Source organism: Varanus komodoensis, unplaced genomic scaffold, assembly GCF_004798865.1.
Source record: "Varanus komodoensis strain SLA01 unplaced genomic scaffold, ASM479886v1 scaffold25, whole genome shotgun sequence".
NCBI classification, from domain to species: domain Eukaryota; kingdom Metazoa; phylum Chordata; class Lepidosauria; order Squamata; family Varanidae; genus Varanus; species Varanus komodoensis.
Genome location: NW_025335661.1, coordinates 3369338 through 3513516, shown reverse-complemented (window position 1 = coordinate 3513516; position 144179 = coordinate 3369338).

Sequence of the window (144179 nt, the reverse complement as noted above, 5' to 3'; positions counted from 1 at the left end):
GTGCACTGCTTGCATCGTGATCACGTGGGACTCCATTTCCACCAAGTGCTGTGCAAATACTCGACATGCTCACCAGGAAATCAGACTCATGGCCAGAGCTTGCAAAGCAAAGACCAGGGAATTCTCACCCCCAAAACAGATTCCTCACATTTCCCTACTTGTGACCACACGTGTATTTGAGATTATTAGAACTCTGTTGAGTATTTTTTGCACCTGCAAAGAAGTCATGCCAGGGGACAGACGACATGGGTAATCATATTTCAAAGGTACCACTTCGGTGTATCTCTGCTAGGTGATTATTTATATACACATCAAATGGTGTCAATGCATTGGAATATAAGGATTCTATGAAGAGCAAAACCACACGGGCAGTGTTAAGCCTGCCAGTCATGATGGGAAAGCCAGGTTTTGGATGATTAAATGGGCAAGGCATTTTAGAATGTTCCATCAATATTCTTTGGAATTGAGGACATACAGCCAATAATTCAGAACAGGATAATGAACAAGTAGGAGCCTATTCCTGTAATTAAACAAGTGCTGATAGCTATATGGAGACTAGGTTGTGTCTGCATACACAGAACAGCTTGGACTTGGGAGAATAACTGTTGCAGTAATTGTGATAGAAATCTGCCTCATGATAGAACATCTGTTGCTGAGTTTCACAGCAAAGCCAGCAACTTATGACATGTATGCACACTTAACTGCATGTTTACAGATGTGTATGTGCATACAACTGAATTACCATGTGAGTTCAAATACGGTGCATATTTTAAAAGTAAAACATGCATCATATAACAACTGCAATTATTTCTAGTCCTACAGGGAATATTATAGGGTCAGCTTTGCCTGACATTTGAACTCATCTCCTACCTGCTGTATGGTGAAATCTAATCTCTCTCTCATTCTCTCTCTTTCTCAGATAATGGATTGGTTGGTTCAGGAAACTTGGATTTCCTCACTAGATTTCCCCCAAGGAAAGTTTCAATTTCCTCTCCAATTAGGCAAGGGAAAATATTCATTGACTGCGAAATGATATATTCCATCATTCTTCAGGAAACCATGAACCCTATGGGACAGTTTATTAATATTGAACTAGCTGGAGTAGTAAAAACCATGATGCAAATGTTTTTCAGGACTCCACTCTGTTCAAAACTCTGAATCTGGTACTATTTGTGACAGAAAACCCCAGCATAATTATTTTCACTATAACTGTTTTAGTGCTATAAATGTCTTTGTTCATTGTGATTGATGGCACGCACCCCATTATGAAATGGATAATGAAACCACATGGGGGAAACATTGGTGCACATCAGGTGGACTTTAGCCAGTATCTGAGCAGGGCTCACAATGTAGCAGAGCATGTCTTCAGAGGAGTAAACGGTTGGTGGCATTGTTTAATGGCATGGCTGGAGTTTATGAAGATGGAGGTTGAGAATGAAGACTGGAGGCAGAAGAAGAAGAAGAGTGTAAAGAGATAAGGCATACAGAGAAGATGTGTGATATCACCAGTGGGCATACGGGAAAGGATTAGGGTTAACTGTCTACTTCTGCAACCTCACATACCTACTCCAGAGCCTTTTACTCATACAAGAATAGGAAGGCAAGTATGCTTATATTCATGACAGAGTGTGCTAATCAGGAAGTAGATTGCATTTTGCATTGGAGTGCAATCTCCAAATTTGCTGTACAAATAAGCACTGTAGAAGGTGGTGCACTGACAAGACACAGGGGTGGAAATGCATCTCTGATTCCTTCTGGAATGTGACTTGAAACAGAAGATTTATAATTCTTCCTTGCTAATAATCCACATCTTCAGGAGGTTCATGAAAAGCTTTTCTAATTCTGGGTGCTGCAAGAATGAACACAACACCTAGCTAATTTCAGGGCCATTGAAAACAGCCGTCTTCCAAGCTCTTGAGTGGCATGGGGTATATGCAGACATCACACTGACAGGCCTTGAATTTTTACATTCAAATGTGCTATCACATTCAAAAGATGAGGACAGGGAGGCCAAGCTAGAAGGCGTGGAGACCAGCAAGTGAATATTTACTGGCATTATGTAGCACATTATTACATTTCCTTGTGCAGCTAGAAGTTATCCTTTCTACCCTTCAATGGCTGCACTGAAATATGGACGACTCGATAGATATAGCAATGTCAGGGACAGTTGTCAAATTCACATCAGGCAGCACCAAAATAGTGATTATGCATGCTTCCATGCACAACAGTTACTGTACAGCAAAAATTCCATTCTGTATATGAGTGACATCAGCACAAGGTGACCTTCATTCTTCATTGGTCACATAACTGGAGGAACTATGGTGCAGCCCTGTCTTGACGAACATGGCATTCAGGAAGGACTGTGCCTTCATTGCCCTTACATGTCATGCAGATCTCTGTCACACTGACGGTCATTAATGCAGCCCACCATGTGCAACTCAGTCTCTCCAGAGGGTGGATGTGAGGACTGCATACAGAGTGGATGTGGCTGCACATTATAGACACATTATGCTCATGAAAGAATAGGAAACTGATTTTTAGAAGCATGTCTAATGTCATTACAGTGTTTTTACTGCCACTGGTACTGTTCTTGACATTATAATGAATAGCTCAGCCATGCTCATATCTAAGCATTTCCTAAATTGACTTGATTTGGAAACTCACGTAGATCTAGTTAATAGATGTCCTACTGTACAGCAATGCTACTCATGCTGACAACATATTTATTTTTCCTGCTACATCTTCTTTAGTGTTTAGGAACCAAGAATCTCAGCATCAGCACAGGAAGTAACAGAACGAGCACATACAGGATGATCGAGGTGAGTAATCCATAGCTTGAGAATCACCCACATCTGTAATTCTGTAAAAAAAAAAATTCCTCCTGAGTCTCACAGTATCAATGCAGAGTCAACAGTTGACACTGTATTTGACCTTGGAAATGTGTACTGTCTATATTACATATTTGTTCTCAGTGACAGAAGTAATAGTGAGCAACAGGGTACTACCCTCTGATGAAACACTTTAAAAAAATAAAATGGGAATACTGCAAGCAGTGTCAGACGCAAAGTCAGCTATGCAGATTTTAAGAATTACTTGGAACCATGATGTTGCATGTGCTTAATTTGATAGTACGACTGGAGTACTGATCGTGACTGCAACAATTCTTTCTCTGCTCTATATGTGTACCTTTAACACTACAAGCAACAGCTTGACCACCTAAAAAGATGGAAGTCCCAGATGAGAGGCAGATGGTAGAAGAGGCTCATAGGCACATCCAGGAGAGTACCTTTCAAAGCCAGATTGTACGTTGTATAATGCCACCTCATGGGAATGCGTGTGATTTGATAGACTGCATTTCAAAACTGCATTTAATTCTATGGTACATGTAATAATAGAAAGAGGTCAGAAATAGAATTCTGCTTCAGGTATTAAATGTTTAGTACATTTCCTGAACTAATCATGTACATTATTGTGTACCACTAGCTGCATTAAAACAATATTATCATGCAAAAAGAAAAAATCCCAAAAGAAATTTTAGAAGACTATGCAGTCACTAACATTTTGTCATATATGCTAACAGAATGTACCTTGCTTTTCCACTGGAAAAAGTGCTAGCTATCACACTGTAATAGGGAGAACATAAACCACGCTGATCTATAGATGCAATATGTGCCATGGCGCTAATGACTGTAGTAGAAATACACATTTGTTTCCTTTCACTCTATAAGCCACAGCCAAGCATGCAGCTTCTGGAACAACAGAAGCAGCAACCACTAGTTGTGACAGAAAATGTGTGCGCAGCCTTCCCATCCCTGTGTGGCTCTTATAACTGTGAACACTGTGAATGTTCTCTATTGTGGCACATTTTTTATATATCCTGGTACATGCTCCAGTTAATAGTCACATAGAAAGAGTGGCCAGCTGGTTCAGCTTTGTCTACAGTATCGCTCTCAGTACAGAAGTGTAATAGCTCTAAGTACATTAAGATAAATACACTGCTAGGCATTATCTCAACTTATGTGTTAATGATAAGGGCATTATGCAATGGAATATGGAAAAAGACCATGGTCTTAGTTCACACATCATACCTGCAATTATTATTGACAAAAAAGACATTATGACCAAAAACACTCTTAAATAACATTTGCCCTTCTTTCCTTCTCCCCCAAAACATCGATGCCTGTGTCTGTGATCACAGGTATGGAAACAGCAAATGAATTACTTGCCACATGACAAGAAAGACAAGAGTGTAAAGTGGCTTGTGCACTGAAAAGGAAAGTGCAGCTGCTGTCTGAATACTTATGGAATTGACCAAGTGTTCTCCTGAAGAAGCAAGTATGTGTCAGCGGGTGCAACTATTTTCCTGATTTCACAAAGCAAGCGCACCTCTTTTTGCAAGAAAAAAAAATGCATCATGTCTCTGCTGATTTCACAGTAATCCATAAAAGTATAACTGAGGATAAATATTAGGTTGTGATCTCTTTTGGAGAATACATTTCTGTCAGTGACATATGTAAATAGTGGCAGGTTCTCTGGGAAAAGAAAGGAATGAATTGCAAAATGAATGAATTCATGGCACATTTTTCTTGTCAACACTGCCAAAATACATTTTTATGGCCATCTCCACAGGAAAGTTGTTAGGAAGATCAGTTCCACTGATAGAATATTACAATAACAGCTACTTCCTATATACATGCTGATGTAGAGGAATGAAAAGACCAAAAGGCCAAAAGGCCATTGGGTCCAACCCCCTGCTATTGCAGGACACTAAGTTACACCACCCCATTTAGTCAAATGTCTAAATGCTTTCTGAATGTCTCCAGAGAGGAAGAGTCCACAACTTCCCCGGGTAATAGGTTCCATTGCCATACTGCCCTGGCTAGAATGCACAGCTGCTGCCATAATCCAGACATTGAATGTTTTCAGCATGGGTCTACAGGTGCTGCTGGGAATGATATAACATGACCATGTACATCTGCCCAGAAGCACTGTATGGAGAAAGTCTCTGTGGGCAGCTATCTTCTTCCATACAGGAAGAGACAGAACTTCGTGAGCTCCTATTGTTTCCAGTGGCAAATACAGCCCCATTCTGAATACAAGTTGCAGCACCAGCAGCATCAGCTGGCTGCGGTATATGCTTGAAATAGCTATTACCTCTTTTAAAATAATAGCTATCTGCCATTTAAAGAGAGGCCTTGGTCTACCTTGTAAGTACTTTTGCAATAATAATTTGATGCAGATTAATGGAGCTGGACTGTATATCCATAATGAAATGGACTTTATTTAATATATTTCTTAGATACATTTCAAGATAGTGCTTTTCCCAGTGTAGCTTACACATAATAAAAGCTGATACTTATTAGATGCTGAAATGACACAGACAGGAATTAAAGTAGGGTGGTCAAGTGTCCTGATCAGATAGACAGTTCTCTACCTCAAGGCTTCTAAGAGAACAGTCTTCTACTTGTTCGAAAGGCATCCTGTGTTCGAAAGTATGTTCAGTCCAAGTCAAGTTTAAAGATAATGAACCAAAAAAATCTGTAAGAAGGGATAGCAGGGACCTTGAAAGCACCCCTTAGAAGTTAACTCCAAGTAAAAGAGCAAGTATATGGGTCACAGTCTTTCCAACTCTGGGGATATGTACTGTATTCCTACTTACAGTAATTTGCTTTTATACATATAAATTTGTATAGGCAAGTGCATGCATTCTTGTGTCTTCTGTTCCCCGTTTCATGGCAATGCATGCCTTTTCCCCCTAATGTTTAATTAGACAACTTGAATTACAGTAATCCACCTACCCAAACAGACTATTGCATGAAATACCCATATTCGTCTGACAGTCAGTGCAGTTACAGGTAAAGAGGTTGCCCTGTGCTTTTTGTTTTTCCTTTCCCCTGAAAGTTTTACCTCCAGAAAACCACTCGAATGAAAGTTTAAAAACAAAACAAAAATAATAGATTATTGTTAAAAACTGGAAATATTTATTTAAATAGCATGTAAGCAAGATTACAACTTGAAACCAACGTTTATGAAACAGTTACGCTTTGTTTCAGACTACTGAGAAGACCCAGGCAATTGTCCTCCACTCCAGCCACACCAGTTTGTTATTCTTGTATTCTGACAGAAGCTGATCTTTGAAGGAACACATATTGCGCTTTTCAAGCCTGCATTGAAATTTGAATGGCAAATGAACCACACACGGTCAAGGATAAGACCTAGAAGTTCAACACCTGTTCACTGGATTCAGCATTTTGACAGTAGTTGGGTGCAAAACACTATTGGATAATATCCAGCAGTACTAGTCTTCTCTAGAGTAGAGCCACTGAAATGAATGGGACTTAAGATAGTTGTGACCAATTTTAACTCTTATTTATTTCAATGGGTCTATTCTACATAGGGTTAACACTGATTACAAGTTACTTTCAGCAGCACAGAGTCCTGATCTAGATTATGGGTATGTTCTTTTGCTGGGGACACAGACCCTCTTTTTCTCCAAAAAACCCACAAAAAACTGAAACAAAAATGAATTGAGCACACTCGAGTAGTTTCATTCTGGTATGGAGCATATAAATTCAGTAATAAAAGGAATGGCACCAAATCTTAGTATTTTAATTAATAAGTATAGATTCCTATGAAATGTCAAAATCCCAATTCAGACTGGAAACAGAAGCATTTCTACACTGAAGTGTAAATATGCTTATCATCTATTGTTGTACAATGAATTACTGGAGGAATGTACAGTTTGGCCTTAGGGTAACAGAATCAGTTGCTCCAGATAGAAGAACCGGGCATCCCGTGGCTTGCAAAGGATTGCAGGAATAAGGGCGAACAAGCACAACCAGTAACAGGGACCTTGCCATTTGCTAGGGTTCCAAGGACAGGTAGACATTTAAGTCTTGGATTTTTATACTATTTAGTCAAAAGGAACATATCTCTGGATGCAAGAAAGAATGAAAGAATACATATCACACCTCAGAAGCAGGAGGAACAATTAGCAAAGAACATTCAGCAGAATAATACAAAAAAACCTTTCTTTGTATTTATTACATATTTTTGTTGTTAAGCATGGGAGTCCTGTGCTGAATGTAATATAGAAACCGGTATTTTACAGATTTCTGTGCATTTTCTATGGATCAGTCACTATCCTACATATGTCATGTGCATATGTGACAGGCAAAGGGAAAGAAATAGTTTCACTACAAACTACAATTTCAAGAAGCATAACCACCACCACCCCCAGCACATCCCAGCAAATTTAAAGGATGAGAAAGCCTTATTGGAGAGACACATAGTGGATATTTTTTTAAAAATGGAGAAAAATGTGAGACAAAATTTCACCTCCATAAAAAGTTATTCATAACAGTATATAGAAGAGATAGTACACTTTATTAAAGCTATGAAAGAACTCTGTTACAGGTTTCCTTGCCTTCTAATTTTTCATATAGTCATAAAGCAAATTCAAGAAATCAGATTAGAGCAAAATCCTATGCATGTTTACTAAAATGTATGTCTTGCTATATTATTGGGGCTTTCCTGAGGTAAAGAAAGTTCAAGAATTTTGCTTCGTTCATATTTTTAAGCAAATACCTGTTTCTCCCTTCCTGGTCTAACACATAGATCAGGACAGAGTGATCTTTCCATTTTTACACTCCTCTAAATTTTGCAGTACAATATTTCTACACCTAGGCAGGGCAGGGTGTGGGGGAGACAGATGGTCCAATGCTACATGTTTGATGCATCACATTTGCTAATTGTTGTTGTTACACAGAAAGTCATGTCTGACCCATCGCGACCCGATGGACAACATTCCTCCAGGCCTTCCTGTCTTACACCATCCCCCAGAGTCCACTTAAGCTCACACCAACTGCATCAGTGACTCCATCTAGCCACCTCATTCTCTGCCGTCCCCTTCTTTTGCCATCTATTGTTCCCAGCATTAGGCTCTTCTCCAGTGAGTCCTTCCTTCTCGTTAGGTGGCCAAAGTATTTGAGTTTCATCTTCAGGATCTGGCCTTCTAAAGAGCAGTCAGGGCTGATCTCCTCTAGGACTGACCGGTTTGATTGCCGGGACTTGCAGAAGTCTCTGCCAGGAGCACAATTCAAAGGCCTCAATTCTTCGGTGCTCAGCCTTCCTTATGGTCCAGCTTTCACAGCCATACATTGCAAATGGGAAAACCATAGCCTTGTCTATACCCACTTTTGCTGGCAGGGTGATGTCTCTGCTTTTTAGTATGCTATCTAGATTTGCCATAGCTTTCCTCCCCAGGAGCAAGCGTCTTTTAATTTCTTGGCTGCAGTCCCTGTCTGCGGTGATCTTGGAGCCTAGGAAAATAAAATCTGTCACTACCTCCATTTCTTCCCCATCTATTTGCCAGGAAGTGAGAGGACCGGATCCCATGATCTTAGTTTTCTTAATGTTGAGTTTCAAGCCAACTTTTGCACTCTCCTCCTTCACCCGCATCAAGAGGCTCTTTAGTTCCTCTTCACTTTCTGCCATGAGAGTGGTATCATCTGCATATCTGAGGTTGTTGATATTTCTCTCAGAAGTCTTAATGCCAACTGGTGATTCATCTAGCCCCACCTTTCTCAAGATGTGCTCTGCATATAAGTTAAATAGGCAAGGCGACAGTATACAGCCTTGCCGAACTCCTTTCTCAATTTTGAACCAATCAGTGGTTCCCTGCCCAGTTCTCACTGTTGCTTCTTGACCCACAAATAGGTTTCTCAAGAGACAAATAAGATGGTCAGGTACTTCCATCTCTTTAAGAACTTGCCACAATTTGTAGTGATCCACACAATCAAAGACCTTAGCATAGTCAATGAAGCAGAAGTAGATGTTTTTCTGGAACTCCCTAGCTTTCTCCATGATCCAGCGTATGTTGGCAATTTGATCTCTAGTTCCTCTCCCTGTTCGAAACCCTGCCTGTACTTCTGGTATTTCTCGGTCCACATACTGCTGGAGCCTAGCTTGTAGGATTTTGAGCATCACTTTGCTAGCATGTGAAATGAGTGCAATGGTGCAGTAGTTTGAACATTCTTTGACATTGCCCTTCTTTGAGATCGGATTGTAAACTGACCTTTTCCAATCCTGTGGCCACTGTTGAGTTTTCCAAATTTGCTGGCATATTGAGTGTTGCACTTTTACTGCATCGTCTTTCAAGATTTTGAATAGCTCAGCTGGAACCCTGTCACCTCCACTAGCTTTGTTGTTGCTCAGATTTCCTAAGGCCCATTTGACTTCACATTCCAGGATGTCTGGCTCGAGGTCAGTGACCACTCTATCGTGGTTATCAGGGACATTAAGCTCTTTCTTGTATAGTTCTTCTGTGTAATCTTGCCACCTCTTTTTAATCTCTTCTGTCTCTGTTAGGTCCCTGCCATTTTGGTCCTTTATCATGCCCATCTTTGCACAAAACATTCCCTTCATATCTCCAATTTCTTGAAGAGATCTCTGGTCCTCCCTATTCTATTGTTTTCTTCTATTTCTTTGCACTGTTCATTCAAGAAGGCATTCTTATATCTTTTAGCTATTCTCTGGAATTCTGCATTCAGTTGGGTGCATCTTTCTCTTTCTCCCTTGCCTTTCACTTCCCTTCTTTCCTCAGCTATTTGTAAAGTTTTCTCAGTCAGCCATTTTGCTTTCTTGCATTTCTTTTTCTTTGGAATGGCTTTAGTTGCTACCTCTTGTACAATGTTGCGAAACTCCGTCCATAGTTCTTCAGGCACTCTATCAGATCTAATTCCTTAAATCTATTTCTCACCTCTACTGTATATTCATCAGGGATATGATTTAGGTCATACCTGAGTGGCCTAGTGCTTTTCCCTACTTTCTTCAATTTAAGCTAAATTTTGCAACAAGAAGCTCATGATAGGAGCCACAGTCAGCTCCTGGGCTAGTTTTTACTGACCGTATAGAGCTTCTCCATCTTTGGCTGCAGAGCACATAGTCAATCTGATTTCTGTATTGATCATCTGGTGATGTCCATGTGTAGAGTCGTCTCTTGGTTTGTTGGAAAATAGTGTTTGCTATGACCATCGTATTCTCTTGACAAAATTCTACCAGCCTGTGCCCTGCTTCATTTTGTACTCCAAGGCCAAACTTGCCTGTTATTCCAGTTATCTTTTGGCTTCCTACTTTAGCATTCCAATCCCCCATGATGATAAGGACATCATTTTTGGGTGTTAATTCCAGAAGGTGTTGTAGACCTTCATAGAACTGGTCAACTTCAGCCTCTTCAGCAGCAGTGGTTGGGGCATAGACTTGGACTACTGTGATGTTGAATGGTTTGCCTTGGATTCGAACTGAGATCATTCTGTCATTTTGGAGATTGTATCCCAGTACTGCTTTTCCTACTCTTTTATTGACTATGAAGGCTACTCCTTTTCTTCTGAGGGATTCTTGCCCACAGTAGTATACCTGATGGTCATCTGAATTAAATTCCCCCATCCCTGTCCATTTTAGTTCACTAATTCCTAAGATGTCAGTGTTCAGTCTTGTCACCTCTTGTTTGACCACATCCAGCTTGCCTTGATTCATCGATCTTACATTCCAGGTTCCTATGCAGTATAGATCTTTACAGCATCGGACTCTCCTTTCATTTTTAATAATAATAACAACATTTGCTAATAAGTAAGGCTTATTGGGTGATACTGGCTCACAGAGCCCTACCATCATCCTCTTTGGATTTTTGGGCTCCCTGCCACCTTCCCCCATATATAGTGTAGATGTATCTGGCCATCATTTCTTGAGATATTTTTCTGCAAGAAACCTTACCAACCAGTAGTTACCTGCTTCTTTCACCTACTTCATGCTGTTAAATGGGATGAGTAGAGTTACAGGCTGTTTGGACTTCATCCGTCTGGTGTCATCTGGAGGGCAGGTTTGAGGTGAGGGTTGGTGAGTAGCCATGGGCAGCTTTGCAGTGATTGGCAATGACAGAGGATTCATACTCAGGATTTAGTAGACCAGCTGAGATGTGTGAGTTGCCTTTGAGGATGACTCGAACACTCTGCTTTGAGGCTTGTGAGGAGCTGACATGGAAGAACTTTTCATACCATGATAGTATCAACCTATGGGCTGTTGAGTGCCAGATACCATCTGGCAGGGGTTTGAAGTTTTGTCTGATTATATTACAGAATAGCTGCCTGTTAGATTAGGAACTTGCACAATCCCTAACCTCTGCAGATTCATTTTTAATTAATGTGTCACATATTTATACCAAAATGCAGTGTGTTTGCCTCCCACTTTTATTCGCAATTCATGGCTCAATTTATGTAGCTAAGTTTGTACAAAATGTGTATTTTAATATTAAATGCATACAAGAAAATTGTGTTGATTCTTAAATCCCAGGCCAATCTAGAAACAGGAAAGAGTGAATTTGTGAATGAGCGCACACCCAACCCAGGTGGGCTGAACACTGATGGATACATTGATCCATTATGGAAAGAACGGTATGGTATGGTATGGTATGGTATGGTGGTTATAGTGTTGGATTGGAGACTTGAGAGATCTTGGTTGTAGTCCCCACTCAACCAAGAAGCTCACTGGGTGACTTTGGGCCACTTATTCACTTTCCCTCTAACCTACCTCACAGGGTTGTTGTTTCAAGGAGCTATAGAGCTGTGTAAGCTACTTTGTGTTCCTCACAAGACAAAAAAAGGTGGCATGCTTCATCCATAGTTGAGGTAAATTGCAGCCTGAATCACAAGTGAAGGAAGGTTGGAGCAAAGTATCAGGAAAGGGCAACAATACAAGAGTTATCCCTCCCCTCCTCCACCTCTTTCTCAAAGAAAAAAAACCCAAGATATACAATATACACAACATTAAAAATAAAAATTACATGATGTGTTATACTATAAATATATTTTCATCCTTTGATCACGCATATGCTGATGCTGTATACCTTTGCACTTGAGTTACTACTTAGAATCTGGATAGCTTTTTACTGTTTGATGTGCAGTAAAACATTGCCATATCTTACCTTTACTGTTAATGTAATTTCATATATTAAATATCTGCAACACAGCAGTAATTCCATACAGCTTTCCTTTGTCTGAAATGCTATTTAACCATAGCAAGACCACTCAGATCTACCTACACACTACATCTAAGTGATTGCCAAATAGTCAACACTATCAGTTTTGAGCACACTAGTCAGCTATTCAATGCATCAATTCTATGATTCTATGATAATGTATATTGCTAAGATATATTTCACTTTTCCCAGCATAGTGACCTCTGATGTTTGGACTATATCTTCCATAATTTATGACTCTTAGTCATGCTGACAGGAGTTGAACAGAGTTTAGCTCCAAAAAAATTTGGAGGTCAAGTGTTCGGGGAAAGCTACTATACTAAATTGTGGGAATTTGATGAAAGCATTCACATTTCAAAGCCAGTTGTTCTCAGTTTCATCTCTATCTCAATTACAATAGCAAAATTAACCCATTAGGGGATATTCTGTTTTTACAGACAGCAAACTGCTACTCACTACAATGCAAGCCTGGCATTTGTCTCTGGTTTGAACTACAAAATGGATTCATTCTATCACAAATATTCTAAGACTTCATCTATTGTTTTTGAACTATCACACAACATACTTCCCAGAGGGCCATAGTTCACTGGCTGTACCTAGCCTTATCTTCAACATGCTGATCAATAAGAAACATAATTAGAATAAATTCAAAGAAACACTGCAGTCTGTGGGTGAAGCATCACATACAAATATCAAAGCCTTAGAATAACACAAAGTAGCACTGTGCCCCAGCCAGACAAAATCTATTTTAAAAGATTCATTTGACTTTAGAACATATCCTTCAACATTTGCAGCTGGTAACTCCCAGCAGTCCATGATTTGCTCACGAAGAAATATTAACTGATTTCAAAATACTAGCAGCCAATATCTGGTCTCTGAACAGAAGGCAAATGTAGTATAATTCCTTAAATACCAATTTTCCCCTAATGCCAAAGAAAATGAAATCAGAATAAATCTGGTTTTCCTTATCATGGTGCTTCAGTCAAAAGATGCTCAGTTTCACTCTAGTGAAAGAGCACCATGCTTTACAGGGATTTTAGAAAGTTGCAAATCTGCTGAGATTATTTTTCCAGGGTTAGCAGGCCTGGAGGGAGGGGCTCATCCATTCCACTTGATCCATTGCATCTATCAGCTTGACCTCAGTGAAAAGTTCTTTGAATTGTTTTTATTGAAGGCTTTCCTAGATACATTTACCAGAAGTCCATTTAAGCATAAAAGGGATTAATGTTCTATATACAAAACTTGATAGACTGTATGGATCTTCTCTAGGAAACAGCTGCTGACCCCAGGAATCTTTAAGAGAATGGTCTACAATGAACCCAAGGTTGTTAGTTGCTTTCCTAACAATCCCTCTTGTGGCTTATTATCAAATGCACAACTATGTTCAAGCCCCAGTTTTCCTTGCTCTTCAGAAAAGAACTATTAAGTTGTTCATTTAGTCCACCATGGGTGGTGCTGATAAAGGAGCAACTGAAAGGTTTTCTTTCCCCCAAGGTGGCAGAGTTTCCATACAGTGGGCTCTGAGTCTTTGCCCCAGCATCAACAGTCTGTATACCTGTCCCTGCTTTCTCCTGGGTTTCAACCCCCCCCCCCCGCCCCGCCCCACCCTCCTGTGTGCCTTTCCATTCACTTTGGTCTTCCTCCACCATCACTGTTGCTTCTCCTGCATGTTCCTCCCATACACTCTCCCTTTGCTTCCTTTTATGTTTCTTCTCCCACCTTTTCCCCAACTTCCTTTCATTCCTGCCCCACTTCAGCAGCTGCTCATTTTGACAGTTTCTTTCTTCCCACCATTCCCATGGAATAGTTGGAAGAGAAATGAGAGAAAATTAAGATGAAATCAGCAGTGAACCTAAAGTCAAGAAATGCTCTAAACCAGGGGTTCGCACCTTCAGGTGGTCTGGGAATCCTTTTTAATCCATTATCATGTACATTAGCCACCCTAGCACCCTTGGGTGCCAAAATGTGTGTGTGTGTGTGTGTGTGTGTGTGTGTGTGTGTTGGGAGAGGCTTAAAAGAAATTTCATCTGAAGCTGTTAATGATCCGCCAAAGGACAACATTTAGTTTACAAGCAATTTGTCCCTTTGTCAAGATCTGGGCAGCTTCAAGGGTCCATCTGTAATAATTGCAGATTGGGCCCAGGCCCTGCTGGCACTCTCAGCTTCCTAAGGAAAACCAGCCAGAAGACTTCAGGAAAGAGTGTGCTCCTGTTGTCCTCCAGCTGCCACTGCCCAGAGTCCTACTGCCCACATCCCAGACCCTGACATCCTCTGAGCACTGTGTGGTAGCTTTGGGTGCCATTTGGTTTGAGAGATATACATGCATGATTGGTGGGGAAATGCCTCTGAATTTCAGGAAGTGTACAGGGAGGCTGCCCAGGGATATGTGGACTGATGTGGTTCATTCATGCTTTAAACGGTTCCTTTTTATATTCACTCAGGGAAGAGTCATTTCAAGACCTCATTGACCAAGAGAATTTAAAATAAGCCAAGCAGTAATTCTAAAATCTTCATTCTGCAGAAAAGGCATACACACAGTATTTTGCAACAATGCCCAACAGTTCAATTTTGGTAACAACAGACTAGAGACCCTTTTTCCCCCACGTTTGATGTCTTTGCCAAATGCCTTTTTGATTAACACCAAACAGGCTTTGCTATGGGTGCAATTCAGCAATGGCTTTCCTCTTGCCATGCTTCTATATAGCAGAGCTTTGCAGAGCGTTCAGTGAGCATTGTCCCATGGATGGTTTCTTGCATCACACCTATGGATCTCTCAAGTTGCTTCAGATTTACAACTTCCCTCTTTTTTGCTTTTCTAATGCTCTTCCCACATGGTCACTAAGTGTTGGTGGATTGCCTTTTCTTGGCAGAATCATGATTAAGTCACATTACTTCGACTATCCAATAAGGATTTAATGGTGTTCAATGGAATGTTAATAGTGTGGATTTACATATATGTGTGTATGAGGATTCCATTCAACTACTTATACTATTCCTTCTGAAAGGAGGAGACAGGTTACACCACAGCTTACTCAGGAACGTAACACCTAAGGGACATACTTATGCAGCCAACAGGCATCAGCTTGTATTTGTTTCCTTAACTTTGTGCCACAATAAAAAAATATTTTTCACCTTCACAGATGACTATCTTGATTACATTGAGTGATAGCAATACCAATGAAATCATTTCAATTCCAGGTTGTAACACAACATACTGCAGAATAGTCAAAAAGGATGAATTTCTCTAAGGGCTCTTTTGGCAGATCTCAATAATGCAGTGGTTTACTTAGGAAGCTCTACACATATAAATATGGCCAATTTATTTTTAGGTTGAGATGCATTAAAACATAAAGACCTGCCTGCTAAGACAAGATGACACTAAGCTACATATATTGCATTCAAATATTTATCCTGTCTGCTCCTGAAGTTGATATGAATTGGAACTGCTCAAATAGCTCTCTAGAGTAATCAGCCACACCACCCTTGGGAGGCTCCAGGACTTGGCAAGAAAGCTGTGGACCTCTTGCCACACATCAGTGGTGATATTAAACATGCATGCAAACAACGTGTTACATTTTGCTTTATTTTCATAGAGCAAAAAAGGCTGAGTTAGAGGCTTTAATTAGAATTAAACAAATCTACTAATTAGGTGATAAGTATTAATGTATTCAGTGAAAAATAATTAATAACCATAGAGGATGATGTGATGTTGCTACCTGGGAAACAATACACAAAACAAGTTATTTTAAACACATTTTATTTAGTCACTAATGTATTTTTATGGTTCTCTACTTTCATTATTTGAGATACCTTTTAATGTCAAGCTATTTAACTGTGACAGCTGGCGAGGAATCAGCCTTGGAGTTTTCTCATTAAAAGTAATGCTATGTTAGTAGCCAAATACTTGAAAATGTGAAATGTTAAAATTTAATGAACTGGAAAAGTCATTCCAGCTTTTTCAATTTAAACTTGACAAACTTTGTAAAACACATAGAGGCTAGGGGCCATCCTTTAAAATAAATACATAGGTGAATAAATAGATAGATAGATAAATGATTTAAGAATTTACAAAGGAATCAGAAACATGCCATGTTTAGTATCGATTTTGTCAGCAAAAAAGTTTTTCAGCAAATAAGGAACCAAGTTTCTAAGTCTTTAAATGTTATCACATCACTGTCACGTACAACAGTATGTACAAGAAGCCTCTGCAGGGCTTTTGTGTCATATATAAATGCAGTAGGAAGCCATGCTGGTAAACTCCCTTCCATACCATAAGTACTTCAAGAGTGTGTGTGTATGTGTGTGTTCTCCATATGTAGAGAGAAAATAGCCAGAAAGGAGGATCTGGCTGGGAAGCTTACACAGTCTTTGAAATAAGGGCAGTTGTCCTAGCAGCACCTATGATCTTGCAGATATACCTCATGTCAACATAGAGAGACACAGACCTACCTGCCATCTATGTACATTATATGCCAGGAAGGTCAGGAGCCTGCCATAATAGGAAACATGGATAGTGAATGTCACTCCTAGTAATTAATTTTATTTATCTCTAAATAAAATAAGAACTATACCCAAAGAATAAAACATTGTCTTGCAGCTATGAATCATAGAAATATTTTGGAATGTAGCCCAAAAGCTGATTTCTATTTAACAGCACCCATTTATGATCACTTAAAACACACACACGCACACACACACCCCTAGGCATGAGATCTCATCAAGACCAATCATTATTTTTCAATAGGTTGGATCTTTAGCAAGTCTGTTCTACTGATTTTACATTTCAGGCAAGCCATGTAAACAAGTGATAGCACTGAAACAATGCACAGTTATTTTTGGCAAGTATAGAATAAAATGGAAAGAGATAAGAAGCTTGGAATAAGCCAAACTTGTTTTCAGGTCAAACCAAATTCAAAGGGATTTTTGTCCCAGTCTGTAAAAAAGTTCATGCTTTCCAAAAAGGGTGGGAACAGGGGGTCATTTGGAACCACCAATTTCAAAACTAAACAACCTGACAATTTGCTCAGAAAACAAAGAATTTCATGTTCTGGTAGGCAGAAGATTTATCATGTAATAAGTGATTACATGATTGTCATGTACTTGGCAGTCCTAGAAAAAGTCACTGAACTTTTGCAGTACTTCGGTAAATAAGAATCAATTGTACCCTTTCCAATGTTTTCATTTGTTGCCAAAACTGCAATTGTCACGTTCATGCATGTGTAGGACTCACAAGCTTGTATTAACCATCCTGATGTATAATTATATAGTTTCATGTATTTGTTTTATATAACATATAATGATGATGACAGGGACTGCAAACAGTGCCTGAAACTAATTTTCTATTCTCAAAACAAATTCTATACTTCTGTGATTGACATGAGTTAAACTTTCAGTTTTAATAGAATGTTGCCTATGGGAGTTTCCATAGTTTACCACCGCCATTTTGTCACTTACAAGATTCTTCTCACTACTGTTTTAACAAAGCACTGGTATCAGTGTCTTGAATGAGAGGTTTCAAAAGCATCCAAACCAATAGGGAGAAGTCTGTGTAATAAGCATTAATTGGACTGATGGCATCCCAGCATGCAGTCCCATGTCCACTGAGAGAAAATGAAGCCATTCTGCACTAATCAGCCCACCACAGGCTGAGCAGAGATCATACATTAACTTAAATGAAGAAGCTATGTTGAGAAAAGGTTTGAAAGGATAATTGATCCAACTTGACTTTACTTCATCAATTGAATGTTAATACAGAAAGCGAGCAGAACACACAAGTTGGCTTCCAGTTCACAGAGCAACAAAACAAAGTACCAAATCAAAATAAATTTCAAAATACAGCAGGGAATTTAAACACTGAACATGTTAAATAAAAGCTTAAAATCCATCGCTTGGCAAAGTTGGCAGTGAACCTAAAACTGAATCCTGCAGCATTTGACTCCATCGTCGGACAAGTATATTATCCACTGTCACTTTCAGGTTGGATTATTGCAATCAGTACAGTATCCAGGTTTTGGAGGGCCCTTAAGTCTCCCTCACTGCGTTTATCTTCGCATTGCTTTTGACATCAGCTGATATTGCTCATAATTGCTTGCTTGACAGGCAGAGAGCCAGTGAGCAAGTAGGCAGTGACACCAACTGCTCTTTCTCACCCGGACCAATGCTTAGGTTAGAGGAAGAGGAAAGTGAATATGCAAGTCGCAATGGTGAAGATAAGAAGCAATTCCTTGTGGGGGGGTTTTTGCCCATGGGCCCCTGCTAAAGCATAGGTCTTTGGCAGATGCCCTACCATATGTACCTTTGATACCAGTCCTAATTGCAAAACTACTTTATGCAGGCAGCTTTGAAGATGAATGGAAACATTGCTTCTGAATGTAGCTGCTACAATGTTTTCTAGGGTCAGTAATTTAGATCATATTACACCAATTTTTAACTGAAGAAACTGAATGAAAGAAAGGGAGGGAAGGAGGGAGGGAGGGAAGAGACTTTAAAGCCTTAATCATTCTGGGACAAGAATATCTCAGGAATACTGTTTTTCCAAGTGAATCTGCCTAAGAACATTGTTGGAAAATGAACAGGTCAGTTCAGAAAGGAGGTCCTTGTTGACTGTGACATCCAAATATTGAAATGGTAGCAGGAAGCAGAAAGGAAATACAACTCCCACTTCCTGGTCAATTTTCCCAAGAGTATTGAAAGTGCTGCTCTGTATGTGCCCTTTTCTTCTACTTTAAACTGTTTTTTCAGATAATCTGACTTTAAAAAAATCTGCTTATTGTTTATTAAAAACAAAATGTGTAAGCTGCTTTCAGAATATGGTATTGCAGAAAGGCAGGGTATGGAGTATTTTATATAATGCAAGCACAGCATTTTTCTAATTTCAACATGCAATAACAATCTTTTATTGGAATCTGATCTCATTCTACACATAAAATTCTTTAGAATTTTAGACATTCTTTCGACATGAGATATTTTGTCTTATTGCCAACATCTGTACCAGCAACCATGTGGTTCCTAATGCTCACATTCTTAAATTATGCCTTCTGTTACCTGAAAATCCTAAAACCTCTATTCCACCTTAAAAATGTTGGCCCTCTAAGGACCCCATACACAGCTTGCTAAGAACAGATGTATGTTAGAACTGTAAGTTTTTCAGCAGTGCTACACCTTCATTCATTAATCAATTGCAAAACATGGGTTTTGTAGAATTGTTTCCACACAATACACCCAGACAAGAGAAAGAGCAGCAGCAACAAAGTTACACATAATGAAAAGCAACAACACCAATCTATTTATAAGCTAGCACCAAAGACCATGTAAAGTAATTCCATAGGATCAAGGGATTTGGACTAGGTTCTCAAACTACAGCATCTTCTTCCCCATAGAAAACCAGTTTTCTACATGGAAGTCAGTCCCACCCCCCAAACAAAAATCGTATGGTGAAGAGTGTACTATTTTAAAAAGTTACTGAATAATTCCAAATTGTTAGGCTAACAAATTTGGATCCCAGCCACAGTATTGACTGGATTATAATTGTTTTTTCTATGTAAGTCTTATCTGATAAACCAGAATCTTCCAAGTCACTCACCCAACCTACCCTCATATTAATGTGCCACACTAATAATAGGCCCTCTGTCTAAGAATTTAGTTATAATGTTGTTGGTACCAAGTAGGGTTCTGACTTGGTATAATCAGGACCCCCTGTCTGAAAAGGAACTCATGACGTTGAATTACTGACACATGGGATAGGTATTTTAAAATTGATTAAAGCATTACCTTTAATTCTGAGTTTTGCTGTAACTCACTATGTTTTCTATTGTAGCTGTGTGCCACAAATAAGCAAAGCCCACACATTCTCCTAACAGAAGACTCATCACTAAAGTGATAAGCTGTACCCAATGTGATGAGATATCTAATATAGAAAAGCATCCCACATTAATCCCTATATTTAATATCATTAAGGTTCTGTCTGGAACAAAAATCCTCATAGAAAGAATTTCCGAGAAAGGATTAAATTGCACCATTTTGAAACTTCTGTTATTTTCATTGACGTGGGTAGGAGGGAAATCTAATTTAATTTCTTTTTATAAACAACTATGAATTTGGAAAAATGTAAATACAGCTCATTTATAGCTGGAACACTATAATGATATGTTATTCATACAACAAGATTTCTCTGATACTGTGAGTGCAGAAAACTTTCTGTGATTTAATGTAATTTCTAACACTGCTTTATTAAACCATATATCAGTATAATCATTTTCCTTCATCTACTCTTAGGCTATAGTACTAGAGAATATGTATGTTCAGTCGGGGAATCAGGTTTAATTTATTTATAAGGAACTTGGTATGGTATTACAGTTTCAGCTGAGAGAAACCTACAGTGGCAAGGTTCTCACTGACATTCCCCTGCTGAAATTTTGCCCCAACTGATCCTACTAATAACACCCACATCATCAGGAGAGAACATTGTGGGAACAACCAGAGGACAGCAATACCTTTGTCTTTCAGCTTTGGTAAATATTAAGTCAGTCTAGGGATGGGCAAATATGACTTGGTTTCTATAGTGTTTATGCTTTCAAATCACAGGCACATTAATCCCATTTCTGCATTAGTTTATGAATTTTAGTAAGATGTTTGTATAAAATTTTGTTTGCATTTTACATGCACTCCTCCCGTGGTATGCATTTTCCCAGGGATTTCCCTTAATCTATGTATTTTTGTGCATAATTTCCCAAAATTTGCACATTTTTGTACTTTTTTAACATCAGAAAATTGCTTTGCAAAATTTGGAGAGATGCAAAAACTGAAACTGCATTCCAGCTCACATATTAGTTTGGGGATTTTGAATTTGCTTAGTTTGCATTGAATACCAGAAAGATGATTTTAACCATGCCTAAGTAAGCATTGCCAGCTTTCATATTCAGAATGTTTTACAGAAGTTCAGATTTGTGTCTTTTTGGCATCAACCCTTCACTTTGGCTAAAGAATCTATTTTGTTCCAGAAAAAGCAATAGAGGCAGAGGTTTTCATGTCACCAGGAAAAGGATACCTGCACAGGGGTCTAATTATCTATGGTCTTTCTGCATTGAATAAATTAAAGGGAGTTGCTCTCACAGAATGGCAGACATGTTCAGATGCCTAGGTGTGTGTGCCAAGTCATTGCCAAGCCATCTAACCCATAAGGATATCTGGTAAATGGCCAATTAAGAACCCTAGTAGGTACCTTCAGGTTATTGGGTGGCATAAAAGTTGAAGTTAATAAATTTATAAATATGGCTCAATCTGACAGCATTTCCAGCACCAAGAGAGATCAACTGGTTAGAGTACTATCTGGGCATTGATCTACTCAATGTGCCTTCATAAGATAATTTTTTGCACTGTTCAGTCAGCTGGTCTTAACTCAATCAAGTAGCTAGGAAATTCAGTGAAGTTTTCTTTCACTTTCATTTCACTTACCAGAGGGAACTATTGATCTCTTTGTTCTGACCCAGCCTGAATCCAGCCTCAAGGACTTCTCCATACTCTTTGCTCAGAAGACTGTAAACATATTTGAGTGAGTTTCCTTTCTTGCTCCCTCCACTATTTTTTAAAATTATTATTAAAGTGAAATACTTGCTATTGTACAGCTATGAGGTTAGCCTAGGGCTTGCTCTTCATATTTTTTCTTACCTGCATCTCCACTCTTTTTGCTGCCTAGCCCACATTTACAGGGGCAGAGTCCTCTTTTCCCTGCCTCTTGAACCACACTTACCCAGAGAGATCATATACCCATAAAGTAAGCTTCACCCCTGGTAAGCTACCTTAGAATCCAATGCCTTGTTTCCTAAATGATGAACTTATGCACATTTTGCCAAATATACACACAATATTGTCCAATTTCAAAGCATGCATTTTGTTCCATTAATGTTAGTACACATTTTTCAAAAGTATGCATTTTTCATGCTTATTTTTCAAATGTACCCATTTTCTAAACACAGTTATTAGTGTTCCATGAATTAATTGCAACCTCAGAAATTCATGGACTGTGACCAAAGATTGGGTTCAGGTCTAGGAACTGTGAACCTAGTCATTTTAAAACATAAAACCTTAAGATGCTGGGTCAGACCAAGGATCCATCCAGTCCAGCTGTCTGCTCACATTGTGGCCAACCAGCTTCCTAAGGGAAATGCACAAGTGCAACAGCAACCCCCAGGCAAAGTTTTCCAGCAGCTGGAATAAATAAGCATGCTGCTGCTGATGGTATCATAGAGCCATCAAGGGCAGAAGTCAATGATAGTCTTGTTCTCCATGAAATATTCAATCCCCTTTCAAAGCTGTCCAAATTGGTGGCTTTGGTACATCTTGTGAAAATAAAGTCCAGCGTTTAAGTATGCAGGAAGAAGTACTTTATCTGTCCTGAATCTCAATTTCTAGTCCAAACTCAAGCAAACAAGCAAGCAAGCTGATACTCTGTTATTCCTAAATTGCTATTCACACTAATATCTATTCAAGAAGAAAGGAAAAGTGCTTTTCAGCTGATCAGATAGGGTGCTGCGTAGTACCACTTTGCAGAAGTACATTGCCTACAAGTTATGAGTGGAATGCTGTTAATATAATTTTACATAATTGAACTTCCCATGAAATGTTTATAACCTAACAATTAGAATGTAAGGGAAGTGGACTACAATTTTTTAAAGTTCGAAGACCCAAACGAATTGTTCCACATGTCATAGACATGCTCCATCTTGACACACACAAATGGCAATAGATTGCCTCAATCAGTTTAAACTAATGAAGTCTATTTGATGTTTTCAAGTTTTATACAATGTGACATAATTTGATGCTACTGATGAATAAAATTATAGCTGCCAGGCCAATTATATTCATAAAAAACCCTACTGAAAGTAGAGATGTTCAGTTTTCACTTCTGTTGTCATTTATATTGTTAGGTTAAGGTTTCTTAAAGAAATATCACACCTGTGAACAAGTTAAGCCCATTTTTTAAAATGATGCAACTCTATTAAAATTCTCTAATTGCATGATGCATTCTCATGACACAATGTGGAGTGACAATTCTTGCCCAATTGAAAATAATGCATGAAATGTATGCACGTGTGCTAAATGTTCAAATTTCCATTATGTTATCCTGGTACCAAGGGAGATACATTTTACATCTTTTCAGCTTTCCTTTGAAATTGGTTCTGAAGGACTGTTGTTTGAATTCACAATGGAGAATTATGTCTCTGATCATTTGTACTGAGTTTTATTTTAGCATATCAGTGTTTAAACAAAACTAGATTGACAGCCCAAAAGAATGCTGAATGGTTAAAGACATCATTTTGGTTGACCAATTAGTGGAAAGCTCTGAACAGTATTGAGTTTCTGAACATTCCAACAATAAGAATTCTCATCCTATTCTGGCAGATTTAGCAAAAACATTAAATACTTCAAGATATTAGACTAGAAGACCTTTTGTCCATAACATCATTAGTCAAAAAAATCAACATCATCATACACACTGAATTTTGGACAGCATGTCCGGAAGCTCTTTGAGAAATGGGGGAAAAAACCCCTAGTTTTACAGTGTCATTCAGAAGTATTCTCACACAAACTTTACTTTTTCACATTGTATTATGTTACAATCATAAGGATTCAATTGCCATTGAAAGGGATTCAAATAGCACTGTTACTAACTGATCTATAAGATATTCAAAATTGTGCAGGTGCAATTTACAAAACTTAAGTAAAAAAAAACAAACAAGCAAACTCTGAGGCCTTCCAGAAAGAGGTACAATCTGCAATCAAGTGGCATGGAAATGAGGTATGTAACTGACGGCAGTATGTGATTTCTGGGGGCAGCAAGTTGCACCAGAACTTATTTAGGCATTTCACAGCAAAGGGGATGAATACCTCTACAACCAACAAATGCCAGTCTGACAATTGCACATCGTTTGGATAACCAGCAAGACTGTTCAGGGCCCTTGATGCTTTTGTCATTTTGGACTCCTGAAGAGATGGGAGATTCCACCAGTGGCTCACCCTCTGACTCAAAGGAAAATGCCACGTTAACTGGCCAGGGGCTGAATATTGGACTGACTGTCCTTTACTATGGAACAGCAGCCTGATTCTAATCGTTGTCAGAATTTTCTTCTGTGCCCTGAAAAAGGCATGTATGGATATGTATTTGGAGCCAGACTATCTAGGACATTTGTGCCAGGAAGGCTGCAGTCCTAAGCATACTGACCTAACTTTTTAATCTCCTTGAAATTAATTCTGAGAAAGCTTGGTTAGGATCAAGCTGTAATTGTTGAAAAAGGATAAGACAAATCTTGGATTTTACTAAGTTGTACTGTATTTAGGAATTTATTGTTTTAACATATGTTTTATAAACTGCTTAAAGACTTCAACTACTGGGTAGTATAGAAATGTAGTAAACAAATATTTCTACCCTGCCTAGAGATTTGGCTTACAGCAGTTCACCCATCTAAAATATCTATGGACAATGCACTGTATTTTTCTTTTTGAAATTGCTCCATCCTCTACCATTGTTAGAACACAACAGGGGAAAGAGCATATATCAGTGATCTACATTTACAGGAATTCTAGGAGCACAGACCACTTTTCATTAATACCCATAAATTATCTCCATAGTCTTTCAATAGAGATTTTAGCAACCGCACATCCTGCTGAAAACTGTATTTAATACAGAACACCTAAATTGTAATTCTGTAACTTATTTGATTTTAAAAGAATAAAGACAAGCTTGACAGTGTACAATACACTATCCTAGTCATTTTATACTGTAATTTGCAAGTGTTGTTCTTTTTAAAGAAAATTATAGTGTTAAATGTGCACACATGCCAATTAAAAAAGTGTATGTAGAATGACATGCACAATCAGCACTCCATTTTGTAATTGTCTTTTAGAGCAATTGCTTTTTAGAGAAAGTGTCTCTATAATTGGTGGTGGTGCAATTAAAATATGTTAATAAAATGTGGTTTAGAGAGTAGTCGCACTTTAGGATATTCCTCTTCTCTGTTTCAGAAAAACAACAAACCCATTTGCAATCATTCTGCAGATTGGCTAGCTCTTTTACAAGCAAAAGAGATTCTTCCTTGAAGTGTTTGGTCAGTTTCCTTCAGTGCTGAGAGCATCAAAATATATTGAAAAGGGATAGTAGCTGTGTATATTTAGACTGACAAATTGTTCTGAAATACGATGTAAAGGATTCATTTTTCTTCTGGTAACATGGAGCAGCAATATTTAAAGAGACCCATAAAGTATCTAACTATTTCAGATGTATACTTTAACTGAAATACGTTCTATGAACAATGCAAGGAAGGAAAAAGTCAGTGAAGCACAGCCATTTTTCATAAACTTAATATAAATCTGCTTACCTTCTAAGACAGCTAGCCTATGGTCTGTCTTGCATGATATGTATCCAGTGGGTGGCAGCCAAAAGGCAATGGCAACTTTGGCAATGTTTTCTCTCATTTAGCTGAAACATCACATTCCAGCAATTCTATTGTCAGGACAGAAAATGGATTTTTATGTTGTATGGACAGACAGGGCTAATCTTAGCAATGATTTTTTAAAGTATTTGCAAAATGATCAATTCAGAAGTTTGTAAAAGTGGCAGGTTTCTGTAGAAGACCATTTGGAAATGGCTGGAAGATGGTAGACTCTCATGTCTAAGAATTCGTTGTTCATGTGAGCAATAGACAAATAACTATTTATAGTGTGATGAGCAGAAGACAGAAGATGCTCTTCAGAAGACCAAGGCTGCAATCCTAAGACTTCCAGACATTGTGGGGGTTGGGAGGCTGAAGATTATTCCGAAACCCAGCTCTGGGGTCTTGTGATCCTGAGGCTGGAACTATGAATATGGAGCCCCTACTCTGCCTCCCTCACAATTGGTGCAGAAAGAACTGTGCCAGCTTCCTTTTCAAGGTTGGAAATGAGCCTCAGAGAAAAATAAAGAGCTTGCTAAGGAGCAGGATTTAGAGGAATCTGGGGCTGATGGGCTTTGCCATATGCAGATGGTGTATCAACCTTCTTCCCTTCTCCTTTGCAGTACTTCATCCAGACAGTGAAAAATGTCCACCTTGATGAAATGCAACGGCTGAGGCACAGCATGCTGAATATTACTGCCAGTGTGCTTTGTGCCCTGCACTGGATGCATGCAAGTCTCCATGTAGGGAGCCTAATATGCATCCAGGATGCCAATTGTGCCCTAAATCTTGGTAGTTCACAATAGACTTTCTACCAAAATCCAAGTTACTGCATCTTGCTCATTTCACAAGGCACAGATTAAATTAGATCAGGTAAATCATAGCTCGTCTCCTCCATCTGTATCCGCTGATACAGCATATGGTGCACTTTTGTACAAGTGATATAGGAAACCCAAGTTCAATCCCTACTTGGTTTTAAAATTCTGGGTGACCTTGGTAAGTCACTCTTCCAGTCTATGTCACAAGTTTACTAAACTGCAATAACACCTGCAGATCTTCAGTGAAAGCTCTCGATGTGAATGCAAGCAATAAATCAAGAAATGCTTCATTTATATGCAAAATGAAATATCCTCTCTTATTTTTTTCAGTTTTTCTCATGTGATATAACATTAATATCTTGACCACAGTAAAGTGTTCAGGTTCAAAGACATATTCCCACAAGACCAAATGTGCTGCTACAAAAAGCAGTGCTGCTTGACTTTGCTTTGGATACCATTTCGGAGTTTTTAAGCACTTATAAATTCTCAGTATTAAAGATGAAATTATATGTTGCTTCCAGATCATACTTGGGGAAGAAATTAGGCCCATAACCCTGTTTATTGTATGCCAAACCAACACAAGTTTGCTTTTCAAGGAAAGCATTTAATGTTTCTACCATTTCCATAACATTTGTGTTTTGTGTGCTTTTTTCTTGAGTTCTCTTTTCCTAAGAGCACATAAGCTATTTATTCTCAGAACACTGCTTCTCTAACACATGATCAATAGTGCTGGAAAATGTTCATCTTAGCTTCGGGATGCCTTAGAGCAGACTTTTAACACTACTTCCACAGACAGAAATTAGTGACAGGTACTGCCTAAAATTAATTACTATGCATTAATAAGGATAGATGAATTCCTGCTGTGCTAATATTCAGCTACGTAATCCAAAATACCACACACATACAATATAATTTGTATTTTCTTTTATTACATAGGAGCTTCCATTTACACTGTTTAACTCTGGATATTCAGCAACCCTGTCTGTGATATACTAAAGCATGGGTCCTCAAACTACGGTCCTTGGGATGGATCCAGCCTGCCATGCCCTTTCATTCGGCCCGTGCCTCCGCCCGCGCACGCGCTCGCCACACGGGCGGAAGGCAGTGGCTTGCTCACTCAGAGATGGTTTTGGACGAGTCGCCACCGCATGCATCCCAACGCCACCTCACGCGCACCCAATGACGCCTCACTGGCCCACGCACCCAGGCACCCCCCCCACCGGCCCACGCGTGTAGCCACCACCTTTCAACTGGCCCCCTATTGAAAAAGTTGGAGGACCCCTGTACTAAAGGAACAATCCTGCCCAGGTGCCCATAAGCCTCCAAGTCACACCCTTATGGACATCTAATGCAAGGTGGGATGAGTGGTGGAAGTAATTTTTGTTCATTCTCCCACTCTGGATTTTCATTTGAAGTGCTTCTTTGCCCATCTGTCTGGATCATCTTGAACTGCGGGGCAACAAGGCTGGAGCAGCTTCAGAATATTTTATATCCTCGTCCCCCAGACTCCATCCTATTTTAAATGCATCATTTTTTGCCCAAGCTGATACAGTTATTTCTGTGATTGCTGCAAGAAATGTGTGAGTGTGTGCGGTGGACGGGGGCAATCTCCAAGAGCGCTCTCTTTGACCACTGATCTGGGAATCCAAAAAACCCTATGGCTCCTCAGATTCTGTCTAAGAGCCATGGGATCACTTCCTTCAAATAATGAGTGGTGAGTTCCATTATTCCATTAGTTATCTTGTCATATTATTTATGTTCTTATTTGTTGCCTTTATTTTTATCTTTATTTCCAAAAAAATGCTCCTGACACCAAAAAAATACCATTGAATGTAATCATTAAACAGAACAGTTTCTTCAGATAAGAAAATCCAATGGCACTTAAAACAAATTATATAAATGAAACAAGTAGGTGGGTTAACTGAAATATATGCAAATTTTTAAAAATACTTCTGCTGTGCTGAAATGGTTACCATGCTGTGTCATCAATTTCTGGTTCAGAATCTACTTTCAGTTTTTCAACGCAAGTGGATCAGAACAAATAAAAGGACTGCCTGGACAGTTATGGCATACCAATTAGCCCTTACTGAAACTTATACTTCTAAAGTGAAGCAAGACATGAGTGAGTTTCATTCACAGACTTAGCTTCTGGATGCTAGCAACTGATAATGCTTGTTTCCACACATACACACCTCTCCAACTAAAATTTTTAATCCAAGCTGAAAAAAAGCCATTCTCTGCTTTCCATCCACCATGCTGTGGCCTTTACAGAAATGGCAAGGGAGAAAGATCTCTTTTTACTCACATCTTCCTTTCTCCAATACCTGGTGCTGTTATGTCATGGGGTAATAGGAATGCAGAAACACTGCATTACCCAATATTCAGTGAACCTGGCTCACCTCCACAGCAGTGCTGGTGGAGCAGGGCATCCCTTCCTCCATTTTACTGTTTCCAGAACCAGAACCACGGAGTGAGTGGGCAGGGAGGTGGCATGGGGAAAAGTTCAGTAGGTGGTACAGGGCAGGAATCAGATATTAAATACCCAGGAGATTAAATATCGTTTATGATGTTTTCTTTTCTTTAAGAACATGGTATGTTATGGCTTTCTTTATTCATGCCACTTCTTTCATGGACGATCCCCGATGTATATACTTTGCCAAGTATGAAAATAACTGATTTTTTTTCCTAATGGCATTTGTTTGTGGGAGTCACTCATGTTCTTTCCCAAGTATCACTAGGGGAAAAAAGAAACATTCTTTTTAGGTATTCAGTTCCTAAGTTATTTTCAAAAGGTGTCTTGTTCACTAATGTTCTTTCAGATATGACATTCTACAAAATTCTTTTCTACTGTAGAAATTCTTTCTATTATGGGGAACTTCACTTACAATGCCACATAAACTGATATTATCTTCATTTAGAAGGGTAAAATGATTGAAGCAGCTCTTAGTTTTGTTGTCATTTGTAAATCAGTGCAGGTATCTAGTCTTACCAAAACAACTTTATTGACAGCAACAATTGCCAAGTTATTTTCAGAGACCACCCAGAACATGTCTGGTTTTTAAAAGAGCACCTTGGTATTGATCTTCTGTCTGATGAATTTCAGAGGATGAACAGCCCAGCTAAAAGGTCCCTTTAGATGAATCTCTTACTTTTCAAATGATAAAACAGCTTGTGGTTACCTGTTACAACAGTTTCAAACAGGACACCAGTTTAATTGCACCCATTATAAATGACTTGCTATATATAAAACCTTAGAGAACATTTAGTGCGTTAAAAGTCTCTTGTCCAGACCACCGTGTTACTTGTTCAGAGTAGGAGAGTAAGGATCACCACCATGTATTCATTATTAACAGAAATATCTATACTCTATACCATTTCTTATTTGAATAAACCTCAACATTTACAAAAGCAATCCAAAGAATAATGGTATTATATATTATAGGCTGAGTCAAGATAGCCTAGGGCTGTAAAAACCCAAAGGAAATGGGAATTTTCACAAATGCCTAATGCTTGCCAGTGTCAAGGCTTGACATGTCTCACAGGAGAGATCATTCCAAGCATGAGCACTACAGCAAAGGGATATTTAATATGTATAATGGTAGGATCCAATGTTCTCCTAGAATCCTTAACAGCTGGTGGTTGCCTTTGTTTTCTTTCCAACCATGTGATGATGTGGCATTCTCACAAAACCATTCAGAGTAACCTCAATGCGTCCTTCCTGCCTGTTCAGTGAGCCTGCCTGGAGGGGGGAAAAATCCACAGACCAGATTCATTTGGACTCCACTGGCAGTAAATTCACTTCATGCCATACAGATCCTTGTACCTCCCCAAATTGCTGGACCATTCCTAGCTTTGCAGACTGGGAAAAGGTAATGAGCATTTCAGCTCAGTCCAAACAGAAAAAGCACAGATATCTGAACTTGTACCATAATGTACCATTATGAATCTCATACTCTATGAAAAGCAATTTGAACATTTTTGGATATCTCAGTTTAAGTCATTCTAATAAGTTTACTGATATCATGATTACCTAGACCATATTTTCCCAACCTGATCCCTTTTGAACTACAAGTTCTGGAATTTTGGACAACTGGCCACGCTCTCTGGCACTGATTGGAGTAGATATCAAAATATAGAGAGAACATTGTGTGTGTTTGTTTGTTTATTTATTTATTATTTCATTTTATACCACCTGAGGCTTTCTGGGTGGGTGGAAAAAGGTAAAAACACACAAACAAATTTGACATAAAACAAAACCAGAACAATTGTGACTAAATCAGCACAGAGACATTATTACAGAAATTAAACATTATGAACCAGCAGCAATTGTGTTTAATAACTTGTCTACATATCAGCATGTTGAAACTGCATTTTAAAAATGGAATGCAGGGAGGCTACTATTTGTAATGTGAAGAAAGTGCTCTGTTTAAAGAGAAGGGGAGCCACTGTACTTATACCAGTTCAAGCATCAAACAGGGATCCGAGAGACCTTGATTCCAGTTTTCATTTGGCATTGAAGCTCACTACTTGACTTTGGGCAGTCATTGACCCTCAGCTTACTCTACTTCACAGGGCTGTTGTGAGGATAAAATAGAGAGAGAAGGAAGACCATGGACAACCAAGCCACCTTGGTTTCTTGAAAAAGTGGGGTATAAATTTATTGTGTTGCCCATGATCATTGTTGTTGTAAGCCGCCCCGAGGCTTCGGCGAATGGGGCGGCATAAAAATGTTTTAATAAATCAATCAATCAATCAATCATCAGGGGCAACAGTTTTGATCATGACTAAAACAAACGATATGTTGAACTGCTACATTTTAAAGCTGCTGTTAGACATGATTGTATCAAACCAATTATTTCAGCTTGATTCTATCTAGAGAACGAATCTGCGTTTATGTTTGCTTGAACTCAAAGCTGAACTTTCTTCATTTATTCTAATGACACTTTTAATAATGCACATTCATAAGTGCTTTCCATTTGCAAGTCTCATAAAAACAGACATCGAGACAAGAACCCCAACTATATGGGATTTATTACTGCAATTTCATGAAAGTCATGCACAGCTTTATTAACAAGTCTTATTTTAGGGCAGAATGTAAACAGAACAAGGCATTTTTCCCTTAAAAATGCATCATGTATCCTTAGGGAAACTACAGACTAGACGGCAAGACACCTTTTGAAAACAACTTAGGAACGGAATACCTAAAAAGCAATACATTCCTATTTCTGTTGCAGAGCAAAAGGTAAATTTTAATGCTGCATTCAAACACAGGTTTGCACAGTTGTATATTTAATGTATTACATGTATCTCTACACACATACTCTTTCTCATTTGGAATGGTATAAAGCAATGCATGTGAACAGAAGATTAAAAATCCAAACCTAGACATCTTAAGAACACACATTGCAACAAGCTGGCAAACAAGAATCAGAGCAGCTTTATTCTGCCACATTGCAGCATAATCTCAGATTCTCCAACCTTCACTTCTGAGATGTGTCTTCCTCTCAGAACCTAGTTCCCATTTCCTCTTCACCTACTTCCATGGCTGAAGTGCACTCACCACCTTTGTTTCCCCTTTTGATAATCATGCTTGTTTATTCCAGTAAATGTTCCTGTTTGTACACACGCACGCACACACACACACTCTTAAAACTTAAATCACAGCTCTGGATGCAGGGTTGGGATAGTTTTTTAGTGTTATAGGAGCCAAATAATCAGCACTCTGCAGAGCTAGCTTCTGCAAAGCTGATTTTCCTTCAGTTCAATGCTTCAGGTAAGATTGTTTGTCTGCCCGTTAGTGTGGGATTACTGAGGGTTCATAGCAGTAGACTGCTCAAATCCTGAAGCAGTGATTTAGAAGTTATTCTGACTGAAGTGGACTGTTCCTAAATTGTTCTGCAGTGAATTTGAGCAGTTCCAAAGCTTTGTGAGTGATTCACAGGCAAAGAAAAGCAAACTGCCTGGTTACCCAGGTTATTGATCATCATTGAATCATGGGTTGTTGATCAATGTGCTGTTAAATGCAAATTCTTCACTGCAGTTAAAGTATGGGTTGCTCGCCACAAAGAACCCACAGTCCACAGCCTCATTGCCTAGGCTGCTTTTTGGGTCATTGTGGTTAACAACCCGTAGTTAAATATGCTTCTGGGTTCACACATAACAGTCCATGATTCAACAATAGTGTGTTTATTATTTATTAAAAACTTTTCTAACCTGTCCACCACTAGCATCTCGGAACTGCTTACAATGAAAAACCTGTACTTAACCTATATTCTGGCTTGTTAGATGTGAAGCAGGTCTCTGAATGCATGCTTGGTATATAAGAAAAACACCAGGGTTGGCAGTGTATGTATACCTAATACATCCCAATCAGGGAATGATATTAATGGATCTCTCCTTTTCACATCCAATCACAGGACTGTTGTGAGGAATATAAAAGGATCAATGCTTCTATGTTTTCACTACACCTTGTGACAATGTGCCTATGACAGCAACAATTCTCAGAACTTCCACAAATGGCTTGAATTAATTAATTAGCAGATATGTATGTAAGCCGACCTGAGCACTTCCACGGAAGGACAGGATATGAATGAATGAATAAATAAATAAAATAAAAATATAATGTCCCCACTATTTGCCTGAAGTTTAACAAACCTCATTCCTTAGTACGGGACATAAAGCCTGCATATTTCATTTAATTCCATCAAATCTCTCTCTCTAATTCATTGATTTCTCCACTATAGATAATGAGGCAAAATATGCAGGTTTGGATTTTCTGAAGTAAGGTTCTAATTCAGACTCAAGTAAAAGCAAGTAAACTGTGAATCATTCCAAACCAAACCAGGGTCCTTTCTGAACTAATGAAGAAGAGATCAAGTCAAATATCATTTCTGGTGCATGTTCCAAGAATGGACCTCCATGAAAATACTATAAACTATCCAAGACAATTTATTTGCATTCTAAGCAAAACCGTACTCAAATTTAAAGTTTTCCATCATGAAGACAGATTTATTAAATCCTTAGTATAGAGAACTAAGCATGTGCTTAGTACTCAAGCATGTGTTGTCAATTCAAATAAAAGCTTACTAATCTCACCATCCCAAGAGTTTTTATGCATCAGTTATCTGAAACCATGACCTGACATGAACAACCAAGTCTAAAAAAACCTAGAGTTTACTGGGTATGAATTGCCAGAGGTAGTTTTCAGTGTCAGTTTGGGGAGTGCACTGATTTTAAAAGGCAATGATTTTTCTTAACTGGACAGGCCGCAGCCTGCAAGACACAAACAAGTACAAAAAAAACCCCCAGAATAGTATCTTGAAAACAGAAAGTTTTTAAGAGACAAAAGAAAGGAAGGAAGGAAGGAAGGAAGGAAGGAAGGAAGGTAGGTAGGTAGGTAGGTCAGCTTTCTCCAGCCTGGTACCCTCCAGATTTTAGACTACACTTTTCATTAAGCCCATCCAGCATGACAAATGATAAGGGATAATGACTGCTACAGCCCAACATACCTAGTTCAAACAAGGTTGGAGAAGGCTGGAGTAAGCTATATCAGCTTATCTAAATAATATCAGACCCTAAGGGAAGTTTGATATATTGGGGCTGGGGTGAATATTTCATTTGGTCTTGCCACCATGAAGCTATTAAAACAGCAGCACCTCAAACATTCTGTAGTAGAGTTGTAGTTAGATATCTCTCCATTCCGCTTTCTCCCACACTAGGTTTTCCTCTGAGTACACCTTCAATTCCAGGTTCTAATGAAGCTGTCATGCAAACCCTGCTTGTGGATGGATGAGCTACTCTTAGTTGCATCTGAGCTCTGGATTTAAAGAAAACTATAATTTGAAAGATGGCAATAGCATAGAAGTTCATGCAAGGATGAGACTTGTTGGTGTGGGGTGAGAAGTGTATCTCATTGCTATACCACCCAATAGCCAAAGCTCTCTGGGCAATTTCCAAGAGTACTTAAAAACAATAAAGATACAGAAAAGAAGAAAGGAAAAGCACTTATGAGTAACCCCCTCAAGGATCTGGAGAACCAAGAATATCTTTAACAGCTTCAGCATAAAGGGATGTCTTAGCCCACACTGAAAAGATGGTGAGTGGGCCACAGTAGGGAGATCATTCAATGGATGAGGGAGCACCATAGAGAAAACTCACTCCCCTGTTGTCACCCTTTGATCCCCTGTTAGAGTTGGCACTCAAAGGTAGGCCCCGAGCATAAAGTCTGGATAGGCTGCAGATAGGAGAGGTTCTCTATCAAGTTTTGTGGTCCCAAACCATGTAAGACTTTATAGGTTAAAACCAGAATCTTGAACTGGGTCCAGAAGCATACAGGCAGCAAATGCAAGGGGACTAGAACTGGTCTACCATGTACAGAACTATGGGTTCTAGTCATTAAGCTTGTCGCCATATTCTGCATGAGCTGCAGCTTCTGAATCATCAAGGGCAGCCCCACATAGAGTTCATTGCTGCAACCTAATTTAGAGTTTAAGAGAGAGTAAATTATTGAAACCAGGCTACCTCTGTCCATACAAAGGTGGTAGAAAGCACTCCAAGTCACTGAGGCCACCTGAGTTTCAAGTTACAAAGACAAATCAAGGAGAATCGCCAAACTATGAACCTGCTTCTTCAAGCGGAGTGAAACCCTATCTAGAACAGGTTGAACACCCTCCATCCAGAGGAGCCACCTGCCAACAGTATCTTAGTCTTGTTCAGATTGACCTAGATTGACCTGTTAGCCCTTATCCAGTCCATTGTTACAGCCAGACACTGATAAGAGAGCCAGTGTGGTATAGTGATTAAGCGCGTGGGACTGGGACTCAGGCAATCTGGGTTCGAGTCCCCACTCAGCCATGGAGCCAACTGGGTGACTTTGGGCCAGTCACAGACTCTCAGCCCAACCTACCTCACAGGGTTGTTGTTGTGGGGATAAGATGGAGGAAGAGGATGATGTACACTGCCTTGAGCCCTTTGTAGGAAAAAGGCAGGCTGTAAATCGAAGAAAAAAAAAGAATAAAAAGGGGAGATAGAAACTGTGTGTCCTCAACATACTGATGGCAACACATTACAAAATTCCAGAGGACTTCTTTTCAGCAGTTTCATGTTGATGTTAAATAGCATGGAAGACAGAACAGACCCCTGTAGAAATTCATGCGAGAGAATCCATGGGGGTGAACAATATCCTCAAGGACCATTGTAGTGCAGTACTCCCATCCCCCTACATACACACTTCCAAATCAGAATCTTCCCAGAAGATTACCATGGCATATGGTACTCAAAGCTGTTAAGAGGCCCTCAAATTTTCAGCTGGGTCACACCCTCCTCTCTCTCTCAGCACAGGGCAATTAATGCTGTTTCTATGCCAAAACCAAGCCTGACTGAAATAGAGCCAAATAATCATTCTCATCCAACAATCTGCTCAAGAACATTGCCCATAAAATGGGTATTTTCTACCAGCCTAAATTTATCAAACTCTTCTGTGTCTAGGCAAGGTAAGGATGTTCTCAGAAGTGCTCTCACCATCACTTCTTTCAGGAAGCATGGGACCACTTCCTCTTTGTCAGCTCCCCTGTGCAGCCAATTGTTCCTTCCTTGCTGGCTTTTATAAGCCAAAAGAGGCAAGGACCCAATACAAAGGTGATTGCACAATGCTGGCCACGCACATTGTCAACATTCTTGAACTGTGCTGACTGAAACACAGCAAGTAAAATTGGCTGCACTATAGATTCAGCTACTTTTCCTCTGAAGTTTAAGCACTGGGCAACACAAGAGATTTTTTCCTGGAAGTGTCCAGCCAATATATTACAGCAGGCCTCAGATGGGTCTGAAATGTCCTTGGGGCCAGATATAATAGAATCCAGCTGACCCTAAAAATCTCCTCTGGGCATCAAATGGAAGATTGAATAGAAGGAGTGAGATGTTTCTTTGCTGACCTAACTGCCTCTAATATGCCCACACCAGGGTTCAAGTGTATCCTTTAGGAGTCTTTCTACATCTGCATGCAAGCTACCTCCTATATTGTTTCCTGATGTCAGTTCTGGGGTATGCGGGTGCCATATGTGCCCTGAAACAGAGAGACTACTTAGGAGTTGTCATGTCAACTGCCCGGGTCATTTCTGCGTCACACAGTGTGACCAGGGCTTCAACAGAAGCATCAGCCATATCAACTGGGAAATTCCAGAGCCCTATGGAAACCATTTGCATCTATTAGCTTTTGTTGGGGAAGGGAAAAAGCCATCATCAGTCTAAATCTCAGCAGGTAGTGATCTGACCAGGAAAAGGGGGCTAAGTCAAAGTAATCCACAGTCAGAGCATCATCCTTATATCTAGCTCAAAAGGGTACATTATGTCCCACTACATGTATTAATATGACTTAGGATGCATAGTGTGTACACACACACACACACACACACACACACACACACACACACACCCATATATCAAAGAAGCATGTAATTATTCTTCTTTATAATGAAATGCATTGGAAGCAGTTATGATGGACAACTAGATTATAAATACAAGCTGAGATACTAAGATATGCAAATAGAATGAAAGTTTCTCATCCTCCCCCCACCCCCATAACCCAAACATTCCTTCCCACATTGTTTAGGAAGACTCCCCAACCTTTTAGAGGATGGCAGCAGGTTAGAGGGGCAAGCACCAGACGTTCCTTTCTGAATTGTGTCCAATTTTCTTGCTCTGTGCTCCAAGCCATATTAAATAAATATCTCTATCATTATCTAGAGTCCAAAGGCAAAACACTCTTCAATACAAATACATACAGAAGTATGCTCTCTCAATATAACTACCAGACATACACAAGCTGTCTTCCATCCTGCTGCTGGAACTGGAGCTGCAAGATCAAATATCCATCAGAAAAAGATGCTAGTTTTCTTTGCCTGATGTCAATCCTAACATATATCAACAAAAAAAGTGTACATGCTTGTAAAAAACTAAAATCCAATACAGTTTTGAGGCAGCATATGCTAACGTGACTGCTGTTGAAAGGTTATATGCCCCAGTCTTTTTGAAAACACCTGAAGGGGTGCTTCTAAGCATAAGGCAGGAAGATCTTTTGTAAGCAAATACTTCATTTTGTTTTCATTTATCTCTTCCTAAATGATATCTGTCATGCTGAGCATTACATTTTATCATCCTTGAAGAGAAAGTTCACAGTGTTTATCCTGTTGGTTCCACAAGAAGAACAGTTTAAAAATGAATGGATGCTGTAGGGCAAACAGTTGTGCTCAGAGGCTGAGCTGCAGAAGAATCAAAAGGACAAAACATGAATGCTGAAGAAACACCCACTGTTCAGCTTGTAGGAAAAAAATAGCAAAAATTATATTAACCACATATAGGTTGGGTTCACATGTTCCAAGAAACCATAGCAATTTCTTACTTTAGTTAGTCTACCATGTTGTACTGACACAGATTCCATCTTTTATTTATTTATTTATTTATTTATTTTCCGATTTATATCCTGCCTTTTTCCTACAAAGGGCTCAAGGCAGCTTACATCATTCTCCTCCTCCATCTTATCCCCACAACAACAACCCTGTGAGGTAGGTTGGGCTGAGAGTCTGTGACTGGCCCAAAGTCACCCAGTTGGCTCCATGGCCGAGCGGGGAGTAGAACCCAGACCGTCTGAGTCCCAGTCCCATGCTCTTAACCACTACACCACACTGGCTCTCCCAGTGTGTGTGGTACCTGTACCTTTCCCCAAACTACAGAGAGAATCAACAGTCTGTTCTAAGGTTTCTACATTCCATCCCAGTTTCTCTGGCAATCTGGGCGCAGCATCTCCATTTTACCATTGTTGGAATGGTAACAGTACCCTCAGCTCTCAAGTCATGGCATCATCGCTCGCTTTATTTCTATTAACCAAGCACTGTGCCTCTCTCCCTACTTCTGGAAATGGGGAGAAAGTGAGTAAATGTATGGAGGGAGAAGGGGGAATAACAGCAAAAGCACTTATGATTGACTAAAAATCTCCCCTCACATGGTCTTATGTGCTTTCCAGGGCAGTGATGACACTTCAGCTCAGCAAGCGCTTCCTTCAAGACCCATGCAGCCTATTTCGGTGTGGTCACATGGCCACTTCAAGGAACAGCACACATGGCATTTCTATAAGTGCACAAATGTGACTTTTCAAGGGAGGGAAGGTTGAGAGGGAAGAGCCTTGGGTGGCGGGGATGGCAGGAGTGGCAGGTGGGCAGCCAAGGAGACTATCAGTGTTTCAGTAGCACTTTGTGTATTTTCAACTCAGATAATGGAAAACTTTCAGAAGAGAATAGACAGAGGAATTCAGAACCTGACTAGCAAATTGCACTTGCCCTTGGGGTAAGTTTTCCTATCACTAATGAATGTAACCATTCTAAAAGAGATAAAAATGGATGTAGGGAAATTAGAGTTTGTCAAAGGATGAGTAGGGAGGGGGCTGCTGAAATAATAAGACAGGGTTTAAGCTGAGCCACAGGTTATCGGGTCCTTTGGATCTCCTAGCAACCAGCATTATCTTTATATTCTGAGACAAGTTTCATACATTTCCACTGTCCAAGTTTCCAACTTCTCCAAGCTTCAACTGAAAAAAGAACAGTGTTGACTATGCAAGGCAGATACACAAACAATCATATTTGAAAGGAGAGCAAAAAAAAAGGCAAATGGAAAACCCAGTTCATGATTCATCATAGTTTCTCTGCCACATAGGCCAACTTGTGCTGGTAGATGTGACCCATCAGTTATCACATATGAAATCCAGCGGCTGCAGCATCAATTTGCTACCACCCTCAGACTTTTCCCTTTGACGAAAGCTGCAACTTTGCAGTGACCTGGTCTGCATACCTAAGCTGCATTCTTACCATGGTGATTGCAGTGTAGCTTAGCATGATGTCTGAAACCAAGGTGATTTTTTTTTGTCATGGGTTTTCTTCCAAATAAGCTGGCTTGTAGCAGGGTTGTTTCAGATGGCATGTTTTCTGTGTGACTTTTTATGACATCCAAACTCAGTGTGGCAATTTTAGCATAGCTTGTCAGAATCAGCTAAGGAGAGAGTCATCAAGAATGGTGAAAACACCTGCCACTACTTGCTATTTAGCTTGTGCTACCATCATCATTCCTCATCCATATCCTGAAGTGGGCTTGGAAACATATAGGCAATGAATGCAAATAGGACAGTATTAGGGTTTTATTTGGACTTTCTGGCTCCTGTTATGATGTGGCTGCCACATTTAACACAAGCTTCAGCTTCTGAACCATGTTCAAGGGCAGCTGCCCACTGAATGTTTTGCATTTATTTATTTATTTATTTATTTATTTATTTATTTATTTTATTCTATTATTTTATTTTATTTTATTTTATTATTTTATTTTATTTTATTTTTAGACTTGTTTTTTTGCTAATCAGCCCAAGGGCTCTCTGGACAGATAATCTCATTCAGAGATTACTAGAGTATAATTGCTGAAGACAGATTTTCTCTGTCCATATAGAGACACTGGCTAAAACTGGCAGAAGGCATTGCATTCCAGTGAGGTCACCAGGGCTTCTAGTGACAAAGATTCTTCAAGGTGCACCCCAAGCTATGAATCTGTTCTTTCAGAGAGGGTGCAACCACATCAAATCAAGGTTGAATTCCTGCCATTTGGTCAGAAGAACTGCCCAATAACATCATCTCAGTTACCCTAACCTACACCAGCTAAAGAAGAACAGGAAAAATGGCACTGCATATCACCAGCGTACTGATGGGAACATACTCCAAAACTCTGGATGTCCCCAGTCCATGATTTTATGTAGATGCTAAACAGCATACTGAACACATGAAGGACTAAGAGGCGAAGAAATATCCCCAAATCACCACCTTCTGGAACTGTCCATACAGGTAGAAGTGAAACCACTTGAATGCAATACCTCTACTCCCAGCTTGGTCAGCCAGCACAGGCAACTACCATGGAGAAGCACGAATGTATGGTGGCACCAGAGGAAGAGTTCAATAGGAGAAGACAATGGCGCAGAATGTCAATGGAAGGAATACAACAGTAAAGGAAAGCAACCATGTATAAAACTAAACTATTCCAAGTTTTTATCATACATGACTTCTTGACTGTCTGTATTTATTATTAGATCACACTTATATCCTGCCCCTCTTCTTGCAAGGAACCCAAGGTAGCTTACACAGTCCTCCTCCATTTCATTTTATCTGCAGAACAACAGTCCAATCCTGTGAGGTGGGTTTGGGTGAGAGTCTGTGACTGGACCAAAGTCACACAGTGAGCTCCATGGTCAAGTGGGGACTAGAACTCAGATCTTCCAGTTCCTCAGCCCAATGCTCTAACCACAACACCACCCTGGCCCGTTGTATATGAAAAATGGCCAATGAATAAACATAGGAAGCTGACTCACTGTTCCTGAGCATCAGTCTCAGTATAACAAGCTTGGCCCTTTACTGCCTGGTTTACATTCTAATATTTGTTGCAATCTGTCATAAATGCACATGAAACAGTCAGTACTTAAGTTCATAATCCAGGCTAACATCTTTCTATAACTCTAGTCTTGAATTAGAAGAGTTCACATCTGTCCACATGGTTCCTAAACAGCAACAGAGAAGGAAAAGAGAAAATCATTTTGTGTACAAGTGGAAACCATGTATATATGGGTTTTGTAATACCTTGATGAGTGCCAAGAAAGGTACATTGGTTCCCACCTGCACTGCATTGCCTATCCCTGTGCTAAACCCTAGACAAAAACAAAAGTACAATTCGTTGGTGCCCTTGTGATCCACTAAAATGGTTTATTAGGTTAGCAAACATCAAACACTGAAAAGACTGAACAGTTTCTTGGTGCATTTGTCAGATTTGTCAAGGGCTTTCCAGAAAATCTGAGTTATGAAGGTCATTTAGCTCCAGAGCAAACAGGGAACCCTCTCAGTTTATTACCTCCTGTCAATGTTGAACCATAGCTGACCAGATATTAACAGTTACAGAAAGTAATAATTAAGTTTGATGTATGTGGGAACCTGTTTATCACCACAAGCCTTTAATTGCAGTCACTAATTAGTCATTAATTAAATACTAAATTGTCTCAGGCTGCTCTTAATGTAAGCAAATGACAACACATAAGCCGCTAACCCTCTATTTTTTAAACCAATAATAGTGGTAACACTTTGAAGACCTAACACTGATGTTATTAAAATTTCTTCATAGTCACACCACTATTTCTGGCTTGAATTTGCTAGTTTAGCAGCTGTCAAATAAATGGTTTTTTTAAAGGGAAAGATAAATATGATGGTACAAACGTTGTATTCACTAAGGAAAAGCATAAATGGCATAGGAAGATGGGAAAAGATTTAGGGTAAAAAAAACTTTAATGAGGTTCAGATTATGTTTCAAATTCCCCTCTAGACAGTATTATTGGAATACAGTGGACTTTAGGGGAGAAGAATGCTCTGCATACGTGATTGGAAGACTGTTGCATGGCAGGTCCAAGTGCAACCAAAAACACATTTTTGTGCATTTTAGTAGCCACAGAAAATCAGAGTGAGAAAAGCAAAATTGAACATTATACTGGGTACATTGATCTCAGGCTCATTTAATTTAAACTTACAAGGTACTGAACTAGGGACAACCAGAGAAGGATAGATCACATTATGAATGATAAAATTTATGAAGTATACAAATTCAATTACATGATCAATTCAACTATATCCAAGGGAAAGAGTCATGCAGAGGTTGAAAATGTGTGATATATGTATTGTTTCTCCTCAATTGTAGTCTAACAACCATAGCTCAAGTGGGTTCTAACATTAATTTGAAACGTAAAACTCCTCTCACTATGTATGTTTAGATGTCATTCACAGCATTTTTGTTGCAATTATATTGCATTAAATCATAAATATCCTTATTTTTTTTACCTTCCACATAACTTTTTTTAATGTCTCAACATTTCACCTTCCAAATTCTTCTGAATGCATAGAAACACTGTATATGAACTACTTACTAAAATTTTATGAAAAAATGTTGCATATTACAAGGTGCTTAGGGTTCTTTTGGGGTAATAATGTATTGAGATATACTTCAACATCTGATATCAGTCCTTTTTGCCTGATAAAGCTATTCAGTTGGAATGGAATTCAGCCTCAGAAAGAACCAAGAGATAGGTCAACAGATACTAAGAAATACTATAAAATTTTTAGTCCACTACTAAATTCGCTACATATCTTTAGGGACTATGTACAAGATTTTGCGGGGGGGGGGGGGAGAGTAAATAAAGAGTATGTAAATTCCCTGTGTTGCTGCAGTTATTTTAATTTCTATTTTAATGTGGCGCCAGGGAAAATGCCTATTTATATAGCATCATCTAATTATATGCATGGCACTTTATAGGGTGTGTCAGATCAGCACTGAGGAAGCAAAGAGAGTTATTTCAGATAAATAGGCTTAGGCTGAGTTACAGTAAGGTACATAGGGGTTGTCCTCATGCAGGAAGGGGGACTAAGCAAGATCTGAGCTATCCTGAATGATGGGAGAAAAAAGGAGGGCAGCATAAGGCTAACTAGATATTTTTGATAAATGAAGTTCCTTCCTATTGCAGCATTCTCCATACTTCCATTTCAGCAGTTCATGGAGCTGTAATATTGTTCTGTGAGGGAGTAGCAAGAGAAACTGTTCTTTTTGTAACTTGAACAAATGCATACAGAGGAAAAATAAACTCTCATGAAGATGTTTTCAATGCAGTGATAAACCTTTAAGGAAGAAAAGAATTTAGCTAAAGTCATTAGCGAAAGCTAACAATGAGGAAATTACTCAAATTCCATCCCTCCAAGGGGGGAGTGTGTCAATATCCTTTGCAAGTCATTGCATCAAGTTTCATACAATAATCTATTGTCAAGTTGTTTTTTTGTTCATTACATACCACCCCATAGCTGAAGCTTCCTGGGAGTTTTACAATGCCATGTCACCTTCCTACTGATTAGCACACCGTGTTGCTTCAAGTTACCATTATGAATTATGATTTCAGCCCAGTTCCCACTAACAATAACCCAGAATTGTTAAATGTGGGAAAAGCTAAAGAAGTCAGGGTTTATCTGCCCCTAGGTTTTTAACAATGATGTATGAATCAGGATCTTTAGTTTACCTGTCCTGCAACAAACCAGACTTCCTGGTCTGCACATGACACCAAACAATCCAGAGACACCTTGGTTCATTTAGCCAGCATGATGCTTCCAGCTGAATCAAAGGGGAAATCCCCAGCAGGAAAGACCTCTTTGGAGGAGGACTGGAATTCCTCAGCAAATTCCACTCCCATAGAACATGGGCCACCTGAGCAACCATTGCAAGGATGTCTCACCAGCAACTTTAAAAGAACCCTTTCCATACTATTCCAGGTTGTGCCATGATTCCTGATATTCCTCCCATATCTCATGGCCCAACAGTGCCTCAGCGGCTGGCAGAAGACCATTTAGCCAATCAACTACTGAGGACAAAGGATTTTCTGAAGAGGAATGCCAAGGCATAGGAAGATGCAGGCCCAGCTGCACCTAGAGAATCAGGAGCAACCACTTTAGAAACTCTCTGACTGGTTCAGATACTTGTTCTACCTACCTTTCTCCCACCATGTGGTCAGCAGTTGCCGCCAGTTGCTAGGGGCTTGGAAGGGGAACAAAATGCCAACTGCTTCTATGAGGTATTAAATTTAAGCAAGTTAAAAAAGTTATATCTATCCCTCTGGGACTGCTATGGTCTCAATCCAGTCAGTCAGTTGCATGTTCTTACACAGGATTAAGTAAGGGCCAAGTTTACTTCATGGTAAATGTGTCACCCAGAACCATGTTGGAACCATGTACTCCGGCAGGGAAGGTTAAATCCCTTCATATATAATACCTAACTTGATATTTTCCCATGGAGGAAATTAAAGAAAATAGTAGTCTTCATTAGAAAATGAACTTTTAAAAAATGTTAATTTCCTGCCTGGGTTGGGGGAGCAGTCTTTTGGCATGAAAACAGAGCTCAAGGTCTGTGCTTATATTCCTTCAACCCAGAGCACCACAGTCCCGATCCGAAACATGCAGCATATGTTTACATTTGAATTGAAAGGGTTTTCAGCCTTAAGAGAGAAGATATTTGTGGAATAGAATTAGCATTTTGTGATTATATGTAGAAAATATTGGTTTTGTTTCTTGGTTGTACAATGAGATATTCACTTTTTTTTTAAAGCATCCTCACCATATGCAGTCTTTTTTTAACCATTCAATTGCATATACTTTCTAACCTCACTGTTTACAATTCTGCCCAGACCTACAGCTGCATGCATTGTATAGAAATTTGGAAAGCTCCATAATCCTCCATCCACTGGATGAAGAGGCTCTAGTTCATGAAAGAATAAATGTTTAAGTCTTTAAGGTACCAAAAGGCTTTTCCTTGGTTTTGCTGTTAATGAAGTTTCATTGAGCTGCTGTTCAGGCATGAGATGGAGACATATGTGTGGGGCATATGAGAGGAGTGAATAAAAAAAGGAGGCTGAGCTCAGCAGGAATTATATTAAGCTCTTGTCAGTCTTTAGGTTGCCTCTCCAGTGATACATTCCCAAATGCATCATGCCTCTTATCTCTCCTACATATGCATGACTGAACCCAGCAATGCAATGCACAGATTGCCATTTTATAAACTAGGGAGGCTTCTTCTGAACATATTGTAAGATCATCAATGCTTTTCTAGTATGAAATTTATGTTTTCCCTTTCCTCCAGGAAATACAGACTCCCCGTTTTCACTTTTAGAGCAATCCTGTGAGGTCAGTCAGACTGAAAAGTGGCTACTGGACCAGATGTAGGTAGGCCAGCACTGGCTCTGTGTGTGCGCGCGCACATGCGCACAGGTGTGCATGCATCCTGTTTAACTGTTAGATGAATCTAACTCCCTCCACCCCGCCCCCTGCATACAGAAATTGAGAATGAGAGAGAGAGAGAGTCCACTTTGATGTTATAGACCATAAAAGAGGATGCTTATATGGAGTTTCCCATCATGCAAGATATTTTAGCCTTTTGCTTCCAAAAATGTATCATGCTACTAAAGCACAAAATGAAAACTGTGTTATCATCATCATCATCATACATTATTGACCATGTATATGCAAAAGTCTCTGTGAGCTCAGAACTGTGGACTGATTAGAGTAGGTGGTTACAACAGGTGGTTAACTCTGGGACCCATCATGGCCTTGACGTTGCCCTGCCCATGTGCCTCTGTGGATATCATCAGATACCAGCAGAAACTTGATTTTGTGTGGTTATGTGACTCCCCCCCCCCCCCACTACTCTGCATCTTAAAATCATGGGATTCTCTGTGGAATGGAAGGTGTTTGGAAGAACAAGATAATGCAGATCTAGGGAGCATTTCCGAGTAGCAGGGATTCCGCCTACCCTCCTTTGCATTCTCATGTGCTACAGTTTTCTCTTTCCATGGTAAAGGGCATTGACTGCTAAGAATCTCTGTCTTTTGTGATCCACTTTCCATCCCAGTAGTCAGATTGGCCACCAGCCTCCACTTACGTTCAGGTCAGCTTCTTTTGCTGGCAGAGGGAGAAGCTGGGTGGCATACTGCAATGTTCACAATAACCCAGATTTTAAAAAGCATTCTAGGCTATTATGACAAGAAAACCAAGCCAGTATCTCAAGACAGAAGCCGAGAAAAACATTTTACTATTCTCAGCTAATATATACCTTGCTATTTGTATGGATATTTTTTCTGAAGTAAAAATACTATGTTGAAGTTCAGTTATAAATAATAAGTAGACACATTATACGTCACTTCCCCACACCCAAATCCTTTCTTAAGGGAAAAGTAAAGCATTAACTGAATAGCAGTAAAGAAACACTGACTTACTGTCATGCTGCCTTAAAATACAAAGTCTGTTTGAACAACACTTCATATATATGTACACTTCTTTCAGACATAAATCTCTGAATTGAAGCCAAGTGTTGTTTACCAATAGAAACTTCAATATTTATTTGTATGTGGTGGGGTGGTGCATGTTAATCACTTTCCTAGACCCTCTGTCTAGACAACCTGAGTAGCTGCTATTTTCTATCAATATATACTCGTATGTAAAAAGCCTGGATGCAACATTTAATATTTCTTTATAGGTCTTTCAAATCTTTACTCAGATCAATGAAACATTTGGTTGTAGCACTACCAGCCTGAGATGACATTTGCAAAAACGTTACTAGATTCTGACATCTCATACAATAATAAATGTGATCTCTGTGTGATCAGTTTTTAATTTGCTACTATTTATTTTATTTATTTAGAAAATTTCTATGCCGCCCCATTCACCGAAGCTTCGGGGTGGCTCACAAAACATCAATTAAAATATAATACACTAAAAATATAAAACGAATTAACAATATAAAATAAGTCGCTCTGGCCAAAGAATAAAATAAGCAAATAATATTAGCAATTAAAATGACGTTTGAATAAAAAGGTCTTCGCCTGGCGCCGAAAAACAAATAACAACAGCGCCAGGCGGACCTCTCTGGGGAACTCATTCCATAGATTGGGCGCCACCACAGAGAAAGCCCTTCTTCGAGTACCTACCCTCCTAATTTCCTTCACGGAGGGTTCCCGGAGAAGGGCCTCTCCCACAGATCTCAGGGGGTGGGCAGGCGTATATGGACGTAAGCGCTCCTTCAGATAGCCAGGACCCAAGCCGTTTAGGGCTTCATAGGTCATCACCAACACCTTGAATTGGGCCCGGACTTCAATGGGAAGCCAGTGAAGCTGATGGAGGACTGGAGTCATGTGACCATAACGCCCAGTCCCCGTCAGCAGCCTGGCAGCTCTATTTTGAACCAATTGAAGTATCCGGACCGTCTTCAAGGGTAGCCCCACGTAGAGCGCGTTACTACAAAAACATTTCCTCAAAGATAGTCAATCTATCTGCTTTAGCTTATGTTAATACTCAGTCTAAGCCAACTGCTAACAATTAGCAACATGAGATATTCTACAATTAATGTTCCAGTAAGTGTAGAGCATGTATATAGAGAGAAAAGGAAAGTGTAACGTATTTGCTACGCACTTCCAAGACAAAACCTCTTACATCTGTTTGGCCTTAGCACCTAACAACACTACTGGAGTCTATTAAATCATCTCCAACTTGTGTTGAACCTGTGAATGAATGCACTCCAAAATGTCCTGTCTATGACATTCCTGCTCAGCCATTGTAAACTCAAGGCTGTGATTTCCTTCATGGAAATAATCCATATTCAGTCTTCCTCTTCTTCTGCCTTTGATTTCCCCTAGCATAATTGTCTTATCCAGTGGGGGAAGATAATTATGCCTTCTTCTGAAGTATGACAGTTTAAGTTTTGTCATTTCTGCTTCCAGGGAAAGTTCTGATTTGATTTGATACACTTGTTTGTATTTCTGTTACATTTCACAGGTGTTGTGAACCACCCAGACAGCTTCAGTTTCTGGCTGGTATAGATGTTTTTTAAATATTAAATGTTTGCAGGTGAGGAACTACTGACATCACCGTAGTATAAAAAATGAGCAGGGCCTCTAGTCATTCACATATATTCCATCTCGCTTAACAAAGTGATTATTTTGATGTGAACTGATATAAGGTGTGGTTCTAGATATAAAAATATACAATTATATCAAGAAATGGAATGATCCTCAGCCTTTTACTGGACTGTTTCTTCTCCAGTGCTTTCTTGTTGACTTATGTGATTCATGTGACCATATATTACAATTTGATTATTATTACTATTATGTCCCTGTGGCCAATGCTCTCTGGGCAGTTCACAATACTGAAGTCACCCATCCAGATTTTAACCAGGCCCAACCCTGCTTAGCTTCCAAGATTAGGCAGGATCTGGCACTTCAAAATACAATAAAATAAGTTTGCTGCAGTTTTAGTAAACATATAAAACAGCATTTTCATAATATTTAATCTTTCATTTTACATGGAGTTCTATGGCCTTCTAAACAATGTACAGGATTTTATGAAGATCCAGTTTCAAGGCTGGGTCAAAGATCCGACCTTGGAGCTGGAGAACCATGCTTAAAAAACTGTACCTGCACCTTGTAGTCAGCAGAGAAGGAACTAGATCAGCAGCCTGTTCAAGGTCATAAAAGTGATCCTGAAGAAGGAGGCGAATGGGAAAGTGAGGATACTGGCAATGGCATCATACAACAAATCCTTCCTCCCCTGCACCCTTTAAATCACCAGTTAGATAGTCAAGAACACTCATCTAGCTGCTTCACACATTAAGAGAGATGTGAATTTATCAGCCCAGTGGTTCATCATCAACTGATGAATTAAGTGCTGTCCAGCATTTCCACTATCTGGTTTACATGCCACATGAACCTCCCTGACAATGGAGTCAACTTCATTTGGAGGGGATGGAAGGAAGGGAATTCAGCCTGACTCAGTAAAAGACTGTAGCTAGAATCCTCTCACCTTGTTCCACTGGAATGAGAAAAGAGTGAGCTCCCTACACTTTGGTGTGACCACACTTAGAGTCTGGTACACAGTTCTGGTCACCACACCTAAGAAAGGATATTGTAAAGATGAAAAAAGGTAGACAAACCAAAATAAAATGATCAAGGGACTGAAGCAGCTTCCATATGAGGAAAGGTTACAACAGCTGGGCTTGTTTTACTTTGTGAAAAGGCAAATAAGATGTATGGAAGACGGTATGGAAAAAGTGTAACACCAGAACCCAGGATCATCCTATGAAGCTATTGGACAAATCAGGTCATATAAAATATTTCTGAACATAAAGCATACTTAAACTAGGCATACTAATTTGAATGGCTTTAAAAGAGGACTGGAAACATTCATGAAGGAGAAGTAGTGCATTAGTGGCTATCAGTCCTGACAGGTATATCCTACCTTCAGAATCAGAGGTAGTAGGGCCATCTACACTACTTGCAAGGGAATATGGATGGGAGGATGTGTAGAAATAATGCCCTGCTTGCAGGCGTCCCGGAATCAACTAGTTGGCCACTGGGTCAACAGAATGCTGGGCTAGATGGACCTTCGCCCAATCATCTATGTCTCTTATATTTCAATGACATTATGATTAGTAGATTAGCTTCCGACTATGCAGAATTTAGATAATGCTTATTTAACAGAAGCCCAAAAATATAAAATAGAATGTGAACATCAATAGGCTTGTGGCGGGCTTGTGAAGGTCAGGCCTTTTTGTTAAAAACAGCATCTTAAATATTTTTGTGTTGGATAAATATTACATTTTCATTGGCTAGAATTCAAACTAATTCAATGATAAGAATTATTTTCTGTTTCTATGATTACTCAGTGAACTGGAGAAAAAATACTGCATGAATGGATTGCCCCAGAAATGTTAACAATTGATGACAGTCCTGCCAATTTAGTTTAGATGGTTGCCAATTTAGTGCAATTTATTTTTAAGAAATCAATACCACAATAAATGTCCTTGTTTTCCTTATCTTCAGTTTACTGAAAATAGTAAAGCCTCTGTAATTGTAGTATCATCACCTAAAATGACAAGAAAGATGTGTATTCTTAGTGATATCATTAGCCATGACACAGCATGGAAGGCACAACATGTAGAGCTAATCAAGAGTTTGGACAGCATGTGGGGCTGGAAGTAAAAGCTAGCTATATTCTCCCATCCCATAGATCAATACAGCCTAGTAGTTCAGGCATTTATATAACTAATACCTCACAATATTCTAAGTTTATGCTCAGCAATTAAAAGCCAACACAGTTATCTCAAGCTAGGCTCAGGGCAAAACTGAAAGCTTTAAAATGTCTGTATTTCGTCTCCAGCTTTTCTGAAGTGCAAGCTGAAGAAGAAATGGCAACTTTGCTCCTTTACCCACCTCACAGTCTGATAATTTTGCAAGCCAGGGAAATTGTGCAGGAAAGTTATGCAGTGCTTTCTTGCCCTAGACTGGAAATGGATCATGGCATTATCAAATATTACCCAGTATTGGGACAATTATGCAAAGTCTAAATCTGAGAACTAGGAGCGGTCATGAGCTTCTGCTCCTCAGCAGAGGTGGATCCCTCTCAGAGCTTTATACTGTTTACATGGTGATATATGCTACCTTGTTTTGAATCTTGTCAACAGCTTTGCATCTTGAAAAGCAGAACAAAAACAATAAACAAAACCAAATAAAATATCAGAAGAGCTTTCATATGAAGTAGTCCAATGGGTTATCAGGGTTGCATTTCCCCATTTTCAGCTTGGATTAGTTCATAAGAAAAAACTTCAGGTGCTTGATTTGCTTTCCAGACACAAAGTCAGTAACATGATTTTAAGTAAGAAAATATAAATAACAACCACTACAAAAACAAACAGTTTAAGGATAGCTTTAGGAGCAGGGGTAGAATTGAGATAATTTCTGTATTCCGCTGAGATGAAATTTGGACACCTTACTGAAATCTGTCTGAAAAGGAATTCTTTTGCAAGGCAACATATTTGGATTGTACAGTGTTGACAGTTAAGATAATATTATTTAAAATATTTGTATACCACACTTCCTCACATGATATTTTAGGGTATTGCATTACATATAATAGACCCGTACAGTAAAATAAAACTAATGTTCAACAGCAATAAGGAAAGACAGAAATAACATTTTCAGTTACAATTATAAAAATTCCTAGTGTTCAGCTGCCCACCATATCACTGTCCAGTACCCTTTTCCTATCAAAGTGTGTGTGGAGTTTTGGAGGCTTCCAATGGGTATTCCAATAGTTTGAGGGTGTAGAATATAAGTACCATTATAGACAAAGGAACTTGCCATTTACCTTTTTCTCCTGCTCCATATGCAATTTTTACTGCTACTTCAAGCAGTTTCCTAGGTAAACCACCAACTGGGAACAATGACCCATCGTGAAATGTTGTTGTTCCTATGTGCATTATGGGGGTGTGGGGGAAGGAAGCTTACCCTGTTTCTGTCTCCCACCCAAAAATAATAATAAAAAAACAGATTTCATTTCCCACCTCAAGGTTATTATTAATAGCTTATTAAAAAGTTATTTTTCCCATTCCTGACACATTTGAAAAACCACAGACTGAATACTGTAGTAATTACACAGAGTCTTCTATAAATTGATATGCGAGTGGTCCCAGTTCTAAGGTGCAAGATTCTACCTCTCCTTTTGTTTTACCGGAGACACTGCATATCCACAAACTAGGATATGCTTACATTTGCACTACTCTGGGCCCTATGCAAGGAGAGAGAAACCATTTCCCCCAAAAAGTTACATTCCTTCATGAGTTCACTGAAATAGTGGGCAAGATCAAAGCTAGCAGTGGGCAGAGCCTGTGCCAAACTTGCCACCCCTTTTCTCTTTTTGCCACTTCCTTTTCTCTCCCAATTTCTATCTTCACATTTAAATAAATAAATATTTCTTCCTGGCCACTGACTGGCCAGCAAAGGAAAAGATTGTTTTTGCCAAAAGTCTAAACAAATGAATTCAGAGCCACATAAGAATAAGCTGCATTTTGACCATATCTGTCTCATATCATGGCAAAATTCAAAAATCAAGTTACATGTTTATTTCATATAAATAGCATAGTTTTAATAGTTGCATTCCAACAGAATAGAATAAAAGCTATCATACTTAGACTGTGCACTAAAAATTGAGAAAATTTTGTTTGACTGCATTTTAGTATAACTTTAGTCCTCACATTCTAATTTATGATCAAACAAAAATTCACTTATGCTTCAAAATTCAAATGTTTCCTATTTGTTTGTTTATTAAAAGCTTTTCTATATCATCCTTCCCTGAGTCCCAGGACAGTAATAAAAACACAACATCATCCATCAATTGACAGCAAATAAAACCCATATTTAAAACAACCTCAATAATGGGCAATAACAATTCTGCAGAGTTGTCCAATAAAAGCATATAAAATATATATATTTTTGAGGTATATTTTAAAATACTTTATATTAGTGGAATATTTTTGGCAATTGTATACATATTATACAAAATTTATACTAAAATCTGTGCATTGAAAGAAGCATACATAGGAATGTATTTTGAATGTTCCTACAAATAGTTTTTCTTTTTCTAATATTAGAAATCTCAAACTGATGTGAAACCAAACTTAATATTAGAAAAAATGAGAAACTGTACCTGACTAATTTGTCTACCCCAAGACAGAGACTGGGACCACTCCTCTCATAATATGGTTTATCTACTTGGCCAGTATTCTAACTTTACTTATGTCTTTTATTACTGACTTCTACCAAAACAAAAACAAAAAAAAAAAACCCTTCCTTTTGTATCAGAAAGCCCACACAGCTGCTCAACTTTAAAGTAATAAAAGCTTTAGCTGAAAAACCTTTGCTCCTGCTTGCAACACCCATTTCTACTTGCTATCTTTAGTCAGCAGCACAGAGGGAACCAATTTTCATAACTAGGCAGACAATAGGGCAGCTTACCCTCAAGGAGCTGCAGATCAGGCTGGCTGCATATATGAATGTTCAACCAGCTGTTTGGAGTTATTTTGTCTATGAACCCAGCTGGCAAGGTTCTTTGAGGATTAAATAACTCTGGTATAACCCTGCAACAAACCATACTTCACACAGATTTAACCCTCAACTGACTCCCACCAGTTATGACAATAACAACCCGGATGAGGCTGCATATTCATAATGGTGACCAACATGTACCTCAGCTCTTTGTGGGTAAATTAATCCATTATTTTATTTCTTATGGATTTTCCTTGGACAATCCTACCTGTCAGTTATAGCAGTTGGAACTAATATATGAAAGCCACAACCCAGCTAAGTGATATTCTGTGGTGTTCTGTTTTAATATACCTAACTACCTAATTAAATGAATGTGAGTGTTCTGATCTGGGGTACTTGCAATTAGTGTCTTAACTCCCCTCCCATTAATGGTCTGGTCATAGTACACAAATGTTGGTTAAACTGAACCCTATGATTCTTCTCCTGAAAGTACTTATTCCAATTTAGTCATTTCAAGAGGGAAGCAAACACACAATGTAGGCTCAAAACTAGTTTTTATTAGTAGGCTTCAGCTGCTGCCTTAAAAACAAAGTGGTCTTCACACCTTTGTAGTGTACTTCAATGAAGGTTTATACCTCGGCTGTCAGTTACCACCCTCCTAGAGCAGTTGTGTACCTATCCAAAGTGGTCAGTTGGTCAAGTCTTTCTTATATGGTCAACAAGTAGTCTTAGCTCAGCCTACCTAGTTATTTTACATGCATTGTGTATGGCTTGTGCTCACTTTAACCTGATAATTGCTAGGCCATATTTTATCTAACACAAGCACATGCTACATACAGCCCAAGGCTGATCAAATCTGGCATTTACTCCCATGGTGGCAGCTGGAAGCCCACAAGCAGAACATGGTTTAGCAGCACTCTCCTGAGTAGTGCCTTCCAGCAAGTGACAAGTGAAAGGCATTCTCTCTCTGATACTGGAGGCAAGATATAGCATGATGCCTTGTGGCTCTTGATGGCCTTATCCTTCCTTAAGTTGTCTAATCTCTTTTTAAAGCCATTCAGTTTGGTGGCCATCAGCACATCTCTTATCCATGTTACTGAAAAGTGTAAAGAATATCAGTTAAAACTGTCAACTGAACAGCCTCCTCTGTTCACACCAATACATAAGAGCACCACTATAAAATATACTTGGAAAAGGTCATGGAAATGCTCTTAATATAAGCTGAGAACATAGTGTTTTAGTTCAATTTCATTCTATTGTTATGCAAGTTTACAGAATTTCAAGCAAATTTTGAGAAGCAAGATATATATCACCTAGATAATTTCAAGGCAGGAAGAGACTGTAGACTGGTTTGGCATGACAAACACTGATTTTAAAACAGTTTCTAACAAATGTAAATGCAATACATTTCACAGAAAAATGCACAATCCATCAGAAAGTAATGAAGGTTTTATTTGTCTATAAGTGAGGAGAAATCATAGCAACCAGCATTTAAAGAATCTAAAAGTTTTATTAAGTACTGTTTCAGTACACCTGCCTTGGATGATCAGTCCAGAAAGAAATCAACTAAAATACTCCCAGCAAGAGCAGTAATTCAAGCCGTTTAAGAACACGAACACACACACACACACACACACACACACACACACACACACACACACACACACACAGAGAGAGAGAGAGAGAGAGAGAGAGAGAGAGAGAGAGAGAGAGAGAGAGAGAGAGAGATCACAGTTTTGTTTGATGCAATACAGCTATTTACTATTCATACCATAAACACTGCTTTCTCTTATCAAATCTGAGCACAATAAAGATAGTAATATGTACATTTGACAAGACCATTAATCAAACAATGAGAGAGAAATAAAGCATGCTACTTTTAAATAGATGCCTAGTTGTTATAGGATAGAACTAACTATTGCAACATAATTTGGAGAATTTACTGCAGTCAAAGTCTGTTTGACAGTTTCTTAACAAGAATGAATGCTTCAAAATCATCTTAGAATATAGCTAACCCAATCCTTTTAACCAAATTTTCCCAATCATTTGGGGGCTGGATGAGCAAAAGATGATTGTCTATCGATGAAATTGTGGGGGAGGGGTATTTTCAGCTTGACACTTAACTATGCTAAAAGAAAGTGATGAATGGACCTGAGTAAGAAGGTGATAATCAGCCGACATGTACCTTAAATCCTAGTGTATGGTTCTGCTTTCTGTTTAAAATACAAATAGGCCCTAGAATTTGGAGGGCCTTATGGCACATGTTTTCCATTGTGACAAACATCTGTCTTTGTCTTAAAGATTTTTTGTGCTTGTATTTATCTTGGTTATGGATCATTATGTCATCACAGAAGCTGTAAGTTTACAAAATTGGTATTACTACAAGCTTTCGCAACAGAGGAATCAGACTGGACCCCTTTAAAAATCTTAAACAGTTATAAAAGCAGAAATATCAAAAGGAGATGCAAACACAGCACAATTTTAAACAGTTTTCTAGGAATTGTTTTGGGAGCACTTTCTTTCTTACAGAGATTAAAGCTATTCACCCATGACATTTCTCAGTTTTTAAAGCAAAAAGTAGCAAGGAAGGAACTGAATACTTATGGCATTTGTGCGTCTCTCTCAGTGTATGTGGACAGATGTTACATTTTGCCTCTTATATTTATATGCTATTTTGAGTAATTAGTTTATATATGTTTTGTAGAAATGAGATTTCTCTAAGAATTATTTTTTTTCCAAATATGATACATTTACTTCATATCCTGTCACTACTACTAAGGATATTTCACTAAGTTCTACAAGCAGGATACCACTTTCTTCCCTTTCACAGGCTTACTATTTAAAAGTTATTCATTTGTTTATTAAAAGCTTTTCTAACCCCTCCACTACTAGCATCTTGGTTTACAATGACATTTGGAATATTTCTTTGTTCTGTTTACTTCTCACAATACTTCATGTCATTTGTGTCATAAGCAGGACATAGGAACAATACTTCACATAAGCAAAGCCCTATTTCCCTAACTTTTGATGTGAAAGACCTGCTAGCCTTGCCCAGATTTAGATGTGAAAATGTTGTCAGGCACAGTGGTTGTGAAAAGCTATAGCATGTTAGCATAAATGCTCCCATTAGCCATTATGTAAGAGTCAGACTGGTTTAGATGCAGGAATAATTCTTCCTATTTCATGTTTTCTTTTAAAATCTTAGCGTGGGACAGTTCCTACATTCTACAGTAGTGGATCAGTAATTTTCCTCTTTGATAACCACTTGAAAATTATTATGCAGGTTAGTAAAAGAGTTTTGCAGCAAACATTTGTCAAAGCACGCAGAAGGTCTATTGTTTAGTAAACAGAGCTGGGGAAAGGTTGCCTTGAGAGCTAGCAGGGATAATAACAATACAACACTGCTCACTAGGCGAGGAGATGAAACAATACCATACATGCAATCACATATAGGTAATAATAAATAATTATAAGTAGAACTAAGTACACATATTTTGGAAATGTGCTTGATAGCATAACTTTTAACCATTTCACACATTATCCAATGCCAAGAAGCAATTGTAAAATTGCAAATTTCAGCTTCACAAAGTTTAGCCACATTAAGAAGCTGCCTGAAGGTTCTGATTGACCTAATGATGGAACACATCAGGTCTCCCAGGCACTCCTTGCAAAACAGGCCGAACAAACATATCTAGAAACCACAGTGCAAAGACCAGTACAGCAGGATATGGCCCACAGTCTCTACCATACCATCTTCACTGAGGCAGAGGTGTTCAGAATAGGAAATGCTATTATATCTTATACACAGCAGCAGCAATAAGAGAGGTATGGGCAATATTTCAATATATATAGTTGCAGTTTGATTCATTTTCATATGCAAAATTAACTGTAAGGGGAAACTCATCCTTAAAGATTGGAAAGAAAACATTTGTCCAGCAGACAGGGATGGACAGATTGATTTGTACTTCAGAACAGCGTGTCTGCCCTGATGACAACTTCCTGACTTTTTATGCTTTCTGTGCTAAATATGATTTGTCAGCTATGGCTGCATAGCAATAGATGCAGTTACAACATTTGTTAGAATCAAAGTGCAGCCCTGCTGTTTTTGAAGCTTTAGAGTCTCCTTTGTTACTAAGAGTACTGATTGTGATGGAACAGCTACACCAGGCCACAATTCATGTTTTAAAATATCTGTTGTTGATGAACAGAGATATTTCAGATTCGTGTCTGAAAAAAGAATGGAATAATGAATGGGAACATCCTGCTTTGCCAGACCTCATTGGTGTCTATTTTGGAAGAAGTAACAGATCTCAGGTTATATTTAATTCTGAAAAAGTATGTTTCAAATATATAGAATGCCACATACTCTTTTCAAAGGGGCCTAATTAACAAATTTCTGTTTGGGAGATAAAGTACCACCAATACTTTCACTCATATGTTTTGGCAGTACCCAAAGGCTGCTTCCTTTTGGAAAGAGATAATAATTCAGATAAATCTTTGAAAGTTTTATTTATGGATAAGCATGTTCTAGTTAACTATCTACCTGTTTCTTGGAATTTAATGCAATGTCCATGTAAATGGATTCTGCATATGACAGCAGAAAAGAGTAATATTACAACATTGGAAGGATAAATGGCCACCAGGAATAACATAATGAACAGAGGACTTGATGAAAGTTTTCATTTTTGAACAGGCAGTTATAAGGCCCAGTGTATGACTCTGGCTATCTTTGCTGTCTGTGCTGAAGTTTACACATACTCATCTCTAATAACAGTAGTATGTATTTTAATGTATGTAACATGAGAGGTATATAGTATCCAAGTATTCATTGTAGCAAAGCTACTTAAGTTTCCTGTAAGAGAATTGCAACATTTTTTTCCTTTTTCTTTGTTTTGGTTTTGGCTTTGATTTCAAAATACACAAGACCAATAAGTGAAAAAGCCTAACCTACCTCACATGATTTTTGTAAGGGTTCTGCAAGCTACCTTGCATTCCTTGCAAGATGAAAAAGATAGGATATAAATGTTGCATTAATACAACAAAAAGACACTCTTTGCCAACTTGGTGTCATGCACATGTCTTGGTTTACAACTCACAACATTTCTAGCCATTAGATATGCTAGCTGGAGCTGAAGTCCAACTGGAAGACAGAAGTATAACAAGGCTGCTGTACAAATACTATCAATTCTATTTACAGGACTGCATCATTAGGCAGCTTACTTTTCCATGGTATTTAAGTGCTATGACAATTGTAAACCATCTCCCCCTCCTACTTTTTCAGCTTTCATAACCATTCATGAGTTATATTCTGCATAGCAGAATTGAATCTTGTAAATAAATATGTAGAATGTTGCTGAATAAACGTCAAATAAAATAAATATGCTGGATGTTGCAGTGTTTCCATTTTGGGCAACTGCTGATATCTGGAAGCATAAGTAAATTATCACAATCACAAGATGGAAGAATGTATTCATAATAAACCCTTCTACCCTTCCTGAACATAAGCAGTATGCAATTTGCTGTAAGCTTCTTTTCTCCAAGACTATATTCAACAGCATGGCATGCAAGGCTTAGCCAAAATGCTCCTTTTTTGAGGTGGGGGGCATTGGTTGATACCATACATAGTATGGAAGAAAACTATAAGCAGTTATAGGGAGACTGTAATCAAACCAACACACACAAAAGTAAAATGGTTTTTGAAAAATGCTTTATTTTCTTCCTTTTTTTCATTTCTGAGAAATATACTCAGAACACCACAGCTGTTACCTAGAGGATATTAGAGAGCCACGAATCTTTTTAAACTACCATTCTGGACATCTGTGATAGAGTAATCCTGTATTCAACTTACTTCCTTTTTGGAAAAAAATCTAAGAGGTACTCTGATTGTATGAGATCAGCAATATGATAAAACAGACATTTTCCATTATATCCGACTAGTGCCCCCCCAGCAGAATAATACCTATCAGCAATGCAGATCCTATCCAAAGCCCCCTCCAAATACCCCCCCCCCCCCCGCAATTTAACTCTATTCTGGAGGATTGGAGAAACGTCTGAAGGAAACTTAGAAGCACAGAAAGCTGCAGGGGCTAGGAAAAACGGGGAAAGTTCTGCTACAGGAGTAAAAGCATGTTTACACAATATTTTATGATTCTCTATCCCCTTAGTGGTGATATTATGGTACCAAGCCCACCGGCTAAATACTTAACACATGCATCTCTCTCTCTGAATGGAAGGGTGTAAAGCCATTGGAAAGTGAAGAAGCTTTGAGAAGAGAAAGCACCTTCACCCCTTTACTGTCTGTTCTAAATCACACCACAAGTATATGGAATCTGCTTCTCGCTCCGCTTCCCTCTACACACTTATATTCTCAGTGATAACACCAAACATATAATAGTGTGGATAGTAGGAATACAAAATGTTTAATATATTAACATTTTAAGATGAGATTCCCTTTCTAGGCATATAATTTTATATGGAAATTCTAACAAGGAAACAAGGTACACTTTCTGCACTGATCTAGAGATTCCATCATTCACAGCAGTTGTGTTACTGTAAAAAAAAAATCCAAAAGATCCAGTTTCCATTGTATTTCACCACACTGATTTTTATTAGAATAATTGCATGTATTACAATCTCACTCTGCACTGAAACTTCAACACTGTCAATAGCCAAGCTTTTAAATTCTACCACCATGTGGAAATTATATTATGAAATTCCTTAATCTCCAAGCTGTTCTGGAAACACAGTAAAATTCATGTACAGACATAACCATACTCACACACAAATAGGATATTGAGGGATGAGTCAAAGATTTTGACTGTTTTGATGTCAAAGTTATTAAACTTTGCTTTCCCTCAGGTTAAAGTTGAACATCTGTAAGTAAACAGCTGTGTTGGTAGACAGAATATAAAGCAGGATAACACTGCACAACTTTTACTATTTGCATATAAAAATTGCTAGTAACAAAACATAAGAAGAAACAAACTAGATCCATACTTGATCTGCATACCTCAACGTAACAATCAAGAATCAAAGAACTACGGAAGTAGTATTAGAGATGTTGGAGAATACATATTTAAGTCAACTGACTTATTGCATATTTTCTTGAGTAATTCATGGATCAGAACATAGCAATGCTTTGAATTGCATGCTTTACTTGATTTTTGAAATGCACCCCTTTATTCAACAAAGTTGTACAAAAATGCGTATTTCAGGGCAGGGAATAAAATGCATATTTTAAAAGAAAGTAGGTAACATATTAATTATTTTGGTGCACTAAAATAGCAGAAAACAGAATGGAATAGACGGACAGAGTGGTTCCATCCCTAGCTAGCATCATCAGCCCAAGATCAGGTTTCATTTGAGCTTCTCCCAAATGCAATCCCAAAATTATACAATAGCTTGGTTACTGCAATACAGTATAAATGGAATCAAAGATTCTTACATTTCCAAGTTGGTGATGCAGCATGGTCTGATTTCTATCCATGACACATGAGGCTCCTCCCACCCACATGCCAGTCTGGCCACTGTCCCGAGGTATCTCATGCTCTCTGTTCAGATGCCTGGCATACTTTTGTGCACTGCACCAAGCAGCTGAGGATAGAACCAAGACAGGCTTGGAGGCAGAGTGGAGAAGTCAAATTATTATCTGGCTTGATTAGTTGCAACATCGTATGTCATAGTGATGCACAAACTGCCCTCAACTACATTTGGAAAGAGGGTCATAAATTACCGATACTTTTCAAGAATTTTTGGGACACACAGTATGATGTATTCCAAGAGTAGCTCATCCAGTCCTAGTTTATCCAGCATTGCAGATTGATTCTTCAGTCTTCTAAAATATTCCAGATGAAATAAAATACGCATAGCTAAAGCTGTTATGCAGACAAAGGGACCATTATGTTAAACGCAATGATGACATCATTGTGCTTCCCTATAATAGGATAACACTCGCAAATGTTATTTTTTTCTTCCAATATCTTTGCAGTCAAGTGGGAACTTCCGACAAATTCTACAGTAATGAAATAAGGACAACTACAGTCCTAATTGATTTATAGGCTTTCCTAGGCATTCTAGCCAGAAATAAGTTCCAGGGAGTCCAAAGGACTTACTTCCTAATGAGCAGATTTATAGTGGCTTATGGCATTATTATGAAAATATTGGTTCCACAATTGGTTGGTTGGAATATCAGCACAATTGGTTGGTTGGAATATCACCAATCTTCCAAAAGGTTACTGTTATGAATTTTAAATTGTTTGACATAAAATTATTCTTATTGCAATATAATATCCCGTCCTTCTGACAAGTGCTCAGGACAGTTCACATAATATAAAATTACAATAATACAACTCTATTATTGTATTATTCTCAACTTCAATTTTAATATTAAGTAAATAAAGTATTTACACCGGAATAATTCATAATTTATGACAATTATGACCTTAAAATTTCTACTTAAATCTATTTAAGCTTTTCAAAACATTAACATTTAATTTGCTATCCCTGTGTTGTTTGTCTGGTTATAGAACCCAAGATTGTTTCTTGTTATCCTTCATGTCTCAGAAAGTTAGTACCAAGGACAACAGAATGTTTCAATTATGCAGCAATGCACTAAGGTGCGATCCTTTGAAAAAGTCTAGCTGTGGAAGAAAGGGTTCTTCTTTAAGCCACATAAATCAAAGCAACTTTAGAAATGCAACTCTAAAGATTTATTATCCAATTTTCAGAATTTGCATACATTGCTTCCTGCCAGTGGTTTAACAGTGGCACATGCAATTCAGTTGTCAGGGCCAGTCCTGGTTAATTTGCTGCCTTGAACAAAAAGGCAGCCTCAGCTACACTACAGAAAGCAGATCCAGTTCACTTCCAAGACATAAGTAACACTTTCTTATTCAGAATCATCACCTCCTACCTTTCCTGTCATCATAAGGGAAGCTTCCTCCCTTGTAAAAAAAAAACTTCCTTAACACAACATTCTTGCTTCATAAAATGTCCTAATGTGCTGCAGGTCACAGCAGTAGAACCCAATTTAAAATGAAAGAACTCCACCTTGATCGTGTCATAATAGTCTGCTGCTGCTGCTTCAACACATTTTCCATAAGCCAAATTATTTGTTTGTTTTGTACTTTTTTTTACTGCGCAAAAGCTGAGGCTCCCTGGGTGGTTAACAAAACTTAAAAACACACAACAAACAAACAAACAAAGAAAATAACATAAGACAATAAAACAAGAGCAATTGCAACCAAATCAGCACAGAGGTATAGCAGCAGTACATGATAATATGTAATATTAAAACTACAGCTAAAAAGTTAACTAGTAAAATACTGGAAAAATAGTTTTTATTTTCACTTGACACCAAAAAGTGAAAATAAAAGAAGTGATACAGGGTAGGTGCCAGGCACACTTCTTTGGGGAAATCATTCCATAGCTGAAGTGCCACAACCTTCCCCTGGCCCCTTCCCCTCCTCACTTCATTTGGAGGGAGCTCCTGGAGAAGGACACCGGAAGATGACCTTGGGGTCTAAGTAAGTACATACTAGATGAGAAGTTCCTTCAGATAATCCGGCCCCAAGCTATTTAGGGCTTTGAATGTTAATACTAGCATTTTGAATCTGTAAAAAACTTCAACTAGCAGGCAGTACAGCTGCAAGAGAACTGGCTTAATATTAACCATTAACCAGTCCCCATTAACAATCTTGCTGCCCTGCTTTGGATAAGCTGAAGTCTCCAAACCTTTTTCAAATCATGTAGAATGCATTACAGTAATCCAAATGAGAGGTTACTAGAGCATGGACTACTGTAGCTAGGCTCTATCTGTACAGCTATATCAGGGGCACAGGACCCCCATGAAAGTGGAAAACTCTGCCCCTAACCTTGAGAATATGGAAGGCTATTAGTGATCTGACTTACATACCATTCGACTTGAGGATGACTTCCCATTTTCTCAGGAGTAGAATGTGTTTGTAACTCAGGGGCTGCCTGTACACATTTCTCATTTAATAAAGCCATACAAAAATAGTCTCTAGACAGCATACTAAAAAGCAAAGACATCACCCTGTCGACAAAAGTTTGTATAGTCAAAGCTATGGTTTTCCCAGTTGTAATGTATGGCTGTGAGAGTTAGACCATAAGGAAAACTGAGCACTGAAGAATTGACATTTTTTAATTGAGATGCTAGAGAAGCTCCTGAGAGTCCCTTGGACTGCAAAGAAATCAAATCAGACAATTTTAAAGGAGATCAACCCTGACTGCTCTTTAGAAGGTCAGATACTGAAGATGGAACTCAAATACTCTGGCCACCTAATGAGGACTCACTAGAGAAAACCCTAATACTGGAGCAGAGGTTGAGGTGGCTAGATGGGGTCACTGGGGCGGTTGGTGTGGGCTTGGGTGGACCCTGAGGGATGGTGGACAGGAAAGCCTGGAGGAATATTGTCCATGGAGTTGTAAAGGACACAACTTAGTGACTAAACAAACAAACAAAATAGTCAACCATAAAATCCACAATTCAATGCCACTATATTACAAAACATCATGGCAGAATACAGAGCTGAGATACTGAATATGATAGCAGACAGGCTGAACACTGGATCAAGAAAGTGATTACTCCATTCACATATTTTCAGTCAAATAGCAACCAAACATGAGCATCAGCAGCTTAAAAGTCACATACATGGGCACATTCTATCCCAATGACCTAAAATGTTATTTTATAAATTTCCTCAAGTTCTAATTTTATTCTTTATTTCTTAATCTGAATTATAAAAATGAAACCAAACCCACACCTTCAAGGGGAAAAACATTACAATATTTGGATAAGATTTAGAAAGATCCATCACACCAGTTACATATATATCATATATCCCTACATTTCAGTATGTAAGATATCATACTACCATTACTAAAAAATAATTATGTGTAAATTTCAACAAAGGCAGCCCAAAGAGCTATGCATTTATCCATTTGTAGTTTACACTTTAAAAAAATCCATTTGAAATTCAAAAGTTTCATTAAGTCTTCGTCTCATTGTGTTATTGCAGATGGCCATTTATTAGTCTTTTAGCTGTCAAAGGGGTGCAAGAGATGGATAGGTAATCCAAAAGTATGTGTAATTAAATATTAAAGAACATTCTTTCACTAGATGTATCTGAATTATTACCTCTTCCAAAAAGGAAGCAGTCATTGGGCATTGCCAAAACATATGAAGAAGAGGAGCATTAACAGCATTACACTACCAACAATTAGCTGATTGAATCAATCCCTTATCAAAACATGTGGCGTCCAGTATAGTTAAAATATCTTTTCCCCTCTGAATTTAATGTCAGATCCGCAATCTTTTCTATAACAGATAACAATGAAGTATTTCATTGATTGTGCAAAAGGTAGAGGGTGGATGCTCTCGTTCATCATTCCATTCTTGGTTGGGATCCTGTGTATCATATTTAATCATCAATAACACATATTTATACACATGCATTATAGGCAAATGTAGCTTTTGGCCTCAATCTGAATCTGACTCTAAATTCCTGTAGCTGACAATTTAAACTTATCATGCAAAGTAAACAATGGCAAAAAGTTATTAAGAAGACTAAAAAGCTGATCATAAGTAAAATTCAACCTGTTCTTCCAAGTCTGCCAAACAAACATTTTATTACCAATCTATACATTCAGATATCCCTATAAAGTTTCACATGAAAATGTGTCAAACCACAATTGATGTGAAAATATTCACCCCAGTTCTTTAGCTCCCCCAAATAGTGCCTATTTTCATATCACAAGAGCCCAATGCAGTCAAATTGGGAAGATGATCCATAAATGAAGATTTCAGAAATAGCCAAAGAAAGACAATTCAATATAAAAATCTAGTGCACGTCAATTGATAGAACCAAAGGTATAAGGAAAGATCAGGGAGCCAAATCCACTCTTTCTGATTACAAGTTTCATCCTTCCAGGGATATTTGTGATGCAGTTGAATCCTATAAAAATTATGAAACAAAATATTAAGCCTCTAGAATATTTGCTAGACATAAGTAAAGGATCACCATGTAAAATATAAAAAATTCCAGGTATTACATTCATATTAATTTTATTTACCCTTTCTCAAGGCTTTAAAGATGCCTATGTGTCGGTATTCTTTCCAAGTTCACTGATCACTTTTTCAAATTTAACTTAATCATTTGTGATATATCTCTAGGGAAAAGTATTCCCAAGAAATTAAGCACAAAGTCTAAACTGTCAGACAGTTATCATTTTATAGGATATATTATCTCCAATAAACACCAAGTTGACAAACAAATTTCCAAATAATTTATCTTCGTCAAAGGGAGAGCAGATGCTTGGAGTTCCAAAGTAAACAACAGAAGTTTATCTGCGTAAAGAATAAGTGTATTGTATAATACATTATAGTTCAATACCTGAATATTAGGATTTGGCCAAAAAGCACAAAATAGGGGTTCCGAACATAAATCAAACCCCAATGGGGAGAAAAGATATTCCCATGCAGTACCTCTCTCAAGTAAAACAAAACAAAACAAAAACAACTATGCTTCAACAAATTTTATATAAAATGCTAACTCATTTATGACATTCTGGAGCAAAACCAATTTTTTTTCAGTGTGGTGAAGGTAAATGTCCAACATTTTTTTTATTAAAGGCCTTCACTGTATCCAAAAAGATAATGGCAGCTGTGTCTATTCTATCCTTATTTTAGGGGTACTACAACCCACTCCTAACCATATATACTTAACAGTCCCATACAATTCAGTCTGACAGAATCTCTAATAAGCTTACATAAAATTTACATATTGGAAAAGCATTTGGGCCATTAAAGTTAGGAAAACTGAAGAGAATGAAGACTAAACTTCTGTTCAGATAAATGACTGCATGTGAAAGACAAGGATATTATTTATTTATTATTTATTAAAAGCTTTTCTACCCAGTCCACCACTAGTGTCTCACAACAGCTTACAATAATATCTCAGGTTCTGATCTTTAGCAGATTTCTTCTGCTCCTGCTCCTGATTACAGGACCATTCTTCACTGTATATTGTTTTACTTGCTTTTATTTTCAATGTTTATATTTTGATAAGATTTTATGAAAAATTATTATAATGTGTTTATGAACTGTTGTAAACCACCCAGAGGTCTTTGAATATTGGGAGGTATAAATAATAATGATAATGATAATAGAAAAAGGATTCTCAAGGTACACATTATTTTACTAGCACAGCACTGGTCCAGGCCAGCCTGGGCAGGTTATTAGGCAAAGAAACTTTGGAATATCTCAGAGTTTTACTAGCATGGGGTATAGTGGTATATCTGAATCCAAATCTATTTCAGCTAACTTTTTGGAAGCTGTGTGGCTGCTTTTGAAGAAGTTGCATCAATTTGAGAAGAGTTTGATGTTCACCATATCCATACAGAAATCTACACAGTGTAGCAGCTTATGCAGAAACAGCCTCCCATAGATAATTCTGAGCACACTCCTTTCATGTATATGTATATCAATGCCCTTTCCTGGCATACTATTACATTAAAATAAGATGAGGTGCAGTTTTTAGTGCTGGCCATACTGAAGGAAGAACACAACTGCCAACTAGATCAAACTAATGCTCTTGGAATGGACCAAGTCATCAGAGTTCACAGTACGTCTTCAGCAAGGAGCCTGTGTTTGTTGCTTGTACACAAGTTTCCCATTGTGCTAGTGGGTATTCCTGCTAGTGCGACATGATTGGCAGAGGTGGGCTGCCTGAGTTGGATACTTCCCAAGCAGATGGCAGTTTAGTACCAGAATGTATTTTCTGGTGTCCTGTGAGCAGGTACAGGTGTGCAGCAGGCAGACAAATTCTTTCAAGTTATAACATAATAATTCTCTTCAGAATATCTGGCTTGTATTTTTATGTAAACCACTGAACTGCAATCAAATACAAAGCACAGACTTATCTTCTTAAATCCATTCACCGCAGATTTCATTTAAAGCCTTTCTGAAGAAAAGTGCCTTTGAACAATAGTTGCTCTTAGCTCAACAAGTATTCTTTGCAAGCCTTTGACAAAAACCTGTCAAGCATAACCTGGCAGGCAATTCACTAGGACTAATAGCTCTCAACATACCCTACAAGAGTTGGCAAGTTCCACTTGTTTTAATAAGTGGTGACACCTCTTGACATGGGTTTGTTAGTGACCAGAGCAATTCTCCCTGTCCAAACACAGTTTACATCCAGATAAGCAGTCCTTTACATTAAAAACCTAGCAGCTATTCAAGTTGCCACATCTTTGAACTAAAGACATTACAAGAGCTAAGCACATTTGGCAGCAATCAGATATACAGTCTAGCAGCACTTATATGACCAATTTGTAGTTCTTTTAAAATATGGTTCAAAGTCTCACATTTTGTATCAAAACTCTTTTCAACATTCCTCTTCTTAAAGTATATTATGAATTTTAGATCAATTTATTTGTTTATATAGAACTTAAAACTGTAGACCTTTAGACTTTTTTTCATCAATACTGATGTAAATAAATGCCTTGAATAAAAGTGCAGTTGTTCTGTAATCTTTACTTTTAAGAAACTATAATGTATCAGTGTAGGTCTCTGATATTCTTTGTTGCTTTTGAAGGCCAGTGTAATGGTTGACTAGAGACATTCTCATGGAAGAAAAGAGGCAATCACTTGGAATTTTATACATGAGACCTGGATCAGGTTAATTCTATTCTGACTGGCTGTAGAATATCCTCTTTTATGCTCTCTCTCACTTTCTCTGAAGATTTTTGTAGTCTTACCAATGGATTCTTTCACCTAGTAGTACTGAATTCCTGAACTGGAATCGGATGCAATAATGGATGAGGGAACCATCCTAGTACTTATTACCTGGTTGGCAAGCAAGAAGAGAGTGACCTTACCCAGTTCCAGCCAAATGTACTCAGTGCAGCACCAACACAGGCTGAAGGGGGAAGGAGCCACCAAGACCTGCAAAAACACTGTCTTCACCAACAGACCTCTATACACAAGATTAGGTATGAATTCCTCAAAAAAGGTAATAATCTACTGTTAAAGCCAAGTGAAAATAAGTACCTTATCTTAGAACAAAATTTAAATAAATGCATCAATTTGTGTTCAAAGTTGATTTGATGGAAGAATATGAAATATTTTTGAATCATGTTGTTCTGTGAGAGCTATCATATTCTGTCATCCTTGCCTGTCTTAGATATCTCTCTTTTTTGATTTGGCACTTTCTGTGTGGCTGGAAGAACCAATTTGTTATGATTCAATGACAATCCCGCTAAGTATAGCTGATTCCACTTACCATCTATTACTTTTAAGAACAGTATATTTTAGGGGATCGAGTTGTCATATGCTGACATCAGAAGTCTTATCAAACATCTGTTTAAATTAAGATGTCAAGAGTCTTACTGATTAACCATCTTTTCCTGTGAATAAACAGGAGAAGCATGAGTTAATTAAGGTACATGTTCAATTACTCTAATTGATGTCAGGTGCACTATGTATCAGAAAGGAAGAGACATGCTTGACTGCTTTTAAACAAATATTATAAATACACATTTAGTGGAAACACACATATGCCACAGCACAATATGGTTTTTCTTTGCAAAACAAATAGAAATTAATTCACTAATATCCCTTCACATTAACAGTAGGGTTTGTACAACTGTGATTCTTGCCCAAATATATAGACTATATGTGGAAGAAAATGGTTCTATTTAGTCAAAATGTTAAGTAGTTAGACTTACAAAACACAAAATTTAGAGCAGTGTCCTCTCGTTTTCCCCGTCTTCTGGAGCAGCTCCAGGGATGAAGCTGAAACTATCTACTTCCATTTTTGGTTAATCACAGATTGTTCTAGTTAAGAGGAAATGAAAGACTGTGGGTGATGTTAATTATGAATTGTCTAAACAAGCCAATTGCAGTGGTTCAGCTCCTTACTCATCTGGATAAATCATGATTAAATAAATTTATTTATTTATTTATTTATTTTGCAATGTATATCCTGCCTTTTTCCTACAAAGGGCTCAAGCCAGCTTACATCATTCTCCTCCTCCATCTTATCCCCACAACAACAACCCTGTGAGGTAGGTTGGGCTGAGAGCCTGTGACTGGCCCAAAGTCACCCAGTTGGTTCCATGGCTGAGCGGGGACTAGAATCCAGATCGCCCGAGTCCCAGTCCCATGCTCTTAACCACTACACCACACTGGCTCTCGATTAACTGCATTTCCTATTTCAGATTAAACAAATGGCAACTAGTTGAAAATGGAAGGAGACATTAGTAAAAAAACAGAGATAGACACAGCCACCAGAGGAAGGGAAAAAAGGAAATAGCATAATGCATGAAATGTATTCCATGCATACATGTTTACTTAAAAAATTAACTTCAAGAGTTCCCTATCTGGTGACAACAGATAAGTCTTCAGTATTTGTTCGTAGTATGACGGAATCATTGATATATCCATTTTTACACTTAGATGCTTGGAGCTAAATCAAAAACAATTTGTGCTATATTATGCTATTTTATATCTATGTAAGATATAGCAGTTTTGCTACAATTGCTATGATGTTGTTTTGATTTTCTATACAGCATCTTAAGTTTAAGGTGTATTGCTACATCAAGGAACAACAAACAAGTATATGTAGAAAATACAAGTAGGTATCTGTAAAGTGTATATTAGAATTCAGGTCAAAATTAAGGAAATGGAGCAATAGTTGTTGAGTAATTTAGAAACAAGTTAGCTATTTATCTGGTTTGAACATAGCCCTGATCAAGGTTTATCATGAACATGAGCCACAAGAAGCCCTGGCCTCACGCACCACTTTCCTTCCCTGGAAATGGACACAATAGTTTTTAAAAATCCAATGTTAACATAGCCCAACTATTTGTTACATCCAAACTGGGGTCATTTAATTCAATATATATATTATTAATCCAAACTCCAGAGACAGAATCAGTCCAATTCCTTGCAATAATTTGCCCACAAATATGGAAAACAGACCAATGTCCCTCACAATGGAAACCATTCAATATACATTCCAGTCCCCAAGAAAAGGGATTGCGTAAGACCACTGCACTAAATCCCCATGCAAGTAAAGTGATGCTCACAGTGTTACAGTAAAGTAAGTACCTTATACAGAGCTAGAAATGCCTAGCATTCAAGCTGGATTCCAAAAAGGAAGAGACTATCAAGAACATACTGCAGCTATACTAGAGCACACCAAAAAAATTCAGAAGACTATCAGTCCATGCTTCATAGACTATGGAAACGCTTTTGACTGTGTGCATTACAATAAACTATGGATGGTACTGAAAGAAACTGATTCAGCACTTGATTAACTTATATCACAAACAAGAAACTACAGAAATATAGGACAGCATATGGAGAATGGTTTCTTATAGGTAAAGGTATCAGATAAGGGTACATATTTTATTTCCCTATCTGTTCAGTCTGTACACAAAACTGTATTTGCTAAAGAGAAAAGGGTGAAAATTAGTGGAAGACACATCACTAATTTGATACCATATTACTGGTGAAAAGCAGTAATGACTTGAGACAACTTCTAATGAAAGTGAAAGAAGAATGTGCAAAAGCAGGACTGCAACTGAATATTAAGAAAACAAAAATCATGTCTGCAGAAGAATTACACAGCTTTAAACGGTAAAGACATTGAAATTATGCAAGGTTTTATACCTTGACTCAGTTTTCAATTCAAAGGGAGACTATAGCCAAGAAATTGTCGTGCCTGACTCAGAGGAGCCATTAGCACCTGTGAGAGAACAAGAAGCTCTCAGCGAGAGTCAAGCCTTAGAGCAAGATTTCTACTTGGTGCCCATTGCACAAACAGCCCCCCCCCCACCGCCACCTGACTTTGATAAAGTTTTTCTTCAGCCAGAACAAGTCAACATTCTTCAGAGAGATAACGTTGCTAGGCAGCCAGTGGAACAGCCCGTCACTATAGAGAATGCTCAACAGAGGAGGAGACTTTGGCATTTGAGCCAATTAGGAGCGAGGGGAAGTGAAAAAAGAAGGGAGAGGAGTTTATCTAGCCTTCATGGGGAGGAGCATTCCCATCGGGTGAAGAGTGCATCATAAATCTGAGATAGGTCAGAAAGGAGGGGGCAACTGTGTTGCTTAGAACTGCCATTAACAGCTCCTGTATTATTCATTGCCTATGTATCTTTGAAGTTGTTTAAAATAAAAGGCTTTAAACCTTTATTGCCTGTTCCTGTGTGAGTAATTAGAAAGAGTGCTCCGGCCTCATGACAGAAATTCAAAGACGACTGAGACCTGAAGGTGAACAGTGAAGGAACTAGAAAAGATCATCAAGTGTAAGGATGTTTCACTGGAGACTAAGGCCAAGATCATCCATACTATTGTATTCCCAATCACAATGTGAACACTGGAAAGTGAGGAAGACTGACAGGAAGAAAATTGATGCATTTAAAATATGGTGCTGGAGGGGAGCTTCTTAAATATGCTAGATCAAAAGAAAGATAAACAGATGGGTCAGAGATCAAATCAAGACAAAGCTTCCCTTAGAAGGAAAAATCACAAAACTTATCTCTGACACATTATGAGAAGGCAAGACCTACTGGAGAAGACAATCATGGTGGGGAAAGTTAAAGGGAGAAGAAAAGGAAAACCAAATATAGGGTCTGTTTACATAAAAGCAGTAATTTATCATCCTGAATACTATCTAATTTCTGCCAGAATTTATTTTTATAGATTAAATCAAAAGCTCACATCGAGTCACTTTAGGAACACAAATTTCTGAGAGAGGCTGACAAGAGAATAATCCTACATTAGGGTCTGAATTAGCAAATTATTCTCTCTCTGGGCGATAAAGAATGTAGCCTAAGAAAACATCAACTGGTTCTAGCATCCAAAAGATTGTGGAGCTGCTGACTGAAGCATGATGAAGCAAATGCCAGAATTCTAGCTCATGCCAATTTTGCTTGAGCAAAGCTCAATTTTTGGAGCTAAGCTTTGCATTCTTTTGTTAATTTCAGTTGACTTCCGGGAGCCTTTCTTAATTCAGAAATCCTGCAGTGAATATAAAATCCAAGAAAATGCAATTGGACCACCACAACCTGTAAGAGTTCTCTCCCCAACCCATTGAAGTGAGAGGCATTAGAGTTCATGGACAAGTGCTATCTTCTGCTTAAACAGTACTGCCCTTGGCATAATATATATGCAATGCCAGGAGAAAAGGATTTTTTCCTTTCAAAATTTCTAGAACACTGGTGAGAAGTTTGTGGTCCTCCAGATGTTGTTGGACTGCAACTTCAATCAGCCCTAGTTAGTATAACCAATTATGAGGGATGACAGGCATTCCAGCTTGGCAACATGTGGTGGGCCTTATGTTCCCTATTTCTGATCTAGAAACCCCACTCCCATATATTAAGGAAAACAAGAATACAGTGGTATCTTGGCTCATGAACTTAATCCGTTCCAGGACTCTGATCATGACTCAAATCAATCATGAGCCAAGTTAAATTTCCCCATAAGGTTCAATGTAAATAAGGTTAATCCGTTCTGTAACTATTTTTTTAATCAGAAAAATGTAAAGCAAAGAGACAAACAACATCAAAGATCGCGGACATCTCCCCGCCCCCTCCCCCAAGCACAAGCACGGCCATCTCCCCACCCCACAGCACGACCGTGATCGCTCCTGTCATCCCTGCACACGCCCATCATCCCGGTGCACTGGAGGGGGGGAGGACGGGTGTGAACATGGGCGCTCTGGAGGAGGAGAGATGGGCGCGCTCAGCGGGGAGAGGCCGAGATTGCGGTTGCACTCCTGCAGGAAAGACAAATACAATCACGGGCACGCTCCTGTAGGAAAGACGGGCACAATCTCGGCCATCTCTCCCCTGCCCCCAGCACAATTATGGGGAGGGGGAGATGGCCGTGATCATGGCCGCCACCCAATGAGGAGTTCGCAACCTAAGTCAATTTTTTAATGAAATGTTTGTCCACAACCCGATTTGGTTGTGAACTGAAGCATTCATGGGCCGAGGTACCACTGTATGCTGAAAATGAAAGGTGGAATATCTGTGAACAGGTTTTTTTGTCCCCATAAAACAATGTGTAAACCTGCCATTTTTCTGAATGGAAACACAATTTTCAAGGAGGAATCATTATAGATACTCCCATTGTTTCTCATTCATAGAGCTGGATATAGAGATTGCCTTTGTCCAATAGACATATACTATTTCCATCAGAGTAAGGAAAAATCTGTACGTGCCTCAGTGTTATGTTGGGTTTGCCTTGTAGTTTGAGGTAGGTGCCAAACTACAAGGAAAGTTGCAGAATTATTTTTTTTCAAGAACTTTCATGTCATTTTTGTGTTGATGAATAAGTAACCTCTAAAACAACAAAAATTCACACCTTGTATACAAGTAAGCACACTCAAAATAATCAAAACAATAACCCAATGCAGTATAAAATATTTTTTTTTAAATCCAGTTCATTGTAGTGGTTAAAGTACTAGGCAGGGATTCAGCAGATCTGGATTCTAGTCCCCACTCTATGGGAGCTAAATGGGTGACTTTGGGCCAGTCACTGATTCTCCGCCCAACCTACCTGTTGTGAAAACAAGACTGCAAGAATAAAGTTAATGCTGATATATATATAAAGTATTTGTTCAACATGTTCAACACTGCCTTAAGAAAATAACATAGATGCTATAGATTCAGATGACTTAACGTTATGTGTAAAACCTATTAAAAGGTTTACATAACTGGGAGCTTAAGTGGTGAGATGTCATAGATTGTGGACAAAATTAGTAAGTTTTTAAAGGAAGGCTGTGACAAGGAGAAGACTTATTATCTAGAATTCAGAAGAAATACAGAGCAGTGCACTAAAATTGTTAAGAGAAAAACTATGCATAACTAATGTTAAAAAATTAGTGCCCTATATTGTTCTTGCAAAATGAAAAACATGCATTGAAGTTCTTTTTATTGTAAGAGCCTTTTATGCCTTGGAATTGATGAAAATCTGATTGTTTACCAAATGATATACTGAACAGAAGCAATAGATTTCCAAGTATTTGTTTGCAGTCATCAGCAACAAAAAAGGGTGCTTTGTATTTGAAACTACCCAGCCAGGAGGTGATTCATTACAAAAGAAAAATGCAGTATAACATCTTACTCTATGGAAAAAAAATCAAAACCGTACTTCAAAGAACAATGTGGCGATCTTTATGATGCTAATTAAAATTGATTTGGCAAATGCAAGAACATAGTTTTGGAGAATGAACTCTTTGTTCTTTTATTTAGTCTGCCTAACCTCTCAAAGCATTTAATTCTAATTAGATAGAACCAGAGAATTGAACTGGCAGGAAGAGTCATTGACATTTCATTAACGTCTGGTGTTCCATTAAGCTGTAGAAGAAACCCAAAGTAATAGCACTTAGACCATACCCTCCTTGAACATTCAAATAAGCTATTAAATGCAGTTAAAGTATTTTCAAAAGGATGTCAAGTAGTAAAATGGACAGAATGCTGAATCTGGACTATCTATATTAAGCAGCATTTATCATATCCATGCATTTCCCTACATAGGATGGATTTGACTATTACCATCTGGCTAGCATAACATACAAATACTTATCCCTAAAGTTCTCATCTTCAGAGCACTTTTGAATAAAAGTTTAAGCCTTCTGGATAGATCATAATGCAACATTTAATTTAAATGTTTGCTCATTTAAAAGTTAGCTTCATCTAGTTCAGACACTATGAATGTTACACAGATAATTAAGAATGAGCCTCATGTCTATATAAAAAACTTTAAATGGTTTATTGCTACCTCTTTTTTCCCTCACTAAAGAGTGTGGAAAAGTAATAGTACTATACCCGAATTCTCACACTATTCAGATTCTTCATTATAGTACAACGTTATGTCTCTTTACTTTAGTGCCCCACCATATCGGATGCAATTTATTCCCATTACATTTTAATCTTTTATACATTTTTCATCAGAAAAATAATTCGCCTTGTATATGTCATTTAGTAGATACCACTGACTGCTGCAACAAAGATTTTCAACCCTGTGATAAACTGCACCATGCAAAACAGCTCTAGTAGCCCTGAGAGAAACAAGATGTCAAATTAGTACTGGGTTTCAGATATCATTATCACATCCACACCATTGGTCAGTGTGTCCTTGGTCAAAGGACACTATTTTTGTTCTTACTACATGCACGCTGCATGTAATATTATGCAGATTAATCCAGAAGTGGGGAGGAACAGGGAAGGAATAAATGAATTAAAAAACTGCAGGATTTATGTTATTTAAAATGCAAGATTTAGACAATGTAAATTAATCTTGCAAGTTTTTCATTTTATTTCTTCCTGCTTACATTTATTTTTTACATTTACATCTTGTTGCAGTTAGAAATATTCGTATGTTGGTGTAGACCAGGGGTCAGCAACCTTAAACACTCAGAGAGCCATTTGGACCTATTTCCCACAGAAAAGAAGCCACAAAACCCTTTTGACATCTAAAATGAATATAACACTGTATGTATCATTTTTTACCTTTATGCTATGTATAAAAAACTATAGTGTGCTGCATTTATGAAATCGATGAATGATTCTTTTATATAATCTCCATCTTTGAACAGCTTCCCATGCCTGACTATTTCCTGAGCGGCCACAAAACTAGCATATGGAGTTGGATTTGCAGACTTAAGCCACTTCTTGAAATGATTTTCAGATCAACCTTCCGTATCAGTTCTGAAATGGCTTTTTTCCTCTCATCTCCATTCGGATATTTTTCAGCAAAGGCTGTGTGTTTATTCTGGAAATGTCTTGCAACATTTGACTTTTTGTTGTTTGCCAATGTCTCACCACATATTAAGCATACTGGTAAACCAGTCTCGTCAGCAGTGAAAGCAAATGAATCCGCCCATGTACCATTAAACATTCTGTTTTCTTCTGAAACTTTTCTTTTCTTGGAATTATCCATGGTTGGCCTACCAGGGGTTGAAAATCTCAATAAATCATGTGCCGGTGGGTGTCTCAGATTGGCAGTTGTGACGCATATTTTGAGCGACAGAGCCGTAGCAGAGGGATGAAAGAGCCACATGAGGATCCAGAGCCACAGGTTGCTGACCCCTGGTGTAGACAATATATTAAGGATATAGTGTTTTTATATGGGATTGACCTTTTGTAGGGCATACAAAATATGTATAACCCTTTGAAATATTACCAAATGTGTATCTATGGTGGCTTACACAAAAGAACTGCACTTCTCTCTCACAACAGCTTTACAGGTATTTCAAATTACAGTTGATATTACTGTCTTTATAACTTCTACAAAAATATAATGAGTGGACACTCAACATTAACTCAACTCATCAGGCAGGGATAACACCATTTTTCCATCATATGATGACTAATAAAAATTCTCAGTGTAAAATTAATCTTTTCACCTCTGTTAAGTTTTTCATTACTTAGAAATAATAAATGTGGGAAGTTTTTTAAACAAAAACCTTGATGTGCTTAGGAAAGGGGGAAAAGAATGTAGAACTCATTTAAACATTTAAACAAGCATCCAAACAGAATTATCTAATAAAACCCCTAAGTCATTACTTTAATTTTTGTCTTCTGATATCCTAAATATCACATTAAATGTGATCATACTACAAACCATTCTGAACTGAGTGATACCTTGCTATATATTGAGTGTACTGCAGTACACGGAGCTAACAGTTCAGGTCCAGATTCCTGGTCAGCCATGCCATTTCCTGACATTGACCATTCTTTCACTTTCTCACTGTAACACGCCTCACAACTGTGCAAGTGGACCTAATTTTCTTCAATAAATTGGGGGTACAAAATGTAATCCATTAAGTAAAATTCTTGGCCACAGTAGTTGTGATACATAAAAATTAAATACAAGTTCATTGCAATTTGGTTTCAAAGATATCTCAAATGTGGAACAGTAAGATAGGGCTTAAAGAGTGATTATCACCCAATATGCACTGCTGTTCTCAGCCTTTCAGAATCTTTTATGAAATCTGATAAAGTCTAAAGGTAGCACAACACCTGAATCACCCAGGCAAAAAAAGCTTATGCATTGTAACAGGCGCTTGACAATTCCTTCTTCGACATGAAGATCGACTGAATCTCTGGTGGACCAGAATACATAATAGATTGATGCTTTTACCTCAGTGGTCTCAAAGTAAACCATCTTGTCCATAGCACAACCATATTCATCTTAAGGATTTTCTACCTAAAATATTTGTTGTCAAAGCAGTGCTGATTATGTTCTGTCAATACCTTGAAATTTCCACTGTGCTAAGGGTGATCAGAGGAGAGATGTTCTGTTATAAAATACAAATTGTTTGAACAATTGTTCTGAAGCTTTCAGGTGTCTGGAATAAAGTATGTCAGAAAGACTAGGAAAGGTCTGAGACAGAATGAGCTGTTTAAATACAAACAAAATTTCTTTTGTCACAAGTGACTGTCAAGAAAGTGTGAATAAGTCCTTTTTAGCACAATTTCTGAAGAGAACAAAAGTTTGAAACACATAAATCAATGATAACTGTCCACTGAATTTGTACTAGAGTGTAATTTTTAAAAAAAAATAATTTCATGTATTCCTTAAAATATACTTTTTTTTTTACATGCAAAGACAGTAAATGGGTCAAACAAGAAACCCAGGCATGTTCAAAATGGACTTTCTCTCACTCTCTCATCACAGCTGATTATGAATGTTGAGGAGGTGGAAAAATAAATATTTACTCCATATTATTAGTGACTGAAGAGAAGATTATGCTGGTTGATAAGACAGTCTGGCAGGGGCTGAAATTGTTTTAAAAGATGAGGTGGACAGTCCCCTCATCCCAATTCTTCTAGAAAACCAGCATGCAGGGAGAAATGCCCTTGTGCTCAAACTTCCCAGCAGCCACCCCAGCACCAGCAACAGCCCATAAAACTGGTCAGCAAACAAATTTGAAAAGAACCAAGATTTAAAAGGAAACCTATTGAGTTTCGTGGACCTTAGTACAAGGAAATAATTTTGAAAAAATTGTTTTGCACAAACATGTGGAATAATAGAACAGGGGCAAATGTGAAGTCAGTGGATAAAATGTATGAAACATATAGTTTCTTTCCCACTCACTTGTCACTTTGTGAGAAAGTGTAAGTCTGGATGAGGAGGCTGGGAATGTCACCTATTAAACTTTGCAGTTATATTTCTATCAGCACACAAAGAAACATTTAGCCTGGAGCCAGTAATAGCTGGCTAAAGACTGACAACACCAAGCCACTTTTTGAAGTGGCAACAAGATATTCATTAGCTTTTCTCTTTCCACCCATCTTTCCACCTCCCTAGCTCCTTTTGATGAAAGAAAAGAAAAATAAATAAAAGTAAAGACAAGTCCCTGTGTTGGTCAAGGAGTTAAAAAACCACCACCACCACCAACCCTCAAAGTGTTATGAATTTTGAATCGCCTGGGAATGGATAAAGCAAGATAACTGAGGGCTAATGGGTTAAAAACTATCAACCTATCTTTTGATCAGAAATTGTAATGCAGCAACAACAAGGAGGTCTTGAAGGGGCATCCATGCTTTTCGCTCCCAGTACAGCTATGAATGGAAAACAAATAAGGTGGTAGGAAGAATGATTGAGCTTCAAGACCTTAGTAATTTTGTAAGATTTATCCAAGAAATTTTCCAGATAAGACTAAAAAATGATGAATGTGGCCTTCCGTTTGCTGTGAACGTGAAGCAAAAAGCAGCAGGGCATTCTTGCTCTGTTTCTATCTATTTCTCAGAAGTTCCAAGCCCCATTCCACTATTTGACAGGCTGGGCAGGGGACAATTCTGCTGGAAAACTCACACAGAAGGTAGAATTTCTTCATGCACCCATTCCAGGCCCAAATGACTGCTAGGGGGGCAGAGAGTTATCATGGTATGAGATTAGGCAAGCAATAAATAAAGTGTGTGTGTGTGTCCCATATATGAAAAAAATATGCTGCAGTTTCAGGGTAAGTGTGTGTGTGAGCATAAGCATGGCAGATGGGGATGTGAAAAAGCACTGGGGAGACATGACGGGGAATAAGGAATGTAGGAGAGTGCCTGGAGACACGCAGAAGCCCTTCTGCTCATTAGTTACATCAGCCTGAAGATGGCATAATGAGTTTCTTCCCCATAGAAACCAAGGATGAGAAGAACTTCCAGAGATATCTCCAACATTTAATAAAAGACATTAGACATAAATGTAAAGATAAGAGATTCAAATAAAGTTTGGGTCATATACAATGCACTTCCATTTCTGGAATGCTGGCTTAGCCAGCTAAATTATCCTCAAAGTTATATATAGTCACTCATGAGCATGTAGTTCTGACTCTCCCTGACTAGGAACAGAAGTCTTCTTTAAGAATGTTTACCTAACATCCATTACTGTACAACTCCCCAAGCAAAAACCACTTCTCCGCCTTACCCTTGGCCAATGTAAGCATTAGCCCTTGCAACCATGCCTCCAAAGCATGAATCCAATGCAAGTGCAGTTGATGTATTAAAAAAAAAAGGGGGGGGGGCAATCACAATGGAAACTAAAGGAAGGAAGTTACAGTCCATTAGGATATAATACAAATTATGAAGCCAAAAAAAAAAGTTAAAACAGTAAGGGCATAAAAATAACCCAAAAGAAATCAAAATGAACAATTAGAGTCAGCATATTTATGATGACCCCTAAAAGAGTCCTCAGTCAGTTATAGACTGAGATGAACAGTTAAGATTTTAAGAGCTGCCTGAAAGCCACTAGTGAGGGGTCCTGCATGGACATCATTGGGAACAAAATTCCACAAGTGGGGCACTGATGCCACAAAGGCCCATCCTTATCCCCACCAACCCAGCCATTCATACAGCTAGGCACAAAAGTGGGCTCAGATATTGATCTCAAAGTACAGGCATATTGATATGTTTGAAGGAAGTTGCAGCCCATTAGGATATAATACAAATTATGAACTGTTTTTTCTTTTCTCCTGGCTCAAAATGTTTGGGACCAGACTGTCTCTGCATAGAGAGAACAGAAACCAGCCACAGGATGCCCACACCCAATATTTGACGCAGTATCAATTTGATTCAATATCATTCTCTCTTTTGTGTAATGTTTATCTTCCACAAAGCAGAAAACCCCTAGAAGTTCTTCCAGAAGAGTAGGAGCCAGATATCCTTGCACAGTTCCTATATGGCTAACAGAATAATTAAAATGACAATTCCATATGTTGCCCCATCTATATGATTTGGCCATGGTAATATTCTGCTAGTAGTTCACACATGAATGGGTAGCATATAGAAGGCACCATTCTCTACAATATTTTTTTAGCAATTCAGGTTAAACTGAAACCTAAAATGAAGCACATTTTTTAAGATAGTGAATCATTCTACTGAATCACTCCTACTGAATCACTCAAAATATTCAGTGTTTTCTTTTTAAATCCTGAAACTACTTTGGTATCAAGCAATCGGTAGTTTCGTGCTAAACTGTATTATATAAAGTTAGGAATAGGAATCTGTGAATGCCTTTAGAAACATGTTTGGCTTGAAACAATCGCATAACACAAATCATAGCAGATTAGGTTAATTTGGTAGAGATTGATATTACATTTAATTTGAAATTAAACTGACTATTGAATTTTCCTTTCTACATCATTTATGCCTGAAAAAAATGTGCAGCACTTGCAACCAATGTTTCCTAATCTTTTGTTTTAAAAGCTTTCAAACACTTCTCAATGTATTTAATTCTGCAAGATGCATCATTATGTAGCTACTTCTGATTAATACAATTAATACATATGTAGCCTCCAGCAGGAAAAACAGATCTTTACTGCTGGAGTGGCTTAGTATGTCTACTGCGTATAATTTTGGATGATTATATGATCCTAGAATTTGGAGGATAAACATGACTGCTTTATGTCTAAATGGAGTGATTAATCACTGCAACTTTGTATTTGACAAATTGCATTGCAAGTTGCCTCAAAGCATCCTTTCTAAAACATAATCTTTAGTACCCTTTTGAAAATAAAATGTAACATTAGTAAAACAGCTAGCTGAACAGTAAGAACAACATTTAAAATATGTCCTTTCATTAATTTGTTCTTTATGGAGTGCAAAAAGAGACATGGATCTGTCACAGAAGCCAAAATATGTCTATAAATGTTGACTAAATATTTTTAAAAGCTGGGAAAGTTATATCCATAGACATATGCCTCAGTACTGTCAAAGACATGTCTCATTTTTCATCCCCCTTCCAGGCTATTCAATTAGGAATCCCCCCCCCATATTTAAGGAATTGTTCTGAATTCCTGAATAAAATTAAGGTACATGACAACAATAATCTATCTAGTTCTAGGCAAAATAGAATAAAGCTAGCCAAACTTCAAGCTAGTTTCAGTTGCCTAGAGGAAATTAGGAAAGGGAAGAAATGGTTATGTAGAATCACAGGACTGCTTCTTGTAAATAGCTGTAAGCTCCCTAGAGCCCTAGAACCAGGGATCAGTTCTAGGGACATGTTAACTTATTAATGAATAGTTTAGTTCATTGCATTCCAATTTGGTTCAATTTCATATTTTTCGGAATATCAATGCAAGGATCATTGCCTCAATAACAGCAGTAGAACATTCTTTTCCACAGTCATCTCCTTAAGAGAACCTTCATCACAAGTACCTTCTAGGACATCTCCAAATTCTGCAAGTAGCACACTGAGCAGCTGTTTTAAGAAATGAAAGCAGAAGGAAAGAAGCATCAGAAGCTCCATAGCATATGCACATTTTTAGATCATTTATCCTGGACTGCACTGAATAACTTTGGAGGGTGGAAAGGGTACAGATTCACAACTCTCCTGTGATGAATGGTTACAACAGCTGGGATTGTTTAGCTTAAGGAAGGAAAAGTGAATAAGTGGAGACATAATAGAAGTGGATTGTATTATGCATGGTGTACAGTAAATAAAGAGAGAGCCATAATGCTTGAAATTGAAGAGGGTATTCCAGGGGTTATCTGATTAGTGGGCGATTCAGGACAGATAAAGTATTTGTTCAAACAGTGCAGATAGTAATTCCTTTCCATAACATTTATTTTTTTACACTATTTGCATCCTACCTCTGGATGCACACATTTACACAGTCAGCAGGGTTAAGAGTGTCAGAGAAGCTAAGAGCAATGCCTCCAGGAGGCTGCATTCTTCCTTATACAGGTTTCCTAGCATGGTCAGCAAAAGCACAGTGGTCAAACCAGAAACACCAGGCTATGATAAATTCACTGTCTTCAGGAGTAATGGTCACACAAACTGTAGAGAACTGATATCTCTAATGGTGACAGGGGCAGAGAAGCTTCTGAAGGACAGTTACTGGGCAGCTGTGGTAGCTGAAGTTGACACTGCCAGAGGAAATTTCACAGACAATGACAGTGACATTCAAGCTAACGCTGGTTAGTACTGTGCAGAAGCAGCGATGGCATTCTGTTTCTGATGGAACAACCCAAACCAAAACAAGAGACAGTGCCATAGGATGATACTCCCAAGTTGGAAGGAAGTCTAGTGGCTGACACAGGTTAAAAAAAATCCAGTGATGCACAACACATAAAACTGGAACATGGAATGTGAAAAATATGAATCAAGGCAAACTGGAGAAGGCAAAACAGCTTAGGGAAAGTCAAAGGAAGATGGATAAAAAGACCAAATATGAGATGGACTGATTTCTTAAAGAAACTTGAAGCCTTGCATTTACAAGAACAGAACAGGGCTATCAACAGGGCATTCTGGAAGACATTCATTTGTATGGTTACCATTAATCAGAAGTGACTTGATAGCATGTAACAAGAACAATAATTTGTATACCATTCCATATCTAAGTACATTCTGGAGCAGTGAACAGTACAAAGCTAAAATAAATACATTAAGTGATACTTTGAAAACATGGTAACAATAAAATATTATTTGTCAGCAAGAAAGGCATCCTGGAACAAGGATGTCTTAAGCAGGCATCCAAAACAGTACAACATCCATGTCTGATGGTCAGAGACAAGTAATTCCACAATATGTGGTGGTAGCCACCAATCTGCATGACATTAAAAGGGGAATGGCTTTTTTTCCGGGGGGGGGGGGCATTATGAATGGTTACCAATCCTAATGGATTCCAATATGCCAATATATTTGTGTATTTCCTTTGCTAGGAACCTTGGGTGCAAAGGTGCTGTTGCACTCAAGTCCTGCTTGTGGGATTGAATGGGAAGCTGGTTGTGTGAACAGAATGCTGGACTAGATGACTACTTGATCTGATCCAGCACAAGTATTCTTATGTTCACAGGCCCTACTGCCATGCCCATTTATCAAGAGCCACTCAGGAAGAAGGTGATCTAGACTTTAGACAGCCCTCTAGTGGTGTCCAAGCACCTATCACATATACACAGAAAATACCAGCACCATAAAACAAGAACATGGTAGCCACTGAATAACTTCTATGCATGTGTCTAAATTCTTTAAGAGCTGTTAGCCATCTCCCAGCCTGTGGCAGCATGTTACACAGTTTCACATTGATCTATGGCAGCCCCATGTTTCATTATAAGGTAGGTCCTGAGTTGCATGAACAAATATCTCTTATGTTTTCTGTCCCACCAGTCAGCTGTATTGAATACACCAACTGTTATGAAAGAGAATGAGGGAGGGAGGGAGGGACAGAATGAAATGTTCCTCAGCTTTGTTCACAACGTACTAATTTTATATACTTATATCATTTAATCATTTCTATTATTTAATCACTTCTATCATTTATACACTTCTATCCTTTAATCATTATTTTACTCTAAAACTTGTAACCTTTCCTGGTACAGGAGTTGATCCAGTTGTTTATGATCAGTGTGCTTGCCTTTTTGTGCTTTTTCTGCTCCTCTTCCAGATTTGTAGTTGCAGTTAATGGTATGAGTGTTTTGTTAATTTTTTTCTTGGATTAGTTTTACTTTTTTGAATAAAAGTGATATATAAAAATAGCAATACTTCCCTTATATTTATGCTATAGGAAATGATAAAAATGTAGCTGACATTCTAGTAATCTAATAATGACTTACCTTGTATTTCTTCTCTGTTGTGTATGTAAGAACAACAATGCCTTTTTACCCATTTTCACTTCTACAGACATTAGAATTTGATAACCACAGTACAAACAATTAAAAAATTCAAATCCTTGCAAATTCTCTTCCAAAGAATGAAGTTTTATGACGACAGACTTCAGTCATTTCCTCTTGCTTTCCATTATTATTTTATTCCTACACAAATGGTCCAAGATGACCTCTAAACCTTCTAGTCCTCCAGTTGTGGCTCATACACCTGGAATGAGAAGCAACTTCAAGACATGGTCTCAAAAAGTTGCTGTGACTTCAGAACAGTACATGCAGCCATCACATAGCAACTACCCAAATCCCCTTTAGCATTAGGCAATAGCTCATTAATGGTAAAGAGAAGTATAAACTTTTCACCTCAGTATTGCTGCTCACTACTTACTACAGGGCCAGCAACTTGCTAGGTTAACAGATTTTCTTCCTAATGTCCAAACAGAAGCCCTTTAATATAGAGTGCATGAGTGGGATGAAATGACAACTTCCAGTGCCTTCAGCTCTGCTAAATAAAAAGGCTGACCATGGAGAATGCACACACAGCTGGCTCTGTATCTTCTCCAATTAACACATTACATCTTTTAGGAAAGGGAAGCTTATAATAGGTTCACCTATCAGGAAAGAAGCCAGGTAAGCAGAACAAGAATAGTACTTTGGTCAGATCAATTAGTTACATGGCATCTATGTAACCTTACATTTTTTAAAAAATAAGTCAACTATAATTATTTATTTTAAAACTTAAGGGGAAATTGCTAGCTATGTTCCAGGGACTTCACTTAACATTAGCAACCCCTGCTGTGATAAACATGATCTTTCAGCAACTGCATTTTTTTAAAAAAAGTACTCATAAGTAAACCTTTGTTGATTAAGCAATCAGTTAATATTGGATGTCACTAAAGTCTCATTATCTCACCAAGTTGTCAAGACTGGATCAATTTCCATCCATCTACCTGAAAGACTACACTAAGCTTCACATCCAAATGCATGCAACTGATGCTGTAATTAAGGGACAGCCTTAATGATCCAGTCGGCTGAGCTAATGCTGCAAGCAAATCTAAACTCATGCATAAAGTCTTTTTTTTTAGCTTTATGTAAGTTCCAATAACTGTAGCTAACAAATATGGGATACCACATGTGACAAAGGCATTCTTTGTGACATAACCATGTCATTCTTTCAAATACAGTCATTAGAAAAATTATATCCTAACCACAGAAAGAGATGACAATTCCTTATAATAGAAATATGTTGGTGATTTTGTGACGTTAAAGGCAGTGCATTCAACAGTAATGACATGTGGGATTAGTTGGCTTATGGAACTATTAGCATTCCCTTAAAAGATTTTAAGTCTGAATCCATTGGTGCTTTCACTGCAGTTCAGTAATGTGCTTTGTGCTCAGGCCTAGTGCCAGGGGACTGGAGCAAGATAACCTCAAGTGAGAGCACTGTTTTGCCTATGTAGGAGAAAGCTGCATCATTACACCCTAAAGGACCTTCCCCAACCTTGTGCCTTTCAGACACGTTAGGACCACAACACCCAGAATTCCCAGTCAATGGCCCTGTTGGACAGGATTCTGGGAGTTGTGGTCCAAATGCCTCTGAAGGCCACCAGGCTGGGGAGTGTTGTCCTAGAGGACTTCCCCCATGCTCACCTGATTATGGGAAGTGGGCCTTTGGAAAAATGCTTTTGCCAATGTAGTGCTACTATGAAACAAAATGACAATAAAACACCATAAAATTGTTGTTGGCAGTGGTAATTAAAAAAAAATTGTTTTCCTTTGGGCTGCTTATTCAAATCAGTTCCTAGTCATAAAAGCATCCAAAAATTGCCACCACAATCTTCAAAAGTGCAGCTGATACCCCAGAACACAACTAAATAAAGGAAATAATGTAGAACAAAGTTTCCCCCACATTTGCAGCTTATCCACCAACTTCAACAAATCTTCTTCAATAAATATATCACAAAGGGACCTTTCTGTTCTTTTCAATCCTGAGTAGTGCTTATCACCCCAAGAGCTCAGAGAGTGGAGATAAAAGTAGGCACACAGACAACCAGTACTGGATTTCCAAATCAAGAGCTCTTTTACTGACTACAATAGAAGGGAAATCACTCTCATCCACACTCACTAACATTCAAAGTGGGGAAAACCCCACTTTGAATTGATCAGTCTCAAACAGAGCAATGGGTGACCAGAAGTTGCAGTGCTGACAAGTCTGGCACAATAAAACTCAGAGAGTCCCTTCTTTTTATACCTTATCTGAGTTCTTTGTTCTCTAGAGCAGAACTCACTGTCCAGTTTCATCCAGTTAATTGCTTCACTTCCCTTGGAGTACTCTTCTCACTTGTTTTCTTTATATCACGTATCCTTAGGAACTTCCTGCCAAGCATAGTGACTTTCTCATTCTGTCAGCATTTCTCCGCTTTTCTGCTTTTCTTCCGGGTACTCAGAGTTCATTTTATTCCCACCCTGGTCCTTACCATTCTTCAGGTTTTCCCATTTTCTTCACCTAAAACAGGCCCATTCATTCATCCATTCACTCATTACAAATATTCAGAGCTTCTCTTCAGGGAAAAGAAATTGTCAAGGCTAGCTGTATGCAAATGAACTGTTGTTGTTGTTTTTGGTTATTTAGCAAATGATGTGTCACCTCTACTTCCATTTTGCAAGATGAAGAGCTAAGTCCTATAAAATGGTTCCATTCTGTTGAAGAAGTCAGACAGAGGTGAAGTTGAAAGACACTCCATTGCTCCTTCAGTGAGAATGTAGATCACTTGTTTTTGCCTGGCTGATATAGTCATTGTCAAGCTCATTTCAAAAACATGCACTCTGATTCTTGTGGCAGAAGAAGCATAATAAGGCAAATTATTTGATATGTCTTATACCAAGATGCTACCATCTTATCTTGGTGGTGGTGATGTGCCATCAAGTCATCTCTAACTAATGGTGACCCTATGAATGAATGCCTTCCAAAATGTCCTGTCCTTCACTGCCCTGCTCAGCACTTGTACCACCTCCACTACTATCCCAAATTACTATAGTATTAAGATGAAACTATTGTGTTCATTGTAACATCTGCTTATATTTTATACTGTGAGGATAACAATTTATTTAGTTAAACCAAAAATGGTGTTGTTGTTGCTTCTGTTGGTAGGTTGCATTACTGTTAGAGAATCCATATAGGACGAAATAGTGTAGTAATTAGGAGTAACCGTGGAACATTGGAAGCGTCTTGATACTGAGTAAGACTGTCTAGCCCAGTATTATCAGCACTGACTAGCAGCAACTCTCTGGGGCTTCAGGAAGGAGGCTTTTCTATCTGGAAATTCAGTAACCAAACTTGGAACCTTCTGCCTGCAAAGTCTTTGGGAAGACGGCTTTCTAAATCCCATAGTACCATATGGCTAGCTAGAACTGTTCTTTCCAGCTATGGATCCTTCTGCCTGAATTAATCACATGAACAACCCCAGCCAAACAAGGATCGCGTAATTAGTGAGATCAATCAAGCTGTGGAACAACCAAGCATATTTATTGCTGATCTAACTAAAAGCAAACAAAATCATTTTAGAGAAAATACACAGAAGCACTCCCCTCTTCGAGGCACACCATAGTGTGGTGAGGGAGTTTAAGAGCATCAGAGAACAATACTGCCAAAAGGCCAGACTGTCTCACTAGGCTGGTTTCATAGCAGGGTCACCCAAAGTGGAATGCTCAAAGTGGAGATCCCAGACTAAGATGCATCCACCCTTTTCAGGAGTAATAGCCACAAGTATTGAACCCTCCTTGCACCTCTATTTTTATACTACCCTAGAAGATGCTAAATGAAGCTACTTGGCTTTGTATATACAATATGTAACAGTATCAAGTGACTCCATGGCATTGCAACACTAAGCCCTAGCTGGTGTTAAGAACTGTTTGTTGGGTAAGCCAGGATCCAGTTCACAGGCATTCAAACAAAATATAGGTTATTTTCCCTTAATGTTGGTTAGTTGTCCTTCTGTCTACCCAGTTGCTCTACTGTAGCACTCTGTACTGCCCAAGTGTGGCATTACCCATTTTTACACTGGTCAGTTGCAGAAGTGGGACAGTAAATATGTATGCCTTCTTCCTCCGATTCCTCCCAAAGCAGGGTGCAACAATAAAGGCTACCATAAAAGCTGAACAGATATTAAATAACTTTTTAAAAGTTTCTTTCAGGATAGATTATCCTCCCACAAGTCCTTCCACTAAGGTCACTTTTTCAGTAATGGCACATGTTGTTGTTTGTTTCATATTAAAACTTTCCTGATGAGGAAGCAGAAAAACAGCTGTTAACAATAACTTGAGTCATTGAGACAGAAGAGTAGATTGGTGGATTGCTGCAGAAACAGCTTGGCAGAAGTGGTGGCAGGGGTGGTGGCTCAGGGAACTCGTAAGCCAGACAGTCTAATTGCAACCGTTAAATTCTTGATATAGCTTGCTAAGAATAAAATGTGCTTTTAGCATGTATCAATTTCCTGTGGTCCTTTAATTGATGATAACGACAACAACATCTTTTGCAAGGTTGTGGCAAAACTAAGCAGAAGAGCTGGAGAATTAAAGTATGTCAACAAGTAGGTAAAAGGAAAAAGGACCCTTTTGTTAGATAGCAGGCTATTTGTTAGACTAGCATGCATCCCTTAGACTTGATCTGGCTTTTATTTATTCCATTCTTCAATCAAATTTATCTTTTCAGGCAGGCAGTAGGGAAGGAAAGATGCAACAAAGTCAGACTAAACCAGGATATGAGTTCAGAAGTAATGGCAGGCCAGAATGAGATTCACAAACCAACTTCAAATCCAGTTTCATGTCCTGGTTATTTGGCCAAAACAAACCCCAGTTACCAAGTCCACTCAGATTCCAACACATAACCCAGAATTAAGCGAACAAAGCCATGGTTTAGTGTTTGCCTTTGTATAAACACTTCATCAACACACGCAACATCTGAAATAGATTTTATAGAAACAGGAATAATTGAAATTGCTGTTCTGTGTTGTGGGGAAACACAGATGGGGTTCCTTATCTTTACAGACTCTGGGCATGTGCAACGAAAGATAAAGGAATAGAGTTGCACACAGGAACCTCATTTTCATCAATCCTTCCACCCACTGCAGACCATCCTCCATGCAGTATAAAGCTGTTCCTGACAGTGGGGTAGAAGGAGGCTTCATACCATTATGGAATATACTGTAGAGATCTGCAATAGGCATGGGAAAATTAGGAAAAGCCACATGTCCCAACTTGTGTTAGATAACATATTTTCCACTAGTGCAAGGATATCCTTGGATAAAACCCACATTTCTTCAATGCCACGAAGGCAGGCAAAATTTCCAGTGACAGTTACACAAGTTATCTTGCCATATACAGTTCTGAATATGCATATGTTGTACCAAATTTTGCAAAAATACTGCAAATAATCACTGAACAAATAACTGTTTTTTCAATGTAAACTAAGAAGACTGAATTAGAACAGGAGACAAAATTCCTAAATAGGAACAGAGCATATAGCCGGATGCAGGATCTGTCTTCCTGGATGTTTATGAACATCCATCTGCCTAGTTTTCATAGATCTTTCTCATCTCATAAATCATTTTATTCATCAGAATCTCCCAGTCCTCAGAGAACTAGGAGCTGTATTGAGAATGAAAGAGGCTGTGTTTCAGGACCAGGTGACACAGCCCCTTCATATTGGGAGAAGGTGGCTTGGGAAATGCACCACACAGGTGTAGAGATGTCAGAGGTAGAAGAGCTTATCTCAAGGCTGCTATCTGCAGGTGTTCAGACAGACCCTGAGAACAGCCAAGGTCTGCAAGTGCTGGGAGATGGCATGGGAATGAAGCTGGAGAAGCCTGCTACAATATTTGACCCCGTGATATGAATCTGGAGAGGACTAGCCAGGTAGAGAGACTGCTTACCACCAGAACAGTTGCCTGTCTCCAGAAGGGCACTCCCAGAGGGATGGGGTCCAAGATTACACAAAAGAGGGTTCTTGCAAATGCATTCTAGTTTGGGAAACTATTCTGTGCCTGCTCAGAGACCTTCTTCACTGGGTATAGTTTGTTGGATGTACATTAGAAATAAAGAGCTTTTGACAAAGAACTCCCAGTTATTGTGAAAGAAAGGAAGGAAAACCTAATGCTCAACAGCATGCAATAGGGAAGGAAAAGGGAAGTCCGCCAACAGAATTCCAATTGCATGCATTGTAATCTGTATCTAATCCACTGTTTTGAGGTTGCTCAGCTCTTACATTACTGATGTGGCACTATAGCTACAGGGAAACTGTTTCATCTGAACTCAACATCTCATTAGTATCAATGCAGTAGTAACAGTGCAGTATCTATATCCATATTTCCATTCTATTAAAAAGGTCAATCTCCCTCATAACGTTCATTTTATTCCATAACTTGTAGTTTGGCCCTAAAATGACTATCCTTTGATGTGCATACTGATGTCTCCATTTTAGCTGAATTAAATTACAGGTACACAAGGGGCAATGCCTACTAGGAATACCATGCACAGGGATGAGAGCTTTCTGAAAACCATCCATCCATGTGATTAAGAATTAAAACCACACTGCATAACGAGAAGCCTTAGAAAAAAAAAAATATTCCCATTAGCATGAATGATAACATTTTTCTAAGACTCCTAGCCAAGTGGAGACTGGAGAGGAAAGAGACAAGTCTCTCCATCCTGTGTCTGTAATTAAGTAAAAGCAAGGCACTGGGTGCTGCTTATTAAGCAAATGGCAGGTTTGACCACAAAGGTATCCTTGTTCAAACATGCTGGTCCATGATCTCCCACTGTCTTGCAGCAATTTTCTTGTAGGCTCTGTATTAAGTTTCTTAATACAAACCTGTTTGAAAGTACATATTGGAACACTTATAGCTGTGCATGCATGTTTCTTGTAGTGCTCCAATGTAGAATGGCAAATATGAGTAATTCCAAGGGGCTGAGCATGGACTGGAAATCAGATATATTTATAGAACTATATAGCAGTTGTACTGAAAAGGCATATAATGAAACTACTGCTGAAGTTCATATGTAAACTACTGAAAATTTCGATTCATAATCCAAGAGTATTGCTGACAGATGTCCAGAACAAGTGTAAGAATATTAACAGTATAACTGTAATAACAATATTACCAATGTGATTTAATGCCCAATGATATATCACAGATTGAATGAAGGCCAATATTCAGTTTCCGTCAGTTCAGATCTAAAAAGAGATCCTGAGCAGGAGATCTCATGAATAGCTTTACCTGAGAACTTTGCAAGTTAATTCCAGAGAGTACTGGACTAGAAAAATAATTATTTGACTAATATAGGTATAAAACTAATAATGCTGAAAGATCTGTGTTATAGACCTTAGTTGCCCTTAAAAAATGTATATTACATCAACTAAATCTTAAGATATCCAATTAATATATGGAAATTTTATTGAACTATATGCAGAGTAAAAAGAACAACCAGAAAACTATACAACCCATCAAAGAGCTTTGTTATATTAATTTTGTCTTTTTAATAATTTTATTTTTATTTCTTCAATGTAACTAGCTATTTTTTCCAATGTTGCTTAATGTTTTTGTTTTTACATACATACATACATACATATATATATTGCTCTTTAAGTGCTGGATTATATGATGAAGAGGCAGAAAGACACCTATGGAAGAGGAAATGGAGGCAGGATGGGTTTTTTGCTTTGTGTTATATTGGAAATTTTTTAAATAATCTAAAATACAGTAGTACCTTGCCTCACAAACACCTCCATTCACAACCAAATTGGGTTGTGAACAAAAAATTCATAAAAATTTTGACTCAGGTTGCAAACTCTGCATTGGGTGGCGACCGTGATTGTGGCCGTCTCCCCACCCCACCACCGAGTGGGGAGATGTCCACGATTGTGCTAGGGGCCAGAGGAAGATGGTTGAGATCGCGCCTGTCTTTCCTGCATGAGTGCGCCTGTGATTGCACCCATCTTTCCTGCAGGAGCACAACCACGACCTCGGCCATCTAGCCCCCAGCACAATCGTGCCCGTCTCCCCAGCCTCCCAAGCGCACCTGCATTCGCACCCGTCTCTCCCTCCCAGCACACCCACATTTGCACCCATCTCTCCTCCCCCAGCATGCCTGCAATCACACCGGTCTCTCCCCGCCCCTCCCGCCCGCCGCAGTGCGCCAGGATGACAGGCACATGCAGGGCTGACGGACGCGATCATGGTCATATGGGGGGGGGCGGGAAGATGGCCGCGATCTTTGTTGTTCTTTGTCACTTTGCTTCACATTTTCCTGATTTAAAAAAATAGTTACAGAATGGATTAACCTTATTTACATTGAACCTTATGGGGAAATTTAACTTGGGTCATGACCAATTTGGGTCATGACCAGAGTCCTGGAATGGATTAAGTTCATGAGCCAAGGTACCATTGTAGAAACAAACATACATACATCAAAATGGTAGGAACTTAGTCCTGTGGCTACTGCTGTTAAATAGCACAGATTCTATGCATTCTGAATATAATTATATCATTATTTTACAGATGTTCATTTAGATCATCCAGAACCACCACAATATTAGACTAAAACAAAGCACATTGACTTTATTTATTTATTTATTTATTTATTTATTTATTTATTTATTTATTTATTTATTTATTTAGAAGGTTTCTATGCCGCTCCATTCGCCAAAGCCTCGGGGCAGCTCACAATAATAGATATCTAGACCTCCACTTCTTCCCACTAACTTTTAATTCTGAGATTTTAATCAAAAAGAGACTTAACTGCATTTAACTGCTTTGCATTTTGCACCATGAATTTTAAAAACAGATTGAGACTCAGCAATTGAAAAGACTGAATAGGAGGAATTGGTTAGAAACTCAGTATTCTTATAAATCCAGTTTGTACGTATTTCTGCATATTTATGTCTACAATCTCCTTAGTTAAAAATCAACCTGAATCAATTGCAATTATGTCTAGAAATACACTGCAAAGGTATTATAGTAAATGACAAATGTATACAGCAAAAGTCTGACCACCAGAATGTTTACCACCTTAACAACTCCATTCAGATGAAAGTTGCAGGTGCTATAACAGACATCACACAGAGTCTGTTCCTGTTGTTCTTTTGCACAATCATAACAAAAATCATTTCTGTTAAGATATGTGAATCATAGTTCTATTTTTCCATTCATCCAAAGTTCACACATGTGCTTTGTATTTCTACTTTTTGCCTCACTGGATTCCAGAACAGTAGTTTTGATATTGTAGTGCGATACAAGTAGCACAAATTTCAGCTGCATCTCAACATCTGAACTGCCCCTTTCTTCATTCATGTATTCCATTCTAAGGTACCCCAGTGGTCAAATCCTTCCAGACAGTTTCCTTAAACAATAAGAAGTCATCTAGGATCTGCTTCTAACATTTACTCTGTTCTAGAAAGTTTAGCGCCATCTCCCTTCCTGGCAAATGTGATTTCCTTATCTACATCTGCATCAGCCCACTGAAAATGGAGTGAACAATGTAATTCTGTACTTCTTTATTCCCAAGTTCATGGCTACTTCTAATAGTGGCTCTCCTTCACAGAGCACACAAGCCAAAGTGCATTAATAAATAGCTCTCCATTGTTTATTTGTGATTAATAAAAAATATGGCTAACTTTTCCTAGAAAAGCACATATTTAGATATTCTGAGGGCTCACAAGTCAATTCATTTACACCAACAACATGTCAAAAGTATCTGGGATACTGTTTGTATTTCTAAATATAAAGTATTCCTCAACAGCCATCTAGGATCTCATCTGTCATCCATGGCATCTTAGATACATTGTTTAATTGGTTTGAAACGCAGCACCCTGGAGTGTAAATGTCATCAGATCTGCGAATTTGAATTCAGTCAAAAAGGTTTTCCATTTTCTGGTCTACAGTCCTCTTTGTGAAAATTATATCAACCATCTGGTCATAATTTAACCTTTTCAAATGACAAAATGAAATGAATACAGACTTTAGACTTATCTACAGCAAGCAAGCTCATGTTCATGCCATATATAAACTCCCATATAACTTTCTATTAAAGGATCCATGATTGACATGTTAGTAGAAATACAAAATCTGCATATTCTGCTTTGGCATCCAGTTTATTTTCCTAGTTATATTGCTTTTATTATAATACAAACACATCTGCATAGAGAACAGTTCCACGTGGCATTCAATTGAACCTTCTTCTAGCCTCCTGGAGCAGCAGTTCACTGGCTGGTATATCATGCTAACTGATCCTCTGAACAGAAGCTTTTCATCTACTCATCTAGATTCCACTATTCCCAGGGACCTTGGTTTGACCAGGATTTGCTTCCGAGTTAAGATACTGAAGAGGAGTCATAGCAGACATAACCCTTACACTGCCAAGGTAGCCAGGAGAGTGCAGAAGATGATGGCACTGGGACTCAAAAGACTGGATATTTAGTCCCACTTGGCCAGGAAACTCACTGGTGACTTGGGCCAGTCACTGACTGTCAGCCTAACTCACCTCATAGGGCTGTTGTGAGGATAAAGACCATGAAAGTGACCTTCATTTCCTTACAGGATGAAAAAAGGTAGGGAAGAAGTGTCATAATAAATACAAGAGGAAGGCAGGCAATATATTATCGAGCCCTGGCTGGCTGCCCTTCCTACCTGTACCATAAATCTCTGGAGTAAGGCACTCTCTTGAGAAGTGCAAATATTCATACAAAGAGAGGGATTCATAGAAATGTTCTGTTCCTGGGACTTTTATTGTGCTGTCCAAGTTATGCAAACAGCAACATTCATTTATTTTCAATCACAACTATTTCTGCTACCTTGTGAATGCAATTTTTATAAGCTCCATTTTGTGAAAACCTTGTGTATTTTCAAATTTCTAATTAAGTGTATGTTGCTTTCTAATGAAAATTGAGAATCCAAACATTCTTTGCTTTAGGAAATTTCAAACTGTAGAATTTAAAATGAAAATGCATTGCTATTACTTCATAAAATGCTCAAAGTTTTGAAACTATACTGCAAATGCAAATATACATTCTCCCCACAAAATTACATGTGGAAATAATTGCTTGACACAAATCCAAGAAATCTGTTTTTGTCATAGATAATATTCAGCTCATAAATTAAAAGTATCTGTAAGCCTCTAGCTGATCCAGTATTGGATTCAAAATAAGTTAAGGATTGCCATGCCCAGTATAGTCTCCTCACCCACCCCCCACCTGCTCCCCCAGGCCAAGGACAGTATATAATGTTCAGGGTAAAGGTCGCTTTTCTAAAAGCAGTATAGCTGCTGAGCAACTGCTCTCTAATAACTGATTTTACACACATACATATATATGTATATATACAGCTACACACCTGTTCTGTTTAAACTGAGAGAGAAAGGTCCTAATTTAAAACACTATAAAAAGATGCAGAAAGGGGTATAAAACAAGTACATTGCACGTACTTTGATTTAGTGTATCAAAATAACTCTGTCTGCAAAGTCAAGTTCAGTTGCTTGGTGAGCAAGAGGGGAGGGTATGTTGAATGTCTATAAAGCAAAGGGGAGGCAATCAAGCACTGGAGCATATATTCCTTTCTACTCAAAAACCTCCATATTTGGTTTTATCTTCACTAGCTTTTATGGGGCATTTAGTCAATACAAACCTGCATAAGCAGCCCAGCATATGTCAGTGCAGTTTAGTGAGCCTTTTACATTTTAGTTCACAATGAAAGAACTGGGTGACGTTAACAAAGACCTTTCAAATGTACTTCTTGGATGAATAACATTGGTAGATAGGTTACTATTCAATTCCAGTTGCTAGGATATGTTAAACTCTGTCTTCTTTAAAACCCCCACTCTAAATAAGATTTTGTTCAGCTGCCTCGTAAATATCACTGCCTTATCTTTAACTCTGGCAGCATTTTTGAAAAACTTTGCAAAGGACAGTAAATCAACCTTCTCTGGAAGCCATCTTAACTTGCACCTATCTGTATTTTGAAACTACCATTCTATTATTTCAAGTATGCCATAAAGCCATATGGACACACCAACCTGTATTATCATATCTCACTGAGCTTTTAGTGCTGCTTTCAGTACATTTTACAACCAGAAAAAGTATCCTTTCTGCATTTACCAAGATCCATTATGCCTACCTTTTCAGCAGGTACATGTGGCTGGAGGAGTCAGTAATTGCTGTTTGCCATTGTTGCATGTTTCCAATACAGCCTGCTTCTGGTACACTGCTTACAGCAATGACATTTTTCAGCCTGAAAACTACATGCCTTTGTTCATGTTCCACATACAACATGCCTAAATAAACACAGGCTACCTTTCAGGGCAGAAGCCCTCTAAATAAACCACAGAAAAATAAAATGTTTGTAATAGCATTAATAATTTTTTAAAAAGCAGAGATATAACAAAAGTAGCAAAAATTTCCAAAACAAGCATAAGACAGAACCCACAATGTAATTGAAGCTATAATCCAATCTAATAAAACATAATCAGGGGAAGGTCAGCAAATCTTCAGGGCCTTCTTAAAAGCCTAAGATGAAGTTTATGACTGGAAAGGTTAAAAGCATCACTTTGAATTAGGAAACGCACCAGTAACTAGTTGATCGGGTAAAGACATTATGCAATCCGAATGTTCTGAACACTCAGCTGGCTGAATTGTCTACTGGCTGAAGTTTCTGGGCTATCTCCAAAAGCAGTCCCACATTACCAGTAAAACTAAGCTAGACTTTGCTAGGATGGATGAATAAAGCAAGATTAATCATTTCCTGAGAGGATGTACCCACCTAAATTAGTCAAATAAATTGCTGGACTCCAGGAGGGGGCTCTCTAACTATGCACTTTTTCGGTAAGGGGAAGTGTAGTCCAGTTGAACATCAACTGCAAACCTCTGTAGTTTGTTTCACAACATTCAGTGTCTCCATCTTTTCTGGACTATGTTTCACTTTGTTCACCATCATCCACCCCCAAAACATCCTGCAGACATTTATGCTAATTCATGCATAGTTTGATTTGTGTGTGTGTGTGTGTGTGAGAGAGAGAGAGAGAGAGTGTGTGTATTACTAAATTTGACTAATTATACTAAAATGTGTGTGTGTGTGTGTGTGTGCACGTGCATGTCTATAATATTATCACTGAAGTCAAGTATGCAAAGTATTTGAGAAAACACTGTATTCTACATTACTTACGTTAGCCAACAAAAATAACCTGTTAGACATAAAGATCTGTCTAGACAACAATCTATAAAGCACAATCCTATGGCTTCCTGACATTGTCTGGGAGGACATAGATTTTTGAGGTTCTGCAACACTGGAAATATGACTCCAAATCGGGAAACTGTGTTGTGCCCTTTCAAGAAAGAACTCTTTTCTGGTGCTATATTCAGATGGCCAAAACCAGCTGTCTACATGAAGTGCAAGATGTGAGCAGTGAAAAATCACTAACACCCCTTTTGCCATACATTGAACACACAGGGAGCTTCAAGGTTCATGTTTACATGCATTGAGCATGAAGGGCATTGGATTGCATCCTAAATCACTGTTTCCAATTTTAAAAAATCAGCCCTACTAATTTCGCTTAGCCCAACCAGAAATTGTGCTTGTGATGTGATTTTCAAGAACTTCTCAATAGAACTGAAAAGAAAATGGAAGCACTTTATTTTATAACTTCTATAGCAATATTCAGATATTACAGCAAATCATACCATAATTTCAACAAAGCTTCTGTGAAATAAACCTCTGCTGAAATGTGTGCATATAAAAAGAATCATCCTAGAGAAAATGATTATGCAGGCACACTGATCAAATATCCAACAAACAGCACTCTGATCTCAGATTTGTAGTTACCACATGGTTTCAAAATTATATAAAACCTGTAAGTTTACTTACACAAAGACTATCTCCATTAGAAAAGAAGAAATGAAATGTAGCTTAATGTTCCCGTGTTGGTGACTTGGGACCATAATATCATACAGATTCTCTTTCACCACCTAACAAAGACTAGATTTACATATAACCTCATTTTGTTAAATTCTCATCATGTTGCTGATGTGTCTACATCTCACATTCTTTACTCCTAGCACACACAAGGCAAGATATATTGTGTGATATCCACAGGTTTCATGCCATTTCCCAACATCCCATATAGACTCCTTAGCATGATTAGTTGGTGTTGTTGATAGCGTCTGCCATTATTTTGAGAACATGTCAGGAATTGGAAAGGAGATGTGTGCAGGGAAATGGTTCTTTCATAAACCTTTGTTTTTACATCCGTTTGCTTTTAGCTCACTTAGCTATGTACAGGTGGGAAGGAGCAAAAACTGGGGAAAAGCATTTACTGCTCTTCCTACCCTCCCCATCGGGGAAAAGGAGAAAGGGTGCCCCTGCTTGATTCTGTGCTCACAACCATTGATGCCAAGCCAATGAGAAGACCAGAATCAAATTTCTTCTCATCATAAGCAAGCAAATGCAACTGCCTCCCATGTGGACTTTTGCACAAGTTACCTCTGCTGAGGTTGATGGGATTTAGGTGTAAGGCCACTGATGGGGTCACTGGAGCAGTGGGTGTTGGGTTGGGTGGACTCTTGGGGGGGGGATGGAGGACAGGAGAGCCTGGAGGAATGTTCATGGGGTTGCAAAGAGTGGAGCATGACTTTGTGACTGAACAGCAGCAGCAGCAAAGGTCACCGAAGACAATGTGATTTGCTTTTGAGTAGACAAGCTTTTCAGCTAGTTGCTTCTTAAGATGGCAAAGACAACAATCAAGAAGGCATGAAAAGACACCACAAACTTCATCTCTTTTCAGAGGGGAGAGGAGGGGATATCTGCATGTCAGAAAGTGTGGGAGAGAGGAGGATAGGGAGGCAGGAAAGCAATGGAAAGATGCCTGAGTTACTGCCTGAGTTACCGAGGAGCTTAAGTCCAGATGGGATGCTTCTTGTCCTCTCCACTCCACAGGGAAGGCAGGTCCTCCACCAGGTGAACACACACATCATTTGAGCATATCACAACAGAAACTCAAAGAGATGACAATATGGAATAAAGCTGGTCATAAAAAATTTTGGAATAAAAGTAGAGGAGCAACACAAAAGAGAAACCGAGAAGGACCATGTGCTATAACAGTTACTTTACACTTTAATGGCAAACTTGGTGATTTTACTGAATTAACTGCTAAGTTGCCTTGAATATCCTTGACAGAAAGATGATGTAAAAGAGAAATAATTCCTTCCAGAAATGTTTACTGCATAGACTCTCAATGGGTTTGCACAATGCAACAATGTATCATAGGCTGCAACACACAATAGGATGTCATGTCATGCAACCTCTGACCCATTTCCCTACACAGGTTGTGCCAATGATCCATGGACTTGTATTTGGGCTTCTTCTACACATGAAAAGTTGTTATATTGTCCATAGCTGCATGAGCAAACTCATTATGGGTAGGTGTAATCAGCTAGTGAGCTCCATGACAAAAGAGTCAAAATATTCTTGTCATTCTTGCCATGACTCTCCTGGGAAAATGCCAGTGCCAGCCATCCCCAAATCCCCCAAGTAGCATTTGGAGCAGCTGGCACCCTTCAGAGAGAGAGACAGACAGAGAGAAAGGAGCAAAAAAGCTGCAGCAAATCCAAAATAGCTTGTGATTGCCAGGAGCAGCAAAGACTTGTTTGCCCTATGGTGTCCCCTGGGATACCCACAAAAGGACTGAGGGGGAAGGAAACAGCCAACAGCCCACAGGGCACCCAATCATCCCTTGGGCTCACTATGGGTTGTTTCATATACGACCACCTGCCATGACGTACTGCAAAAGAGGGGGTCAGCTCCCAAACATTACAGTCAATTCAGATAGATCCATCCAAGTTGGTTTTTGCCATTTCAAAGTCAGATAATGAAGATTCTCAGACAGGTTGTGAGAACCAGCCAATTTTGGAAAAAGAACGAGATATTTTAGAACTGGTTGTGGAGAAGACTGAGAAAGAGTTTCAAGGCCCTATCAGCAGACAACAGGCAGTGAGCAGAACAATTCAGTAGCTGATGTCCCTGGCATCTAGCTTTCAAGCAGCAGGAACCACCCTGAGGGTGCAGTCAGAATTTTTTCTGAAAAGGAAGAGAAGTTTCAGATTGGATTCAATTCCTTACATGGGCAGGTGCTTCTCTCACATCTTGAAGGGAACAGAAGGAGAGAGGTACCCAAAATTATTGTCCCCTCTCTTGGTTTGGCACATTTTAGAACTCAGGCAAATGAAGCACTCTTAAGAGGGTGTCTCCCACTAGACTTTAAAATCTGGATGGGTATATAAGAAAGTGATGCATCAGATACCCACTTTCCTTGAACCTAGCTTGGTAGCTTATGAGCAATCAATGCAACCCCTTAGAACTGATATCATGCGCTCCCAATTCTCAGTCCCATTCAATAGTCTTACTGTGGAATTTTGCACTAGTAGCAGTCTATGGAATGCATAAGATATGTTGCAACCCCACATAAAATTCATTGCAGTTGCAGACAACCCTAAGTTGTCCAACCTCATGGATCATTGCTAATATTACTCCCTGTCATTACTTTCAGATTAATTCCTGCAGCTAGGTGTTTCCTCCTTGAGAGCCAATGGAATAAGGAGGTTGTGCCAGTCTACTCAAGAGTAAATAGAAGGTACACATCTCAGCCTGCTAAGGTGGGCCTTCTTTGCAATGGTGCCCAGACTATGGAATCTGCTTCCCAGAGAGGTCTGCCTGGCACAGATGTTATATTCTTTCCGGCATCAGGTAAAGACTTTTTTATTTTGTTATTTTAACAATTAGTATATCTTGTAAGCCGTCCTGAGCGCTTGAAGCAATAGGATGGGCTATAAATGGATGTAATAAATAACTAAATAAATAAATAGTTCATTGGTTTGATATAGATACAGATATCCACTGTTGACAGTTGTTGGAACTCTCATGGAACAGGCTAATGAAAATATAGCAGAGAAAGAAATCTGGCAGAAATCATAGCCAAGAAATGGATGCTAGGTAGTTTTTGAGCATAATTATATATATCTTACCTCAATACCAAAACTGATTCTCAAGAGAACACAATTATAACCCAGCTTCCATGTTTATGAAGACCCTATATTTGTTCAGAGCAATGCTCATCAGGCTTTCAATCCAATCTTAAGCATCAGCCACCTAGAGACTTATATGTAGCAGTATATAAATATTATAATTAAATAATTAGTCTACAGTTGCAAAGCACAGGTATCGGGCACTCTGTCAGTAGATGAAATCTTATAGGCAAAACTCTACTTCCCAATACTTCTGATATGGAACTGAAGTAACATTCTGGTAGGTTTAGAAATGTCCTGGAAATCATGACTATATTAAGACCCTGGCAAGATACATCATCAATAACAAGCTGATGATTTAGTTCCTTGTTCACAATATATAATATACATTGCTTTTGTGGACCAAGTATTGGTCTTGGCATAAGGTCTTCTGCTACCTAAATACCAGAAGCTGCACCATGGAATGCCATACCTACCCTGTTACCTTCTTTTTGCTTTCAAGCAATAAATAAATTAGTGCCCCCAAAATGTTTAGTTTAACTAAGTTGGAAGCAGCTTCAACCACCATTTAGATAAATTACACCAAGGAATATTTAAATTAGTGCAAGAAGAGATCAGCACTGAAAATATCAATGTCAGTACTGAATCAACCTGATCAAGTTATACTGTAATACCTTGCATGGAAGAGGTTATAAACATTTCATTAAAAACACAAACAACTCAAAATTTAGATTGGGGGGCAGTAGGAAAGCTAGCTAATTTCATCTACACCAGCAATCATTACTATAAAGGTAATGCTTGCTTCAAATTTGTATAATATTAGGAAGCATTAATATTCCACAGTTTAGCCAATTATTTGACCAGAAAGAAAAAATGTATTTCCAATCCACTTGCTACTTTTAAAAAGTGTCAATTTTCTTAGCAGGTCTCTTATTAAGAATTAGGGGGTTTGGGCATTAAGAGTAGTTATTGCAGATCACCCTTCTGCTGGGCCAGATACATTTATCTATTTTTAAAATAATCCGCTTAAAGCAGGAAAGGATATCTTTGAAGTAAATAAGGAAAAATTGAGGTTAGTACTGAAGAAATCCTGAATTATGCACTTTGAAAAAAAGGGCAAGGGCAATGACAGAGTTTAAAGGATATGCAATAAGGATTTAGCAAATGTAAGTATTTTCCTCAGTATCTGATACAAAATATTTTAAGCTGCCTTAGGGACTGACAATTCATATCAGATGTTCTCTGGTGCTCAGTACTTCCCTTCTTCCTAAGATTTACTGTAGGGTAAGAGTTTTCTTTTTGCATAGCTTACGAAGCACAGAACAGGATTAAACATGCAAGGTCACACATCTCTGGTACAAAAAGTGTAACTGTAAGAATTTTTATTGTATAACAATAACCAGTGGATGCAAGTCATCATGTGCAGCAACTTCACTCACACTCACTTTTCAGAAATCACGTTCTTTATAAACATGAATGTCCTTTGCAGATTTCTAAATATGGGAGAGAAAACATGGCAGAAGAAACTTGCACTGTTCAACTCATATTTTAAAAACACACCACATTAGAAGCTGCATAGGAACATCTGCTTTAGGAGCTGTAACTGTAATACAGTATGAACTGTATTGCCAGCAATATTCCTTAATACCTGAATATATACCTGGAGAGACTCATGGAATTTGGCTGCATTAAGTACACATCCATCCATAATGTTATTTTGAGATCAAGAATATGAACATATCTGAATTTTTGTTATATACTTGATTGTCACATCCAATACAACAACTAATCTAAATTAAAGAAGTATAACATTATTACAAGTTTTCTATATTCTGTGATTAGATGGTTCTAAATAAACTATGTTGTCTCATATATTTTATCACATTACCAAGACTTGCTCTTCTACCTTTAATGCCAGATTTCTTAGTATTATCCAGCGTGACAGCCAGCAGCATCTGTCAAACTTTAGAGTGGTGATCTTTGGCAGAACTTTTCACAGTTACTCTAATGTCAATGAAGTGCCATTCATATAGATGGATTATAGAGCATAGGAAAGAAAGAAGATGTCTATGGATATCTTCTAGTTTATTGTCATATAGAGTATATGTTCCTTGAGGCAGACAGCTTTCATTTCCCTACATTGCTCCACAAAGTGTCCAGTACATTTGCGGTGCTACATAAATATTTGCAATAAATGTGTCGGAAAAAATTATTATATATTACCCATGTCAGAAAAATGGCAAGAAATATACTGGCTTTCTTGCAGTTTTGCAATCGCAACCTCTAGGGGATATATTTGTTTACATATAAAAAAGCTACAGAGTCTTGTTAGTTTTCTTCAGTAGCAGTAGAGATGGCCAACACAGTAAGTATTCAGTTATCTCCATCTCCTCCTCTGATATCCATGCTTCTGCCTTTTCCACCAAGCTGAATCAAGACTGCATATCTAGCAAAAGAAGGCAGTGAGCAAAGACACAAGTCGGTTGTGGAAAGCAACCTCAAGCCAGAAAACATCCTCATTTAACCTTCAGAGCAAGTAGCTTTACTTCATATGGAAATAATTTGGAGAACTTGGCAACTTAACTATTGGGGTCTAGTCCTATGCACACCTACTGACTTTGGTGGATCTTACTTCTGATGAGACATGTATAAGATTGCACTGTGAAGCACACTTAAGTCTTGTGTGTGTTTACCAATTTATGGAAACAAAAATGAAAGGGGGGCAGGGGTGAATGTTATGTAAAGGGATTCCCCATATTTATATAAGACGTCAGGAATGAAGGCTTTTACTTTGTTGTAGTAACTATTTCTCATCGTCTTGTGATATTTATACAAAGTATTTTCAAACCAAACATTAAACATGATCTAAAAATGTTGAAGTCTAAAAACGCACTTTGCAGCCCTCCAGTGGTAAAATAGAATTTGGAACTCCTGACAAGATTCTGATGTACTAGCATTCCAGCTATAACTCTTTCCAACTGACTACCCAACCCCAACCACCATGTATTTGCCAGAAGGAATACAGTGGGAATTGCTTTAAGGAAAATCATAGAAGGACCAGTTGCCAAAATGCAACATTATATTCTCAGACATACTTGCCATCATGGTCAAAGTAGAAGGCAATCATACTACATGCCAACCACAGAAAGTTTGACAAGCAGGAAATAGACTGATGAAAACAGAAATACCCATTTGTGAAAACTCTTAAAGCAGAGTTTCCAAGTTCACAAAGTTCATAGAGTTTCCAGATTTGCAGGAGTAGTGATGACTATAAGACCATTCTACTTCAAAATGTAACTGTTTTTTAACTGTAACAGCAGGTCATCTTCAAAGCAACTGATAGTAAAGTTTTCGGTATTCTGCTTAGCACTGTTGGGGTTCACAGGAGAAATGCAAAGAAGCAAGAGAAAGAGCAATCAATTAATTGTCATGAACCAAGGCAAACCACAGATGTCAAGAAGAACTGCTACTGAGCTACAGCAAATTCGGATGTGTTAAAAGCTGAAATTACTAATGCATACGATAAAAATAAATCCATGAATAGCATGTTTCATCATAGAGGGATCAGTGAAAGTCAGCTGGGATTCGCCTGAGCAGTCTGATGCTACAGCAGCTATTATGTCTTTCCCTACCCAGTTTATTCTAGGCAGAGCTCTTGTCTTTCAAAGCAACGTGACAGCCAAACATGTACGAAATGCTGTAAACGTGTTGGCTTGAACCAAAAAGTTCAAAGCTGAATTGGAACTCCGTAGCTGGGTGGGCTGTCCCAGCTAAAATAAGGACAAACGCCCTTATTTCTTAGACAAACTGCACGGTCACGATCTAAAGGTTTTTAAAACTTTGTTTATGCATGAACTGCAGCAACAAGTGCTCTCTTTACACACCCTCTGCGGATCCCACAGTTCCCTTCAAAGAGGCAGGCTGGGCAGAGCCCGGTGCCCCCACGCTCCGATTTCTCCCTACATTAATCTCTGCAAGGCAAACAAACATTTCGCCTTCTGTGCGGCAGCCTAATCATGTCCTTCAGCCTGCTCGGGGCCTGAATTTGCAGTCAGAGGCTCCCCTTCGCTCCGCGGAGGAATCTCTTCAAGGCACCGAGGACCAGGATCGGACCATCCGTCCCCGAGGAGAGCCGCGGCCGAGATGCTTAACCTTCCCAGGCACCGAACACTCGCCCCATCGCGGCAACGCAGCACGCATGCCTAATGCCTTCTCCCGCCAGCCCACCCCACGCCACCCGCGGCCCCAGCCGCTCCCCCGCGACTGTCCTCACGACGCCTCAAACTTTCAGAAGCTCCGTGCCTTCAGTGAAGAACCACACTGGGGACGCCCATCGCTCCCCCACCCTCCAGACGCCCCCGACGCCAGTAGCTGCCGGTCTACGTTTGCAGGTGTGCGGGGCATCTTGCAATGCTGCGCTCTCCCAGGTGTAGGGCGCCCCCGGATATCCCCGGAAAAACGCCTGTCCAGACCAGCGAAACCCCGCAAGGCACGCGAGCGGCTCCCGGCCCTTCCAAGCACGCAGCATCCCAGCCCGTCCGCCAGCAGCGGGCGGGCGAGCCAGCCAGCCAGCCAGCCAGACACAACAAATCCGCCCCCCGCCCCGCCTTCGGCCTCCCCCGGAGTTGCCCCAGCCGGGCGGCGAGGCAGCGCCCTTCACACACCTGCGCGGCTCGCGAGGCAAGACAACAGGAGGGGGAGGGAAACTTCGGCTACCTTTGGCGGCGAAGAGAGCGCCGAGCCCCAGCAGGAGCAGCGCCCACTCCCGGCATGGCCTCATCCTCTCCGCGCCCGGGCAGCAGCCCCTGCTTGCCTCCTCGCGGGCGGGCACCGCCGGCTCCTGCCACGAGCAGGGGAGAGCGCGGCGCGGCGCTCCGCAGACCGCTGGCTTCTCCGGGGCTGCGCGGCCACGGCAAGGAGCGGCGCGGAGACGCGAGAGCGGCGCCGGCTGTTGTTGTTAGTAGTATCGCTCCTGCTCAGTCATTCAGTCTTTACTGCCAGGACCAGAGCAGCTCTCCAGCTTTCACCGCGGGACTGCTGCAACGTCACTGGGAGGAGAGGCATGCATATTCATGAGGAGGGAGGGGAAGCTGCCTGGCTGGAAGGGGGCCCGGCGGTCGCTTCGCTCAGAAGCGCGTGCAAACTACCTTTAAGTTACGCACAGCTCCACTTTGCTTGCTTAGTTATTTATTTTTAATTAAAGCAGCGCGCATAACGCTGCCGCGTTTCTTTGGAAGGAGCAGCCTCCAAGTTCTGCTGGGAGGCCATAGGCGGCAGGGGAGCTTTTACCTCTGCGCTCTCGTTCATCCTCTCCGGGCACTGCAGCAGGGAGGACTGGGGCCGTGGCACTGCCGAGTGGCGGAGGGGCGCAGCCACCCCTCCTTGCTCACTTGTCTTGAGTGGGGAAGCCCGGAAGCTGGGGCCGGGCAAGGGGAGCCCCCACCCCCAGTCCCTTGTTGCCGAGTTGTCCCCCTGGGTACGGCGGCTCCGCAGATCCCGCCCTGCGCGCCAAAGCCTCCTGTGCCGCCCGGAGAGAAGGGGGGCAAGAGCGAGGCAGCGGCTGCGCTGCAGTGTCTGTGCGGACGCGCTCGCCCTTGTCTCTCCCTTGTCAGCGAGCACTGGGTAAGTGATGGGTGCCTCGGCCGCTTGAGCGCTCCTCCGGTCCTTTCCGCTGGAAAGCTGTACGTGCCATCTCCGTGGGCAGCAGTGAGCTAAAGGATCGGTGGATTGTTTGCCTTTCTTTCACGAGCTGCCAACGTCTCTCCCACTCCCCCCACCCCTCTCTCTCTGGGTGGTGTGGTCGGGAGAATTGGGCTTGCTGGGCCTTGTCCTCACCAGCGCGCCACCCAGCGGGAGAGTGCAGGTAAGCGAGAAAAAGTGCAGGTAAGTCACCAGGTACTGTGACCTACCCTCGCTGATGTACTGCGCGGAGAAAGACTGAGCGCTTCCAGTTTATGCCCAGGGGAAGAGCGAACCGCCTTCTCTGGCTTTAGCATTCCCTTCCCTCCCGTAGAACTAGTGTAGCTCCCAGATCATGTCACCAGGAGGGCTTACAAGTTGAGGGATTTCTCCATCTCCTTCCCAGGCTTTACTGTAGGACAAGGGAAGGAACGAGAGCTTTGTGTTTGCTGGCTGGTTGCTGCTCCACATGGCAGCGATAGTTGATAATCCACTTTTTTTTAGAATGAAAGTGGTGTTTTTAGAAAAGGAAAAGCTGTTCTAGAGTGGCCTGCAGAGTGCCAGCTTTCACATTTTTTATTCCAGAGTAATAAGGAAATTTTCAGGGGAAAGGATGTAAACTCAGAAACAAATTAGAAACTGTTTTGCAGCTGGTTCACATTTTATACACCATTTTATCCTCCCAACAACCCTGTGAGGTGAATTAGGCTGAGCTTCAGGTTATTATCATATGCCAACAGACTATGCCTTACACATTACTGCACCTTTTCTTCACTAGAATTCCAGTAGCCTACTTATTAAAAAAAATACAAACCAAGAGTACATACTTACTTGGGTCTCTTTACAGCTGAAACTTAATTAGCTAAGTGACCTGAATACAAACTCTTGCTGAAAAGACCAAGTGTCTTGCTGGATCAAACCAATCTAGTATTCCACAAAAATTGCAGAAACAAGCCCTTATTGATCCATCAGAAACTAGCTGATGGCACCCTGGTCAAACATAATCTATGTTCAGTTGATCCCTGCGCTAGAGCTCGTCCTTTAGAAAAATAATCAAGACTATCTCTGAACATGTGCAGACTCCCTTTCTTCACTATAACCTCTTATAGCCAAGTCTCTCATTTAGAATCAGGGCATATGTCTCTATCAAACTTTGAGCTTCCAAGCTGACCTAGGTCCTGGTACCACACATATTATAAATAAAAGACAAATGGGAAAGAAACAACCCTCCAGTGCTACCATGATAACTCTATCAGATGCTTACTCAAGATAATGTAATCCTCCTGTGAGTCTGGGTCATAATTTAATAGGACAATTTAACACTCTTGAGAGGCTGGGTAGAGAAGGTTAATGGCACCAAGATGACTGCAGATGTTCTTTAATAGTCAGAGGCAAAGTTGCCAGGCACATCTTCTGTTAGTAAAAATTACAGGTAAATAGCCCAAGAAGGGAGAAACCCTTTCCAGACAGAGAGTGCAGGCAAGCTAGGTATGGGTTGAGGTGGGTGGGGTGGGGGTCACAGTAACGTTTTGGAAACAAACTGCAGCTTTAAAGGGGGACATGAAGGGAATAACTAAGAAATTGCTGTTTTTTGTGGATGTGGGTAGTGGACCTGGCTGTCTGTTGGATGTTCAAGCTATGTATCTTCATCTGTATCTTCATCTGTATTTTCATCTGTGAAAATTCAAGTAATACAAACCATTATCAAGCTTCCAGTGTCGTCCTTTCAAAGACATGAAATCAAATTAAATATAATGTGGCAGGAAATTCTTCCTGCTCTGGGAAGTAGGGGGAATATGACAACCTGAAGAGCATTAACTAAGGGAGCATATATCACACAGTGTGAGGGTAATGAAGTTTCTAAATAAATAGAATTCCTGGGATTTATTTATTCCTTTATTTCTTTGCTGAATGGCAATAGAAAATGTGTAACATAAATAAAAATGAATCATTAGCTGTACTGCAGAACTGTACAACAATCTGGTACTCTATAGATATGGCAAACAAAACTCCAATCGTACTCAACCAGGATGGCTTCTAAAGCAAAGACTTTACCACAGTATTATCTTCTTCTGTAAACTCTTAAAATTATGAGATCTGTTCCCTTCATGTTTCTAAATTTAGGTGTTGTTTTTTTTTTAACCCTCAATTTTAATTCTAAGTCTGTACTTCTCACAATACCCCACTAGGGTCACCTCTTCAGCGTGAAGGAGTCTTGCAATGCCAGCATGGCCTTCTACTCAGCTGCAACATTCTTGTCCAGAAAAACATAACTCATCCCCTTTAAGCTCTGTTTAGTGCAAACAACTGTTCTTGCTTGCTGACCAGCCCACTATAGTTTACTTCACTGCATGTTTCAAACCTATTGCCAAACACTGCCTATTGGCCCCTTGCCAGATGCAAAATATGTTCATCATTTTTCATGGTCAAGGCATTTCCAGTATGACTGAGGCCACTGTCAGAACTGGTTAACTGTCGAGGTCTGGTTTCATATTGGAATGGTAAGAAAACACAGTTCATCTACTCAGTTACTACTGGGTGCCTTCTCCAGCATCATGTACCATGTTTCCCCGAAAATAAGACCTATCCTGAAAATAAGACCTAGTGTGTTTTTGTGAGCCAAAAAAATATAAGACAGTGCCTTATTTTCGGGGAAACACGGTAGGTGATTAAACCTATTTCAAGGCACATAACCATGGCTACTGAAGACATGTTGCTTACTTTTTCAAGTAGGCCTCCAGCAGAACTGTTCCATAAGGTTTGGGAGTGGTTAACTATTCCAGGGATGTATCTGAACCTTATTCAGCCTGCTGTTTGCTGATCATTACTTACTGTTGCACTGACTTATATGTCAGACTTCAAACAAACTTAAGCAGGATAGCACAGGCCATGTGGGGAAGGGCTTTCTTGGGTGTGATGCCCCCAACTATGGACCCAGCTCTCCGGGTAGGTATGCCTGGCATTGGCTTTATACACATTTCAACACCAGGTTAAAACCTTTTTTATTCTCCCATTATTTTAACTACTAAACATGATTATTCAATTTGATATTGGTTTTTATGTATATTGTCATTGGTACATGTGGATTGGTTGTTATTATGTATCATTACTATTTTTTAATTATTGTTTATGCTATTTGAATTTTGTAAGCTGTCCAGAGACTTTTAGTACTGGGACGGCATATAAAAACTTTAAATAAATGGTTGGTTGTGCAGATGTCCTATTGACATTGACGCTATTGATATTACATATTCTATATGGTTTTATTGTACACCATTCTGAGAACTCCTTTGCTAAGGAACAGTATATAAAAGCTTAAATAAATAACAACCTGTGCACAGCCTGTATCAATTTTGTGGAAATCATTTTAGCTGCTGCATCCCAAGCATGCAAAGAAGGTGCTTGTAGCTGTAAAACTGATCACTTATTCTCTTGATCCTTGCTGGTCATGACTAATTAAAACTCACTGGGATACAGTAAGTGATGAATGTGCCATTGCCTGCCCTTGTGCTAACTGCCCTTATACTGCTGGTCATGAAGAAGTTCAATCTGGAACAGAGGTATTGAACAGCAGTTGCATGACCGTTAATACCCCTTCTTGGGAAATGTACTTTAGAGAATGCTGCAGGTCCAAAACTAGATCCAAACACTCTTGGAGAAACAAATTTAATAGATTGACTTGATACTGGATTCAGCCCTCCCTGGTCTTAGGTATCCATAAGAATAGTCATCATTAGGAGAGAGGGAAAATGCAGCCCTAATACTTTTGCTTGCTCTTTCTGTGGTTTTTGATAGCATTGACTGTGGTATATTGCTGGAGAGCCTCTACGGGTTTGGGCCAGAGTTGACTGTTTTCCATTAGTCCCATTCCTACTTGAGGCCATGGCAGCAGCATGGAACATTGAAGGATTTCTTCCGCCCCTTTGGCACCCTCACAGATTGCCACATACCATTCTGTCTCCAAAATTATTGAAGATTAATAAGAGACCACTTGGGAAGATTATGGTGACACCACAATCTATTTCTCTATCCACTCTATTTCTTTGTTACATTTGAATCAAGAGGCTGTGTCTTTCTTGAACCAGAGTTGCAATGCAGTGGTGGACTGACTCTAGGAAGACAATGATAGTGTGAGTGGGCAATTCTTAGGTTTAGGCTGTTTGCCTGTTCTGGATGGTGTTGAACAGGCACATCATTTGGGGTGTTTATCTCTCTTTGGAAGCCCAGGTGACAACAGTGACAAGGAGCATCTTTTATCCTCTTCTGTTGGTCCATTTGCAAGGAATAGATTAGCCACAGTGACCCAGGCACTGGCAACCTCACATCCCATTGTAATGCACTATATGTGATCACTTCACAACATTGAAATTATCATCAGAGGCCCTCCAGGCGACACTACATTCTGCAGAAATTCATCTTCAGAAAACCAGAAAGATGGTCTTTTCTGTGGTGGTGTCAGCTCTCTGAAATGTCCTAAGAGATGCGCCAAACTTAATACATTTTGGGTTCATGTTGAATAATTCTTTTAATTCACCATGACAGTTTATGATTTGTGATACCTTCCATTCTGCTTTTTAGTTGATTGTTTTAGCATATGTTATTTTTATACATGTATATTTTTGTCATGAACAGAAATATTTAAATGCACTAATAATGAATAAATTTAAATACACTAATAATGAATAAATAGTATGTCTAAGCAAACTCTCCATAGTGGTTCCCAGATCTGAGATTCTTCCAAAAAACTGAAAAATAATTCTGTGGAAAAAGTAAACTATTCTACTTGCATATTCCTAATTTTAATAGAAATATGGAATAGAAAATATATGTTCCTTGGCCACAGCTCCACAAGGAAAATGAGATGAGTTCACTATGATAGCATCATCTTAGAGAAGAAAAGCAAAGCCATCTTGTTTTCCTTCCCCACTCTCCATTGTCTCTGCCCAAACCTTAGGAAGGGATCTAGGGAAACTACAAAGCTCCCTAGTTTCCTATCAGCACCTTCACAGACCTTTCTAACAGTGTCTACTGTATATGTGAGCTCCTGAAGAAGCTAGTATTTGTGGAACCATAGAAGATGAGAATTTAGCTTCCAGATAAGACTGGGAAACTTGATGATGTCCAATCAATTTTGGCATCATTTTTGTCATACCAAAGAAGGCTATAAGGAGGCCAGACTTGTTCTTTTGCCCTTCAACGAAGGGGTGGAAGAGAAGCTTTGTTTAGAAAGGCTTTGGCTATTAAACCTGACTTGCTATTAAAGTACATGTAAATCTTGTGGGTGCTGCAATGTCTTTCTTTTGTTCATGGAAGGTGCTTTTATTTTTAATCTTTTATCTGAGGTGTCTTTACTAATGAATTTAATAATTGAATTATAACTTTATTACATTTGTCTTCTATTTAATTGTCAAGAGCAATTATTTTTAGTAGATTGCCACAGAACAAATATCAAAAATGTTGAAAAGGAGATGTACTGATAGCATTAGTCCTTCTGCTTTAGCCTGTTCCATGTGATGTGTATACACACACAGCGATGAAAGTCAGCATTTCTCTATTTCCATCCATACGCACTTCCTTCTTTACAAATATGCTACTCGTGTTGAGCTTCTGTACACCAGTGTAACCTCTCCATTAAAGATTCCACTGTTGACAAGGAGAAGGGGGATTCATGAATTTACCATTCACTCCATCTCAATCATTTCTCACGTTATTTATGCAGAGTGCAATGAGATGACCTTGGCCATTCTATTATCCTAGAAAAGTATTACCTACCACTGACCTTGGCCATTCTATTATCCTAGAAAACATTACTGCACCTGTTGCCAATTTCAAAATGAGCAGCAGACTGCTCTAAAAGCATACCTACACAGTTCAGTTCCTCAGCTCTTTTAAACTCCCATACATACACTCACAGACCAGCATGACCATTGAAAGACAGATTGTGCATGCATGAACAATTATCCCTTCATTGCGAGGCTGACCAAACACCATAATGGGATATATTTCCCCAACAATGGGTGCATAGAGCGAAGAATTATGTTCTGCATTGGGTTTCAATCATAGATCCATTTATCATGAAGCATGTCCCATTGAGCCGAATGGGCTACTTAGAATTGGACTGAAACAAGGCAAAACTCTCACAGGTTACATTTCAGTCAAAACCAAGGTGGTACAACTTGAACAAAAACTGTTGATGGGTATTAAGGGTCAGATTTTGAGTTTACAAATACACATGTCTAATTCTGTGTTTTTGCCTCATTGTATTTTAAATTGCTATAAACCATGCACAGAGGCTATTGTGGGGGCCTATAAAAGCCTGTAATAATAATCCTTCCCATCAGTAAAGATGTAGGCCTCTGTTATAAAATTCTCTTGTATATTCTGCTTCAAAATCTCATTTCTCTGCAGAGATCACAGGCACATATTTAGTAACTTTAGTTCTTCCTACATTATTAAGTTCAGATCCCAACAGTTGTTAAAACAAAATGGGTAACAGTTTTCCCAATTGTTCATCCTTTTCCAATACAAAGTATGTGAAATCTTGTCTCTAGGATAATTCACGCTATATCAGGAAAATATCCTCCTGTTAAATTACCCAAAATGAATTTCATCTGCAGCTGTTTTCACTGCCCTTCCCACTATATTTAGTTCAAAATATCTTTAAATACTAAACGCTCTGGGCTAGGGGTATGTTTGTTAAAGAGGCCAAATGGTGTGAGTTGAATTCCAGTAAATTGCTCTGCCTGTCATTCAGTACATCCTTAAGTCAACACTTCCAGTTTCTGATCATGCTGATGAGCCTGCTGACTGATGGAAGCAGCTGAAGTTCTCATGGCGACTGTTTTTGGCAATCATAGCCACTCTAAGATGTTTTCGGTCTCGTCGGAGCTGGCTGTACTGCACAGTTCAGGAGGCTAACTTGATCTTAGCACTGCCTCAGAGGATGTTGGGCACAATTGCTGGCGTACAAAGAGCTGTATCACAAGGGTTCCTGGCATGTATTTCTCAGAATGTACACTGCCTCACCAGCATGCTAATAGTAGTACTTGGATTGCTTGGGCATATCTTGGGTTACAAAGCATGAGAATCAACCCTAGTGTATGAGATATATATACTATGAGCAGTAGGCAACATCCCTCAAGCCATATATTTTCTGGGCGACATACAAATCCCACTGTCTTGCAATGTCACATTTTTAAGAAATGCATATGTAGATAGGTATTTATCATTCATGGGCTCAGACATTTTATCCCTCTATTTACCCCTCCTTGGGAATCCCATTCTTGCAAATGTATGAGCAAAGTGCTCTGGAAAGGTCAAAGTTTTGCACGTGTTCCATATAAGCACTCACAAAAGACTTCTTCACCCTTCCTTTCCTTTCAAAAGACTCACAAACACTACTTTGGTCAGGTCATGGGATGGGTGGCAGCAGCGGCTTCCACTCTCCACTAGAACCATCTTACCAACTGGGAATAGGATTGAGTTCCATTCCAGCACTTTAACCACTGGGTGCTTTGAGCAAAGTTTGGTTGTTATGATTTGAATATGATACGCGAATGATATCACATACTACAATGGAAGTCAATAATCTATGTCCTGCCTGTAGTACTATATTGTTTATGCCACATTCATACATACAGCTTTCCAGTAATGGACGCAGTCACCAATTAATGGACATCATCATCATTATTATTATGTTATTTTTACATAACAGAACATGAAAGATCATGACATCAAAAGCTGTGGTAAAGTTTTAATGGGCAGCTTTGACACAAAACAGTATGGGGATAGGTAGAAGAGGAGGAGGAAATGAAGTGATCTTTGAAAGGGAGGAGAAAATTGACCTGTTTTCAAGTATGGGCTACCTACTGGAAGAATGGTTGTCCAGTTGTTCAGTCATGTCCGACTGTAAGTGATCCTATGGGCCAAATCTTGCCACACTTTTCAATCCTGTGCCACCTCTAGCAGCTGAACTATGCTCTGGCCCACCTCCTCTTTGATGGAGTCTAAACACCTAGTTCTTTGGTGACCTGGTTTTCTCTTGTCTCTGAGCATCCCAAGCATTGTATCTTTTTCTAATGAGCTTGATCGCAGAACATGGCAAAAATAAGTGACTCTCATCTTTGTTATCTTGCTGACCAGGGACGCATCTGGTTTAATGCACTCTAGCACTTGCTTGTTTGTCATCCCCTCTGTCCTTGGACTGCGCAAGAGCCTCCGCCACACCGCAGTTCAAATGAGTCATTTTTTAACCTGACCATTTCTCATTTGACAAGGTCCAATTTGCCTTGACTCATTCCTCTGACATTCCAAGTTGCCATTTGAAGTATCTTTGTGCAGCACAGATCCTTGCTTTTGCCATTGGCAGCATCAGCATCTGAAGTTCCTGATGGGTTTGTTCCAAGTAAAAACCAGGGATGCTTCCTGAGGGTCCTTGTTCTTCTCCAGTTGCACATGGGGTACCTCCTGGTCTTGGGTACCATAACAAGCTTGTTTGAGAACCACTCCATATGATTTTCTTGGAGAGTTTTTCCAAGGTGCATCTCCAGGTCTTTCCTCAACTATCCCCATTTCTCCAGGCTTGGGACCAGCACACAAATACATGTCATGACAAGTGTGCATGGCTGGGTTACTGGAAGAATTAGAGTGGATCATTCATTCACACATGTATATGTTTTTCCTCAGCCATTTCAAATGCATGAAAAGCCAGGCAGACGACTTTGATTCCCTAAAATTATTTATTCATTAATATAATACCACCTCTATGGATGCATTCCTATGGCCACTAGATACTGTTTTGATAACCATAGGGAACAATGGTGTATTTGGAGAGGGAAGGGAGTAGTATACATGTAGTATTCTCATGGTACCTCAGTCACCTCTTCTAAAACTCAAGACAAAATTCTTAGATGGCTGAAATCAATCTTTTGCTAAGCAGGGGAAGCTCCTTCCTCCTTCCAACCTCCTTCCAGGATGCCTGTAATACTTTGAGTTCCAAGGGATGAGGGAAGCCACGTTGGATTATTTATACTGGCCAAGGTTTACAGATAAAAATTCTAAAATCACTGCAAAATGCATATATAAAGTGTTGCTGTCAGTTCATCTCTAACTTAAGGCAACCTTATGGATGACTGACTTCCAAAATGTCCTCTCAGGTCTTGTAAATGAGAGAATATGCTTTCCTTTATGGAAATGATCCATTTCATAGTTGGTTGTCCTCTTCCTTCAACATTGCTTAGCATTATTGTCTACTCCAAGGGCTCTTGCCTTCTCACAAAGTACCTGAAGTATAAAAGCTTCATTTGCATTATTTTTCGCTTCTAAACATTCTGTCTTGATTTGATCTAGGACCCACTTGTTCACTTTTTTGGTTGCTTCAGTGTATTTTCAAAGCTCTCCTCCAGCACGATGTTCCAAATACATTCTTCCTGTCAACTTTCTTCATACTTCAGCTGTTGCCCCCAGTGTCATCAGGAATACAATAATGTAGATGAATTTGGCTTTGGTCTCCAGTGAAGTGTAATAATTTTTCCCGTTTCTTCACTGCTGCCCTTCCAAGGGTCAATCTGCTAATTTCTTGACTGTAGTTTCCCTTTAAGGTATGCAAAATCTTTCACAATTTCAATTTCTTCATTGTGGACAGTAAAGTTTAGTCATTCTTTTGTAAACATGATTTTTGTTCAGCTGTTCTGTTTTTGCACTTTCAACTTTCACATTCTTCAGTGGTTGTTTCAATTCATTGCTGCCTTTTGCCAGTAATAGGGTATCGCCTGCATATCTTAAACTGATGATGTAACTGTCACCAATGTTCACTCCTGCTTCTGCTGATCTCAATAAGGCCTGAACTTTGCATATATTTGAAATTGTCAGATAATCCAGGCTAGCCAAGGATACTTCTGTACTTGTCATGCTAAACACTACAACAAGGATTAAGGTTAGGCTGAAAAAATCACATCCAAAAGTAGGCACTGTTGTCATCAGTCTTGGTAATTAGCAGAAGATGCCCAAAGAGGCAACTGCATGTAGTCAGAACTCTGCCCACTAATATCCTTGTTAGCCATCAGATTATGTGTAGGTAAGCTTGATTAGGGATTATACGCTTTAATATAAGCTCCATTCACCTGCTCTAAGTACAATCTTTTCATGATTCTATTCATTCACCATCATATAAGTTATCACATACTTGTCAGCCTCATCATCTGGCTAAAGACCAGGGAGATAATTTTGGCTTAACATAATCACCACAGCTTGAATTGTGAAAATTGCAGCCAACATGTGCTGCAACCCAACATGGGTTAAATAAACCACGATAGGCTGTAATGAATCATGCAAATGCTTTGTCTCTAGCTGCAACCACTTTTCTCTTTCCATTGTTCACAGAAATCTATATCACAACATCCCCAGGAATGCGTAGGGAGGGGGAAGATAGACATGTCCTTTTGCCAAAATAGTCACCATCCTCCAAAGGAACCTGTAGTTGTTTCCTAAGCATTCTAAACTATTTGGCTGCAATTTTCCCAGCAAAGAAGATACTTCCAAACACTTTCAGAATCATTACGACAGGAGAGTAATTTTGGCTCCATTATCCCTCTCCTTTCCTAAACTCTTATCCTTGCAAAAATATTGTCCATAACTGTAGATTCAAGTGCAGTGCACAGATGCAGCATCACACTGATAGTTTGTGTCTTCTTGCAGTTGAAGTGTGGGACTGGGTCTGGATAGGCCAGCTTTAGAATTCTACTCAGCCACGGAGATCTTACTGGATGGGACAGCCACTAGCTTTCAGCATTAGCTACCTCTCAGGTCTATTTTGAGGATAAAATGGGGGAAGGCATGGGAGGACCCAGATAAGCTACCCTAAGCCACAATGAAATGTGGGATAACAATACAGTTGCACAAATCCAAATGGTCAGCTAAAATATTATGGATTGAGTTCTATCCCTAGCAATAAGAATTGCTCTGAATTCTCTCTCTCATTCAGTATTATGTAAAATGTACAATATGGTTCAAGGTATTCATTCTTGGAGGATTTATTTCTTGTTCAAGGGTCATTAGGTTACATGGCTTCTACCATCTAAAACGAGTAAAAAAAATAACCTCCACACTGAGAAGTGTGCAATTTCACTTTGATCTCTCATGGCTCATTGCTTCTTTGAAATGGAAATTATAAGACAAGAGGGAAAAGGTCACATTCCTTATTTTACTTGGAATTATTGACATAAGTTTGACATCAGTGACAGTCATTCTGAAAATTCTCTATATTTTTTCCTAGAAATATATATAGCTTCTTTTATCACAGTTTTTCCAGTAATAAAAAAAAACCATTTATCATTAGAGATCAACAACTTACTGAATACATTTTGGGTGTTGCCAAGATTGTGGTGAAAGCAATTGTGTCTTCCTGTCAGGCATTGTGAGTCTAAGCCAAAATACAAAGCAATATAGATTTGTAGAAGTGATCATTATAAATACTTGAGTATTTGTACCATTAGGTCCAAACAAACTAATGAATCATTGATTTCAGTAGGACTACTGTGTGACTAACATGTCCACGTACAGCTAGTAAGCTAAAAAAGAAACACTGCATATTTTAAAGTAAAAGGCATCACCATCTCTTTAAGATAAGTAGGATAAATGTCACATTCATTAATATCAGGTTGAATGAACAGACTTTTGTAATTAGAATAATTAGAATTTGTTGAAATATTTGGTCCTTATCAAATTGTGATATCTCTGAATTAAATGTCTATAGTGATACCTTTAGATTAAGTCACAGTGTCATGACTGATACCATAACAAGACACAACAGTGACACCCTTGGATAATCATCTGACGTGTGGGGATGTTACATTCCAATACTGTTTAAAGCTGAAAGACGTGGAAGAATGACTCCACCAGAACAAGAAAGCTCTACTGGGGTAGCAAATATCTGCTACAGAGGCCTCTGCTGAGATCTGTCCTAAGCGGCACAGCATTCCTGCTGAGCTTTCTGAGGTAAGAATTGGGTGCAGATTCTCTGAGCTCCAGCCAAAATGAACAATGCTGAGCTAGGTAGACCAGCGGTATTTCTTGGTTTACATCCATGGTTATTACTATTTTAAAATACAATGCTGTGCATTCTTAGCATTTTAGCCTATGAGACTCGTCTGAGTGGATTTTCAACATTTATTGCTTGTACAGGCAAAAACCTGCCTTGCAGTCCGTTCCTTCAGATTTATTTCTTATTAGTTAGGAATGCCATGCTAAGCACTCTTTTTGGATATATACTTGAAAGTCATGATTTATTTCCAGATGATATTAGTATCCTAATAAACCCAACACACTGATTAAAAATACAGGATACAGATTTAAGACATAGTTTTGAATCGGGAAAACCAATGAATATATGTTCAGAATGAAAAAACATGATTAAGCCATGCAACTGGAAAGCCATCGGAGAGGGATGGTTAACTTGGAGTCCTGCACTGAGGTGGGGATTGGATCCGATGGCCCTCTGGTCCCTTCCAGTTCTACTATTCTATGATTCTAAGCCTCAAGTATATAGGACCACAACTCTAACTTTTAATTCAAAGGCTGTTATGGCTCAACCCCATAATCTAAAACAGGGCCATTATATTAGAAACTGTACTCTGCAAACAAAAGATTCCACTTGGTAACTCCAGCTAGGGCTGTAAAAAGCTTCCTGAAGCTAATTAGAACCACTGCCACTAATTATGAAAGATAATAGTTTGTCCAATGGACTGACTTACTGCTCATAGGTATTAGGTTTTAATAGAGCAATCATAACCCACAGTTCCCTCTGTATCTCAATTCCAGTGGACAGGAGTTCCAACAGCACAACTGGGAAAAAGCAAAGGGAGACTCCCAGATGTAGATCTAACAGTGGTTTCGTTTCTACTAGTGGTAGGCCCTGAAATGGGACATTCTAGAGTTGAAGTTGGGCTGAGTTGAAACAGGTGTTATTTATTCATTTATTTATTTAAAGTTTTTATATGCTGTTACATTACTAAAAGTCTCTGAATGGCTTACAAAGAACAAAAAAACTAAAGAACAAAGCAAACCATAGCAGCAACAACACCCAGCTGCTGATTCAAATGATACTTCCTTTCCCTGAAAGACCCCTCAGCAATGCCAGTCTGGAGCTTGTGTCATTCCTTCTCCACCCATTCTTCTCTCTATCAAAACTGATGGAGAAACAGTTTTTTCAAACGAGCTTCTGTAATGATAGGAGTTGGGCACTCATCCCACCTCCAGCCCTGGCCAAAGCAAGCTGGCAGTACTCCGGAAGGTTTGGATCATGTGCCACTGCATTCTTCCAAACCAGCCCAGGTAGTAACTTAGCAAAATAGATCCCCAGGCAGAGCCAGCTTCAGGCTTCTCAGGATTACTGGGTAGAAGATCCTCACTGGGCCTCTTATCATAGTGAACCTACCTTCTCAGTGCCATTGCCAGCAGCTGCGATTTCTCCTTATTACTTTCTATCACTGCTATTTCTCATTGCTATCACTTGTTTGCTTGACAAGGAGAAAGACAGCAAGAAGTCATCTGTTGCTCCTCTTTCTCACCACCACCCTTATCATGGCCAGGGAAAGAAGTTGTCCAACCAACAAGCTCAAGTAGTGAAAAGAAGGGGCAACTCCAGGCAGTTCATTATTTGGTGGCATTGAGCAAGGATCTGATGCTGGTTACTTGTACACAGAAACAAACTTTTTTTTTCATCATCTTATTTAGACTCTGGAAATGCTGATAGAAACATATGTCCAGTACACAAACACTTCACAAACAGACCATCAATTCTAAATAAAAGTCCTTGCACATTTAGCACAAAATAGAAGAATTAAAGTGACAAAAAACACAAACCAACCTCTACTTTCAGATATTCAGCACCAAAATCATTGTGGTGTTCTTCAGCTGCCAATGTGCATTTTTGCACTAATTTCCTTCAGACATTTGATGCTCCAATAGCACAACACAGTTTTGTTTTTTGAAGCAACAGCTGTTGGACAATACTCAACCTACTCCTTGGTGTAATTGCTGGCTCTTCTTTTAGTACAGCCTGCCAACTTTCCTTCTAGTTTGTTGTTTGGGGAATATGTCAGTAAAGTTTTTCAGGAGACTATAAAGATGGCCTGGGAAAGATACTTCATTTTCAATTTTACTTTACACTCCCCCCACCCCCTCCTAATGAAGAGTATTTTTCTATAGCAAGTTTCTTGATTTCATTTAGCCATGAGCAAATAATTTATTGAGGCTGATTAACTGCCAACATCTGAGTGCCACTAAAATTATAGTTAATAGGTTTAGCAAGAACATGGGCAATAAGCATAAACTAGTGACATACAGAAATCCAGAACAAATCAGATAGAAAACACTGGTGTTACTGGGAACCTAACCACTCCAACTAGAATGACATATTTGTTCTGACTTCTTAACTGAAATGTCTATGTTCAGGTTGCAAAGCTGAGTGTGGCATCTCACTTGAATCATTACATTGCTTGAATGCAGTAAACAGCTCTGACCTTGCAGTAGGAACACAGATCAGGCATGTTCCTACTTTTAAAAAGAATCCTTCCCTGAAAATCTGGCAATCTGTTTGCAACATTATTTTGTTTACAAGAAGGATGCGAAGTCTTTCTAATCACAGTGAGGAAATCCCTTCTCTCAAACCTTGAGGCTGGTGATTGAAGACCTTCTCTTCATCTCTCCATTTGCTCTGCTAAGATCAGCTAAGATGCAAAGGAAGGCCCTTTCAGTGATGGTGTCCACCCACTGCAGCTTTCACCCAAGTAAATCTGTCTAGCCTTCTTCCTTTTTATAAAGGCATTTGCTGGCCAAGACTGGCTAAATTTTCTGAAATTTAAGTTGTGTCTATTCTGCAGCACTGTTTAATTGACTCCAGGATGATTTTCTGCAATGACACTTCTCTTTCTGTACCTTTCTTTACATGGCCAACATGTGCAGGGAAAGTGTCTAAAATAAAATGGATTCCAGCAATATTTATATGCAGTTGGGCACGGTTGTGATATTTTGCAATCTTACAGCCATGTATTGTTAGTTGGTAGAAAAATGAGTAGCAATATACAACTTCAACACAAAAACAAGTCTTCCCAAATATATGTGCAGCAGAGCAGGCAGAGAAATAACTGGATAAGAATAAAGGTCTGACAGGGGGGACAATAAGTGTCTGTGTACAGCAGTGACTTTGAGCTTCTAGTAAAAGTTGAGATCTAACAAATCAAGCACAGTAAAATGCCTAAAAGAAACTGGAGTTGACAGTTGCTGCTCATCTGCTAGTGGCAGGTGATAACATGCCACCAAAGCACACAAATAACAAGACATTGGAGGCAGATAAAATTCCAAGGGTGGTTAAATAAATTTTTAATACCTTCTTGTTTTCTGCAACCAAGAGAATGAAAAAACGGCTTTGGGGAGAAATTCCAAATAGTCCATAAAACTGGTTCTAACCACCTGCATAGATTCATTAATTCAACAGAGAACCTGTGGAGTACTTACACGAACATGCAACTTGGACAGTATAAAGATCAACTTGTATCAGAGGCATGCCCAAAACAACCGTACACAAAATTTACAGTTCAGTCCTCTACCGGATTGCATCCTTCCATCATGCCTTATAAGGAGCATGGACTGACCTTTTGTACCATTTGGAGCTGCTGCTGTTGTTGTTTTTTTAAGACTCCCACCTTAAGAAAAAATTTGGCCTTCCTAATAGATGCCTCTCCCTATCTATCCATATTTTTTGCTCAGAAACAGACAAGAGTTCTTTTGCAACCAAGAATGCTTTTCTGTTTACCTCAGAACATGTTGCATGTGAGATTAAGTTATTTGGTACACAAAATTTAATCCAAGGCTTGCTTTTCAAAGGCACTTACCAACCATGTCTTTGAGACTAATGTTTGTGCATATTTACAAGCATGTGTATTAGAGACAAAATCCACACTCCCTTCCCTGACTGATTTAAGTTTGTGAACCTATGAGAAGTTTCATCAATTCTAATGAATAGCAAGCCTAGCAATGTTAGCAAAAGTGCACACAGGAATCAAAGATTATAGCAGCTCTTGCTTGGTCACAGGTAGCCACTTTTTAGGCAAGGCATTTGAGAGGTGGTGGCATATCGGCTGCAGACATCCCTACTAATTTTCTAGATCCATTGCAGTTAGATTCCAGTTTAGAACAGAATCTGCCTTGGACAAACTTTACTGGGAGAGGGAATGTGGTCCCATTGCTCCTATTCAACTTTTGGGTGGTTTTGATATTATTATTGACCAGAAAATCCTCCAGGGCTGGCTCTCTGGGTTGCCAACTGGAGGCACTGTTTTGTGGCCATTCTAGCTAGATGGGAAGCTCCAGAGATTTGGATGGGATAGCTCTACCTTGGTTCCCTGGCATTTATGCAGTGGTGTACTGCAAGGTACCATTTTATCTCTAATACTCTTTAATAATGCACAAAGCCAATGGGTTCAGTCATTAGGCATTTGGGGCAAGATGTCACCAGCTCACTGATGATGTTCAGCTCTCTTTCTCTGTCAAGTCCAATTCAGAAGAGACCATGCATGATCTGGATCAGTGCTTAAATGCAAGGGTTGGATAGGCAAGGACCAATAAGCTGAAGCTAAATACTGAGCACTATGAGTAACTGATTCTTGGATCCTGAAATTAGGAAGTTAACCTGTTCCAGATGGAATTGCACTTCCAAAGTCATCATTAGATTCCAAAGTGACTCAGCTTTGATTGGTACATCAACTGGAATACCTTAATCTTTCTGGCTAGTGCTTTGGTAACCCTGAGACTGTACTACTGCAATGCACTTTAGGTGGAGCTGCTCTTGAGACTTGTTCATAAGATGCAGTCTGTGCCAAACGCTTCAGGAAGGCTGTTGAATGGAATGCCTTGCCATACCCATGAAGAACCTTTGCTGATAGAGCTGTACTGACTACCAGCTTGCTACCAAGCTACCAAGCTGAATGCATGGTATAATTGATGTTTGAATCCTCAAACAATGTAGAACCAAGTTATCTGAAAGATCATATTCCCATAGTTAAACCCATAAGACCACCATGATTTACAGGTGAGACCTTGTTGTCTGTGCCATTCCCAGCAGATGCTTACTCCCAAACACCTGCCAGGAGAGTCACCTGAGGAAAGAGTTTCACTTCCTTCACTGTCATTTGGGAGAGGCTATTGACTGTTATAGCTGTGGGGCTCCTTAGCTATTGCACACTTTATTCTAAGTTTTACAGGAGCTATCCATGGTAGTCCTTGGAGATGAATGCATTGTTTGAAATAAAGGCAAAGCAGCAATTATTTGATAAACCTTTTAAAGTTTTGCTTTAGCATATTTTTAAGAGCCCTCATGATTTAGAAGGGTGTTAGAATTCTTATCTTTAAATTTATTAATACTTTTTTTTTTTTAAAGAATAGACAGGGCTAAGCAAACTCTGCATTTTTTCTAGTTCCAGGAACAGAAAGCAGGGGAAAGGTATTCTCTCTCTCTCTCTCTCTCTCTCTCTCTCTCTCTCTCTCTCTCTCTCTCTCTGTGTGTGTGTGTGTGTGTGTGTGTGTGTGTGTGTAAGAGATGGCTAGATGCTTCTTAGTCATTGTGCCAGGGCTTTTTGAATCAGAAGCTCCACTAAGCCAGTATACAGAATGTGTTAATGGATTATGCATTATAAACAGCATTACACTATTTTTTTAAACTTACAATCTGCATGCACTCTTCCAATAGAGATTCCAGCTTGCTCCTTCTATTTATAGATACTCTGCTGCAAAAACAAATGGAATCAGCCTGCTGCGAGTTCCTCGGTAGTCAGCTTCAGAGCCCATACCATAAATGTTAGGACATGCTGTATTTGCCAAGAAGATGGGCCATGTTGACCTCATTTGCCCGTTCAACCTCAAGCACTAGAAAAGGTTCCACCCTGCTGCTCAAGAAGATCTTAGTAAAGTCCTGCCCTCCTCACTCCAACCTTCACCCCTGCTGTTCTGCAGCGTGAGCTGAAGTCTGAACCTGAAGATGCACTTCTTTTGCCTGAAGAATATAAGTACTGAGTGCTTTGGTTTGGAAAATTATGTTTTGTTATAGTTTATGGAGCACTGGTTGGTTTTGTGGGCTGCTGAACATTTCTTGTTGCGAAGAATGTAAACTTTTTCTGAACTCCTGGATTGTACTGACTGCACAGCAAGTACATTAGTTTATCAGTTACTAAAGCACTGGAGCCAGTGTAACAGCAAAATGAAATACCAAGGCAGCCAAGCAACTGTTCAGGAGCATGCATTTTATAAGTCCACTGCTAGAGCTTATTTTTCTTTCCTCCACGTGGTGAGTCATCCCTAATAAGCAAGGTGCAGCTGCTGCTTTGCTAACATTGTATCCCAGCTATGACTGATGCTGGTCCTTTATCTGTCAATGTCAGTGGCTGAAAATTGCCCTTAGTTGTCATTTTAGAAAGCTTTGACAGTAGGAACCAGCTGTTTCCCTTTAATGCCGACACTGACATAACAATAATAAAAGTTATGAAGCACAAAAGATGCAAGTTAAAGACTTGTCTTTGTATTTGTTGTTCAGAAATCAGAAAGAGTGTAAGTGCCATTCTGAGAGTTAAAACTGCTGGCTATATCATCAGAAATATTTAGTGTAGGCTTCCACTAACAATAGCCCTCAGTAGCTGGCCAGTGTCAGATTAATGGATGTATAGTGGTGGTTGGGAATTTGCCCTGTTATCTTACGCAAGTGACAAAGGTCACATCTACATAGAAGACTACACCCACACACACCGATGTCAGAACTTAGCCCACGTACACTATTTTGCAATGTACACTTCATGCCCTTAGGCCTGGAAGCGAGTGGAGGTTGAACACAGAGGAAATGGGACAAGCAAAGCGATACTGACCCACCATTACCACTTGCACATTACAGTTACATTGGCCGACATGTTGTTGTGAGGATAACAGTAGGAAGAGGCGAATTATATAAGCTGCCTTGAATTCCTTGAACAGAAAAAGAAACGGCTTGGGTCCTGGTTATCTAAAGGAGCGCTTGCGTCCATATATGCCCTCCCATCCCTTGAGATCGGCGGCAGAGGCCCTTCTCCAGGAATGCTCCATGAAAGATATTAGGAGGGTGAGTACCCGGAGGAGGGTCTTCTCTGCGGTGGCGCCCCACCTCTGGAATGTGCTCTCCAGACAGGTCCGCCTGGCGCCGTTGTTATTTGTTTTTCGGTGCCAGGCCAAGACCTTTTTATTTAAAAGTTATTTTAATTGTTAATTGTAGATTGTATTTATTTATTGGTTTTTATATTTATGCCAAGATCTCCGGATTTTTAAAGTTATTTTTATGATTGTTTATTTGTTTTGTAAGCCACCCTGAGGCTTTTTGCGAATGGGGCAGCATAGAAATGTTCTAAATAAATAAATAAAAAGCAGAATATAAATATAATAAATAAAAATTAGATACAAGCTATTTATAATCTACAGCTGTTTGCTCTCACTCCCATTATGAATTTATCCTGGGACTGTATTTTTATTTTATAAAATAATCATAAAACATTTATAGCATGGACATAATTAATTCATGTTGTGGAAGGTTTAAAAAAAAGGCAGTTATATGAGGCTTCATTACTGGGAGAAGCAGCAGAACCTGAAGGCTAAGTCTGAGATCCTTCCCTGATTCTTTAATCAACCCTGAGTCTGCTTATTCTGATGTCATGATTATTGTGGTTTCATTGTATGCATGCATGGGAGGCTGTGGGGTTATATGAACCTTATGGTGCATCAAAAGAAAATCAGATCCATTGCACATACACTGTGCAATGTAACAACCTAGCTTGGCTGTCTGCAGTGATGACACACTAATGCTGGGGAAGACTGGCAGCTTGTCTTTCTGTCTGAGTCACTGGCAAATAGGATTTTCATTGGCTCCTTCCTTTAGCTTAGTCATACTGGAAAGAGCCCTTACACATGCTAAGGGGACAGGCAACAATGTCTATCCAGCTCCAACGTATAACATTAATCAGTTATTTCCCTAGGACATATTTTTTTACCTGCTGAGGTCTACCTATCCATCTTAGAGTGGCATCACCCTTAAAATGGCAAGTATGAGGGACAAAAAGCAAGGATAAATTTTAAAAAGATGATATACATCTCAAAAGATAGGAGGATTAGATATTTCTAATGTAAAGTTGTACTATATAGCAAATCAAGTGAGGCATATACCAGATAGTCTATTACAACCTAATCAGCTAATGTGTTTCAAATTAGAATTTTTTTTTTGAACTAGAAGGATCCTTAATAGATTTTTTCAAAATAATAACAAAAATATCATAAAGAAGGTAGAAAATCTTTTCCTTAAAATGCATTACAAATTTGCAATAAGTATAAGGGAATGTTTATGCCATGAATCCCACCATTATACTGAATTACTAAATTAGAAGGGTTTCCTTAAAATTTGAGAGAAACTTTGGGAAATATATTAAAGAATAAACAAATTAAGATTGGTTAGAGAAAATGAATAAAATTGGAAAGTTAAGACCAATATTAGGAAAGAAAAAAATAACTTGGTTTAATGTGATTCAATTAAAATGTTGGACTGGATAGAAACTGGATAAAGGAAAAAGCAGGATTTGGAGATTATAGCAAATTTGAAGATTTGATTGTGGAAAAGGAAAAAAAAAACCAAGATAATATGAGGATGAAAGGGATAGTAAGTAAAATCCTTAAGATATCGTCAGAAGATAGGATCAATATGACCCACTTAAATCTACATGGAAAACAGATTTGAGAAAGAATATTAGTAATGAAGACTGGATAAGTTTTTGGGCAAAGAGGATACTAAAATATCAGAATAAGAGAAAAAATATATAAACAAATATGGTAATAGTAGTTAGCCTTGGTGAAGCTGAATTGTATGGATATTAAATATTCTAATTTACATTAGCGATAATGGCCATGGAATGGGTACATATTTTCAAATGTGGAGGGAATGTGAATATATAATGGAGTTTTGGAAAGAGCTTTTTAAAAAGCAAATAGTAAAATACTACAGTTAAATATTCAAATATGGCCTGATATTGCATAACTTTTAATATTTGATAATGATCAATGGAGTTGGAATAAAGACTTAACAGTTGTTACTATTTAAAAAAATAAAAATAATTTTAAAACATTTTAAAGTTTAAAAAATTAATAACAGCTGCATGATTAATCATAGCTAAGAACTGAAAGGTAAAGTATCAGCTGAGTGATTGGTATAGAGAAGTCTGGGATATAGCTATTAACAATAATTTATCTTGTGATATTAATGTGAGAAACAGGTATGTAAACAAAAATAATTTTAATGAGATAATGGAGTGCATTTATTGAATACGTGCTAAAAAAAGGGGGAAGGGTTTGAACCACCACAAGAGTCACTGAAATTTTGAAGGGAGAAATTTCTTGAAAAAAATTTTGAATGAGTTCCCAACATGTATTAAATGTTCATGGTGATGGGGTGCACAGTGCTTTTGTGAATTACTTTAATTGTATGTTTAATATTTTTTATTTTAATAGTAAGTTTCTCTTTTAATTGTATTTTATATTGTAAAATTAATAAAAATAAAAATGGGTTTGGTTAGGGAGAGGGGGTGCGTCATCCCATTTTCATCTACCACTTCCCCTGTACAGCTCCCTCTCTTATGGAGGTACAGATGCCAAGCCCTGGAACACCTGGGACACAGATGTGTGTCTGTGACGAGGGCAAGCGAGGACTGCAGCAAAATGGTCAAGGAGTCTTCATGCAAGAGTGCTTCATCCTCCACTATCCACTCCCCACTCTCTCGAGGCTGCTTTTCCTAGAAAGGTCCATAAAGATTTTGCTATGGGCATTTTCAAACCGTCAAATATACCCTACATTTTTATGACATTTGTACTGACCTTTTTATCTCCGTAGAGTTGATAGCATACATATTGGTACACCAATATTTAATTATTGCATGATTAGGGCAAGGGTTAGGTATAAAACAACAGCAGAGTGTATTGATTCTCTCCTAGTCATTGTAGGAATACATCAAGGTTATTTGCTGGCTCATCTTATCTTTAACCTATTTTTGATTAGTGTTGTCCATTTCCTGCAAGTCATTCTGTCATCTTCTCCAGCCTTTCAAGGAAGAACACTGTCAGCTCCTTCAAGCCAATCACAGAGGAGAGATGCTTCTGAGATTATTTGTGAGAGAGAAACTTTGGGATAGCCGAGACATGAATCTCTCAACCTTGTTTTTAAACTCAGAATTCAGCACATCTAATGGAGACATACATCTTTACTGAAACTCTCTTCCGTGCACACTTACTAAGCTTCTTTTCGTCTATCACAAATTTGAGCAAGACTGAAAATCACCCACATCAATTTAGTACTGGCTCAAGATACTTGGCTGACTGAACCAGGGCCCAGATGGCATTCCTTTCCCTACCAAAGTCTTATTTCTCTGTCCTCCATCCTTTAAAAACACTTTTCCTTGCCTAGCCAGGCTTTTGAGCCCATCTAGAGCAATTTCACTGCTGCGGAAAGAGCCAGATTTGTGTATCCAGGTATCTCCTCTCCCCTATCCCCAAGAAGGTCATCTTTAACCTCTTAAGGTCACCTGCAATTATTTTTGCAACCTCAGAACTGCAGTGGTTGAGAGGCAGGTGGAGGCAAGGAAGGGAAGGCGAAAGGATCAGATCTTGAAGACTCCATTCCAGAGTCATAGTGGTGTCTATAGCTTCAGGAGGAGGAAGCCAAACCAAAGACCAAACGATCATGCTGTAATAATCTCCATAACATTCATTTAAAAAGATAGTTTATGCTTATGTTTGGAACATTTCATATTTTATTGATAGGGAACTGTAAAAATAAACTATGAAAAAAACCTATAGTATTAGCTATCCATTTCTTGGTTTTTCATGTGTTCATTTTAAGACTATCTGGTTGTATGGTATTACTAAATTCCAGTGAACTGACACCAAACATGGGATAGAGCTTATCCTTCCAGTGCTTCACCACTGAAAAAGACGCAGTGGTGGCATACATTTTACAACCTGTTTAATTCAGTGGTAGAAAGTCATTCAGTTAATTTACTTTAGACAGTATTGAATGCTACAACTATATTCACTAAGGATTCCAGTGTAAAGAGTTTCTTCAGATTAAATATATTTTAAAAGTAAATACCTCCACCAGGAGAGTGAACTTGCCAAATGCATACATAACCTGAGCCCTGAACCTGCTGTGGAAGCATACTCAGAGTGTTTGCAGAGGCGTACCTACCCCAGATCGAGGGTAGGGAAAGCTGTTTCAGCCTGCTTGCAGCAACATCCCATTGTGTGCAGTGTGGATTGGCATAAAGGGATCATATCACCAATCTCTTTTCTCAAAGGAGTTCTTCATTTAATTTTTTAAAAAAACTGTTTTACTTTGAAAGGGCACATTGAATCCATGTGAAGCACTTTTAAAGTTTTTATTTAAATTAAACTGACTTGAAGCATCAGTTTCAAGTTTAGGAGATGCAGACAAGAAGCGGAAAATAAGACATGCTGACTTATTCTTTCCAACAGAACCTATTAATAGCATGGTGGGGAGATTTATATAATTTCCTTAGACAACACAGCTTGCTGCCTCATATGAACCTGGCGAAGGTGGGTTGTTGGTGTGATTTACAAACCACCCACAGCTTACGGGCTGTTTTAGGATTGTGGGTGGTGTTATCTACCACAGCAACAAGCCACTCTCACTGGGTTTGGATGACACAAAGAACTGCAGCAACCACCCACTGCAGCCTGAGTATTTAGAATGACCACCAGCATGGACCACAAACCACTATGGTTTGAAGATGGCATAATAGGTGGAGATGATTGTGTAGGCTGGGTCAGTGTCTTCTTGTGATATCAAAATGACTGCAGTTAAAAGAGTAGCCCCTGCAACATTGCAACTACCTGTTTGTGGTCTTCTACAGCCTTGGAAAGTAGGGGTGCTTCACCTTTACAGGCCCTGTGAATGTGCAGTAGAAGGAGACTATGGGGCCAATTGGAGGATCCTAGTGGCAAGGATGGGGAAGAAAAATACTATAGTGACAGACAGAAGGAAATGCAGCATTTGAGAGAAAGCTAGCCAGGCAAGGAAAACATACCTCAGTCAATTCACATGTGTGGTATGTCCTGGTCCTTATCACAACCAGCTTCAGGGGTTGTCCTAAAAGGCTGCCCTCAGGTTTTCAGATACTTTATTATATGTAGGAGCAGATGCACTGGAACCTAAGCAACAGAACCAAGACAGGGCAGGGTTCAGGCACTGTCCAGAGTCTGGCAGTTAGGCTAGAAATAGAATTATAGTCAAAACACAGGCCAAAATCAGGAACCTGGAACACATAATTAGAGCAAGTTAAGGCTAGAGCCAGAACTAATCAAAAGTTCAAAGCAGGGAACAAGTACCTGAGACTGTACAAACCAGGCACAATGAGCACCATAGCAGGCAAAATTCAGGAGCTACGACACATTCCAGAAAGACCTGTGTTGTTGAAGCAGCCAGTGAAGGGATAAGTTTTCCTTATAGTATTCTTTCCCCAGGTCTGCCAGCTGGCCTCAGGAACCTTAGGCATCCAACATGTTCTGGGACCAATCCTGAAAACACTCCAGTGGTCATTCTGTTTCTGTCTGCCAGATGGACAAAATGCTGGTAAGTGCAGAATAAACTTAATAGCAAATGAGGTAGCTGATCTAGCATGTATAACCAAGACCTGAACAGGTGGGGAAGAGGACACTTGGATTTTCCCAGTTTGGAAAAAAATTTGGAGCTTTTTTCCATCCCTTATTTTACTCCCATTAAATTGTCTGCTGTTGTCTATAAACTGGGCTATTACAACGCTCACTTCTAATTCCAGATCATAAAAGCCTTTATTTCAGATATTACATTCATATATGAACCAGTATACAAATCTGTGTTGTTTACAAAGATTAAAACCCTATAAATACAATGTAGTAATATAATATAAATCCATGAACATAGAAACATATGAAGTAACTCTCCAACGATCATCAACAACTACAGACCTCATTAAAAAGCCTTTTAGGGTTCCATGGCATCTCCCCAGCGTGAGAGGCCTAAAGCATCAGACAATACTCTTCCCTGCAATTCTACTCTATCTGTATGCTCCTACAAACTGACCTTTACATATCTCAGACCAGCCTGTGGGTTTCAGAATGCTTCCTGGCTGATAACTTTCTCCTGCATAATTTTTGGGCTCTGATTGTATTATCACTGAGAATGTTGACCTCCCAGCAAACCTTGGTAGGAAACCTTACCTGAGATGTTCTGCAGGGGATGAGATAGAAAAGTTTTAAACAAACAAACACTGTTGCCTTACTAGCTTTATATCCTGGGTGCAGTTTTTGGCAGTCTAATTGATCTAGACTTTTACCTTCTCAACAGCTGTTGTAGTAAGGAAATATAGAATGCCTTTTGTTCCTGGAAGCTCAGGAACTTGAGACCCATGCTGCCTAAAGGACAGGATATGCAGCTTGGGAGTACTCCTCAACACTCACCAGTCCCTGGAGCACCAGATGCTGGCAGTGGCGAGGACCACTTTCCTTCAGCTTCAGCTGATACACCTTACCTGGATGAGCAGTGCATGGCAATGGTGACCCATGCTATGGTGACCTCCCGTTTGGACTATTGCAATGCATTCTATGTGGGGCTGCCCTTGAAGATGGTCCGGATACTTCAATTGGTCCAAAATAGAGCTACCAGGTTATTAATGGGGATCAGCAAATACTCCCATATCATGCTAGTCTTATATGATCTACACTGGCGGCCAATTGAAGTCTGGGCCCAATTTTAGGTGCTGGTAATGACCTATAAGGCCTAGCTACTTGGAGAAGGGCCTTTTCAGTGGTGGCACCCAACTGTGGAACACACTACCCAGGGAGGTTTGCCTGGAGCCTTTGCTTTATTCTTTTTGGCATCAGGCAAACACCTTTTTATTTTCCCAATATTTTAACAGTTAATTGGTTTTATACTTCTTTTTATAATCATTTATTGGATGCAGTGTGTTGCATGTTGTTGTTATGGTTGATTTTTTTTGGGGGGGGAGCCATCCAGAGACTTTTAGAATTGGGACAGCATATAAAAACATTAAATAAATTAATTAATGCTATTCACAGATATATTTTGGCATATAGTGGCATATAGTTTTGAATAAAAATCTGTCAAGTTCATGATACTCAAAATGCATTTTGACTATCTGCATCAGTATATATCTATGACCTTTGTATTTAGTGACATTTTTATTGTATTTAGTGGATTTTTATTATAGTTAACATAAGAGATTTTATGGACAAGAAATATACATAGATTTATACTAGAATGGCCAGTCTGTGTTGCCCAGTGACAGAGTCAACATGCCCCATCATCCTTAATTTGTGCAAGCAATCATAATAATTTACCAGGTTGTACCCAACCTTGTGCTCAACGTATGTTTCCGAGCTGTGCCTTAAACTTTAAAATTGCTGCAAGAGTGTGCCTATTAGGCAGAATTCTGTTTAAATATTTACAAACTTCCATTTGCAATGTGGAGCAGCTAGAGATGATAGCATCTCCTAAACATAAATGGATGTATCTTAGTAATGATTCAAATTACTCAAGTGGTAGTTCTATTTGTAAGTGGGGATGGGAGGGTGAGGTGGGAGACAGGACAATTCTCTTACTTAGTAAAGCACAGACATGAACAGCAACTGTAGACTGAAGTCCAAGTAGACGAGATGTGATGGATCCATGAACAGGATCTCCCACAGGTTTTTCTTTTTTTTTTCTTCTTTTAGATCAAAGTAGCCACAGCAGGGGGAGGCTCAAATGAGTCCTAGCACTGGAGGTAGGCTTTTTAAATTGGTTTGCCAGTTTTGATCTCCTACCTAGAAATGTTACTTGTCCCAAGGGAAAAAATACAGGCATCCTATTTCTGCTTTTGCCTACATAAATGATTGATTACATAACTAGCACCAGGAAAGGGCTTAAATCTTTCTTCAAATGACTGTCTTCATTATTTGAATTCTTCTCTTTAACAAATACATTGATCTCAAAGAAAAAAATCACAGACCATCAGGTTTATAGTTTTCTGCATCACATCTAGTTTTGCTCCATGAGAAAAACCAAGCGATTGTGCCATGTGTAATGTTGAAAATGCTCTAGTGCCAGATTTTAGAGCTTTTATTCACATGAAATTAATTCCTTATTAAGTGCTATCAAAAGACACTTCCCACTCCATTCATTCAGAGGAAAAAAGTGAATCGACAAGACTGACCCAGTCAATTACTTGTTTAGCAGTAACAGCAAATATTAATACTTCCCTATATCCTACATCAGATATGGAGAAAGCATTTGAAAGTATTCATGTGTTTACATTCTGTTTAAATTAAAGAACATGAAGTCATTTAGCAATCACCTTCCATCTAAATGTTGCAATGTTATATTTTTCAGTATGCTTATATCCAAAACACTCATCCAGATGAATATTGATAAAAACTATTTTCTTGTTTTTTCAGTCAATAGGTCAACAACTTACATAAACTTTCTTTGAAAACCCTACCCTTTTTCACACTCCCAGTGTATTTTTGTTTCTAAAGAAAATAAAATATTTAACATAAAAATGAACATATGTTTATGTCTGTTTCAGATTGTGAAGATCTTACAAGAAATTAAAACAACTGCCAGATGGAAAGATAACTCTGGGTGGTTTAAAAAGCCAGCAATAAAACTATTGGTTTGCCTAATAGTTACAAGACAAGTCTGAAGAAATTGTCCTTGAAGAAATATGTGCCACAAAAAGAGACATAACTCAGAATTTCTCTGTCTCTAATGTGCTTTCAGTGATATATTCCTAGTAAATAAGTCTTTGAGTATATAGCATTATGTCAATCTATACATCTATCAAAGGTATGTTCATACACATCTGAGGAATACATATGGATAATATATATGTGAGTGAACATAAACTGTATTGTATCTTACTACTAATGCAGCTTGCACAGTTTATCACAAGAAGCACTATTTACCTGTTCTTCCCAAGAATTGGCATTATAAATTATGGCTCACCATATGTGCTCCACTATCAAAGATTAAAATTACCAGGGGAGTCAGCAAGGAGCTCAATGATAATTATGTCTTTCTCCCATCATTGCCTTTCTTGGTTGGATGCTTTTATATAATGAGGGATAGTATTATTGTTTCTTGCTGTGGTTCCATATATTAGGTCGAGGACATAATATACTTTCTCTATATGAGCTTGCCTAAGATTTCAAGAAATGTGGTATTGGACTTTTTCACTTTTCTACAACAGCAAAATAGCACTTTTCACATTTCACTTTAGCAATTGTTCGGTACCCTGATTTTTTTTCATTTCAAAGATTTATATCATGAACTATTAGTGACTTATTTCAATGACCAAAAATAATAAAGTCCCTGAACGCTCATGCAGTGGAAATGTTTTGAAAGCTAATTGCTATGGATGTAACAAGTTAATTGTTTCAAGCTAGAACACTGTGATAACACTAAGCAATTGGAAGGAGTATTGTAATCTTCTTTAAAAGGCTGAGCTAATGATATGTTCGCCTGTAGGCTGTTAGATGGAAAGGAACAATAGCAATAAGAATGCACTTTAAAAGGGAACAGTTATGATAACAATGATGGGTCATGGCTCTTTTTTCACCTCTACCACTTAGGGCACAATCCTATGGCTGCCCAATATTATCTGGGGAGATGGACAAGGTCATAGCTTTATTTGGAGCTCCATCTCCAAGGTCCTGTGGCCTCAGAGCTGGAAGTCCAAATGCTGAGCTCCCATCCTCCCACCCATCTCACAGAAGGAGAAGAAAGTGCCATGCTAGCTGCTGTCTCGATACTGCAACTCTCCAAGGTTGCAGGTCAGCTTTGGAGAAGAGGGCAAAATGTATGCCAGGCAGCCAGGAGAAAGGGACATGGCTAATGCAGTATCTAGACGGCACCCTGGTATCCTTCCTGGCTTGTCTTGGCACTTCATTGGAAAATGGCTCTCCCAATGAAATTCAGAGCATGAGACAAAAGATACATATCAGTACTGCCACACTTGATGCCATGCACTGGGGAGGAGTGTCCCTGAATTGCACCCTCTATGTGATAAATCCAGCTAGATGAATCACTGGTCTGCTTTAGTCCATAAAGCAGAGGTGGTATAGAAAGGGAGACCGACCCCCACCTGAATTCTCAGAAACACAGGCAGGCTTTAAAGGGCTTGTCTCAGGCATGACAGGTGCAGTCCTGTGGATGGTGTCCTTGCAGCTCAGAAGCCCCTGTGGTGGGAGGCTTCTAAGATTCATATGCCCTGCAGGGGTGAAGCTGGCAGGGTGGGAAGTGTGGTGGCAATTACTTACATCTTCCCATCCTCACTTGTACTCTAGCATCTCCCTGTCCAGGGAAATGTGCCCTTTTCTCCTCCTCTGTGCCATTTTGTTTACATCCGAGAGGCAGTCTGTATAGTTCACTTCATGCTGGTGTGGGTGCAGGGAGAGCCTTTGTACTTCTAATTCCCCTTCTGCGCTCAGAGTGTTGCCTTCAGCCTCAAAGAGGGATCTAAGCCATCACTGGGTCCTGGAGACCATTGGATTGCTCACCAAAAGACAGAAAACTGGACGTGTGTGTGTGTGTGTAAAACTACAGGTGAGATATGTTCACAGCCTTTCAGTCTGGCCCTTCCATTAAGCTATGTCAACTGCAATACTAAGGACAGCAAGAATCAACTTAACGTAAGTGGGGGGAGGGGATAAGTCTCCCAACACACCCAGTTAATTCCTATATTATCAGCTTACCTTACCAATTGATTGCATGAAATCTGCTAACTATTCATCTCAAATATTTACTTCAAATGGCATTGGCTATATATGCTACATTGGCTATATATGCTACAATGACCACATCCAGCCCTTGTTCAGCTGGGTTGAATCAGGACCTTCTGCATGAAGACCATTTGTTCCACCATTCACCTACATCCTTTCCTGCATTAGAGTAATTGATACTCCATAATGGCAGCAGTAAAAAATTGTTTTCTTGATTTTCATCTCTTTGAATTTATTTTACACTGGATCTTTTTCAGTGAATCCCATCTTTTACTAAACCCCTTTCACCACTTATTTTCCTGCCTTTTAGTCTCTCTTCATGCTACTTTCAGTAACAAGCCTGTCCCTGAACATTGTATACCCAGAAAAGCTTTTAGCAATGGTAAGAATCACCAGAAACCTACAAATGAACTTCAGAGAAGACTCACCATTTATCTGATAAACAGCCATGAAATACCCTCTTTCTACAGAATGTTGTCCTTTATTTCAACCCCATAAGGGTAACCCTTGTTTAAGAACATAATTGCTTCACAAGAAATGAGGATGCAATTTAATTTAAATAGTATAGCTCAGAAATACCTCTTATATTTAAAATTATGAGTGTTCAGACTTGAAAGCCACATCATATAGAACTGGGAGGACCATGTATTTCTACTTAAGTTTAACTTATGGTATCAGCAGCAGACAAAAGATGGTTATATGAGAATAACGACAGGTCCCCGTCAGCATCCTGGCTGCTCTATTCTGTACCAGCTGAAGTATCCGGACGGTTTTCAAGGGCAATCCCTGTTGGCTTCTAGTAATCACTGCATTGTTCTTCAGCTGTTGCATACTGATTGTTTTATAATCTGCTCTAGGATTTTCCCAGGGATTGATGTCAGACTGAATGGTTTGTAATTCCCAGGTTTTTCTTCTTTTTCCTTTCTTGAAGATAGGGACAACATATGCCTGTTATTTGGCACTTCCCTGGTCCTCCATGATTTCTCAAAGATAATAGATAGTGGTTCTGAGAGTTCATCCACTAGATCTGTTATGACTCCGTGATATTATTCATCATGTCCTGGAGATCTAAACTCATTCAGCCCAAGTAGATGATCCTTGATCATTTGCCTGTCGATCTTGAGCTGGATCCAGCTTGTACTTTGTTTTCAGATCATCTCTAAGTTTTTTGTGAAGCCACATGGGCTGCTTCTATTATTTTCTATTCTTTTTTTCTTGGAATTTTTTGTAATTGTGCCTTAGTTTCCCTTTTTTAAAAATTTCCCACCCATCTTGAACTCCTTTCTCATGCCATCGGATTTTACATGCCATCAGATTTTATTTATCATTATTCTGGGTTTATTAAAATTGGCTTTCTTGAAATCCAGGGTACATGTTTGGCAACATTTGGCTTTCGGGTCCTTTAGAATCAAGAATTCATGTATGGCTTGGTCACTTTCCCCCAGATTTCCTGCAGCTGGCACTTTGTCCACTAGGTCTTCCTCTTGGTTGCCATCAAGTCAAGGAGAGCTATCCCTCTTGTTCCTTCCTCCACTTTCTCATGTGCAGCACATGATCCTGCCTGGCTGAGAAACAGGGGAAGGTGTTGGGACATCATCCTCAGAGTATGCATCCTCAGGCTTGGAAATATTCAAAGGTATGCTGATGGTTTTTCTTGACATGTGGTCATGAATAATGCATTGGACTAGGATTATCCCTTAGGGTGCTGCTGAGCCTCAGAGATTGGGTTCTGCAGCAAGATAACTGCAAAAACTCTTTTAAAGAGAGTGCTTCTTCATCAAAGACAGGCTGAAATCTTGCATCAGGAGATGACCAACCCCAATGCTATCAACAGCCTAGTTAACCTTCAGCTTGTTCAGCTGTCTAGTTAACCTTCAGCTGGTTCAATTTCAGTGTGTTACTAGGTAGGGAACAATCCACACAAAAGCACCTTCTATTTATCAGGGAGTGCTCTCATGGTATTTATGTAAAACACATTTACCACTGTTGGAGCATACGGTAATGAATACAATAGTTTCTCCTGCATTGAAAATGTGATTTAGTGCCACATGAGAAAGCAATGGTGGAAAAATGGAAGAAACAGGAAAAACGATGTGTGTAAAGAAATAATCATTTAAGTTTAGTTTGCGTTCTGTTTGTTTTGAACTATTATGCATGGATTTTCTGGTACAAAGCCATGGAATGTTTTGTTTTGTTTTTTAACAAAGTAATTCACAGCTCCTTCCCAAACGACAAAACAAAATCCCATTTTCCCCTCATGGTGACTTTTGCAGGAGAAAGTGCCACTGAAGGCAATATGATTTCCTTCTGAGTAGACATGACTGACAGTGCATTTTCAGCTAGTTGTTCTTTACCCAGCACTTGAAGCAAGGTGAAAGGTTTGCATTATTCACAGAGTCACACCTCCATACACGTGCATTACCAAATACTTTTCAAAAATACTTGATAGAACACTTACTCTTTGCAGCACAATCACCCATCAGCCCACAGAAGCTATTCCTCCTTCCTCAAGAACAATATCACAAGTTTAGCACATATGGAAAAATAACAACACAAGGTTGTGATACAACTGGTGGGAAGAAATCTTGAATACATTGGTAAAAATACCATGCAGGAGGTCAGTTTGTGGTATGAATAATGAGGCATGTAAGTGAGTCAGGCATTACAGTGCCAGTACAGTAAAAAATTTCTAGTGTAGATCTCCTGTGGTTGAGGGCATCAACTTTTCTGGAGTTAGAGATGACTCACTTGCATACTGATGACAATACTCTTTAAATCTCTGGATGACCTCTCCCAGTGGTTTTCATATTTATGTTCAAAAATAGTCACCCTTTTCTGACAGCAGTGGTTCTCCAAGGTCTCAAGCACAGGTCTTCCCAGCCCGAAAATACCTTTTAAAATGGAAAGGGCTAGGTATGAACCTAGAATCTTCAAAGACAGATTTCTATCACTGAGCTATGGGATAAATCAGAATAGGAAATTATTTCCCCTTCAGAATGATGCACTTTTAAGCCAGCAAAAGATGTCCCAGCAGCACTAAATTCCAAGCACATGAACACAGGTCAGATGTGTCCACAAATTAACAATACCTGCTGAGAAACAAAATGACAATGTTAGGTCTTGGCAATATGTGTGTTTATTTTGTCTGAATTCTTCCCTGAGTTGGCAACCTAGAAATTGAATCACACAAGAAAGAAATATGGACAAGAAAAGCATTTGAAGGGAACTAAGCTACTGTATTGTACTAAGCTACTTTTTAAGGAAATGAGAACTTCAGTTATTAAAAGAGCAAATCCATAATAAGGTAAGAATAGCACTGAGTTTATTTGCACTTGCTATATATCTGTGCTATTTCTGGTTTTCCAAATCTGTTGTGCAGGATGTGTTGAGGCAATCATAATTAGGAATCACTCCATGTAAAGCTGTGAGGAAATACTGCATTCAAATTCCAGTTTTGCATTATTGTGTACAAGTAATCATATCAGATAATCACACTTCAAGATGTTGTAGAGATGCTTTACGTTATGTGTTCATTTTTGCTCACTGCTCTGAATATTTGTCACATCACAATCCACGAGTCAGTTCTCTTTAGATGCATGCCATGCAGCAAAGAGACTCTGAAAAATCATGGAGTGGAAGGACTGTCATGGAGGCTTGCACAGGGGACATCTCTTTCCTGGAGTTTGAATTTACTTGTCTAGAACTTGCCAGTAGATCCCTTTTTATTTAAGTGGCATTTTAACTGTTAATATTATTGGATTTTATCTGGCCAGGGCGGCTTATTTTATATTGTATTTTTGTATTTTTATCTAATGTTTATTTTTAATTTATTATTATAATTATTTTAATTTATTGTTGTAAGCTGCCCCGAGGCTTCGGCGAATGGGGCGGCATAAAAATGTTTTAATAAAATAAATAAATAAATAAATAAATACCTGTGCCTGTTTTTGCCAATCTATCCTAAGCACAAGAATGGAAGCCACATTATTTCATTAAATCTGTGCCTTTATTATTGGGGACCTTTTTTTTAATGGGGGCAGTGGGAAGCCTAATGGCATAGCAGTCACCTATGTAGGATGAGGGCAGGGGGATCTACACAGCACCCAATGCCCAACTGGCTCATGGCAGACATCGTGGGAAGGGAAGCTATTTCACCCTCCTGTTCCAGTGTTCCATGTGCACTCACACTCTCTCCAATTGAAGGTAACGGATGTGTGCGCATGTGTATCTGTCAGTTCCAGGATGGCACAGATGTGGGTATGAACTGGAATGAGGGGAGCCAGGCAGCTTCAGGTCTGATGAATCCATGGCCACTCTAAACCATCCCCAGAATGCCCTATGTTGGGGGAAAACTGCTGGTGGAAATACATCTGGCTTTGCATAAGAGGACCAGGGACTTCCAGAGCACACACTAGGGAAGTAATTGGGCCATCCTCCAGTCCCTTGGTAGACACAGACACCTCTCAGCCAGTGTTCACAAAGAATTGCTTCTCTTAGTCTTTTAGCTTAATGATTAGATTTTAGAAAGTCATGGAATACAGATTTAGGACAATGTCATAGCTACTGCAATATGCATTCCACACGGGTGTTACACATGTGTTGACAAGTCAGAAGGCTCCTAGCAGAGAAAGCAAAGATAGCTATACCCCACAAAGGAAGACTGTGTGTGTATTCTCAGAGAGTCAACAGGGTCTGCAAAGTCTATATAAAGAACTGAAAACACAGTTATTAGGAGCAGCTGTTGTGAACATTTAAAAATAAGACACAACCTTTTCTGTCCAAACGTAGATGTTGCATGAAGTATGAAATGCAGATCTCAGTAGAGATTCCTTTGGGGCTGGGGGGTATCCCTGTTTGTTTTTTTAATTTCATTTTGCTGGGTGTCAGCTGCATATTGTTTATTCTATTATGTTATTTTTATGTGTTTTAATATGTGATGTTGTAATGTGCAATGTTGTAATCCTCTTAGAGATCCCTCAGACTAGTTAGTAGTGGAATATAAGTTCACAAATAAATAATAAACAAATAAATGAACAAATAAATAATAAACATTTAATTTAATGTTATAATTTAATGTTTGTATTTTTTTAACTTAATGTTGTAAGCCGCCCCGAGGCTTCGGCGAATGGGGTGGCATAAAAATGTTTTAATAAATAAAATAAACAAACATCCCTGTGAAGTAGGTTAGGCTGAGAGTCAGTGACTGGTCTACAGTCAGCCAGTAAACTGAATGGCTGAGTGGATCTAGCATGTTGCCATGCTTTCCTGAGACCCGGTTAGTCTGTGCCAGTTGTAACCATCTGGGTACTTGGTTCAGCAGGAGGTGGCAAAGAAACATCTCACTGCCTATATTCAATCCTCTCTCTGCTGCTCAGCAGAGCTTTTCAAGGTTGTCCAGGCTTATTACAGTCTGGCCCCAGGAACACCATGGAACCATCTTTGGCCCACTTCTGAGCAGGGAAAAAATATTGTATCTAGTGGGACTTGAATTTCAGAGTTACAGCAATTGAATTGGTGGAGCTATCCTGAGCACAGTCTGGTCCAGTTTTATTGGAGGAGTTTCAATTGGTACAGCTTGCAGATAGGGAAAAATTGTGCTTGGACAAGTTTATGCAAGTATCTCTGTACAGAATCCTTGCCCCTTCTGGCTTATAAAAGCAAGCAAGGAAGGAATAACCAGGTGGTCCATGGAAATCATCAATGCCTCTTCATGAGAGGGAGGTTGCCTTAAAGAGGCAGTGGTGAGACCACTTCTCAAGAAACCCTCCCTTGACCTGGAAAATGTGAACAACTACAGGCTGGGCAAGGTTCTAAAGAGGGTGATGGCAAATCAACTCCAGGCACTCTTGGATGAAACTGCTTATCTGGCTCCATTTCAGTTGGGGTTCAGGCCTGGTTTTGGCACAGAAACAGCCTTGGTAGCTCTTATGATGACTTGTGTCAGGAGTAGGAGGCAGGGGGAGTGCAACCCTGCTGGAAGGGCCAGAAGCATGGAGGCTGATTTGCAGGGTAAGCCATATGAGGAGAGACTGAGGAAACTGTGTCTTTTCAGCCTTGAGAAGACTTAGAGAAGACCTTTTAGTGACGTAAAGGTATGTGAGGGAGTGTCATGCAGAAGTGGGTAGTGACCTTTTTCCCCCTGTGGTGGAGGGTAGGGCACATTCCAACGGAGCAAAGCTAAGAGTCAAGGTGTATGCCAGGAAGTAATTCCTGATGGTTAGGACCCATAGTGTATAGAATGGGTTTCCATGGCAGGTGCTTGAAGCCCCATCAGTGAGTGGTGTTCAAGGATAGGCTGGGCATGCACATGGTAGGCATGTAACGAGTGGAGCTGAGTAGACTCGGAGGTCAGATTAGATGTCCCGGGAGACCCCTGAATTGCTAGTTTCTATGTTTCTATGATACTGGCTGGACTGCTGCTATTCCCCAGCCCATACAGCTTCCCACCCTGACTTGGCATGCATCCAGTTGCTGGATGCAGGAGCCATAATTCTGCCATTTGCTGTGCCTGCCACTGCATGCCTACACATCTACATGCACAGCAGGCTTGCAGCAAGGCACTAGAGACTCTGAGAGCTGTTTAATGTGCTGTTTGGGCCAGAGGAGAGGCATCTGTGGGACAGACAAGAACCTGAGAGGGCACTCTAAAATGGCTACTGCTGGTAAGTAGGCCGGCATCCATGCTAGGATGGGGAGTTGGAACTTCTGATGGCACTTCCACGAGTAGTTCTTTCAAAATCCACTGGGGAATCATGGTGCAGATCCCCCACAATCATGTCTGGCAGTGGTGGTGGGCTGAGAGGGTGGAGGAGGTGACAGTGGAACTTGTTTACAATCTCAAGGAATGCAAGAAAAATGATAGAAGTGGAGCAGGCAGAAATCGGAGCAGGGGACATGAGCTTTTGTGGGTAGTCACTCAAGTAGCCATGCCCTGCATGTACCCCATGTGCTCCCTCCTGTAGGAACAAGTGTGGAGAGGGGAAAGGTGTTTCTTCCAGAGAAACAATGGCAGAGCAGCTCACAAGCAGTGCTTGTGTGAAATACAGTGATCGAATAAGAGTGCCAAACATGGCTATCTTCAAGGAGGCAGCGCAGCATGTTTCTTTGCTGTCAGAGACATTCTGAAACTACAGGTGGGCATGTGGAGGGAAGCACTAAGCCAGAGGGAGGAGGGAGTGTGGAGCAGCCAGCTGAAGTGCATCTGACTCTCCCATATCATTTACTAGACAGATCTGTATAGCGCTGGATGCAAGCAGGAGCATTTCCTTCAGCAGCAGCTTCTCTTCCCACTGAATTTCTATGGAGCTACATGGAAAGCAGTTCTGGGTTCATATGACTGAATAAGACATGGTGAACCATGGAAACCACACAACAGCCAATTCTCCCCATGGTTTCTCTACAACCAAACATACCATATAATAAGTCCATGACAAATGACAGAACATACTATGATGGAAAGCACCATGGTGTGTTATGCATTAACATAGCCACTCTCTTTCCTCTATTGCCTCCAAATCTCCAACCTCTTCTAACTAAATACAACATTTTTATTGCTCCATGTACTGCAATTCTTGAACCTCCACAGATTTTGCTACCTTTTTCTCATTGCTTCAATACCTAAACAACTGCAGGATCAGCCCTACCATTAGTCATGGCAAGATGTCCATCTCAGTTGGTAGATTATATGTTG